The 144,179-nt window shown below is 40.9% G+C and overlaps 1 protein-coding gene across 12 annotated transcripts; it reads right to left on the reverse strand.

The window, feature by feature from the left end:
* Window positions 1-22,323: 22,323 nt before the first annotated feature.
* HINT3 (histidine triad nucleotide-binding 3) lies at window positions 22,324-116,894 on the reverse strand. 12 transcript variants are annotated; one of them, XM_087687834.1, is made up of 9 exons: window positions 116,647-116,890; window positions 115,192-116,559; window positions 101,822-101,877; window positions 65,287-65,344; window positions 65,114-65,180; window positions 64,927-64,982; window positions 64,602-64,655; window positions 24,171-24,271; window positions 22,327-22,610 (listed from the first exon to the last, which is right to left on the reverse strand). In XM_087687834.1, exons 2-8 carry the CDS (start codon window positions 116,392-116,394, stop codon window positions 24,182-24,184), a joined length of 1,584 nt encoding a protein of 527 aa, XP_087543960.1. In that variant the 5' UTR covers window positions 116,395-116,559; window positions 116,647-116,890; the 3' UTR covers window positions 22,327-22,610; window positions 24,171-24,181. The 12 variants fall into 12 exon arrangements, 5 of the variants coding, with proteins under 5 accessions (XP_087543962.1, XP_087543960.1, XP_087543961.1 ...); XR_015692369.1 differs by lacking the exon at window positions 22,327-22,610 and adding an exon at window positions 31,611-31,802 and having other exon boundaries at window positions 23,384-24,271; window positions 64,602-64,717; window positions 116,647-116,892; XR_015692368.1 differs by lacking the exon at window positions 22,327-22,610 and adding an exon at window positions 31,611-31,802 and having other exon boundaries at window positions 23,388-24,271; window positions 116,647-116,891.
* Window positions 116,895-144,179: the final 27,285 nt, after the last annotated feature.

The following is a 144,179-nucleotide window of genomic DNA, read 5'->3' on the forward strand; positions in this document are numbered from 1 at the left end:
AGGAAAGGAAATATTTTATAATTTTTCCATGAAAGTGACTATCTCTATTTCATTTTGCTAATGATAAATAGATCCATATGAATTTTATAATAATCTATAGAAAATAATGTAGATAATATCATGAAATTATCAATGCATTAAATCAACAAAAAATTGTATAAGAAAATATATACTAGATGTGCATAAATTAGATACGTGGAAATATAATTCAATGTCTGAAAGATGAAAAAAATTTACACATGATTTTTGCATTACATGGAATAAAAGTTTCAAAAAAACAATCAGTATTGCAGTTAGGACATAGCTAAAAGAAAATTAATCTTTCTAGATAACATTGAAAGTTCGGCAAATGGTCAAACATCGTTGATTAAACCATAAAATATGAGTAGAATAAGATAAAAAGTATTTTCTTACTGAAAATACATGTAATGTTAATATTAATGATTATGTTAGAAAGAGCATAAATATCATGAGTTGATGCATGGGATCTCAAAAAAGAGTTGCAAATAGGAAGCGAAACCCTAAGAATAAGGTGGGACCTTAAAAGAGAAACCCTAGATTTGGGTGGGGCTGCTTCCTACTACGCTAAAAACACTTGCTGCTATTTCTTTTTTATTTGTGCATGCATTGATGATTACACAAGAAAGATTGATTGTGCTTGCAATAGTTAGATCTAATTGTTAATATATAATTAGGATAATAATAGGAAATATCGTGATATGCTTCCCACACGCCTAGACGCGAAACCCTGCTCCAACAGGGATTGTTTTGTATCACCGCGAGGAGCTTTGAACCGATCCCGATAGCGAGAGGTCGCTCGGTGAGGAATCCGTAAAGACATGATGAGACGGAAGTGCTAGGGAGGCTCTGGTCGTAAGCCTCTTGATTGCTTATAGGAACTGCCTAACATAATCCTGGAGTCCCCAGTGTACTAGTGAAGGGATGGAAATCTCGGAGGGTTTCTTTTCTTCTGTGCAGACAGAAGGGATTTTTCGATGAATGGAGGTTTATCTTCTGCATAGGCAGAAGGAGAAAATCATTGTAAATAACTTTGTGAAATAGTAAATAAATATGTTTTGCCAAAAGATTATTTTCTCTATCTTTGTGTTGTGCTGTAAAATTACACGAAGGAACTTACGACGTGTTAATTAATGAAGATGCTTTTATATGCCATAACTTAATGTGATAGATAATTAGAAAACTAAAAAAAAACCATTTGTGGAAAGTAGGTGGATGAGATCCCTAATGGATCCCTCCTACGAATGGGGGGTCCTACTAAGCTGGGAGCTCCTATCAAGAGATTAAATGAAACGTTAATTAGGAAAAGTTAGGCAAATACAAGTGTTGACTTACCTAGGGTCAGGTCTTAAAACCATGACAAGAAATTATCTTAGAGGAAAGGTGCAACGGTTGTGCCAGAACTCCATTTAGGGTTCCCTAAATCCTAACCAGTTTACTAGAAAAAAGCATTGCACTTCATGAACCAAAGGTAACTACGATCGCTCCAGTCAGAAAAGAAGCCCTTATGGACACCTCTGATGGAGCTAGTTGATGTATTGAGACCTCAGTTGTCAAATAAGAACCTTGAGCTTGCAAGTTGATCCTTGTGGGGATGGCCAGTACCTTCTGTTACGAGTTGGACTCTGGGAAACCTAGACGATAGACCACGTGCATTCTCATGAGTGCCAAGCGAAGCCATCTAAGATAGTTCCCCGATGAACCACTATGACATGCTACCAGGGAATTGTTAGGCAGGCATGTAACAAACCCATCCTTTGGATCATAGAAGTGCTCCTAACTCAATTGCATCAAATAAGATAGAAGCATTTTGAGCCATGACATCTATGGATAATCTTGGCTCTAACCCATAGATGTAATTGTGCAATTTTGCATCATCACTAATGCTCTTCACATACATGGTCAAGTTCATAAACCGATTCGTGTACTTCCATACAGTAAGATTGCATTGGTCAAGAGTGTACTATCATCGTGCCAACTGCTCTTTTTCCATAGGGGGGTACAAATACTTGAACAATGTGCATCTTAAAGTCTTCTCGATCAATAAACTAATGATTCTCTCAATGAATATAGTGCCACCATGTGTGGGTAAACCCTTCCAAGTGGAGAGATGCAAATATAATTTTTTGATCATTCGGAGTAGATATAAAAATATGACTCCAATTTGGAAGTCCATTCTTCCAAGTTTGATGGGGATGGGGACTATCGATTGTACTTACTGAGAAGGATCTTGTCACGTGAGGTCATTAGGGCCTTGCTACCCATGAAAACGGTGTTGTCCATACGTACCATGATGTCTATACATACGATGTTGACCATACATACCATGTTGTGTATTTATTCTATGTTGCCCATTATAACCATGTTGTCCACTATTGCCATGCTAGCCATTAATACTATGATGTGGGTGGGGGAGCTTCTACCAATGGTGAACGGGGTCTCATTGGAGGGTTAGCTACATGGATAATGGGGGAGCTCAAGAGAGGCTTATCATTAACATGAGAGGGATCACCAATCTCATAAAAGGAAGGGGGAATACCCATGGCTCCAAGAATGCCCTGTGGACCATGTAGCAGCTCTAGTGGTGGAGGCCATCAAGACTTGTGCTTTGACTCATCTAACTTTTCTTGTGTCGAAGTGATAGCTAACTGGGTTACAAGAGTGGTGATTTGGTCCAAGATTTACTGGATCCGAGAATCCTAGAGGGCTATTTTCTTATTGCCAAATCGATTGCAAACAACATCTAGTAGTGGTTGGAAACCATGGCATTATGTCTCTCCAAAGCTCATGCCAACATAGAGTGTAATTGAGCATGTTGTAGGGGGTCCATATTGGGACCTTCCTGTTGCATATCACCTTGATAATATTTTCTTGAGCTAGGTTCATTATTCATTGAGGACTTGGAGTCCCTAATCTCCCTTTAGACCTGCTCATGGGCCTTGCTTTTTCCTTTTTGTCCTGCCATTTAAGTGCAGTCCTCCACAGGACCCACTATTAATAAAAGAGGCATAACTTCTAGTATGAAACTCCAATCAAGGAGATTTTTTATTCAAAACTAAGGGAATGAAGCCTTCCTCAATATGAGCTATCAATATTTATAACAAAAAATTATCAGAGAATTCTGCAATTGGATTTTTATGCTTGTATTGGAGTGGTTTGCACCCTATCCACAATGGCATTAGTGCACAAAAAGAGCCATATCTTTTAGAACATAGCTCTAATTGGGGAGATTTTTTATTCAAATTGAAGGTAACAAGGCTTATTTAAGATGAGCTATAAGGTTAACTCCAAAATGTAATAAAAAATTTACTACATTAAACTCTCTAGGATTGTTCCTTAGTGCCTGTGACTAAAACACTATCTATTCCGATTCCCACATGCATTGTATGAGTGGCTCATGGGCTGAGGAGCCTGGGCATCATCTTAAGAAACATCCTAAACATGATACCAAGTACATTGACATATCCATTTTCTCTGCCATCACTTCATAACTAGCCCTTAGTACAATACATCTTACATTGATTGCATACATGTCAAGTGCCATACATGGGTGCCTTGATCACTAAAATGTGTCCAATTAGGGGATATCTCATCAAGATTGGGGTGACCATGGTATACCTACACCTACATGCAAGTATCAAGCATTAGATCACTGGGAGGTAGGCAAAGTTCCCTTGGGTCGGGTTGTGCACCCCTCAAGGTCCCGTGATAAGGGAGGGTCACCTCTCTTTTGGCTTACCACCTCGCCTAGCATCTACCTTTTTTGTCAGCTAGAGTATACATGGCAGACCTTTTTAATTAAACAACAAGCATGAGATGCATTGAAAAATAAGCATTGGGAATTTTCATGAGATGCAAGGATTAAATAAGAGCTTGGATGGGGCTTACCTTGGTAATCTAGTGACTCACAGCTGCCATTTACCCTTTTACAATGGCTTATTATCCACTTGGGATTAATTCAAGACACACATAATTAGATAAGTGTTAGTGTCAGCAAGAGCCAATGAGGAAGAGTTAACATAATGCATTGGATAGCAAATGGGAGCAAGTAAGTTAGTGATTTCATGTGGGTCTCATGCATACAATGAAGGACTTGACTAAGAGACAATGTGCATCCTTAATATCTCCAACAAAGGGATTAAGCTCAACAAGTGGATTAGAATGAGAGATTAAGATTGAATTGACATGCATGTTCAATGTTTAAAATAGATGGATGAAGCATGACCCCATAATGATGCCAAGTTCTCCATTAAGTCAGCTCAAGTGAGTAGAGCACTCTAATGGATGAAATCTTTAAGGATTTGATGCTTCCTCTAATGGTGGGGGGTCTCATGCTTGTTGTAGACCTTGTTCTTCAATAATTGAAAGCTTCAAATGGAGCTTTCATGGCTGCCCATAAGAAATATGTACATGCTAAGCTCCATGCCTTCAATCCACACAAATGGAGTCAAGAATGGTTGAAGGAGCTCCTAAGGGTTGAGATTTAAGAGGTGGGGAAGCTTGAGCTGAGCTTTAATGGGATGAGAAAGCTCTAGATGAAGAATCCATATTGCCCCAGATTCCCAACAACAACTATCAATCTTCCAAGGTTTGCTTCAAGGGGAAGAAGTATCAACAAGGGAAAGGAAAGTGTTGAATGAGTGCCCCACCAAAGTTGGGCTAGAGCTTGAATGGGCCATAGGAAGGTTGTTGATGGGGCTAGAGGAGCAAGAGCAATCAATGCAAAATGCACCACAATTTGTGGGGGATGTCCCCTACAGGTCACACACGGCAACAACCAGCCAACGCATAACTCAATCTTCAACTGAGGGTACAAGGGATCAAGTTTTGGTGCTAGTTGATGTCTTGGAGAAGGTTGGAGTAAGATCTTGGGGCTTCTTGGGGATGGCAGCCATAGTAGCTTGCAAGAGAAGAGAGAGAGGGGGCTAAAGAAAAAAATAACTAGGAGATTTGCCATCCTCTAACTCTTGAGCCTCCAACTTTTTTATTGTTTGTTGGGATCCCTAAAAGTTGCATGAAAAGTAGTGACGACATGCTAAGTTAACCATTTTACTTCCAGATATGTCGAAAGCTCCAACCATAGCTCTTGTTTGCTCTAAGAAAAGTTGTAACTAACTCTAGCCCCTACCTGTTGTACCTATACATGTGACTTGAGTAACTAGGGTTTCAAATTTGAAAAGGGAACTAGATAGAGAAAGAGGAAAGAAGAAAAGGACCGAAGCCTAATGCTCTGATACCACTTGTAATGAATGAAGCTAAGAGGAGAGAGGAGAATGAGCAAATTAGAGAGAAAGAGAGAAAGAAGGAGAAGAAGAAAGACTAAAAGGGGAGAGAGAAAGACATGAAAAAGGGGAGGAAGAAAGCCATGGAAGCTTGAAATGAAGGTGAAGAGTCAGTTCTTGATTATCTCTAGATACCCTAAACTGTGTCTCTTACATGTTATATACCCTAGTCAGTGTGATTGGGTGTCTAAACCCTAGTTCCTATGTATCCCACTCATTACAATTAAGAGGAGAGAGGAGAAAAAGTTGTAGAGAAAATGAGAGAAAAAGAGAAGGTTTAAGAGGGTGATCATTGATGAGAGGCTACCACACCCCCAAAATAGTCTAATTGTGTGTGTGTGTGTGTGTGTGTGTGTGTGTGTGTGTGTGTGTGTGTGTGTGTGTGTGTGTGTGTGTGTGTGTGTGTGTGTGTGTGTGTGTGTGTGTGTGTGTGTGTGTGTGTGTGTAATACACACACATTTATATGTGTACATGTGTCTCTACATGTATGCATGAATGAGACACATACATATTATTTTTTCTTTTTTCCCTCCACTTATTTTTTCTATGATGTGCATATGTGTAAGCATATGTTGTGTACACATGTTTCTCATACTTGTGCATGTTATATATGCATGTATGTATATATGTATGCAACACATATATATAGTTATGTATGGATGTATGCATTTGTATATGTGTGTGCATGTATATTTATAAGTGTGTGCTCCATAAATGTGTATCGATTCTCTCTCTTCATTTTTCTCTCTCATGTATGTATATATGCACACACTATGTGTATATACTTGCACATATGTGTGTATGTGTGCATATATTGCTCATGTGCTTTTATATTCTATGTCCATTTGTTTGTGATTTTAGGGTATGTATAAATTTCCTTATTATACTCAATCATTAAAAGTATTATCTCATCCCATATATTCAATTAACAAAGAAATTCAACTCTATTTTTATAGTGTGTTTGCATTTGTGGACTTTTTTAGAGTATGTACACATGGGATGCACATGTTCAACCTTTAAAATATCATATTATTTCATATGTCTAGTTTAAAAGAGAATTCTCTCTCTCTCTCTCTCTCTCTCTCTCTCTCTCTCTCTCTCTCTCTCTCTCTCTCTCTCTCTCTCTCTCTCTCTCTCTCTCTCATCTCTCTCTCTCTCTCTCTCTCTCTCTCTCTCTCTCTCTCTCTCTCTCTCTCTCTCTCTCTCTCTCTCTCTCTCTCTCTCTCTCTCTCGTGATTCTCTATCCAGGGGGAGAGAGAGAGAAACAAGCAGACAGAGACGAGAGAGAGGGTCCCATATAGAGAGAGAGAGAGAGTGTGTGTGTGTGTGTGTGTGTGTGTGTCACATAAAAATTTTCAAAGACAACTTTCCCCTTTTCATGATCATATCCTATGTCTAATTAAAAATCAGAAAGAGAGAGAGTGTGTGTGTATACATGTGTCAATTCGAGAGAGAGATGGTAGAAAATAAATATGATGCCTACTCACCCTTCAAGAAAAATGCCTCTTTATTTCTTAAATACCAAACTTCTTCCCCTTACACCACATAGGCTTAGTAGCTACTCAGCCTTCAAGAAAAAGGCCTCTTTATTTCTTACGTACCAAACTTCTTCCCCTTACACCACATAAGCTTAGTAGCCTTTTGGTTGGTTCGAAATCCCCAAGACAAAGCTCTAAATAATATATAGAATAGATCATCGTATTTTTTGAATAGATATTCATATGGTATTAGAGGATTTGTAAAACTAAATTTGAAGTCTATATCATTGATTACAGTTTTTGGTACTCCATATAATCTGAATATTTTCTTAATGGATATTCGTATGATATTGCATGATTTTAGGTAGACTTGATTAGAATCAAGTGAGAAAATTTTATCAATCTATAAAATATCCCACTTTCTTTGCAAAATGTCTAAAGGTTGACGCTCTCCAAGCATTTTGATTCTTTCTTCCTTGACTCTTTGACATGTTACGCATCAAATTACATACCAATGGTAGCTCTTACAAATAGCATTGAAAGTGTTTGCATATCTAGAATGTCTAGCCATTGGGCTATCATGCGCCTCCTATAAGACATTGGCATTAACATCTTAACTCCTTGAAATACAAAATCAATTTCGATAATAAAGGCATCCATTGCTCATATTATAGTCCCTTATATTGGTTTTTTCCTTGTATGTGCCACCTTGGACGACCTTCTTCATGAGTATGTTGAATGCAAAGATCACAGGAGTGAAGCTGTAGATGCGAGAGAGAGAGAGAGAGAGAGAGAGAGAGAGAGAGAGAGCGAGATATATATATATATATATATATATATATATATATATATATATATATATATATATATATATATATATATATATATATATATATATATAAAATTATAATGACACAGTAGTTTTGTGGTACTCAAGAGTACCTTGGAAAGAAAGACATTTAGTTCAAAAAGCATACTCTGAAAGAAAGAGACCCAAGATAAATGCAACGTGGGCAAGAATAAATCAATCCAAAATATACGAAACGTGTGTGAGAATAAATCGACCCAACATAGATGAGAAAAATAAACAACAATCAAAACGTTATCACTTTACTTTTTGGCCAATAATAGATGATGATCTGGCTAATTTTGGCAAAAACTCAAGAGTGAATAATCATGATGAAACTTGTGTTGTAGAAGTCTACACAAAAAGCTATTGTCCTGTTTTAAGTCCAGTTTACTTGAATTGATATAACTTTTGACATAAAGTTTTCAAATAGGTATATAAGTCATGTACAAGCCTAGCCCTTAGGGTGGGCATAGGCACTGCATTGGGCACTGCCCTTTATCCCAACAACCTCCCCCCTAAAGGTAAAGGCAATGTGCCCAAAGGTAGAGAAAAAGAATCCACTAAGTCTAAGTATGTACAAAGCTGAAAGAGACTATAGCTATCCAATACCCATCATCTGCCTGCAATGGGAAAACAACTTTGCTAGGAGACCCTTCGTGAGAAGGTCTGTAGGGCTATCATTAATGTGTGCCTTGACTAGCCCAATGCTCTTGTTATCAAGTACCTCCCTAATGAAATGATACTTTACTTGTATGTGTTTTTTCTTTGCATGAAAGATAAGATTCCGTGCTAACATGATGGCACTCTAACTATCACATTGGAGAACAGGAACCTCAGTGATACCAAGTTCAACAACCAAACGTGACAACCACAAGGCCTCTTTGCATGCCTCAATGGAAGCCACATACTCTACCTTGATAGTAGACAACGTGACACACTTCTGTAGCCTAGATATCCAAGAAACAAATCCTCATGTAAAGGTAAACATATACCCTAAAGTGGACTTCCTGTAGTCCGCATGTCCAGCACAGTCTGTATCTGTAAAGCCAATGACAAATGCCTTCTGCTTTTACCAAAGAAGATGCACAAATCCCTTTTGCCCTTGAGGTATCTCATAATACCTTTCATTGCTTCCCAATTCTTCTTCAAGGTTTGCCATGTACCTGCTAACCACTTGCACTACAAAGGCAATGTCAGAAGGTGTAGCAACCATGGCATATATCAGACTACCAATAGCTTAAGCATACCGAATCTTGGCCATTTCAGCCTTCTCATCATCAAATGTAGAGTTGTCCTCTGTACTGAGTTTCACATATGGAGGCAATGGAACTCCAATCAAAGGAGTGAAGCTGTAGATGCAGGTGAGAGAGAGAGACAATGACACAATAGCCTAGCCCTTAGGGTGGGCATGGGCATTGCCCTTTATCCCAATAGAGTAGTTTGTACTCTTTACTACACGAAATAACGTAGTATACAAGTTCTGAGATAGGATTGCATGGATACAATTCTCAACATTTACACTTTGATAATGTTTTTTAGGAATGTTTTTTACTTCACCATCCATAACAGCATTATCCTTTACAAGTCTATTTTTTATTTCAAAATTAGACCATTGTAGTATCTCAATCCTTTTTTTTTGTCTCATCTTCAAAGCTACCTAAGTAAAGATCCACTTAAGGTATTTATGATTCATCACTAGAGTAACTTCCTTCCTAATGGCTAATGTCGCTATAACTTCAAGACATGAATTAGTAAATTAGTTCTAGGCCATGTGTAATATAGTCAGATTCATACAGTTTTGTCTTCCATGAAGTTTAAGCCACATGTCATCTTTATTGTACCAAGTATCCTTAGTGGTGCAAAGACAATCAAGGGCTTCTTTTTAGAATTGAGGCTTCCATATGATGTCAATTTTGAAAGTGATATCCCTCATTTTGATGATGCCAATTAGCTCGTGTTTGAATTATTGTCAATTTTGAAAAGTGGCAGTCGAATTTGAAATATATGATTGTTGACACTACTCAACTTCAAGTGCCATCAAATTTGAAATCCATGATGCCTGATGCGCTTTATGCCTCTCTCTCTCCCCCCTACCATTACTTTGTCTACAAAGACACAAACCTTGAGCATTAGTCTTTCAAGTTTAAGTTTATCTTGGCAAAAACTATAAAATTCATTCTTCTTCATGGATTTGAAGGATAGGAACAAGTATTGTCCCTTCACAACTTCCTTGATTTTCTCCCACCTTTTTGCATTAGTGGGTCTAATATCTCAATACTATTGCTTTTACTATACCTTGGTCTCATTGGTAAGATGAAGGCATGAAGTCATATATTGATTTGCAATAGTGATCTCCAAAACCTTGAAACCATCATCCATGGCTTCAATCTAGGGATTTGTTCATATTCAACCTTGGATTATTCTCCATTAAACTGTGGTGATAGGATCTACTTTAGGACAAACTCTCTTGAAGCTCTTTTTTGTAAGTATTATCCATCCTCAAGACTTTACAATTTTGATTAACACATAAGTCAATACCTTAGATACTTGAGCACTTAGAAAATTTAGCCTTCCTCTCTTGCTTACTTGTAATGATGTGAAATTAGTAAGATTTTGTTATATTGCAAATGGAATTTATTCGAATATAATAGAATTCTAATCAGGATATAATGGCATTGATACAAATGTAGAAGGTTTTTCCATTATTTCTAGGGCTCTATAGATCAGTGAGCTAAAGAAGGGTATCCTATAAAGGTATATCCATTTTGTTTATGTCCTCCATATCATTGGTTCTTTTCCCATTGTGAAAAGGATTGTGAAAAGGAAAGAATGAGACTAGCTTCAATTCTTCTATTCACTAGATTCTCCTAAGAACCATCTTGAGAAATCCAATATGGCTAGGATTGATCGCATAGAATTTATAAGAGATTCTTCATGGCATTCCTCAAGACCATTTGATTGGATTTAGGTATAGTATGAGTCCGAAATATTGTCAAGTCCATTCATCACACTCTCCCAATATTCTAAATCTAAGGACCAACAAAGCACTTTGGAAATTTGATATATTAGCCTAAATCTAAGGACCAACAAAGCAATTTGGAAATTTGATATATAAGCCTATAAGATCATGTGGATCCACATGAAAGAGACAATGTAAAGATATCTTTATCAATAAAAAATTAGCATAATAGCTCAACATTAGAAGACTTGGAGGACTAACCTTACTCCAAGAATCATTAATGGTTTATAAGATTGGGATACTTATATATTTGATAGCTCTAGATTTAGTTCTTCCTATAATTGAAATTCTATCAAGAGAAATGACGGTGGTATACTAATCATGAATCCATGTATATCTCCTTACATATTTCTCATTCACATATTTTATCTTGTCCTTTCATTATATTTATATATTTATAAAGTATAATTAGCTTAAGTCATAAATTGAGCTATTTTAATGTTTTAGGGTGGGTTTTCATGTCCTTCAAAAGGCTCACATCCAAGTAGAAATAAGGATAAACTCTTCCCCAAGTGAAGATTAACTATACTTCTTAGACTAAAAAGGGTCCAAATGCATATTTCTATAAACTAGCTATAATATTCTCTCAAAATTCTAGCACGTGATTGATAAGCCATCGTCTATATGAATTTGAAATTCAATCGCATACAAGAAACTTCATCACTTTTCAAAATAACTTAGTTGCTTATTATAGTGATTACCAATTACCCATATTCCATAGGTTATGAGAGTATTAACATTCACTTCATTAATGAAGTAGTGAGTAATAAAACTATTACCTTCAAGAGTTGATTTACAAGCCACTCAAGATATCATCTCATAAACCTTTCCATATATAGCTTTTCAAGATCCATGTCCTCATAAATTGTCTCATAAGTTGGTGGTGTCTAAAAGCCTAGGAGAATAATGTTTGGTAGTTGCCCAATTGCACATTCTAAGTGATGCCACTGAAATCCCATGGAATAGATGGGCTTAGTCAATTAGATAGCTTTGGGACCACCTAGCAAGAAAAGTGCTTGGCTTGATTCATGAGGATCAGCATGGGGTTTCTAGTGACTCAACTAAAGTCGCCCAATAGCATCAGTTTAATAAGGCCACTTGTGTGATCAATCAAAATCTGAAGTAGACAAGTGGCATAGTCTCACACCAATCCCCTAAAATAGTGTTTTGTCCGGATCTAGAACTTGGACCATCTTAAAATAAAGTAATTACTTTAATTGAAAACCTAACCATTTTGAGAAGCCACCCAACTCTAATCTTGTCCACCCATCTGTAAGACATTCCTATCGAGGAAAACCATCTATCCACTTTCCACATGCACATCCAAAGGTATTATTTCATTATCTAATTACATACCATAGTTAAGAAATATATTCAAAATAAACTTCCTTAATAAATGTATTAAGCAAAAATTTCATCATGTAATTTAATGCATTGATGCAAAGACAGTTGAATACAATCCTTTCAAAATATTAATAGAAAATGCATATTATTTTCCTAGCCACCATCGGTCCAAACCATAACCATATACATATCCACCCTACATTAGGCATCCATCATTTATCTCCTAACTAATACCAAAATCTTTTAGACCTCTTCCAAATTAGCATGATACTAATCCTATCCTAGACAACATGATAGTCTCCCTAGATCTTGCTAGTTATCACAACTCTCAAGAAATCCAATGGTGCTAGCAAAGAGGCCTCTCCTTTATAGGGCTAGTCCTAGCACACTAAGATGGAAAATACTTTTATAAGAAAATGTAGGCTATGCTTGGGGGTAGCTATCACTGCTTAACAAGCAATCTTAGTCAACCAGTAACACTTTAAAATAATCTTTCCTTTTTTAAAATTTAATTGCTTGCAAACCATGTTTTCCTTACCATTTATATGATTAATTCATTTGATTAATCATTCTATATACTCTTTATACAAAGCCATAGTTCCTTTTATTTCCGCTTGATACTATGCTATTGCATGTCTATGTATCTACCAAACTCAATTTCAAACATCTAGGACCCTTCAAGAAATCAATTATTTCTAGTTACTATTGTTGTAAAAAACAAGGAATCCCATTATCTACAATTCTATTAAATATGTCCAGTTGAAGTTTTTATTCTATTACGCGTATTAGTGTTCTTTCTAAGATTTTGTGTGTTGCTTGAACTATGTCTCCTTTACCATGATAAGATTCTAAGTGTTTCAATCTTGCAATTTTTAAGCCTTTGAGAATACATATTCAATTCATAGCTACAAAGTGATTTAACTAAGATTTATTCAAATTTAACTAGAGAATCTTCCATTAAGATTGCTGATATCGGTGAGGATAGACTAATTTCCTATGCATAATTGATTTGAATAGACTTAAATCTAATTGACATATGAAAATGTATACTTCTTGCTAGCATTTATTTACCACATTGTTTTAAATATTATTCTACGCAAGCATCTAGTAAACTACAAATATAAATAATAGTGGATCCTAGCTTGTTGTGGCTATGGTTTGTCTAATCATATCCATATTAGGCTCAACTATAGTTGCATGCCACTCTAGGGTCATGATGAATGAAATCTCTTTGTAATCATGCCATCATGCATCAATTAGTCATCATAATTAATTTAATAGCTCTATATATGGTAATTGATAACTCCACAAATTTAAGCATGTGCCAAAGTGAATTTTGGGATTATGGCACTCAAAAACCTCACCAATTTATGTTACTCACCTCTAAAACAAGTTGAAAACATAGCAATTATTTTAAACATAATATGCAGGGGTAGACTTGTAGTGATAAAAAATAGAGGAACTATTTTTGGGATGATTATGGGTGTTTTTGTCGACTAAAATGGACTATTTTATGTATTGTAAATATTATCCTTTTTTAGTTTTTACTACCTCAGATTAGCCTCTATCCCTCCAAATTCTCTCTTTTGGACTATGGACTACTATAGACTTGCTTTACAACTGTGAAAGAGAATAGCACTGGCAAAGGAGAAATAAAAAGTAGGCTAATTCCAATGAATCCATACTCTTGTAGCAACATGGTAGTTTCTGTTCTCTTTCTACTTTGAGCTTTTTTAATCGGCATTTTATCATATGTGTTCCCTATATGTTGTACTTATTTACTTATATTTTCTACATATTTCAACTTATTTATTTTTTGTATAAATAAGATTTAGCATGTCCCCTCTCCTATTCTGAGGTTCAATACTAGTGGGCTACTCTCTCATAAATGCTATATTTTGTCTAGGTAGGTTGGTTTATGAGTATTTGACAATTAGCAATGTGGGTATTATGAATTCTCAAGTCAAAAGACTAAGATAAATGATTGAAATGAGATTGTATAGATAGTATAATAAATTCATGTGAATATATGTAAATATTTAAATTAATTATACTTTATTTTTTCAATCGATGAATATGGTACTAACCTAACCAAATGTATAGGGAGAGTCTGTTATGTATGTTTGAGTGAAAATATCCCCTCAATAAAACTTGAACCATATTGGATCATTTTTTTTAAATTAAGAATTTAGAATAAACTTTATAAAGAAAACAAGTACAATTGTTTTAACTGAATCATAAAAATCAACATAAAATCTAAGTCAAATTCAAAAAGATACTAGAGATGACTAGAAAAGCAAGTCAAGAAAGTAGAATGGGTTGTGTATTAGACCCTTGAATTTTCGCACACATACACACACACGCACACCCCCTCTTAAGCTACCTATCTATTTACACTCACACATTACATGGATATCTATTTCTAATTCTGTCTTTTTCACTAGTTTTCTACACACACACACGTGTGTGTGTGTGTGTGTGTGTTGGAAAGAGGGGAAGGGAAAGGAGGGAATGTGCATGTGAAAAGGCAAGCCAAGAAAATAGTGTGGGTTGTATATTAGACCCTTGAATTTTCACTCACACACACCTCTTAAGCTACCTATCTATTTACACTCACACATTAGATGGATATCTATTTCTAATTTTGTCTTTTTCACTAGTTTTCTACACACACACACACACACACTCTCTCTCTCTCTCTCTCTCTCTCTCTCTCTCTCTCTCTCTCTCTCTCTCTCTCTCTCTCTCTCTCTCTCTCTCTCTCTCTCTCTCTCTCTCTCTCTCTCTCTCTCTCCCCTTTTTGGTTCTCTTTATCTCTTTCGCTTTCATTATCTATACTAATTTCACTCATCCTCACATGTTAAATTTATATTGAGTTAGATATGCCCTATCAAATGGACCTGGGACTTTGAGAACACAAAGTCCTCAGCTTTGACATTAGGGGTTGGCCAGGTAAATTCAATATTAGCCTTATATCCATCCTAATCCCCCCCCCCCCCCCCCGAAACACACACACACACACACACACACACACACACACACAAGCGGACACTCATATAGACACACACTCATTGATTCTTCTTTTTGGACTTCTCATGCCACTTGTTGGCAAGCCTTAGCAACACATGCTTATTGGGTGCATATAATGAGTCCCTTGCATGCCACTTGTGGGCAAAGTCTTCGATCAAATATTTTTCACATTGTAAATACATGAAAGATGTCAAAACATGAACCCCCACATTTAGATACATTGGAGGAGATTGGCATAGTTTTCAACAAGAATAATTGCCATGATGACATTGTTTTCATTTGATTAAAGCATAATAATTTCCTTCATTCTCACCTTGGATTTCCCACACTGGATTTGTCACATTTGTTCCAAACAAAAGATGGGGGTAGCTAACCCTTAAAATTTTCCCTCTCTTATTTCTCACGTATGGATCCAATGTAAGTTGTTTTCCCTCTATTTTGCACAATATGACACATGTATCTATAGTTACTAGTCAAAAACAATGTGTGTGATCTCATTTGGTGCATGCAATGTTCTGTCTATGTTTGAGTGCTTAAGGCAGTTAGTTTTCAGTTGGCTACAAGGATATCTATGATTTATTGCAAATCATTCTTTTTGACTAATTATGTATTGATTTTGTGACTTATAGTGAAAGTTATTATGGTTAATGAAGCAAGGTAGGATGTGTACTTTGATCACACATGAAAGTGTTCCATAGTATCTTCCTACACAATCAATCTAATTTTGCTTTACTATACCTACTATCTAAGCAATTCAATAATAGATCTAAGATTGACTTGCCATAAACTATATCCATGGTCATAGCTATAACTTATATTTAGGCGATGACTCACATGTATTTCACATAGGCATAAATCATTAATGATAATATTAATAAGGATTGTAGGTGGATTGAATGCCATTCTTATAATAAGCCATCTTATCTATTCTTTCAATGTGCACCACCTAAGCATATATATGATCTATTATACCTTCAAAGTCAGATAGGTGCTATGTTTTGCTTCATGTTATGTAAAAACCCATCTATGCACAAAAGGCCGTAATAGTGTATAGGGGCTAGTAGTGTAGTGCCCCCTGTAAGGTCACATCAATACCCTTAGAAAGGTTTCCCTTTTCTGTATGTTTCTTGGTTAACCATTGGAGGAAAAGTAGAAAAATGAAGATGATTGGTGGATAGGGTCTATGTTTTCTATTTACTTTTGAGTCCCTAAGTGCAACTCAAATGTTTTGAAAGGGGAACCCTCCGATTTCTTCCACCATTTCTCATAGGAAAATATTTTTTGGCTCAGACATATTGTGCAATGGTTTTCTATGCCAAAAATTGAAGCACCTTCTTGTGATGAAGATTATCAAAGAGGTCACATTTTCATAACACTCTTCTAGCTCCTTTGCCCTATGTGCATCCTTGAATAGATGCATTTTGTATTTCCATGATTATCAATATTATGCGCAATGTATTCATGAGTTATTATCAATTAATAAACATCCAAAGAGTGAAAAATAGGTTTTCTTTTTCATTGGCTTCATTTATCAATTTGGAACAAAATTAAATCAACATTATCAACTGATGCTACATGATCAAATGACATATATGTTGTTAAGCACACCATCATTGAGCTGGATAGACTTATTGTTCCTTTATTTTGTTGATATATACACATGCGAAATGGATTTATTTATTCTTTCTCATTATGCTTTTGTACTAGCTAGACTTTATCATAGGTAGATCTTCTTCCTAGATAATTGGTTTCAAATGGATAATTTATGGGACTATATTAATTCCATGTTAGCTTTTCCTCCTCAAATGGTTTTTAGGGGCTTAGGAGAACTATGCAAGGAAATCCTAATCCTAGTCTCTATTGTATCTAAGTATTCTCTAACATAGCTATTTTAAGCCTTCTATAATTTTCATGATTGGATTTAAAGTTAGTCAAGAAGGCATCGAGCATAATTCATGATCTTGGGGTTTAACTTTTTAAGAGAGATCAAATTTGGATATGAATTTTTTGGATGACATATTGGAACAATTAATTTGAAAGGTTGTTATGATAGGAATAACAATAGGGTTCTAGTGTCAACTATTGCAATAGACATTAACGTGGATGGTTCTAACCATGTGTTTTTGTGTGGGTGTAGGTAGCAGTTGGACCCTTCACATATTGAGGCTTGGAAAGACTATCATGTAGGGACACATGGTTTTATTTTTATAAGTTAAAATTTTATGGCTCAAATTATGTATTCATCTCATGGGAATTTGGTACTTATTTTATATGGTTACTTGTATCTATTCTATGAAAATTTTAGTCTTTTTCTAACATCCATGTTTAGCCTAATGTAGTTTTTCTCTAATTAACTATACATTAATTTGATGTAAATTTAATTTTTTAAAATTTTTTATGTGAACTCTACAATAATGCATATTCCCTCCTTTCCCTTCCCCTCTTTCCCACACACACACTATGTGTGTGTGTGTGTGTGTGTGTGTGTGTGTGTGTGTGTGTGTGTGTGTGTGTGTGTGTGTGTGTGTGTGTGTGTGTGTGTGTGACATTACCCCCTCAAAAGTTGAAATATGTAGGATTATTTAAAAATTGATAAATTATTTTAAATACAAATGACTAGTTCCAAGAAACATATTAAGTACCATTTAAAATTGTACAATGATTTTTCCTTTGAAAATATAAAAATTATATAATTAAACTAAATTTTGTATATGCAACAAGATACAATATATGGGGGGGGGGGGGGGGGGGGGGGGGGGAGGGAAGTTGATTTCATTGAAAGTTATCCATATGGGTAGTCTTTCTAGGCCTAAGTGAAGGTCTAGTTGTTACATACTATAAAAGCATATGATTAGCACTATCCATGCTAATATGTATTATAGATATTGTCACACAACCCTATTGTTCTCCCAATTGCACCCATAAAGATGCTAAAAGATATAACCCAATGATAAATATATACTCAAATATATCATCATGAACAAAAAGAACTAGGATAGATTGGATTAACAATGTCATGCCATGGGTCAACAAAAACAAAAAATAGAGACAAATTCCTCACTTCATATAATGGGTTAGGAATTTTCAAATCCATGGTGTTTGTAGGCAAGACTTTAGACTAATACTTAGAACTTTATGAAAAATTGTTTTTAGGACTTTAAAACTATTCATTAACCCTTTAAAACAATTATGGCATCAATGTGTCATCATGAAATTAAAAGGCAAAAGTTCTACTATCTAAATAATCTAATAACCTTATTGAGGTTACTAAGACATCTCCAAGTAAACTACTAAGCATGTTTATTGCCACTTTCAAGGAAAGTCAAAGTATTAAAGATACATAAGGACATGCTATTCAATGCAATAATTTTAACCTTCTAGATCAACTAAAAGACGAAGATACTTTGATTAATCAAGAGTTAATGACTAGATTATCTAGGAGAACCCAAGGTAACTTGAGGAGAGGACTTCTTATTTCAAGTGCATATGAAACATCCTAGAAAATAAAAAATAAAAATACTAATTATTATGGCAATAAACACCATATTAGAGTTATCACAAACCAAAGAGAAAATGCATGTTACAATGATCATGTAAGTATGAACTCCTCAACCAATGAAATTAATGGCCCATTTCAAAAGCAACAGTTTTGATGTTCAAAAACTATATGAAATCCATGTCTTGTAACTAAAATACTTTTGAGAAATCCATTGGTATTTCTAAACACATTAAAGGCTTCTAACCAGCATCGTCTAATTCCAACCCATATGAATACACTAAAATGTCATTTTTTATCAATGCTACTCCAACCATGTAAGAGCTATAGAAGTGTTTGCTAACTTATGACAATAAATTGCTACGGACTTTAATTTTAGATAGGTGATTGAGAAGGAAAAGATGCAACACATCAACTCATATTGATAGATAAAGATCTCAATTAGTATGCATAAGCTTGCCCCATATCAACAGTTGTATTCCTCTCACCCTAATTGAACTTATTTGCAAGTGGTTGTAATTTTGTGACTCTCAAAGCATGCAAATTATTGTCAAAAAGTTGCAAGCAACCCCGCATCCAAGGTTAAAATAGGGCCTTTAATTAAGACCAGCAACACAACACCAATTAAGGTCTTAGATAGTGTTAGGTAGAGAACTAAGAATAGATACATGGAAGTAAGAAATGAGAAAAGTAAAATGCGCATACAACACTATCTTTTAGGAGGTAGGAGGTGCATACAATATATTTATAATAAGAATTAGAATTAAAGGTTGTGCAATGCACACTAATGGTCAAGAACCAGGTTTAGAATCTATTTCTTTCGAGAAGGGAGTGTGCATGTCACACGTGTGTGTGTGTGTGTGTGTGTGTGTGTGTGTGTGTGTGTGTGTGTGTGTGTGTGTGTGTGTGTGTGTGTGTGTGTGTGTGTGTGTGTGTGTGTGTGTGTGTGTGTGTGTGTGTGTGTGTGTGTGTGTGTGTGTGTGTGTGTGTGTGTGTGTGTGTGTGTGTGTGTGTGTGTGTGTGTGTGTGTGTGTGTGTGTTAATGTCATTAGTTGATTCTCAATATACAAAGGTTCGGTGCATGTCACAAAAGGTTGTATATGTGTGATACATTATCTAGTTCTCAGTTTTTGGCAAAGGTAGTGTCATTGCTTGCCAAGGAATGTGAATCATAAAAAGTTTTATATGTTAGATATGTGTGTGTGTGTGTGTGTGTGTGTGTGTGTGTGTGTGTGTGTGTGTGTGTGTGTGTGTTAATGCCATTAGCTAATTCTCAATATACAAAGGTTCGGTGCATGTCACAAAAGGTTGTATGTGTGTGATACATTATCTAGTTCTCAGTTTTTGGCAAAGGTAGTGTCATTGCTTGCCAAGGAATGTGAATCATAAAAAGTTTTATATGTTTGATGTGTGTGTGTGTGTGTGTGTGTGTGTGTGTGTGTGTGTGTGTGTGTGTGTGTGTGTGTGTGTGTGTGTGTGTGTGTGTGTGCATCAATGTGCGCACACATGCGCGTGTGTGTGCACATGTGCATGCGGCATCGCAAAATACCTCCAATGAGTTTTCCAATTCGCTCTACCAAAGTCATGGTTACACTTCAATATAGCATTCAAAAAAAGAATATAGACAATCTTTTCATGCAACCTAATAGACTTAATGATGTGGTGCTTATGCACAATCAAAGCATGCACATCAATAATCTACCACTAACATCGCCCGAATTACCTTGACAGCACAACATCCATTATCAAGCCTTGAAGCAACCATTAAGATTTGAAAAGACTATGCTCAACACAACATCCATTATCAAGCCTTGAAGTAGCCATTAAGATTTAAAAATACTATGTCCAAAAGCAAGCTTCTAAATAAGTATGAAGACTATTAGAGTCACATTTTCCGTAAGTGATGAGATATGTGTGTCCAATCAACAATGGAAGAACTCTATAACCGCTATAGTCAAGAGAATTTAAGTAAGCATATCCAACTGGTCATTCCTAGTACTGCATTGAGTGAATGCTTATAGCTAATGACAATGGATTTGTATGACCTTGCACTTATTGGTTAGTCAAAAGCTAAGATTTAACCATGATTAGATTTGGTTGTGTGTTCATCGCTAATCTAAGCAAAAGATTCTGCAATTGAACATTGAATTCGTAGTGGCCACTCATAATCACGATATGGGTTGATCATTGGAGGACCATAAAAAAATTTATACATTATTGGTACCACTCATAATTATGTCTACATGCATGTTGTTGAGAGTACACTTGTGTACACAAGGATTGCCATGGTGCAATGTTATCTTCCAATGCTCATCAAAGCCAATTGTCTCAGGCACTTGTTTCTTATTGTTATAATGTGGATCACTATCCAACTATAAGAGCTTGATAATATTTGTCGTGCCATGTGGATTATTGATGCCCTGCCTACAAAGACCTCTCTCTCTCTCTCTCTCTCTCTCTCTCTCTCTCTCTCTCTCTCTCTCTCTCTCTCTCTCTCTCTCTGTGTTTTTTACGCACACAAGTCCACTATTGCAAACTCTTTAAATAAAAGTAGTGTGCTCACCCAAGCAAAGCAACCACTTTCAAAGGTAATGGATTCAACAAAAGCGGGTGTGAGTTGACCAAGAGTGTAGTCACCACCGCTACAACCATAAAATAGCTTCATCAGGCATAATCTAAGTAGATCATGACATCAACAAGCAAGGATAATGAGGACCTGCTAGAAGTTGGAACACCAGTGTCTAGACTACATGAGGCCTAGGCTTCCCAAGGTGAGGACTTCAATGTTGTGCAAGCATGAGATCTTAATAGAAAATGTGATTGCAAAAGACTCGATGTTACTTTAACCAAATACTTTTTGAAAATGAGGGGCCCTAGGTAGTAAGGTTTGAGTCTAAGTTAATACATAAGGTTGATAGTCAAGCTATGAGGCTAGGTAAGTAAAGGTTAAGATCTTAGGCTACGTAAGTGTTGGCCCTAGTCCTCCAAAGGTGAAAGTCTATGTTAAGATATTAGGCTCCATGAGTGTAGACCCCAATCATCCAAAGATGAGAGTCTTAAGTATCCAAACCTTCCCTCAAGGTGGTGTTATCTAGAGACACTACCTTGAGGGTGAGATAATGCCTTCTTTCAATGAAAGTATCCAAAACTCTCCATCCATAAGTGCTACCTCATGGACCTAGGGGTTTAAAAGGTATTACTCCTAAAAATAAAGAGAGATTGTTTTGCATCCATAATAGATGAATGAATTCATGTAATTATCCATAATTAATTTACTAAATACTTAATTACTAATCATTAGCTAATTACTAGCTAGAGTACTTTAGTTAAATAAGAGTTTAGTTTAATTAGTATAGACACTTATTAGATAGTTATTGAATATGATAAGTTAATACCATACAACAAAACTATAGGTAATTAGAGTTAAGAGGTTAACATAACAATACCATTTCGCCAAATTGTTTAGTTAATCCTATCTAATTGAGTTGATAGATTAACATAATAACAATAATATGCATCATTTATGCAAAACTTAGCTAGGTAATAATAGTCCTATAAGTTTAGATCATTGTGCAATACTTAAGCATAATTAGTACTTAATATTCACTTAGTTAGTCATTAGTTTAGTTTAGTTAGCAACAATTGTGAATATCAATCTGACAATTTGTTTCATTGTTATGATTGCAAACTTGACTATATTAAAGGCAAAAGTACATTTGGAAATTGCGATAACTGCTAAGGTTGGCACTATTTTTCAAAATGTAGTTTTTTAAAGCTAAAACTTCTTTCCCATATTCATCAAGCCAATGAAGTGAAGAAAAATACAAATCCTTCTTGAATGCAAATGAGGGAATGGGATCTTTCCCCGTAATTGTTAAACAATGAAGAGACTCATGCTAGCTCTTCAACATACTACTTTGATAGCATCTTCTTATGCATTTATTTGTTGCTGCTACTTTTTTACAATATTACAAGTGTGCAACATAGTAAATTGTCAAACCTACTATATTTTATACTTTAGTGAAGTAGCTTGTTTGGATTTATATAATTTAAATGTTTCGTAAGGTACTCTTCTTTGGAAGAACACTTCAAGCTGCACAACACATTGCCGATTAAATATAATTGCCTCCAAAACCCTGAGTGCTCTTCATCTAATCAACAATTTGAAAATCACCTATTTAAAATCTAATAAAAATATATTTGACCATATACCCAAAAACATGTTAAAAGGTAAAGTATTTTGTTCACATGAAAATATTTTGATGCAAAAAATACATTTGATCATAACCAATATACTACCAAATGTCAATCTTGCTCAATCGCCTAGTAAAATGCAAGTGATGAATTGTTTGTCGCACAACTAGCTCCTTCATGTTACTCTTCGAATCTACCAAACTTGACAAGAGAGTAACCCAACCCTACATGGTATGCAATGGATTCATCCCAAACCATTTTTATTCTCTTTTTTCTTTTACTTTTCAAATTGACACACTCTTTCTCTCACTCATCTTGCATATGGGCCACCTATGGAGCATTGTTCCAATTGAATGTACCACATATGGCTCTCTCTCAACTTTGACTTTTTTAATAGATTCATCTCTAAAAAAATCAATGTATCCCAAACCTTCTCTTATTCTCTTTTCTTCTTTACTTTTTTTTAATTGTATAATAGATTCCTCTCTCTCTCTCTCTCTCTCTCTCTCTCTCATATTTTGCATACAATCAAAGCACCTCAAACATTTGATTATTACATCTTTCTCCTTGTTTATCTCTAAATTATGATGAGTTTTTGAGTTCATATGTATTAAATTGGAGCAATCTATACACACTATCTACGCTTACAAGCATTAATTAAGTGCTAGTATGCAAAACTTGAGTGATCCAAAGTACAAGTTGACTATATGTGGGTGTTTCAAATCATTATGAGGTAGTTCAATTGGTGTAAATATGGCCATTGCTCTTTAAAGCACTAAGTAATGAATCAAAAAGTTACTCGCATGAGTTTTGTGGGGTTAAAAAGCAAATGTGTCCACCATTGTATTACAAGAGCCCTAATGACCCATGCTTACATGAAGTTTAAGCTGTAGTATACAACTTCTAGGAAAGGTATTTGGTAGGTGGAGGGTTGGTGGGGGTTCCAAGCATCCTACTAATACATGCTTGTGCGAGTCCTAGGGCCAGGAGCCTAGTATAGTTTTTAAATATTTAAAAATGTCATATACCTCACTTGAATAAAAAGATCCAATAGGGTTACCATTAAATGTCAATCTATTGGCCCCTTTACTCTTAAAAACTTTCCCGCTAAGACTTTCAAACGAGACATGAAAGTCTATTCGGAGACATCTAATAAACAGGACTTGAAAACCATACAGCATTCTCCCATGGACCCTGATACATACATACATACATACATATATATATATATATATATATATTGGTGGGATTCCGTTCCCAATTATATCTGAAATCTCACACACCCGGTTTCACCTCAAATTTTTAATAACGTGAATTAAAAATCGACACATCAGAAAACCACTGCCAAAATAGATCAGTCGAAACAACTGAGGACAGTAGTGTTCAGATACAACAAACATGGCTTGTTATTAGCATGAAATCTCTCAAGAGCCAGACGACACACCATGTTTATGAATACCTTTTGTACAGTCAAATGTGCTTGCTTGCTAATTTGTGGCGAATCTGTTGGACAAGTACAGATGTTTCAGGGCCCATAGGTAGCTGCCTTCTGCTGCCGTCCTGCCCAGAAGAGCATGTGAAACTCAACAAACGAGAAAGTATAAAGATAACAGAACCACCACCACCACAACCAAGATAAACCAGATACACAGATGTTCTTCTCCTTATGAAACAGGAGATTGCACGACAAATATTCAGAACCAGAGTGACAGGCCAACCACCTAACGACTTCACACCGTAGGGCAAGCCTATAACCCACAAATGGCATTACCTTCAAACATGACAAGGGATGCGGTTTCTGCAAGGTAAACCTCAACCCGGCCAACCATTTATGATTACAAGAAAATCAATACCAACATTCTTGCCTTAACACAAAGCGGACTTGAAATACTCGATTGCTGCAGCACAATAGGTTTGTCGATACATCCAATCTTTGGAAACATGTAACTATAATCTTCAGTACTTGCAATACAACAACAGCACATGGGCTAGCAGTAATAGTCACAATTGAGACGCCATGCTTCCAAGCACATTTTTAAGAGCCTTTTTTGTAGGATTTGGAAATTTGAGTCAATGGTACTATAATTATTATATGTGGGCAACAATTAGGGAGCAAGCATTTTAGCATATTCATTATACTTACATCAGGGTCCACCATGAAGTGAAATATGTGTATAGGTGAACACAAATTAAGTCAGAGGGGTGAACATTATGCTGCTGAAAACTACTTACAAGCATTTTGCTACATTCATGAGTGCCTTATGGAATACCAGATTTAAAGAATTTGTACAGATGTAACAAAGACACTAGTCAAGTGGAACAGATTTTGGAATCAAGAAACAGACTTTCAAAAACAATTGTAGGTTATCTATGTGCAAACATTTGTATGACAGGTGACAAGGTGCATTGCATGCATAGGTTGTGGGCCTGTCAATGCATACAAACTCTATACAAGTGGCAGTGAGGATAATATTGACGGGTGTTAGGAATCCGGTTGTCTTTTCGGCTCTCAACAACTGAGCATGCGGCAGAGAGGGGTTGAGCATAACTAACCTTGTGTTTCAATAATCGAGAGGAGGTATGGATTGGGGGATGTTATAACCTAAGATGATAGGTATATTCTTGTTTCCCTATACACACAGGAGATGGGTCTCTACAACCATGCCACAACATGATATTGTTGTTAAGGTGAAAACTTTTAAAACTTTACGTGATAAGATGTTTGTGATTTCCAAACAAAATGCACCACACTCACTAGTTGGCACCTACCAGCTGCCAGCAAGAGTCAAAACATTCATCACCTCCATACTCAAGATCTTTCTGTGAACCCATGCATTGTCTCTAGACTCTCAACATGGCTGGCTGCAATGACCAACTGATTGGATGCAATTCGCAAGAGAATGGCAGAAATGAGCATGTTTCCCAAGCTGTGAAACTTTAGCATAAAACATATTGGAGACTATGTACAAGTTTGGTCGCCTAAAAATAGGCACTAATAGAGAACAGGCCACCCTAGATCTGAGAGAAAAGATTGATGACCTGCTAGAGGACTAGAAACTTGGTCTGACCTAAATGATGTCACATGGCACACGTGCCCATGATATGGGGCTGGAAACTGATGTACAACACCTGCTCTCAGTAACATATCGGGAAGGAAGCACCTAAATCAGCTGAGGGGCTATAAACAAACATATGTAGAAGGAAATAAGGGGCATACATGGTCCCCCTTTCACCAAAGAACAGCACAATCATAGAGGTCTGGATAGAAAAGATCTCCAAGGCTGCTGATGCGCAATGCCTTCGAAAACATCCGCTACATTTGAAAGGTTGCGCAAGAGTGGAAGCACAAGCGAAAGTGAGAGAGAAGCAAGAGCTATGGAGTTCAAGTAAGAGAGAGCAAGATGATGTGTGGGAACTCAACAATCACAATGTGTGACATACCTTCCCTTATTCTATTGTCATTGAAAGAATAAAGAATAAAGTGAAATTGACGAGCAGTCACCACATGTAGTGTGATGTGTGGGAAGTGAGTACAAGTAAAGCTAGGCAGCTAGGCACAAGCGGCCTTTGACCCCCAACAACATTATCACAAGTCAAAATAATGTTCCCCCTACTTGGTCTCAAATAAAATCAGGTTCTTAGTAAAAGCAATGGCACCCTATCTGTAGAATATGGAAGTAGCTTGACCCTAGAAGTTCCTTGACTCCTAAAGAAGTTGGTGAAGGTAGTACAACTCTAGGATAGCATAATTAAAGGCCTAGTAATCCACCTCCACTTGCAGTGATAGGCTCCCTCAGATTCAGATTGGGCCAACAAACAAGTCTAAAGGTGAGTGCAAAGCAATTATGAGGCATTTTTTTAAGTATCTACATGAATCTAAGGATGGGACAAGACACACTGATTAGCTCAACAAGAAAGGAATGAGTAAGTTTTCTGCCCTAGGGAAATTTCTGGGCCTTAGCTGCTGTAGGTTTCTAGTTTCTTGTGCTAGGGTTTTCCTATCAATTAGCTAAGGTTTACCTAGTACTGCAACAACTATAAGCAACTTTGAATTTTCAGTGTAGACACATAATAGTTTGACTCAAAGCTTTAAGGCCTGATATTTTGGGTTAAGAAATAGGTGTAGCTGACCTCGCCTTGATAGTATGAAGGTGCAATTGGCCAGCATTCAAGGTCACATGGTCATCCAAGACAATGGAAAGCGAGAGTTTGTATCAAGGTGTCATCAGGGCAGCCTGAATTGAACACATTGGCATGGATGGTAAACTTACAACGTGTTGGTCTTGATAAAGAGGACTAGAGTCCATGTGAACTAAGGCTAAAACCCTCCGGAACTATAAAGCATATGAAAGGGGGCTTGGGCTTTTTATATAAGCCTTAAAAATTGGTTTATAAAGCTAAAAGCTTAAAAATATAAAAACCGAAGCTTTTTAAGCTTTTCGTTTTTTACTTTTTTGAGGTTGCAAAATCAAGACAAAGCCCTAAATGGCTCAATGAACACAAAGCACATGTTTTTTGAAGCCACAATGGGCCATAGTGATGAAAAGCGAAGCCATAGTTACCTCCTAAAGAGAAGTGCGCATCATCTTCAAAGGCTATTTTCAGGCCACGAGGCTTTTTTGGGAGACTTCAATGCCTTCTATCATGCTATGAGCTGCCCATAAGAAGGTAATATGTTGTGATTGTTGGGAGGTTTGGATTGCCCATACGAAGGTTGTCGGGTGGTGGTTGTGTTTGTACTAGTGTGCATGTTGACATGGAAAGAATGATATGGTGAGTGGTTGGGTGCCAAAGCACTGAAGATGCTGAGAGCGACTGGACGCCAACTTGGACATGGACGTAGAAGACTAAGACCTCATGGAGAAGCAAAAGGTGAAGACCCATTAAAGCGACAAAGCTGACAAAGGACAAAAGGTAGTGGCTGCTAGCTGTACTCAGAACGACTGGATGCGACATATAGTAGTAAAAGACTTGCTGAGTTAAATTATCATTAGCCTTAATTAAAGTCCCCAAAACTCAAGTTAAATAATGAATTTTAACCATTTCTTTTAAAAAGACGCGGTTCAAGAGAGTTTCAATTTCCCACATGTAAACCCTGATTTGGAAGGCCCCAAACCTTCTATAAATGGACAACCTACCCTCCCACTCAGTCCAATCTCGTTTTTGCACGTTTTATGTGCTAAACCTTCACTGCCCACACCCCATTCTTCATGGAGGACATCTCAACCAAAGCTGCTCCACGCTCTCTACACATATCTCGCACCTAATTCAAGCCTTCCCTTCGTAGTCTTCAGCTCCTACTGCTGCTGCTAGCTATCACCCACACCCAGGAGGCTGCATTTATAGTCTTGCAGCATGTTTTAGGTTGCATTTGCTGCATCTTCACCATGCGGCCCCACACACAAGCTGCATTTTGACCCTGGAGGCTATGTTTAATCTTCACAACTGTTGCCATAATCATTTTTCTATGTTTTGACCTTCCTCGTGTCATACTGCTTGTCACCTTTATCCTAAAAGCTGCATTAACAATTTCTCTCTCTCCTCTAGCTATCTGGCGTAGATCCGGCATCCAGGTTGCTAGGTTTGCTGTTGCCAAAAAATCTTCGAAGGCTGCCTTGCTCCGTTTCGAGATGCATTAGAGTACAACATATTCTCAAACTCATTATCTCTACCTCAAGCCTTACAACACAAGAGTTCAAGGATCAGTATTCATTCACTGTATAATGTGTTTGTTGTATGAGCATTGTATTATTCAGATTCATTCATTCTAAATTATTCTCTATGTTCATTGTCTCTAAGTTAGCCCAACTCTATTTGTGTTCTATTATCAGTTTGTGCTTTATTGTACAATTGTGTTTATGTCTTTGTATTAAGGTATTTCTTTATATAGTATCAAAGCTAGGTACTCTTGGAAGAATCCTAGGCTTTTGATCTAAAAGCTCTCCACAAAAGTAGAAACAATAGGAGAGCAAGTTGACTTTGAACACTATATCACCGCTTCATTATTCCGAGCCAAATCCATCGAGAAACGAGCAAGAGTAGGTCTCATAGCTTGCTCCGCAAGGTTCTGACATGGCCAAAGAGACATTGAACTACCATGGAGTCCAAAGACCCTAAGAGATATCACGAGCTAAGTATGGCCTCATTCTTATGTATTGAGCTCAACAACAACTTGAGTAAATTTCAGTTTTCCCCTTTAGACTTGGTGTACCGGTCTAATGATTTTGAACAAAGAAGGAAAGCTCCACAAGGGATTCTTATGTATTGAGCTCAACAGCAACTTAAAAGCTGAACAACTTCTTGAAGGTAAATTTCAGTTTTTCCCTTTATACTTGATGCACCGCTCTAATGATTTTGAACGAAGGAGGAAAGCTCCACAAGGGACTGGCCATCCTATCGTGCAAACGGGCATCGAGTACAAACAATTCATCTCTCTACCTCTCTCATCTACATCCATACCATTCACTTCTCTACCTCTTTCATCTATGGCATTCACATCTCTACCCTACTTACTCCCATGCCAAGTACACAATTTCATACTTCTCAATCTTTTGATTTCACTTCCTCTTTTCTGCAAGATTTTGGTGATTCTCATGAAAAAGGAACCATGCAATCCAGGTACTAGTTTCTTAGTCTTGAAGAAGACATAGTTTTGTTTTTGAACTCTAAGAAAGGAGAAGAGTACAAAAGGTTAATTAGCCCACCTGTAAGTTTTCTCCCTTCTTTTCCTTCAAATTCTTCATCCCAAGGTCATTTGAAGTAGGCAAATCATCTCTTTCTTCATTTCGATTCAACACATTTATTCGACACAGGGAACCTAAAACATTTCCCTATGACTCCCATCTCGAACATTTTCATCTCCCAAGCCCTGTAGCTGAGATAGTCTGCATTGGAAACAACTCTTAGATCAAGATTTAAGCTCACGATCACATCGGGTTTGCCACTAACCAAGGCCTGGATCTTGCTACACCTGATAATATATACTATGTCTCTCAGCTATGTTGATTGCTAGGAGAGCTCATGATGAGTTGGATACTTTGAAGAATTAGCTTAAGAAGAACTTTGAGATAAAGGACATGAGGCAAGCCTCACATATTCTTGGTAAAATCATCACGCGCGATGGCTCTAAGGGGCTCCTTTACTTGTCATAGCAAAAGTACTTACAAATAATGCTTAAGCGATTCCATATACAAAACGTTAAGCCTATTGGCTATGCTTTACCTTCCCACGTGAACATCAATCAAGTTTGAATTAATTCTTAATCATATCTTAACTAGATTAAAAGAGGAAAAAATAACCATCTTATTGATTGCTCATTTTCTCTAATTTTAAGGCCAAATTAACATTAATTAATTGTGATAACTTTCTCTTTTCTCACTCTTCCTTTTATTTTCATATTTAATAATCTCACTCCCAAATATTTCGGCTAAGATATTGATAATCACACCACATTTCCTTGTTATGATCCCTAGACGCCGATTAATAAGTCTTAATTACATTTTGTTTTTGCACTAAAAATTTTCTAATTCTTTCACTTTTCTAGATTCTCTCTAGGTTCTACATATTCTTTTATTATTTTATTTACTGATTCACTTACTTCTTGCTCGCGTCTCAACATTCTTCTACTCTATGTTTGTCCATGCCATTGGAAAAAGCTTGAGACATCATTTCCATTGGCATTGTTAATAGTTTAAAAAGTCTTACTATAACCAATCTTCCTTCTCGAATAGGGTGGTAAATAACCTGATTAAGCACTATTTACAGCAATTAACAAATTCACAAAACTGAAAAGTACACTTTACCATACAATCTTGGACATTGGACACCCTATTGGCCTCAAAACTGGTACCCCTTTCGGTATTTATTTAACTTAATTAAAAAAGAAGTTGATGTACAATGAGATTCTCCCAATCCCTTTCGGTATTCCAACTTCCCCTGCTATTCAAAATGACCAACAAGTATTTTATCTGATTTTGATTCCAGCAATCAATTGGCCTTCACCCGCTTTGCTGGAGATGGAAAATGCCCCAAATTCAATTATTTGCTGGTCCCTCCACTTGAATAGGTTAAAAACAGCTTCAACCTATTGAAAGTCTTGGAACTTCCAATTTTTGGCATGCTTCTCGAGGCTGCTGCTACACCCTATTTTTTGTTGGCAGATTAGGGTTTATGGCAGAGAAATTTAAAATTTCTCAACCTCTAGTATTTTTAATGCTGCAATCTTTGGAGCAAGGCTATAGAAAGGCTAGAAGATGAGAGAAAATGCCAAGGAGAGAGAAAATTCAGACTTTCTTCTTGCGAAGAACTAAAGAAAATCTCTCATTTACTGCTGTTGCCCTATCTCAACAGCTTGTAGACGCAAAGAATTGAAGAAAATGAGTCATTTACTACTATTGCTTTGTCTCAACAGCCTGTAGATGTTGTCGTCTGCTGTTGATTGATCTTCAACTATACCTAACTACCTCAGAAGGTCCTCCAATGGCTGCAAATCAGACCAGTAACATATCCTCACTCTCTCTTGTAGGCTGAATACACTAAAAATACCTCTCTCCAACCTCTAAAGACGTTTTTCGATCTTGCATGGGCATTTTCGACAAGTGGCAGCCTTCCCGAATGGTTTTTTCAACATTATCCATAATTAAATATTAAAAATTAATCTAATAATTATTTCAGTGCCCTGAAAAATAATCAGATTGGCCGATAATTAAATTGGCTAGGCAACTTTCATTCCCGAGTCTCTCTACGCTATCTTTGACCATCACATCAATGTTAAATACTATTAAACGTCACTTCTTTAATGTCACCAACTGACACTTATGGCCAAATGAATGACCTAGACCAACAACTCGCACCATATGCAACCAAGTACATGTGCGGCAAAACTTATAGAAACTTTTACCTTTGACATCTCGTGATTTTCTCGGGTCCGAAGATCGTAAATTTACTCTAACCCCACTTGCACCTCACATGTGCAACATTTACTTAACCATGCGATTAAAATTAATCCACATGTTAAGTGAGGTTTCAAAAATACATGTTCTCATGATGAGAGTCATCCCCTTAAAAATCCTTGCAATCGTCCACGATTGAACTGTCAAATGCATCAAAAGAAAAATAGTGAATTGGAATTTCCACAAGGCATCATAGTTAACACAATATTGTACACTGTTGCTCAGCCATTCCATATGCCAATTACCAACCAATTATAATATACTATAAGACTCGCAAAGAATCTTATAAAAAAACATTGTCAGATTATCATGTGACATGTCTATTTCTCATGAGCTCAAGTCATCTAGCAAAACCAAACCATAGCATAGCATAAACCATGGCCAAAACATCAATGGCATCATAACATATGCTATTGTCCATGGAACTAGATGTAAACCATTGAAAACTAAGCATAATCTGATCATAAATTGATCATGTACTAATCTAAAAACTAATCACAAACTGCTGCAAATGTGACTCCAAACTGATCACAAGCTCATTCCAAAAACTAACCAGCAATCAATGCAAAACTGATGCAAAACTAATCCAAAAAGTGACCATAAATAGTTCTCAAGCTAATCAAAAACTAAGCTGAAACTTATCAGAATTTGTCTTAAAATTGAGGCAAAATTCATGTCAAATTGATTATAAGTTGATGCAAAAGTATAGTTCCAGTGCCTAGATGAAACTCACTCATCTGCATACACCTCATAGTGACTAGTACACTAAGTAGTGACCTCATGGCAAACATGCTGTCAGTGCAATACCTTGGATACATGCTGAATACATCCAAGATTCACTACATACAAGAGCTGTCTATAACTGGAGGAGTAAAAGCATGAAAAATCATGCTTCCATCAAAATATCCTGGCTGCCCCATCATAGCATATATGCCAGACTGTCCAAAATCCATTGGATTGGCACTTGCATGATGGCCTTGCATTTGCATTCCTTGCCCTGTAGGTACTAACTGTTTTATTTTATTAGCGTCTTTGGGAGCTAATAAATGAAGAGTTTGGTATTATTTTCAGTGCATCTTGTTGTCCTGAAGACGTAGAAGACGTCTTCTTCTTGCCTTTGCTATCCTTCTTTGGAGCATTCAAAAATCAGATAAATTGAGGATCCTTTTGTAAAGAAATACTTTGACACAGAAATACAAATAACAATCGTACGACAAAGCACAGAGTAATAAAAGAACTCAGTTAGGGTTAGGGTAACTCATAGACAATGAACACAGAAAATAACTCAAGTGATATAACTGTTGAATATACAATGCGCATGCAGCAAACACACTATGTAGTGAATGAATATTAAACCTCGAATTTCACACAGAAATACAAATAACAATCGAACGACAAAGCACAGAGTGATAGAAGAACTCAGTTAGGGTTAGGATAACTCGAAGACAATGAACACAGAAAATAACTAAAGTAATATAACAGTTCAATATACAATACTCATGCAGCAAACACACTATGTAGTGAATGAATACTAAACCTCAAACTCATGTATCTCAAGGATCAAGGTAGGGGTAATGAGTTGGAGAGTGTGTCGTACTCTAAACGGATCCCTGATCGCAGCAAGGCAACCTCCGAATATCGAACACCAACAAACGCAACAGTGAAAAATTGAACCTGATGCAGACGACAATAAGCAGAGAGAAAGACTAAAAACACAAGCAGGACAACCTACAAGAGACAACAAGCTGTCAAACACAGACTAGACAGCCTTGCGACAGCCTGCAGAAGCTGGGCAACACCTGGAGGAGAGAGAAAACTACCAAACAAAGGCTGCAAATGATGTGGCAGGCAGTACGGTAGTAGGTCTGTGCAGGATTAGCAGTCGCCTAGCTAGGATCAGCTCCAAACTGCGAGAAGAGGGCTGGAAATCAGATACCAACTAATTTAGACAGCAATGTACAACTTCGGCTGAGATGTACTCCACAAACGGATTGTGGGCAAGCAATAAGCTGAAACACTAGAAATCTATAAAAACGAGATTATTTGAATGGAGGGCAGTATACGTATTTATAGAAGTTTGGGCCTTCCAAGTGGATTTGTGCTTATGAGACACAGAAACTCTCTAGGATTGTGTTTCTTTTAAATAAACAAGGTTTCTTCATTAATTAAGCAAGTTTTAGGGCTGTTTAAGTAAAGTTAATGAATTTTTAGCTCAACAACCCCTCTCAGACCCAACAACGGTACCACGAGAAAGATCTTTTATCCCAAGGCGTCCCACCCTAAAGCAACCAAAGCATTGGATAAAGGGTGCACGTCGCTTGCCCAATGGCCTACTAAGACTACAAAGACAATGGTTATCTTACCAAGGGAGCCCAAGTAATCACCCCAAAGAGGACAGGGCATCAAATAAAGGGTGCACGTCAGTTACCTAGTGGCCTACCAAGCCCTACAAAGACGAGGAATCAGCTATGGAACTTTTTTTTTAATCTCATAGGTTTAGCATTAAGTATGGAGTTCAAATCTATTTCCGTCCTATTGAGTATCCGTGCTCCAAACAGGAGAGTAATAAAGGATAGTCAGACCCAAGACCTTCACAAAGTAAGCATACTATCCCTACCATTACTAGGTGTCGGTAAAGAAGGAAAATGGTTGTGGGTATAGTAAATATGTGAAGCAAGCAAGACAAGCAAAGCAAGCAAGCAAGCTAAGAAAAAACTGTCTTGGAGATTGCCATGGATAATGCCACGAATATGGCGAATCCAAAGTTGACCAATCCAAAAGACCGAAAAGAGATAAATGCGCACAAATGCATGTTTACATAAACAAAATGTCAATGCATGGAATAATGCAAAGGGTAATGCAAGATGTTATGCCCACGCAAGATACAATGCAACAGTGCCACTTGGACAATGCCCTTGCAAGGAATTGTTCACTTGCCGAAGTGTCCTTTTACAATCATGTCATCCTGACAATGCAGATAAAGTTACAAGTGTCCATAATACAATACAGAAGAATAAATAAATGAATGTCTAAAAAGTTGTAAGCAACATCACTGTCACTGGCAAGAGTAAAAGCCGCCCCCTCTCAAACTGGAAGGGAAAGCAACAGGGAAGCACCCTCTCCTCGTCAAGCTGAAGAAGTAGAGGAGGGCGTACCCAAACCAATCTTGGGTAACATGTACTGAAGAACCTGCTGGTTGACCGCTTTGATCAAAATATTTACAAAATTGTCAGATGTAGATACAAACTCTAGGCGGATAGTGCCTAGCTCAACCTGCTCTCTGAAAAAATGAAAGTGAACTCCCACATGCCGCGTCCATGGTGTAATGATCAGATTGCCAACAACAGCAATGGCACTCTGGTTGTCGTAGTAGACAATGGTGGGAGAGTCGCATGAAAAATGAAGTGCCGCCAATAAACTGCTCAGGTAGATGGCCTTGATGGTACCATTGAAGAGAGCCCAGTACTCAATTTCGGCTATGGAAACCACCACCGTCTTCTACTTATGGCTTGACCAAGAAATAGGAGCCGTACCCAAGATAGAGAGAGAGCCGCCATGGGAATGTTGGGTGTCCGGATCTCCTATCCAATTTGAATTAGTGTACCCCTACAAACATAAACAGAACTATATATCATACTATAAGAATAAGTACACCGTAAATAATGCAACACAAGAAGTCATGCAATCCAATGTGATATCCTAGGTGCTGTCAAATACTAACTAAGTATGCTAACTGAGTAAGCTAAATATGGCCTAGTATGAATTAACTAAAGAAGTTTTTCTACAACAAAGTGATAGGTATATGCGTTGAAGAGCTGTCCTAGGGTATCCTTCGATAAGTGGACAATAGAATCAAGAGGCGTGTGTATAAAGGCACGACACCCGAAGACTCTAAAGTGGGAAATGACAGGCCAAGAGCCAAAAAATGCCTCATAGAGGTCTTCTGAAAAAGAGCCGTAGTCGGGTACCGGTTGAGAATGTACATCAAAGTGTTAACAGCCTCAATCCAAAGGCGCTCATGAAGCTCTAGTACGAACAGCATAGAGCGTGTCATTTCCATGATTGTCCGGTTCCTACGCTCTAAAACTCCATTCTAAGAGGGGAAGTTAGTAGAGGTGAGCTGGTGTGAGATGCCATGCTTTAGTAGAAACTCGGAAAACTCGTGGAAGATAAACTCACCACCGCTATCACTCCTCATGCAACCAACACGACCTCCAATTTGGTTATGAACCAGTAGCACCCAAGCAGAAAAATATGTAAAAGCATCCGACTTATACTTAAGAAAGTACACCCACATTTTTCTAGAATGATCATCCACTATCAAAAAGAAATACATCGTGCCATTCAAGGCGGCAGTGGATGTCGGCCCACAAAGATCAACATGAATTAATCTAAGAGGCTCCTCACGACAATGTGTGAACTGATGAGGGAATGGGATACAATGCTGCTTTCCGAGCTGATAAGCTTTACAGACATTGCAAGCTAGCTTTAGGCGAGGAAGGCCCTCAACCAACTAACGGCGAGATAACTCATAAAGGGAGTCATAATCAATATACCCTAAGCGAAAGTGCCAAAGACGCTCATTGTTCGTAGGCTCCCAAGATGTGGCTAATGCCTGGATGCTATGGAACATGGAGCCCTAAGCTATCAGCTCGGTCAAAAAGTGAGTCATGTGGTAAAGGCAATTAGATAGTGCCTCACCGCGAGCAATAACTAAACCAGTCTGAAAGTCAAGGATCTCAACTATGGTCGCAGTAAAGAAAACTGCTTGTCCCTGTTGAGAAACCCTTCACTCGCAGTTTGCATTTTTGCGTTTCTGCGTTTTGCGTTTAGGGTTTGCAGCCCCAAAAAGGAGCGCCACCCTAGACTAATTGTGTCTATTTATAGGCCACTCTCTCATTCATTCCTCATGGCTGATTCAATCAACCCATCACCTCTTCTCTCCGGCCTCTCCACTACTCTTATACCCCTTCAAGAGAACATTGCAATTCGTGATTCGTGACTGTCTTCATCATTTTCATGTGCTACTGTACCCTTGTTCCCTTGTATCACATTCACTTCACAATTCAAAACTTCATCATTCCATTCATCAAAGTTTCTTCTCTCTTCTCCATGTTTGCCAAGTTCACTCCGTGTTCCTCCCCACAAACCCTATTGTCTAGCTGATGCGTCATCTTTTGACAGCCCCAACCGGCAAAGGTGCTGAATAGAAAACAAGTTCACCCCAAGCTAGAAGACATGGTATACACTGTCTAGCGAAGCTAGATCCAAACCTTTGTCAGTAGCAAAACTGACGCTACCTTGAGCCTAAATCTTGACCAATAAGTTATTTCCTATGTGGACCCGCCTGGCTACAAGGGCTCATGTACGGAAAATGTTCTCTATAGAATCATATGATGTGTAGCTCCACTAACCACAATCCAAACAGGAGCTCAAGTGCTCGGCTGTGACGAGTGGGCCTCTACGGCAATAACCTTGTCAAGAGGTAACTCACACGTGGATGAGACTCGTATCTATTGTCTCTATGAAGACGATGTGGGCCTCTGCAAACCAGTGAGACAAGTCTTCTGGAGAACGTTGTCGACATAGATAGCTGAGGGGTGAAAGTATGAGTCTAACCTTTAAACTGCCCCTTGCAATCACCCTGCCTCCCCAACTGCGGGTTGCCCGATTGAAAGATAGTGGTCTAAGATTTAGATTTGGATTCTGTGCCACTCATCGTCAAAATGACGAGTCTTTTGACAATGTTGACAATACCTATTCTTTTTAGGTACATTCTACCACCCTTGTTTGAGTTGTGACTGGGAGTTTTCTTATGATTCCCTAGATTGATTTTATTTTTTATTTTAAGTGGAGGTTTGATTTTGTTTGCCCTTCCCTTATTGCATCCTTCTGAGAATGAGTAACAAGAGCCCTCTCTAAAGAAATATTCATATGAAATTGATCGAACAACAGTGCGTAATGCAACAGTTGACACTCAAATTCATAGAAAGTAGGCATGGTAGGCTTTGAAACTATACCTTTCACAAAATTGAAGTATTTCCTGGGGAGTTTGTTCAAAAACAATGTGACTTAATCGTCAGAGCAAGAGATGAAAATGGAAATAGCCAAGATGCAAGAGATGCTAAGACGACCAACGCATCCACACGTCCAATGCGTGTACTGTGGTGGCGGAAACCACTTGCCAGCCGAGTGTCAAGACCCCAGGTAATAACCTAGTGCTAATTGCGGTAGGTTTGGTCACGACGTTGCGCATTGTAGATTGCCTAGAAGACTTCCGTACTCACAACCATACGGTCAACCTTACCTAGTGAATAGACCGCAACAATTCTTCAGAAGAGAAGCTCCATTGGCCCTTCCTATCTAAAATGATGTTAAGCCGACTGTTCCTAGAATGGACATAAATTCTACTGGAACACCTAGACCGTCTAGTCTCTATGTGACCCATCCACCAAGTGACGCTCCAATCCACTACGTGAAAGAGCCAAATGAGGAAGAGACTTACGTATACCCTTATATCTCGCACGACGATGAGGGCAACGCAATCCTTATGGACTATCGACTAGTACTGGTAATGGCGTTAGGTAGGGAACGAGGTAGAGGCCTAGGAGGGCACACCCAAGAACGAATCATATGTTAGACTTGCGGTCACCTAGGACACGTCTCATCACACTATCCTGAAAGGAAGCAACAAAATAGAGACAAGGTTGACCTAAGGTGCCCTAAGTGCGGAATCACTCATCTCTTCGTTGATTGTCCAAAGCAAAAACCATCCTCAAGTTCGACTACCGTGCCATCCATCCCATTGGGGTTGTTCGGTGTCGAGAATCTCAATAGGAAGGCTACACCTATTCCATTGCATGTCATGACCCGTGCATAAACAAAACAGGCCGGCATATCACTACCAGGTCCTAGCAATCTTAACGCAGCCTCGATAGGAAAGAAGAGCCCTAGGCGAAGGAAGACAAAACCTGAAGCTAAAGTCACACTCAAAACTAATAAGAGTGCCAAAACGCTACTTGCTGGAAAGAAAGTCACTGATACTGAGGCAGAGACATCAGCCCCAAAGACGGCTGAAAAGAAAAATGCTAAGGTCGCGGAGTACCCCAACCCGAAGCACCAACTAGAGGCCATCGAGAAGGTGAAGGAGTGGGTAAAGGAGGCCCAAGAACACTTGAAACATGCTAAGCCCATCTTAGAGGACGAGATCGAGGATCTCTCCAGCATAAGCGCGCCAATCTCACCCCCTTGACTAAAATCGAGAGATGCGACTGCGCCACAAGTAGACCGCTTAGGCAAAGCCTTAACACTACGAGCCAACAAATCAGTCATGGCCATTGGCCAGGACAATCCGGAATAGAAGAAAGACAAGCAGCCAACGACCTTCTCACCACTCTAGTAACCACCCCTGTGACGCTAAGCCTTGGAGATCTACTTAGATAACATCCAACCCTATGGCAAGACTTGAAGCAATGGATTGAAGAATCACGAGAGCAAGCAGCTGCAGACCTACAAGAACATGATACAGAGACGCAAATACCAAGTTTGACGTTACACTCCATGCCTAAGTCCTTGCACGTTAATGCTTTTTGGAAAGACACCAAGATGCATGCGGTCTTAGCTCTAGGCGACACAACAAGGAAAGGGATTGTAGACACACGGGTAGGAGTTAGTGTACTGAGCCATGCACTGCTCCAGGCTTGGGGCAACCCACCTATCAAGACTGCTAGATTCAATGTTACATTAGCTAAGGGAATAAAAGTGAAGCCATTCAAGGTGCGAAGAAACTGGCCAGTGAAAATCAGAGGAGTCCTTAATTTAATAGTCATGAAGAAAGTGGACTACGATATCCTATTGGGCCGATCCTGGATGTACAATGCCAGAGTGATCGAAGATTGGGGGAATGGTCTTATCTTCCTTGGCAATAGAACAGAAGCGATAAGGGAGAAATGGACTCCTCAAAGACTACACCAGTCGACCTCGACGCCATTTCCGCGATGCTTATGGGTGATGCTCATATCAAGAAATCCTACGGGCCCCTGACTAAGTATATCCCATGTCCTGAAGACGAGCGAGATTGGATGCATGTCCTTGCTACCATCGACCTGCCGTTCTCGGACAATGAGGAGTACGAACAGGCCATTAAAATGATCGGCAAGCCCAAGGATACACCCTCGATACCGGTCTGCATGATGGCAGGAAATCTTCGCAAAAGACCCAACCCTGTCACTTTCCAAGTGCCAAACAACAAGAGGGAACTCCAGGAGATTTTAAGAGTATTTGATCGGCAAGCTAGCTCGCAATCTAGCAACAAATTTCAAGCCACTCCAAGATCTCTTAGATGAACCAAGACCAGGGTGCATGACCTAAACCTCATGTACAATTGGACCCTAGTCCCCGATCAAAGACACGAGACATACCAAGACCTAGGAGACGACGAGCAGTCAGACGAAGATACTTCCAATAACGAATACGAAGACTGCCACTCCTTCAGTAACAAGAGTGAGGGTGAGATAGATACCATAGAATACGACACTGAATAACAAGAGATAAAACAAATACGAGCAGACTCCAAGCCACAGAGAAATAACCTTTTAAGATAGAGCGAAGGGTCATGCGCATGGATTGTGACCGTGCTTGGTTGGAACATATAGGAGCCGTAGACTTCGAACAAGCAACCCTAACCCAACCAAGTACCACGCCGATGCTTGGAACAGAGTCACCCTCTGAGCTGCGACCACCGGGATAGACTACCGCTTCTAGCGAAGACACAGAGTTCGATTCTAAGTCGGAAGCAAGTTCAGAGAGCAATCCAGAAATGCCTAGGCCTTCCAAGACTAGACATAGCAAAGGGGACCTACCCATCCACCTGAGGCGCAGACGATTAAAGGAAAAAAGGGCAAAAACAACCTAAGGACCCACGAGCAGACGAACAACGAAAACCATAGGACCTCCCTAAGAGATTTACGAAGTTCAAGAAAAGTGATGTGTAAAGAAAAATACCCTAACACAGAAAGATAAACAAAAACCGTACCACAAAGCACAGACTGATAAAAAGAACACAGTTAGAGTTAGGCCTAGAGTAACTCAGAGACAATGAACACAGTGAATAAATGAAATGATATAACTACTAATAATACAATGCTCATACAGCAAACACACTATGCAGTGAATGAATACTAAACCTCTTACTCCTGTATCTCTAGGATCAGGGCAGGGATAATGAGCTGGAGAGAGTGTCATACTCTGAACGGATCCCAAATTACAGCAAGGCAACCTCCAGATGTCGAACACCATCAAACGCAGCAGTGAGAAGCTGGATCTGATGCAGACAGTAGTGAGGAGAGAGAAATACTAAAAACGGAGCCTACGAGAGAGAAATACTAAAAACGCAGGCAAGAGAGCCTGCAGGAGAGAGAAATACTAATAACGGAGCCTGCAAGAGAGAGAAAGACTGAAAATGCATGCAGGATAGCCTGCAGGAGAGAGAAAGACTGCAGCGACTGCAGACAGAAGAGAGAAAACTATCAGGGCGACAACTAGAGCCTACAAACGCAGCAGTTTGCTGGCATGGTAGACTGTACGACAGTAGTGCAGATGATTAGCAGTCAATCGCCAGGCAAAAACAGCAGCAATCAGCGTGTGGAGGGCTAGAAACAAGCGTCGGACTGTAGGGAATAGTGATGGACATCAAGGGCTGAGATGTCTTCCGTAACCGGGATGTGTGCAGCAAGCTAGTAACACCTGAAACCTGCAAAAACGAGATTTTAAAAGAGTGGAGGGCTGGCTGCCAATTTATAAAAAATTAGAGTTCTAGATCTTCTCCCACTTAACTTTCTCGATCCACTTCTCGTTTTAGGGTTTTGGCTAAAATAAGCCTAAGTAGGAATGTTTTGGGGCTGTTTAAGTGGCTAAGTGCATTTCTTAGCACAATACCCCCTCTCAAACCCAAAATAGGGCGAGAAAAGTAGACCAGCCTAAATTTTGATTTACCCCAAGGCGTCCCACCCCAAAGCAACCAGGGCATCGGACAAAAGGTGCACGTCGGCTGCCTAGTGGCCTACCAAGACTACAGAGGCGATGGATATCTTACCAAGGGAGCCCAAGTTATCACCCCAGAGAGGTCAAGGCATCGAACCAAGGGTGCTCGTCGGCTGCCCAAGGGCCTACCAAGGTCTACAAAGGCGGATGAAATCAACAATGGACTTTTTTTTTTTTAAGTGTTTTAAAAATACATAAGTAATATAGTGATACCGACCGATTAAGTGACAGATAAGAAAAGATAAAGAGAGTTTTAAACCCAAGTTATTCACAAAACTAGCAAGCCAATCCCTCACACTGACCAAGATAAGTGTCCAAGGATGATAAAAGTGAGCGTATGTGTCAATCATGTGTTGAATATGTGAGAGGCAAAAAAAACGATGAGCTTAGCAAGACAAGCAAGCAAGCAAGGGTAGGGAAACTGTCTTTAGGAGAACTGCCATGTGTTATGCTACGAATATGGTGGATCCTAGAGTCGACCACTCCAAAAGACCGAAAAGAGATAAATGCGCACAAATGCATGTTGGCATAAACAGAATGCCAATGCATAGGGTAATGCAAAGGGAGATGCAAGATGTCATGCTCATGCAATATGCTATGCAACGGTCCCACTGGGACAGTGCCCTCGCCCTTTTACAATCAAGTCATCCTGATAGTGCGGATGAAATTACAAATACACATAATATAATACAAAAGAATAAGTGAATGTAAGGTCTAAAAAAACTGTAAGCATCATCACTGTTACGATCAAGAGTAGGCGCCGCCCTCTCTCAAACTGGAAGGGAAAGAAACCAGCCAGTTGACCTCTTTGGTAAAGATATCTGCAAAATTATCTGATGAAGGCACAAACTCTAGACGAATAGTGCCTAGCTCAACCTGCTCTCTGGAAGTGATGATCGGATTGCCCGCAAGGGCAATGGCACTCTGGTTGTCGCAGTAGACAACTGTGGGAGAGTCACATGGAAAATGAGGCGCCGCCAGTAAACTCCTCAGATAGATGGCCTCGATGGTGCCATCAAAGAGAGCCCGGTACTCAGCCTCGGCCGTGGAAGCCGCCACCGTCTCTTGCTTACGGCTGGACCAAGAAATGAGAGCCGTGCCCAAGGTAAAGAGGTAGCCACCATGGGAACGTCGGGTGTCAAGATCTCTTGCACAATCAGAATCAATGTACCCTTGCAAACATAAACCAGAACCATAGATCAAGCCATAAGAAAAAGTACACCGCAAATAACGCAACACACGAAGACATGCAATCCAATGTGACATCCTAGGTGCTCTGAAATACTGATTGAGTATGCTAACTGAGTAAGCAAAATCTGGCCTAGTGTGAATTAACCAAAGAAGCTTTCCTACAGCAGAACGATAGATGTGTGCATCGAAGCATTGTCTTAGGGTATCCTTCGACAAGTGGACAGTAGGATCAAGAGGCGTGGCCACTGACCGTGTCTAATCCGAAGTGGTAAGCTTACCTATCTTGTCATCAGGCATGTGTGTGTACGCACGACACCCGAAGACTCTGAACTGGGAAATAACATGCCGAGAACCAAAAAATGCCTCATGCAGGGTCTTCTGAGAAAGAGCCGCAGTCGAACACTGGTTGAGGATATACACCGAAGTGGTAACAGCCTCGACCCAAAGGCGCTCAGGACGCTCTACTGCGAACAGCATAGAGCGTCCCATTTCCATGGCTGTGCGGTTCCTACGCTCTACGACTCCATTCTAAGAGGGGGAGTTGGTAGAGGTGAGTTGGCGAGAAATGCCATGCTTCTGTAGAAACTCGGAAAACTCGTGGGAGATAAACTTACCACCGCTGTCACTCCTCATGCACCCAACACAACGACCAGTCTGGTTATAAACCAATAGTACCCAAGCAGAAAAATATCTGAAAGCATCTGACTTATGCTTGAGGAAGTACACCCATATACATCGAGAATGATCATCCACTATCAAAAAGAAGTATAGTGCACCGTTCAAAGGAACAGTGGATATCAGCTCACAAATATCAACATGAATCAATCGAAGAGGCTCCTCAGCTCTATGTGTAGACTGCTGAGGAAATGGAATACGATGCTACTTCTCGAGCTGACAGGCTTTACAGACATCTCAAGCTAGCTTCAGGGGTGGAAGGCCCTCAACCACCTGACAGCGTGACAACTCATAAAGTGAGTCATAACCAAGATGCCCTAAGCGAAAATGCCAAAGACGCTCATTCTACGTAGGCTCCCGAGATGTGGCTAAGGCCTGGAAGCTATGGAACACAAAGCCTTCGGCAGTCAGCTCGGTCAGAAAGTGTGTCATGTGGTATAGGCCATTAGGCTGTGCCTCACCGCAAGCAATCACTAAACTAGTCAGAGAGTCAAGGACCTCGACTGTGGTCGTTGTAAAGAAAATTGCTCGCCACAACTGGCAAAGCTGCTGAGCAGATAACAAGTTCACCCCAAGTTGAGGGACATAATATACATTGTCTAGCGAAGCCAGATCCGGACCCTTGTCAGTGGCAAAACTGAAGCTGAAGTGCTTGGCTGTGACGAGTGGACCTTTGCAGTAACCTCGTCAGGAGGCAACTCACAATGTGGACGATACTTGCATCTGATGTCTCTATGGAGACGATATAGGCCTCTGCAGTCCAGACAGACAAGCCCTTTGGAGTTGAGAACGTTGTCAACTGAGATGACTGTGCGGTGGCAGTGTGAGTCCGACCTTTAAACTGCCCCTTGCCAGGACCCTACCTCCCCTATTGGGGGTTGCCCGACTGAGGGGCGGGGGTTTGAGACTTAGCTTTTGGTGTTGTGCCTCGTACCTTTGATTGATACTCGTCGTCAAAATGGCCAGGCTTTTGACAATGTTGACAATACCTATTCTTTTTAGGTACATTCTGCCACCCAAGTTTGAGTTGTGACTCGGAGTTTCCTTGAAAATCCCCAGATTGATTTAGCTTTTGAGTTTGATTTTGATTTTCAGTGGAGGTTTGGTTTGGTTTGCCCTTCCCTTGTTACCCTTTCTAAGAATGAGCAAGAAGAGTTCCCTCTAAAGAGGAATTCATATGAAACTGATCAAACAACCGTGCGTAACGCAACGGCTAACACTCAAATTCATAGAATGTAGGCATGGTAGACTTTAAAACTATTCCTTCCACAAAATTGAAGTATTTCTTGAGTAGTTTATTTAGAAACAATGTGACCTGATCGTCAGAGAACTTGTGAGGTCTCGTAGTGGAGAATTCAGCGAGGAGACGCCGATACTCAACCAACTTGACTTTCAAGTCATACCGGTCAATGATTTTGAAAAGCTGAAGCTCGTGATCAAGATTAATACGACGGGTCCTATCTCGAGTCACACAGCAGTCAGTCAAGTGTGCCCATCGCTCTGACGCTAAGTCAAAATGCTGAAGCTGAGAATAAAACTCTGGCAATAAGCCCTGCATCAGCTCGACAATAGCGGAGGCATTCCTAGCCTTCCATGAGCGGACGACCTCGTATGGAACAAATGCGGGATCGGGTTGGGGTTCCAACCCCTGCACTAGATCTCATAGGTTTTGTGAATCAAGGACATGTCTCATTAAATTCGACCAAGTAGAAAAGTTTAACCCGTTAAAACAAGTCTTGTCATTAAATGCATTCTTGACAGAAGATGAGCTAGAACCATGAGGTGTCCGGTAGGTGGAGTAAGATGATGGTGGGAAAGATAGTGGAGGCAAGAGTGTCAGATAAAAGTAAGAAGAGGGGGAAAGAGGTGAGTAGGCAGAAGTAGGCTATGAGTGTCCAATGAGTGCCAATTGATGCGGGGGCACTGGAACATGAATGTTTCCATAAGGTGCCGGTGTAGATGAAGGCACTCGGACACAGTAGCCTTGTTCAAAGTAAGGTTGAGACACAATATTATGACCAAAAGATCCACTAGGCAATGCCATGGAGGCAAACTGTGGAGACAACTGATCCACACTCCGGAGAGACTGAGTGGGATACCCAAGCTACAATGATTCCAAAAGTGTGTATGAGGTAGGCGGAACACCACCCGGCTAAGGAAAGGATGAGGTCCTATAGGATGTGTCTATGTTTCCATAACCCCCCAGAGTGATGTGCGGTGCGACATGAGGTGTCTGAAATGCAAATGTAAATTGTGTAAATGGAAGTGGTGAAGCAGCGGAAGAATGTGGTGGGATGGGTGGATTTTGAAAGTGAGGTGTATGAGATACAGATTCTTTTTATTCATTTTCATCATTTAAAGACTGAAAATGAAACTGTAAAGATGATGATAAACCATGTAATGAAGTGAAAGGAACACCAACTTCATTCTGATTATGTGAAGTAGACAGAAAAGAAGGAAGGACAGAAGAAGAGTTACCTTGCTTTTTTTATAATCCCCACGACGTGTGTTAACATACAAGAATTGGTCATCTAGAGGACCTTTTCCGTAGTCAACAGACTGGACTCTTTCTTCCACATGATCTCTACCAGTATATTGCAAAACAGAAGAGATATAAGAGCAAGGCACAAAAGACGAATCAAAAGTACCTTGCACCGGAGAGAACGGAAGAGTCTGAAAAAATGAAACATACTCCGCTTGCTCTCCAAGAGGGAAGCCCATCCCTGATAGAGGTCTCGACGGCCCTAGAACATCATCAGACTTACGCGCAACATTTGAAGAGTGAAATCTATGCATACCTTCATTTAGAAGCTTTTCTTGAAGGGCAATCCTTTGGTCGAGCTCCTCAATCTTCTTTTGTCAATAGGCTATGATCAGTTTATATTCCTCAAAGGTCAACTTGCCTATCTTTTCTTCCATGTACTCAAATGTTTCTCCCACCATGTCGGAACTTTATGGAGCAAGTTGATCGGCCCACTCTCACTCGGTTCTCGGCATAGGCTGATCTGGAGACTGAATCGATGTTGATGTGTTCGAAGTCATTTTACTGTTGTTCTTGCTTCTTGCGAAGAGCTTTCAGATCAAAGGCCTAGGTTTCTCAAAGAGTACCAAGCTCTGATACCATGTAAAGAAAAATACTCTAACACATACATAAACAGAAACCGTACAATAAAACACACACTGATAAAAAGAACACAATTAGGGTTAGGGTAAGAGTAACTCAGAGACAATGAATACAGTGAATAAATGAAATGATATGACTACTAATAATACGATGCTCATGCAGCAAACAAACTATACAGTGAATGAATACTGAACCTCGAACTCTTGTATCTCTAGGATCAGGACAGGGGTAATGAGCTGGAGGGTGTGTCGTACTCCGAACGGATCCCAAATCGTAGCAAGGAAACCTCCGGATGTCGAACACCAGCAAACGCAGCAATGAGCTAGATCTGATGCAGACAACAGTGAAGAGAGAGAAATACTGAAAACAAAGCCTCTAGGAGAGAGAAAGACTAAAAACGCAAGTAGAATAGCCTATACGAGAGTGAAAGACTAAAAACAGAGCCTGTAGAAGAGAGAAAGACTGAAAACACAGGCAGGACAGCTTGCACGCGAGATAGACTAAAAACGGAGCCTGCAGGAGACAGAAAGAGAAAGACTGAAAATGCTGGTAGGACAGTCTGCAGGAGAGAGAAATACTGTAGCGATTGCAGACAGGAGAGAGAAAACTGTCAGGGCGGCAACAAGAGCCTACAAACGCAACAGTTTGCTAGCGTGACAGGCTGTACGACAGCAGTGCAAATGAACAGCAGTCAGTTGCTAGGCAGAAACAGCAGCAACCAGCGTGTGGAGGGCTGAAAACAGGGCTAGACTGTAGGGAACAGTGATGAACAGCAAGGGCTGAGATGTCCTCCATGACCGGGGTGTGGCAGCAAGCTGGTAACACCTGAAACTTGCAAAAACGAGATTTTAAAAGAGTGGAGGGCAAGCTGCCAATTTATAGAAAATTAGGGTCTAGATCCTCTCCCACTTAACTTTCTCAATCCACTCCCCGTTTTAGGGTTTTCACTAAAATAAGCCTAAAATAAGCATGTTTTTGGGCTGTTTAAGTGGCTAAGTGCATTTCTTAGCACGACATGATGGGATAGTGATCGTGCTCGGTGCCAAACATAAAGAGCAAGCAAGTGAACCCATCAAGGAACTTACCAAAGTCAAGGAGGTGAACCTAGCCTAGGAAGGGGAGATGCCCCGACTTGTCTTTATTGGCGATGACTTGATGGAGGAAGAGGAGATAAGTCTCGTTGCTCTCTTGCAAGAGTATATAGATGTATTTGCTTGGTCCTTAGAAGAGCTTAAGGGGGTAGATCCGAGTGTAGTGACTCATAACATATCCATGATACCAGACGCAACGCCAATCAAGCAGCGACCGTACCCTATGAATCCAAAACACGCTCATGCGGTCAAGGAAGAGATTGACAAGCTGATAAGAGCGGGATTCATCTACGAAATTGAGCACACAGACTGGGTATCACCCATAGTCATTGTAATAAAGAAAAACGGAAAGATTAGAGTGTGCGTCAATTACAAGAAGATAAACACTACTGCCACTAAGAGGGACAACTATCCATTGCCGTACACCGAACACATGCTCGAGAGAGTGGCGGGTAAAGAGGCCTACAATTTTCTAGACGGCTTCTCTAGATACAATCAAGTGCAGGTGCATCTTGACGATAGGCATAAGACTGCATTTGCCATTGAGTGGACTGTCTTTGCCTACATAGTCATGCCCTTCAAGTTGACTAATGCTCCAACTACCTTTCAACGCCTTATGTGCACTATATTTAAAGACATGCTCAGGAAAGAGTTAGAAGTCTTCGTAGACGACTTGTATGTTCACTCAACCTAGAGAGAACACTTAGACAAACTCCAAGCAGTCTTTAAACGGTGTTGCCTATATCGTCTCTCTCTGAATCCCTTAAAGTGCCAGTTCTGGATAAAGCACAGATGCATCCTAGAGCGTGTGGTGTCGGAGAACGACATTGCCATAGACTTTTCGAAAGTCATGGTCATTGTTGATCTTCCACCCCCAACCAACTATAAGGGAGTTTAATGCTTCTTAGGACATACGAGGTATTATCGGCAGTTTGTACTGAATTATGCATTGATTGCTAGACCTCTCTACAAACTGTTGATTATATTCAAATGGACTGAAGAATGCCAACGCATATATGAGGAATTCAAAAAGGCTCTGACCAAAGCGCCGATTCTACAAGCCCTAAATTGGACCATTACCTTCCACGTGCATATTGATACTTCGAAATTCGCTATGGGAGCAGTGTTGTGCCAACCTGGCGAACACAATCTCGACTATCCAGTGAGCTTTGCTAGCAAACAACTCACTGAGACCAAGATGAACTACTCCACAATAGAAAAAGGTCTAGCCATGGTATTTGCCATAAAAAAATTTCGGCATTATTTATTTGCCACGTCTTTCACTTTCTTTGTGGACCATCAAGCCTTGCTATATTTAGTAAACAAACCTTGTACTACAGGACGCATAGCTCAATGGCTCCTTTCGCTTTTAAAATTCGTCGTCTCCGTGGTGGTACAAAAAGGAAAGCAGCACTACATGGCCGACAACATGTCACGCATTTCCACGGGAGAGGCCGCTGGACAAGACATCGCCGATGAGTTGCTAGACACGCACTTGTTTAGCATATCCAACGAGAGAGATTTGTTTTGAGCTGACTTGACGCCATATTAGAAAAACAACATAGTCCAAGTGCTTGAGCATGGACTACTTGAACAACCAATAGAGAAAGCCCGGCTTAGGCGACTTATCCTCAAGATCCAACCTTATCAGTTGATAGCAAGCCAGTTATATAGACTAGAGCAAGACAGATTGTTGCTAGATGCGTATGCGAGCATGAGATGCACGATACGCTCTCAAAGGCGCACAGCGGAATTGCTGGAGGACACTTTAGCGGAGATACGACAACCCGCAAGGTGCTACAGTCTCAACTGTGGTTGCCTACGCTTTTTCGTGATGCGGCACGATTTGTTAAGCACTGTGACAAGTATCAACGGACAAAGGTCCCGATTCGCAAGGATCAGATGGAGCTAACCCCAATAATTGCACGATAACCCTTCGAAAAATTGAGAATTGACTTCATAGAATCCATTAGTACTACGGCACAATACTCGCAAAGCCAAGTACATCATTGTAGCCACTGACTATCTAATGAAATGGACGGAAGCAAGAGCCACGAGAAAGAATGACGCTAGAACGACTACCAAGTTCCTATGGGAGCAGGTAATCTCACGATTCGGATGCCCCATCGAACTGGTTAGCAACTAGGATGCACACTTCATTAATGAAGTGATTGCGCATCTTCTATTCACCTTTCTAATTATCCATCGGAAATCCTCACCAAACTACCCTCAAGCAAACGGCCAGACAGAATCCACAAATAAAATTCTAGTAAACGTCCTGACCAAGGTAGTCTCTGCTTCACGCGGTGACCAGGATAACAAGTTGAGGCAGCCTTGTGGACTTCCCGCACAGCCCATAAAACGGCTGTAGACCAGACGCCTTTTAGGTTAACCTATGGAACTAAAGCAATTCTACCTGTACAGTTCTTCGTTCCTAGCCTGAGGATCGCACTTCACGAGCGATGGGAAGGGAAGGAGGCATGGACAAAGGTCTAGTTGAACTCGAACACCTCTCCGAAACTTGACTTCTAGCTGCCCATGCGCTCATATGCGAAAAAGCACGACGCAAAAGCTAGTTTGATAAGTATGTCAAGCAGCGCAACTTTGAACAGGGAGACTTAGTGCTCTTGTACTCTGTTAAGGGGCATAAACAAAAAATGAAGTTTAAAGGTCTAGGGCCTTTCAGAGTTCCTACCATTAGCCGAACTAGTAATGTTGGACTCGAGACTTTGGAAGGCGAGGACATAGGCTTCTTCAATGGCACTCGCATCAAGAAATACTACCCTCCCACGTATCCTCTGCATGAACCACCAACGTTAGAACTCCCTATCAAGGTACGAGTAACCACAATCACGGAGATTGACGATGTAAATGAGGAAGCCGCAAAACCTACTTACCTCTGCATCATGGTCACTGCCAAGCAAACATGCACTTTCAACGCATTGATCGATGAGGCAGTAGACTTCAATGTCTTAACCCATGATCATTGGACTTGTTAAGAAGAGTGTTAGGGTTTGTACTGAGGACACACAGAGTGTACAACCACGACAGAAACACAAAGACACAGACACAAACACAGAGATAAAATTCAAACCCTAAATGCAAAACTCAAAACTCAAACCCTAAACGCAAAACTCAAAACTCAAACACAAAAACACAAACACAAACAGAAGAAGGGAGAGAGAGAACACAACTCTGAAGTGAATGAATGCTGTAAATGAATGTAAGAGTGTACAGTGTGCTCAAGGGCAGAGCAATGTCGGAGTGTAACGCCCACCAAAGATAGATCCCAAGTCTGTGACCACCAGTCGGAGTGTAGGAGTGCTGAATAGTGAATGGCAACAGGCTGGTCACCAAAACGTAGCAGTCTAGAGGCTGGAAACTGGTAAATCCAGCAGTGTACCACCGATCAAGGGCTGGAAACTGTGCACAGTCTGCTGTGAACAGCAGGCTGAAACAATGTCTGAAAGTGTCAGGGCCTGCAATGCTGAAAACGCAGGCTGGCTTACCCTGGAGATGATGGACAGCAGGCTGAACAGCAGTCTGGGACAGTTTGGAGTAGTCGCTAGTAGTTGAGAGCTGTCGCCTACACCAATGGATAGGCTGAAGATGATGTGGCTGCAATCAATAATGGTTGGACAACAGATGGAGGCGGGCTGCACACTGGAAACTGGGCGCCAACAGCAGCAGAGGGTGTGTGGGCTAGTGTAACCTGCAAACAAGGATGATGGCTGAATAGGGGCAGCCTGTCTATTTATAGATGTGGAAGGACGCCCCAAAAATTAGGGTTTCCACTAAACTCTCTCAAACCGCTCCCCGTTTTAGGGTTTCCACTGAACTCTCTCAAACCACTCTCCGTTTTAGGATTTTACTCTAAAAGAGTATTTTTAGTGTGTTTTGGAGCTATTTAAGAGGCTAATCAACAAATAATGTATATTCTAGCTCAACACCCCCTCTCAGGCCAAAAACTGAGCTGAAAGGTTAGGCCAGCCATTGTGATGTTTATGTACCCCAAGGCGTCCCACCCCAAAGCAGCTAAGGCATCGGACAAAGGGTGCACGTCGGATGCCCAATGGCCTACCAAGACGACAGAGGCGATGGTTATCTTACGAAGGGAATCCAAGTAGTCACCCTAGAGAGGACAGGGCATCGGACAAAGGGTGCACGTCGGCTGCCCAATGGCCTACCAAGCCCTACAAAGACGGATGAAAATACACGGAACTTTTTTTTTTTAATAAGTGTGGTAAATTTTATGGAATGCGGCCGATTGAGGAATAGTGACCCAGAAGACGGGAGTAGGGAGGGTACACCCAACACATCACAAAACAGTACAAGCTAGCCCATCCACTCAAGGTGTCGATGACGAGGAAAAGTAGGTGATGAGGTATCCATGTGATGAAGAAGGATGGTGGTGTAGTAACAACAGCCGCCGGTGGAAACAACTTAGGATCCGCTCAAGTGGTGCTCTGCACAATGAGATGCAAAGTATGCTACATGCTGAAGAATGCTCATGCAGCAGGTGCCACTTGGACAGTGTCTCTCATGGGGAAATTGTTTACTTGCCCAAGCGCCCTAGTACAAAGATGATGAAATCATGCAATGCAAAGGGTAAGGTACAACAGGGGGGAGAAGCCAATGTCGAAGACAAAGTGCTCAAGTCTGTAAAATACCAAGAAGGGTAGGAACCCCCTCTCAACCGGGATATAGATGCCGAAGAAGGAAGAGGAGCCTGATGACGATCTTCCTGTGGTGCCGAGAACCATAAGGAATGAAGAGAAGGAGAAAGCATCCCAGCTGGAAGAGCTAGGTAGAAGTCACCGCCATGATAGCATCAAGAGAGATGCTGCACGATCCACCTCGGGAGGGAAAGCCTCCATGCTGGTAGAAAAGCGAAACTCCAAGGATGATAAAACCATGAAGGAATGGCGTACATCCCAAGTCTCCAGCCCAAGTAGGACTGGGCAAATGTGCATGTTAGCCCTACACTGAAAACAAAACTTGCAAAAGAGATCAAAGTCTGCAATCACAGAGGTTAGTAGTGAGATGCTCCAAAAACAAAACTAAACTAAAATGAAAAGCTAACTAAAGGAACAAGTGCAAAGATGCAAATGTGTATGTGTGTATGAGTAAATGCAGCGGAAGACTTAAAATGTAGAGACAAAAATCCTATGGGTCCGACTCTAAGAGTGCGAAAAATGAATGCTAGACTGACCTAGGGTATCCAAAAGGACCTAGAGACACGCTAGTCTAAGAAGGTGGCCACCATCGCGTACGTCTAGTAGCAAGGCTCTGCCAAGGGAATGCCTAACGAGGTGGGGAGGAAGGTGAGATAGATACATAAAGTGCAACGGGATTGGAACCTGTAGACCAATCAACCAATCCTTTAGGAGTAGAGAAGGATGGCCGCTGAGGCTGTCCAGGAGCCACCTGTCCAGCAGTCGTTGTGGGGGCTGGAGGAGCAAATGGGGCAGTAGCGGAAGGCGTAGCCCCACTGGACTGTGAAGTCGCAACGGTCTGCTGAGGCTTTTTAGGTGGAAGACCTTGGGCCTTGGAGTGACACTCCTCGTCCACATGGTCTGCTCTCTGATAGTGTGTGCAAAACCGATAGGTCTTGATTCTTTGGTTCCATCGAGGAAGAGGAGTCACCCTTTGATTGGCTTGCCTTCGCATCTAGTGAGTTCTTGCCACAGGTGGTTTTTCCTCCCGAAGAAGAGGCAATCAACCCCCTCTGCTATGAATAAGGCTGTGATGAGGATTTCTTGTGGACTTGATCATGCAGCCTAGCGTAACGCAAGTACTAGCACTCAAACTCGTAGAAGGTTGGCAATCGAGGTTGGGAGATGATGTGTTGAATGAAATCGAAGTATTTTGTGGGCAACTTATTCAAGAAGAATGTAACGTGATCATCATCTGACTTTGGAGAGCCAATAGTGGCGAACTTGGCAAGTAACTGCCTATAGTCAGTCAACTTGACTTTCAGATCATCCCCTTCCTTAAGAGAGAACTCTTGAAGCTCAAAGTCGAGATTGATGCGCCGAGTACGATCACGAGCCGCATACGGTCGAGAAGGTGACTCCAACGCTCTGATGCGAGCGGGAAGTGCTGCAATTGAGAGTGAAACTCAGGAAGCAATCCCTACATTAGCTCAACATTGACTGTAGCATTACGAACTCTCCCTTGACGGATGTAGTCAAGGTGAGCTATAGTCGAGGGTCCGGCATAGACTCTAGACCAATGACGAGGTCCTAAAGACCCTGAGACTCAAGCACTTGTTGCATGAAATTCGACCAAGTAATGAAATTCGACCCGTTCAAACGTGTCTTATCCCTAAAGGCATTCTTTGCCATTGCAACAAGAGTGGTAGTGCTCGGAGATGGATAATGTGAAAAAGTGTAGTGGGGGTAGGATGGGGGAGTGGAGTACACTTGGGAATGGACCCCAGGGTGCCCACCAGACATGCGGGTAGTATGCAAGGTGGATCCATAGGTAGGGATAGCCTGACTCGGCATAGGCATGGTAGCCACATGAGAAACCCAAGGAGGTGGGATGGAAACACAGGGAGCAGAAGATGGGAATCCCTGCATAGGTGTAACCCAAGGAGAGTGTGAAGATGCACGATTAGCTGAGGATGAAAACCCCTGCGTATGAGTGGTCATGGGAGATGTGAAGCTAGGGATAGTGAGGGGGATTCCCATCATAGTCGACCCAGGAGTGATGGGTGTACTCATTTGCTGAAAGGTAAGAGGCATCGTATTAAAGGGTGGCATTCCCCCTAATGAAGTACCATGGTGCAAAAGGTAGAGAATGGGGTGGAGAAGGAAAAGGTGCTAGGAGCGGAGATGGTAGATCCAACCCCTAGGGTGTGTAATGCAGATGTGGAGTATAATCCAAGATTTTGGAAAAATGATGAGAGATGATCAAGGTGTGATATAGAGGGTGGGATGGAAGGGAGGTGAGAAGTGTGTGTAATATGCTCAAATGAAACAGAAGCTGTAGATGTACCTGAATTTCGTCTGCTTCGTGAGCCCCCTCTATTGAAGTTCACATACACAAAGCTATCCGGATCCTGTACCTCAAAAGAAGAAACAAGGGAGGGTTTTGATTCACGCAACACAAAAGAATTGTACAAACCTAACATTGGACCTGGCGGAGATGATGAAGATGGATCGCCAGACATTCCGAATGCCGTATGTCCTCCATGATCGGAGAGGTGGCCCGGAGAGATGGCCAGCCTCACCAACCGATCCGAATGTGGTAGCAAAAATGGTAGGAGGGGTGTAAACATCACCGTACTTTGTTGCGATAGTACTCCTCAAAGTCCTCCTTTGTCATGTTAGTGAAATCTGGTGAAGGTGGAGTGTCGTTCTCCTCACCGAGTCAATAATGCCGTCTCAGGGCCTCCAATGATGGAGAAGCCTGATAAAACAGGCTGCAAACTGGGCCCCAATAGCAGCAAAGGGTGTGTGGGCTGGTGTAACCTGCAAACAAGGATGATGGCTGAATGGGGGCAGCCTGTCTATTTATAGAAGTGGAAGGGCGCCCCAAAAATTAGGGTTTCCTCTAAACTCTCTCGAACCGCTCCCCGTTTTAGGATTTCCACTGAATTCTCTCGAACCGCTCCCCGTTTTAGGGTTTTACTCTAAAAGAGCATTTTTAGTGTGTTTTGGGGCTATTTAAGAGGCTAATCAGCAAGTAATGCATATTTTAGCTCAACAGGACCCACATTGGCAAACCACAATTACAGCCCACTACCGCCAAACTAAGCCCATATGGCGGTCAATCATACGTACTCCTAGGGAAGTGCGAGGCCGCAATTTCTATCGAGTCTGAGAGCATACCAATGATCTTTTGTGTGTTGCCAAACACTAAAGATGCAAGCACAAAGTCGCTGCTAGGTCGAACCTTTAAAAAGGAAGCTCACTACAATGTCGATTATGAGTCGTAGCGTATCCACCTAGCCATTGGCAATGTCCGAATTGTAACAGCCTTTAGCAAGGGTTACGCGACTCCTACGAGAGCAGCAAAGCCACCGATAGAAACACCTGTAGCCAATTCTAAGGAGGGGGGTTGTGACTTGTTACAACCCGCTAAGCCTCTATGCCAACAACCCGCTAAGGCCAAAGCCAATGCCCATGAACCCCAGTTCAAATGGGTACCTAAACATCAGAGCGTGCCACGGAGGAGCAATTGGCCACGCCTTCACAAGGCTAAGAACACAACCTCAAAACCTAGGAGGCCAAGACAAAGCTACAGATAGCGACGTACGGTCAAGCCACGATGGGTTCCTAAGACCCTATTGCAAGCGCAAGGCTATTATGAGGGTAATGCCTAGATATGGATCCCTAAGGCTAAAACAGCCAAAGGCACTGATCAAACGTCGCCCTCACAACCATACAACATGTCAAGGCCTAAAGCCGCATAAGCCTCGAGACACCAAGCCCATAGACTCACAACTGATTATGCCCATGAAGACTGACCAAGTCTATCGGCCCAAATCTCAGCCTGCTACTCCCAAACCAGTACCATGTAACTCTACTAAGACTCAGGAAGCCACATCCGTAAGTAGCAGTGCCCCATTAGCAGTCCAATCCCAGCCCCCGCCGTTGTGCAAGGGACCCAACCACAATCTCAAGAACAACAGAAACCGCAACCATCTATTGCCAAACTCTCTAGTTCTGTCAAATCCCAACCACCCACAGGCCTTAGATCCTCCTATGAGCGGAAATCATTCTTGACACTGACCGCAGATCTAGCCGAGGACACAAGGGATGACATGATTGCTTGCCTTAGACGCTTAGATCCTACATTCATGTCACTGGCTCTGAGCTATGACTGCTTGGACTTGGACCTGTTGAAAGATCCCTTAGCAACCAAAGTTCCTACGATGCCTTGTTCATGGGACACATTTGAATTTGCATTCATCAAAGCACCCCACTCAGCTACAGGGTTGCTCAGCACTGAGATACCTAGAGAGAAAGCCATCAAACAGCATCTCATTATGTCATACGATAAGCGAGCTACTTTTACTATCACTAGCCAAGAAATTGAGGAGTTGAAACAGCTTGCTGAAACCGAAATCCCCGTTCTTACGAAACTGGTACGCTCTTCGATTGCAATGGAAACTCGAAGGATGCCAAATAATGACCAACGCTGAGCAACAACGCGCAATCAAGACATCGGAGTATGACCTAACTTATGTCGCTCCAACCTCGTATAGGGTGTTAATAACTATTTGTGGCCGACCCATGGAAGAGCACATCAAAAGACACCCTTACCTTAATCGCCTCCTGACCGAGAAAGAGTTACATATTGCTAGACATGTCGATTCCAGCAACTTCCTAATGGATATCCTTACTTACATCACACACATAATCAGCCGACCTTCGATCTGGACCGCGAAGCTCAGTTGGAGTACAATCCAAACTTCTATGCTTGGCTCATGCAAAGGTGAACTCTCGACCCGTACGTTGAATGCCCTTGGCCCGTTAACCTTCAATCCTAGGAAGGATTCTTCTCAAATCCGGAAGGGAAGGGGATAAGGTGAGTCAAATCAAAACCAATCAAAATCAAGAAAATGTATAAACACATAAGAAAAAACACACCGCCATGAAAACCTCACTCTACACTTAAACCCAGAAAGGAAAGAAACATGTTAACTTGTGATTAAGGAAAAATGTCACAAAATTTTTAAAATAAAGGGTGAAAAGTCTAAAAGGAAAGTTTATTTTGGAGCTTAAATATTTTCATTCAACCAACATAAAGTCTTTCTTTTCAGCAAATAATTGTTTTGAAAGCACTAATGGAAATCATGGTTCATGACAGGAACGAAAAATGTCACAGCAAGATCATGCTCACCGACTCCCTTTCACGGAGGAGAAGAGGACGCAGTAGGACATCAGCTTAGGAAACCGTGCTTATAATCAGCTGAAATTCCACAGTATCCACAATCTGGAGGAGGCGGTAGACAAGGAGGCTGCAAGGAGAGTAGTGGAATAGTGTAATCTCTCAAAGTACCTAGAGAAGTTTGCACAGGAGCCTAACAACACAAAGTGTGTGGAATTTCCGAGAATGTACAACCCCAATCAAGAATGCGGAACGGTGACTGTGGAAAGAGGGAGAATGCTAAACAGGTGCAAGTGCCATTGAATCAAGCCTTGGTAGAGAAGGCACTGGGTTGGAACCTCGGGTGGAGAAGAAACATAAGAGAGATGTGTATGCTATGCTAAAGATGAAGATGGAGGATGTTTTGACAAACGACGGCATCAGCATACAAGATATCCCCGATGCTGAGGCCCGCATGCAGGCAAAATTGGTGCACTCACTCTTCTCTAGCCAGCGCTATAACTCCCTCATGCACCGAATCAATGTGCCTCTGCTAGAGAATGTGGCAGCCCACACCTTGGATGAGGTAGACTACAATAGCTACGTGCGCAAGACTATAGACCAAGCAGCCAAGGCACTAGCCCTGGGTAGAAGACCCGACAGACGGAGAGTCCCCAATCTCTAAAAGTACCGAGAGAAAGAAACCTTTCTCGAAATCCTCTCTCATCGGATATGGAAGTGTACTAACAGCCATCATCCAGGAGGCTGTAAAAGAAGCTCATCAAGGAGAAGAAAAAGAGGATGAGACTCCAAATAGGTCGCCAATCCACCAAGAGAAAGAGCCATCGAGCGACAGAACAGAAACTGAGACAGAGAATAAGGATCAAGAGGCTCAATCCAAAAGAAAAAAAGCAAAGAAGCTCACTAAAAAGACAGCTCAAAAAAAGAAACAGGATAAGGACAGGAAGAAGGAAAAAGAAAATCTAGAGAGAGCCAAAAGAAAATCCCTAAGAAGAGAGAGAGAAGAAGAAAAAACAAGAGGCAGAGGAGTTGAAAGAGAAAGCCAAAAAAGCCAAGTAGGAGTCGGAAAAAGAGGCTGAAGAGAGGAAGAAGAAAGACAAGGAAGAAGCTGAAAAGCTAGCAAAAGAATCAAGGAAAACAAAGGAAGAGAGAGAGAGAAGAGCTGCGGAAAAGGAGGCGGAGTTGAGGAGAAAGGAGGAGGAAGACATGGCCGAAGCAACTCACCGGTCCATAGAACAGCCAAGCCGACTCAATGACCTAGGGACTTTAAGTCCACCCAGGGGTAAGGGACCGCTCAAGCACTCATGTACCCGAAGTTATACCGCCTATGGTCATCGAAGGCAAGGGCAAGGCTCCCATCCCACCCCTCTTGGTGCCCACCAGCAAAGCAACCACTCTCACTCCAAGCATCCCGGCCAACGCCGATGTAAACAATTTTATGGCCTAGATGCAATACTTCATTAATAAGGAACTGGCCGAAGAAAAGAGTGTGGAGACTACGGCCACTGGGCAGAAAAGACTGGCCACAGATGCGAAGTCCAGGCAAGATCCGAAACACCAAAAGGTGGAAGCTTCAACCACTCCAATCCCTACTACTATGATGCCACCAGCAAACGATGATGAATATGTTGCTGAACTACTCTCTCAGCTAGAAAAGGCAAAGGAGGAAAGAAAGACAGTCGTGGCCGAGTTGGAAGCGGAAAAGGAGTCGAGGGCAACCTTCCAACTTGAAAAGATGAGACAAATAGCTATGCAGCAAAAGATCTTTGATCTAAAACAAGAACTAAAGGCCAAAGATGACAAGGAGGAAAGCTGGCGGCAACGGCTCGAAGATGAAAATCAAAAGCTAGTGAAAATGCAAAGAAAATATAAACTTTTAATCATGTAACATGAGGATTTGGCAGCAAAAACAGATCGGATGAAACAAAGCATGGAAGAGTTTGCTGCAAGGGAAGAAGAAAGGAAGCAAGAAGAGGAGCAACACCACACAGAGATGGAAACCATGACCGAAAAGTTGAGCCTTGAAAGAAAAGAGTAGGAGAGAATGAGCAGGGAATTGGAAGACTAGGAGCAGAGACTCATGGCCCTTGTACAAAGACAAGGAGAAAGTATGGAGGAGATGAAAACGAGAGCCGAAGAGTGGGCAAGCCAAAATGAACGAAGAGTGAAGACCTTGGCGTGTTGCCTGACTCTCATGGAAAAAAAGAAAGTCCTAGCAGAAAGCACAGCAGAGGTAACCCAAGTGGGCTTCAATACTCAACAACGAGCTTTCTTGAATACTCTGATGGATGCCACTCACACGGAGGAAGGGGAGTCCCTTAAGGTAGTAAAGAAAAAGCTAAGCATAGCACGTAGAGCTCTACAAGCAGGGCTACACATGCCACCACAACCCATTGCAATTGGGTTGAGCCTTCATGAACAACGCAAGTACCTGTTATAGCCTGGCCTAACCCCCTAGGAGATTGATGCATTGGGGTTTGTAGAGGAGGTACAACAAGAAGATCGCTAAAGGGATGAAGTTGAACTGCAATTTGACATGGGCAGATTCGAAGAAGAAGTGATCCCACAACCCCCTTCACCCCATTCTGAAGAACAACAGCAGTCAACAAACACATCTACGGAAAGAAAAACCGCCCTGAGGAAAAAGAAAAAGAAAAAGAAAATGGTGAAAGAAGCCAGGTAGAGATTAAGGGCCAAACCTATGGCACAGCCATCCGCACCTCTTCCACCATGCGGAGGTGACCTGCCGGCTAGCTTCCATGCAAAACTCGTAGTCTAGAAGAGACAAGAAAAAGAGAAATAAATTTTTAACTTCAGCTTCCTTCTTCCCAACCGCCTGCGTAAAGTCCTTCCCCTTAAAATAGTGAAAGAGGTGATCGGCATTGGAAACCGGCTAGGCTAACAATGGCTGGAAGAAAGAGAGAAGAATCCCACCCTCTGGGGCACCGAGGATACGGAGTATTGGCAAAATAAGGTTTTTAAAGTGCCTCGGTCTGTACCCGGATACAAGTGCCAGCCACTGTGGCGGAGACGCATTTGCCACAACAGTGTATTCTCCTGGATCGCTTTTTGTAATACCCTTCCCTCTGAGAGAAACAACCCCACCTTCATGGCACCTCCTCGTAGGATAGGAGTAGATTTTGATACAAACATCCATGGTCGCTACGACTTCCCCATCGTATATAACCCCGGTACTACTACCTTAGCCCAAGCCCTCACTTTCACCTCGGACAACCTAGATGCTACCATGACCCACTTCATTGCTGACTTCTCCTCCTTTCCCGATCCCGCCTTCATTAACACATGCAACTACCTTAGCCTATTAAAAGTCTTACTTAAGCAGGATCCCACCCCAACAGAACATGGTCTCCCCCCACTCTTTTTTTATCCTAGCGCCATACATAGCTGCGCAATGACCCGCCTAATGACGTGAGCCACCCTTCTACCTTCCTTCTGCCTAGCTATTCTCAAGGATATGAGTAACATGCCAATTTACCCACTGTAACCACCCATTTTTCTCCACCACCTCTCTCCATGTCTGCTTAAACCTTAAGGGTTACATGCAAAGCTGAAAATTTTTTAGTCACTCCAGTAAGTCCCCTTTCCCACCACATTCTGATGATGATAACTAGCAATTAGCTACTGCCTGAATCATGTAACTCAGCAAGCAAAAAAAAAATACAATAAAAGAAAAGAAACGCAAAGAAAAGAAAAGAGAATGCCAAACACAAAGACAGCAAATAAATAACAATGAAAGGAGCACACGACACGTGCAAACACAAGTCGCGGCACATAGCTCACACTCACTGTACCTAGGGGTCCTCAAGTTAGGCACGTCCGATGGCCTCAATCGGCCGGCTCCATTCTGAACCCCCTATCCCTTTTCAACTCCCCACTTCACGCTTAGGACACCTCAAGAGCAGGACATACCTAGGGAGGTAACACTCGCCTATGGTTAAACCTGTCACCATAAGCTACACACACCGCACCTCCCTTCGCACGAACGGGGTCCTCAAGTATGGGACATCACCCAGACTTGCTTGTGGTTAGACCCAGCTCCCCGTTCCACCAGCATGAGCCCAGAGCACTGCACGGTGAGGTAGACACTCCCCTTAGGTAGAGTACTTTCTCATTTCACGTACAACAAGATGCTGCAAACCACCAACTTTGGAGGTCCCTATCATCCACTCAACATACCTTGGGTTCTCCATCTAAATCATTACCAAAGCTTCCCAATCAACGGAGTCCACATGTGGCCCTATCATCACCCTACCAGCCACTTGCCCAAAGCCCACCCTTCCATAACAAAGAGCTCGAAGTGCCATGGGACTGGCACCTGTCTCGAAGGGGGGTAATGTTAACCTCAATTCGAGATGGCAGAAATATGAAGCAAAGAGCGAAAAAAAGACAGAAAATGAGTAAAGACGCAGAGGCGGCCCCTAAAGCTAAGTTGAGGCAAAAAACGCAATTCTAAATGGAAAACACCTCAAAAAACTCTAAAAACTCTTGTAAAAGAGCATTAGGCTCCCTCTTGTGCCATTTGTAAAAGAATAGACGGGAGAAGGCTTAAGACATGAGGTAAAAAGAGAGAAATAGGAAAAAGAACCTTGCTACAACCGCCGGTCATGTAAAAAGGAATGGGTGTCCATGGGATTTTAGGGCTTGTATATAAAATTCAAAAAGTGAATGGAAGCTCATTCTTTGGTGTGTGACTGACAAGAGTCCTCTCTTCTTCTCTTCACCTTACTTGTGTGTGTACTCTCGAGAGAGTGAGTGTGAGAGTGTGAGGAAGTGAGTGTATGGAAGTGAGGGATCGAGAAGGTGAAGCTCTTCGCAATCTCCTCTTCTCTTCTTCTCTTCTCTTCTCTTCTCTTTTCTCGCGCGCGCGCGGCTATGGTGGATGGAGCTCGATGGAGGAGGCTTGAGCTAGCATCTAGAATCGTGGAGCTACCGGTTTGTGTGAGAAAGGAGGCAACTCATTTCCGCATCAAGGTAAGCTCATTACACTCGTAGATTCGAAGGCGCGTCAGCTAGGTGAGAGATAGCCATTAGAGCTCGCTTGAAATGCTTGAAACAATAAGCGGTCCACGGGTCTTGGCGGTTGAGCGTGAGCTCCCTCCACAGTATGTCTAATAGGAAGAATGAGGAGGGAAAAGTGGGTAGGCAAAAACAGGCTGGGAGTGTCCAATGAGTGCCGATTGATACAAAGGCACGGGAACATGAATGTTTCCATAAGGTGCCAATGGAGGTGAAGGCACTAGGACACGAACGCCTTGTCCAAAGCTCGACTAGGGTCAAGGAGATCAAAGAGTATCAAGACTCACATAGGCACACCCACCATGTATTGGTCCAACCTAGCCACGCCATGGAAGAAGGTAAAATCCCTCCCAAACATAAAGTCACCATTCAAGTAAGTAGCTGAACAAAATTGACCAAGCCACAAAGAACATAGTAATCCTCTCTACATCCATCACCACTATCGATTGGATAGCAAGCTCACCATGGAAGAAGCATGAGTCATGAGACCATCTCATATGGATGGCATAGAGAAAGGGCAAAGCCACCGGAAGCCCATTCCAAGCTTGACAATGTACAATCTGTTGGGTAGGGAGCTTGATTATCCACGAGAGGTGATCAGCTACCTTGGTTTGGAGTCAACACTTAGGGCCTAATTCCAAGACCTCAACTTCCCAAGACATGTTCTATCTTGAGAACTGACAAGGATTTGTTTTGCAAGCAGCTTCAGCTCCATCAATGCCCCACCTAGGATTTAAAGGGGTGTTAGATGTACATGAGTATGTCATCTCTTAATTGTTAGCTCTATGGAGCTCTGACACTTTTAGGTCGTCTATGGTTGATTTGGCCATTTCAGTCTGTTGTGGCCAAATGTGTTCAGGCCGCCGGACACTTTTAAAACCACCTAGCCATTATGTCTACACTTAGGTTTTTCTATATATGGCCCTAGTGCTTTCTTCTTTCTTGCCTTTTGTCCCAAACATCACATGGTAGGTCTCCCCCCTATGCAAGGGATTTTGTGATCAACCTTGCTCATCATCATTCTAAGTTCTTCATCACCTTCATTTTTGCTATTGAGCATTGTTGTCTTTTATTCACATGTTCTTTCTTTTGTTGCTAATTTGATGAATGTGTACTATCACAATGTTCTAGCCCAACCGTGGGCCCATCAGAATCATAGGAAATTAGCACTGGCTGATCCTCTTGCACCAAATCTATCCATGGGATATCGATTCCATCATGTGAAATCAATCTCTCCTCATAGTGATATTTCTACAACTTTTAAAAGGATACGAGTTTAAATTCTCCAAATATTGTTACATTCTCTTCTTGCAGTGGTAAAAGGTTGTCTCCACAAATTAGGTGGATTAGATGCACATCAACATATTGTGAGTTCATTCTAGGTGGGCACTTATAAGGGGCGTCGATTGGCCACTGAGAAATATATAGAGACTCAAATACTCCCTCAAATAGGGGAAACCAAACAAAGTTTGAAATTATTATCACTCTGCAATTTAATAAAAATCCTTAAAAATCTGTGTAGTCGGGGGGAGTGTATAAGGGACCACCTCTTGCTTCCTTACCAAACGGTGTTGAGTCGAGATAGGTAGCGTGTTGATAGCACCATCTTTGAGTTTGCCCGTTTGTAAAAAGCATTCTAACAACCTTCTAATACATCTTCTCTCTTTCATTCTCAAAACTCTCTTCACTCTCTTTCCTTGAACCATGTCATGTCGTGTCGTGTTGTGACGTGCCGTGCCGTGCCGTGTCGTGTTGTGCTGTGACGTGTCATGTCGTGTTGTGCCAAAAGGAAGCTTGGGGATATTACTCTACACACTCTTGTGTGTTACACAAGGTGTAATGTTTAAAGTAGCATGTTTGGTTAAGTTGATTGTAACTTTTTAGTTAATTCCAAAACAGCTTAGAGATAATAATAAAGTGTTAGGATGGATATATACCTCAGATCTCCATAGGTTATCTCCTAGCTTCCTTGGTATGATATGAAAATGAGTCTGAAACACCCAGTGACTAGTGGTAAACATGCAGCAGTACAAAACCCTAGACACTGAAATTGCTGAATGGAACACAGAATGTCAGATACTGTGAAAGCAATGATTCCAGATACATTATGAGAAGGAAAATTAGAAAGTGATTACAAAACCCTAGACACTGAAATTGCTGAATGGCACACAGAATGTCAGATAATGTGAAAGCAAGGATTCCAGATACATTATGAGAAGGAAAATTAGAAAGTGATTATGAGCTGAAAATATAACAACTTACATGAAGTACCACCTGACCTGCTGCTTTGCCACTATTCACAAGTAGATTGAAAGAATCTGCATAAAAAGCATTCTCTTCAGCCAACTATAACCAACCATTTAAGCTGGCTTTTGCATTAAGAATACATCATATCTTATACCAAAAAATGACTTTTGTCATTAATTTCACATCAGAGGTAGAGGTAAACCACAATTAGTAGCTTCCATGATAGCCATGCTTATGTGAGGTACTATGGCACACATTGCTGCAGCAACCTGCACGAGAGGCCAAAAAGTATTGGAAGGCAGTAAAACCAGTATTAAGCTGTTAAAGAAATGTATTGTCTGAGACAAGTTTAACTTAGTAAAATTATTTGCAAACCTCGGGAGGAGTAAGCTCCAATGAAGGAAAGTGTGCCTTGGGGATTATCAGTGAATGCCTGCAAGTCGAAGAAATCTCTGTTGTGAAGATTACAAAGAGTATACAGTACAACTACAGCATTAAACAGAACTTGTAAGGAACTAATAGCCACAAATTCAATATCTTTTCATTCATCAATCATCAGGATTACAAAAATATATATATCTGCAATATGATTTTCCATTCTGTTCATCAAATGATAGGTTGGTCATTTTACAAAGCTTTCTTTACATTCCCGTAACGGTGGTGATCCACAACCACAATGCCTAAAATAATGCACCGTGAACTTCTTGAAAAGACATCATTTGACAGAAGACATTTGACAATGCACTGTTTTTGCAATATAAAGCAATGGTGGATATACACTATAAAAAGATGGTGACAGCACTATCTTGCCCTATAAAGCAATGGGGTGCACATGGTTGCTGAGTTAAATAATCACATACAAATTTGTCTAGATCATACTGCAGGGAACATTTTAACCTCAAAATGGCCTGGAGGGTGAGGAGTGAGTGGACATATCAAAACATGGTAAGCAGCTATCAAAAACTGGCAATATACATCACACTGGTAGAGTGTCAAGCACATTGTGACGTCCAGCTATTTGCTGATAAAGATTATGACTTGGTTGCAAAATGTGACACAAACCACCTGTAGTAATTGAAACATTATTGCAACAGCAAGATGATGAATGGAGAAAGTATCATAGCAATTGATACCTACGAGGCAAGGTATGCAATTGAAAGGTCATCATGGAAGTGTCAATCCAATGGAATTTGGACAACCAAGCATGGATGCAATCATGGGGCAGCCAAGATACTTTGGTGGTAGCACTATTTTTCATGCAATGGTTGGTCAAGGACCACATATAGGAATGTATGGCACAACTCCCTATGATATGCAACAATATATGCATGGAATGCAAGGCCCAATATACTCGAGTATAGTTGGCAATATGCATAACCCTACGTATGGCAACATTGGTTTGATGCCTAGGGCACAAAGTGATATGTTTGGTAATACATTTGCACCCCCAACTGCTTATGGGCTCAAGGAATGAGTGCTAATCATGCAAATGCTTCTTTAGATGTTGTTTATGATGTAAATACAAAAAATGCAACCTTCTTGCAATAGCCAGTGTATGACAACTACACTCCCATAGGAGCAGCAAAAGAGTATGATGAGAGAAAAAGGGGTGATGTTTGAGTCCTTCAATGGTGCACAAGATAGGCTGAAAGCTTTGGCTTTTATTCAATTGTTTAACACACCTATTTAGGGGGAAACTTTACCGAATCCTCTAAGATTCAAAAGGCAACCGCTCTCTTGAAGGGGAATGCATTGCAATGGTGGTCCATGCTCTTAATGCAAGGTAGAACACCCTCAACATGGGTACAACTCAAGCAAATGATTTCGTCAAATTGGTTGACTAGTACCTTTGAGATGGACAACATGACAACTTGGAATAAGCTAGATGCAAAAGAATGCGAGAACTTGGAGTAATACAATAAGAAGTTTTGGGATGCTTTGCTGCCAGTAACTTCTTACCATTCAATTCTTCTGCATGAGCAAGTGGAAAAGTATGTATGTGGGCAGTTTGAAGGAATTAGGCATTTTTGCATTAAATCAACCATGTCTAGCATGTCTCAGATCATATAGATTATTGCTATAGCTGATGCATTGCCACATGGGAAAGTTTCGAGCTTCCAAGAAAGTGGGGAGAAGCTGAATAAAAAATTGTCAGAGGTTGAGAAAAGGGGCAGATCTGAAAATCAACTTGAAAAGAGATCAAAACAACAAAGAAAGGGCTGGAAATCCCTTGCACAATGTCAGGAATTAATGGCTGCAAATAAATGCTTCGTTTGTGAATAGAAGGGCCACATTGCTAAGGACTGTCCCAATAGGCAGCAAGTTGGAAATATTAAAAAATCAGGGAGATCCCAAGGATAAGAAGCCCAAAACATCTATTGCATTGGTACCAGATAGTATTAATGGTCAGCCCAATGATGATGCTAGGTAAATTCTGTTTACATGAAATCTTATTTTTCGAGCACCTTGTATTGGTTGATGATATTTGTAAGGACCCTGCAAAGGTCGCGAGACAATCTGTTCATAGCCACCTTTCAAGAATGTACATGAGATCTACAGCTTCTTGAGTCTATGTTCCTATTATAAGAAGTATGTACGCAGTTTAGCTAAAATTGTATCTCCAATGCATGCTTTGCAAAAAAAAGAATGTAACACTTGGATGGATAGCAATGGAAATTTCAACACTTCACAAGTTAAAAGAAAAGATGACCTCAAATCATGTGCTTGTGTTTCCCAATCTAAAAAAGTCATTTGTGGTTCGCTATTATACATGTGGAAACAACATTGGGACTATTGTAATGTAGGATGGCCGAGTTGTGGCTTACGAGCGCTATCTTCTCCAGGGTGTAGAGAGGAATTTGCAAGTCTATGAGAAAGAGCTCTTGGTTGTAATCCATACACTATCTACATGGAAACACTACTTGTTAGGGGCTAATTTCATGGTGCAAACAAATCATCAAACATTGAGGTACTTTCTGATACAAACAAAATTGTCAAAGAAGCATATGAGATGGGCAAACTTCCTTTCTATATTTTATTTTCAAATTGTGCGCGTTGATGGTAAAAACACAGTTGTAAACGATACACTATCACATAAGCCTCACATTCAACTATCAGTATGGTTTATCACACTGAGTTGGATGCCATGAAGAATAAGTATGTTGTTGATTCGGACTTTGCCAATGTATGTGTTAACTTTGCAATTGCCAGAGGCATGAGCACTTTGTGATTAGAGATGGGTTTGTAATGATGCATGGAAGACTATGTATCACAAAGCACTCAAGACCTAGAGTGATCATTGAGAGTCATGCTTCTCCTTATGTAGGGCATAGAGGGATTGATGTTGGACTCAAAGCACTGGAGCATTTCTTTTATTGGCTAGTTTTGAGGGCATAGAGGGATTGATACTGGAGTCAAAGCAGTGGAGCATTTCTTTTATTGGCTAGTTTTGAGGCATGATATAGAGGAGTTTGTTAGGACATGTATTGTATGTCAAACAGTGAAGCATGATAGGCAAAAAATGCCGGGCAAAATGCCATCAAGGGACAATTGCGGGAATCATAAGGCAAAGGTTTGTTATGAGGACGTGAATTTTTAGATACTTTGCTTTTGCTAGAGACATTTGATTAATTTAATAATCAAATGTGCAATGTTGTGACGCATATGTGATATGCAAGCAAATATTTCATGGTAACAAGCCAAGGAAGCCAAGGAAGCAACGGGTGTCAAAAGCAAAAGTTGTAACAAGTTATGTGAGCTTGGTTATGGGTGACAATTCGTATCAATTTGGCACTATGACAATTAATTGGCTAATAAGTGTTAGTAGTGACACTAGGGACTAGGCATTAATAATTTTTTAATGCGTGTCCAAGGGTAAATTAAGCCTGGGGACTACTTGGGGTTGCAAATGCTTTAGCCAATTAAATTGTGAATGGGCACATCTCATTTTGAGCAAGGTCAGAAGGGCTGAAATTTATTTTGAAATTTAATCAATTCTGAAAATTAATTGAATGTCTAGAAATTGCTAGAAAATGGGAGTAGAAGGCTGTATGGAAATTCAGGATTTTCTCTCTCCTTAGTATAGTCTCACCTTCTCCAACCCATTCTCTGACAATCTCAGCTAATCTCAGCCATTTGAAGGAGTTCTCAGCCAGATTTGGTGGGCAGCAACAAAATTTCTACTAGAAACCCTAGTTTATAGCAGAAATTAGGGGTTATCAAGCACATTGGCACCCGTGCCAGTAATTAGGGGCATCAAAGATAGATCAGCAAACTAGAATTCAAGCAATTGCCAAATATTTCAGATGCTAGCCCATCCAATTTGATTTGGGGCAGCATTTGGCCAGCCAAGGGTCTGATTTGTACAAGTCCTGGGTGAAGATCAAGGGGCGAATCGCCCGAAAGTCTTGCTGATCATTTATGACAGCAAACGGCTTCTAGATCAGCAGAGAAGCTTAAGAAGTCTCACTTGTAATCCATCCAATTGCAATACAAGTTAACGAAATACCAAAAGAGCCACCAATTTTGGGGCCAATAGGGTGTCCAATGTCCAAAATTGTAGGGTGAAGTGTGCATTTCAATTTTGTGGATTTGTTAATTGCTGTAATTAAGTGCTTTATCAGGTTTTCACTACCCTCTCCAAGAAGGAAAGGTGGTTTCAGCCCACATGAACACAAGCCCCACATGGAATCATCTGCCCTTGTGGGCCCATAGTTACACGAAACGCCGTTTCTGGCGTTTTACAAACGCTACAACGTTTCTAGAAACGGAAACACCCAAGAAACGGCGTTTCTACAGACTCCGATTCGGGGCAAAACTTTGGCCCGAACATGAGCGCCCCCAGACTCCCACATTCCACTTGACTTTTCACTTGCCTACGTTTCTTCTCTCCACTCTGTCGGGCCTACTCCTTTGTCGATTGAGGACTCCAGAGCCACACACACACACAACACACACACACACATACTCTCTCTCTCCCTCTTTTTTTTTCGTAAAACACACACTCTCTCTCTCTTTTTTTTTTTTCGTAAAAGGTTCACTCTCTCTCTCTCTCTCTCTCTCTCTCTCTCTCTCTCTCTCTCTCTCTCTCTCTCTCAAATTTCTATGGTTGTAGGTTGTAGCCTGTGAATCGTGATTCTAATTTGTGAAGCTGTGACCATCTCACGCTGCAGCCTAATGCTCTCTTGGGTGATTGTGTCTTATCATTTATGTTTATGGTCATTGACTGAGGACTCAGTGGACCGTCACCCGTGGTGTTTTATGGATCATTAGTTATCAACTTATCTTTTATACTCTTGTATCTTTTTTTCACGATTCATAAATATGAGCCAGCCTCCAAGTGTTTTTGTGATTCATGTATATCTATTATCATGTTACATGTAAATTGTAATGATCTAATCTTTAAAGTGTGATCTATGAATATCTTTAGAGTGTGCTTGGCACTTACCAATTCAAAGTTTAAGTATATTATATGAATCCTGATGTATCTTTCGATTTTGAAAATTGGTGCAGGCTATAGGTAACAGGTTATAGAAGTTAGGATTTAGGACCTCCGACCTAGTATGATAGTGTCAAATTTCAATGTCAATAATCAACTGTATGTTAATCATGTATGTCAAGTATTTCTCGATCAAGTAACAAGTGTGCCTTATTGTCATCTATTATCTATATTATATATTAAATCGGGGTTACATATTTCCTTGTATCCTCGTTTCCAAGTTTCTTCCTCGAGACGAAACTCCATTTCCCCACTATTTCTGTTTCGTTGTTTTCGAAACTCCAAGTAACTATGTGTGGGCCACAAACTTGCTGCCACTTGCTTGTAGACGGCCTACACAGGTTCTCAGCTACTTCCAATGGCCTCCTGAACACTTGAGGGCTGCTCTTTGACAACCTCTAATGGCTAGGCTGATCACCAATGGTGGGAAAATTGCAGCAATAGCTCTCTCTTTTCTTCTCCTTTGGGATCATGTATTAAGAGAGACCCACTCTTGTTGGATAGAGAGACTCACATTGGGCAGGTAATGTGAAGTCCAAACACTTTACTGCAGGTTTTGCTTTCTCCCTTGGATCGAGCACTATCTCATGGAGCAATAGGAAGCATCCCAATGTGGCATTACCTTCTACAGAGGTAAAATACTGAGCACTCTATTCTACCACTCATGCGGCAATTTGTCTTTGCCAATTGTTGGTAGAGATTGGCCTTCCACAAATAGAACCCACTCAACTATGCATGGATAACCAAAGTCTCTTAGCTTTGGTGAAGAACCCTCTATTTCATACTTGCAAGAAGCACATAAGGTTCAATACCATTTTGTACAAGAGTAGATCATAGATTCTAAGTTAAATGGTGACCTATTGCTCCTCAAAGAAAATGCAATGAACCTCTTTGGGGCTAGCCAAGCTCTTTCAACATCCAATGAAAATACACAATCTCACAAGTCGTAGAAGATGCCACTCAATGCTCAACCTCTGTAGATGATAGGACAACCATCGACTGCACCTTGCCACTCCATGAAACAGCAACTGCACCAATTAGAAAGCAGAAGCCTATAGTCAATCGTAGAAGACCACATCACCACCCAATCTAAATCTATCCATCCTTGCAACACCAAACTAGTGTCTCCTGTACCTATGGAATAGATCATGCCAAGGTCAAAAGTTCCATAAGAAAGCATAGAACCCGCAAGGTAGCTTGCCAATGAACCTTCTTGGGCACATTCATGAACCCTGCAAGCAAATCAATTGGAAAGCAAAGATCAATCCAAATATTGAGGAGACAAATCAAAGAATCAATCAATTGTCGTCAATAGCAACAAGCCTAGTGGCCGGAAATTTTGCAAAGACTAAATCCTTCCAATTTGGATCCATAGAAGTGGAGATATGTTGTTATGCTGACATCGAAAATGCAGTCAAAAGATCCTACACATACCAATGTTGGTAGAGAAAGACCCCCCTCTCACTCTGCCATATCCAATGACCCAACAAGAAATGCAAAAGGCCGATGTCTATCATCTCAAACTTCTTATGAAGGGTATCCTTGGTCTATTGGACCATTCGCGCATGGTCACCTATCATATGAGGTCATCCTCATATAGCACGAACACCACGCACCCTCTTTCTAGTAAAGAGTGGACATATAGATTTCAATCGTTAGTCCTCCAATACCCCAACTTCTCCCACATGAAAGTGTCAATCTTTCAATTCCACACAAGAAGCTTGTTTAAGGCCATAGAGAGCCTTCTTCAACTTGCACACCTTACCATATGAAGATGAGAGCCTAGGAGGATGCTTAACATAGATCTTCTTCTTTAAATCTCCATTCAAAAATGTTGATTTTACATCCAGCTTGTGGACCACCCACCAAAAATGGCCGGCTAGAGCAAGAACGGTGCAAATGATGACTACCCATGTGATAGGAGTAAAAGTGACATCAAAGTCTACACTTGGCTTTTAAGCAAAATCTTTGGCCACCAAGCAAGCCTTATGTTTGTCCACCATACCATCGCTGAGATAATTCATTTAAACTCTTAAAGACACACTTCACTCCAATCACTAATCCAACCTAAGCAAAAGATCTTGAGCGTCGCTTCGCTCTATAGTCTCTAATTCCTATTCCATGGCCTCCCATCAATGATCATACTTCAAAGCCCCTCCAACCGATGTAGGTTCCAATCCTACCAAGGTGGTTTCATACGTTTAGTACAATACGTTCAATACGTGCAAATGTACAATATGGAATATACACAAAAAATTCAAGAATAAAATACGTTATTTTGTACATTCATTAAAAAAATACATGTAATTAGGGTTTAGCAGCAACATTCGGAAGCGTGCCAAAAATTGGAAGCTCCAAGACTTGGATTCAACAAGGCTGATGGTGAATTTCAGCTGAATTCAGATGGAGGACTAGCCAGCCATTGAATTTGGGGCATTTCCATCGTCTATGAAGTGGATGAAGGCCAATTGAGTGCCTGAATCAAGGGGCAAAATAGATTGAAGACTTGCTGGTCACTTTGGACAGCAAGGGGAGTTGAAATACCGAAAGGGATTGGGAGAACCCCATTGTAAATCAACTTTTTCTTCAATAAAGCTAAAGAAATACTAAAAGGGGCGCCAATTTTGGGGCCAATCGGATGTGCATTGTCCAAGATCAGTAGGTAAATTTGTATTTTCAGATTTGCATTTATTGTTTGCTGTTGTAAGTAAGTTGTAATCAGGGATTTACCACCCTGTCCGAGGAGGAAGGCTGGTTTTAGGACCATTCAAGACAAAATCCATACAATGCTCTCACATGCTAGATTACCTCATGGATTTTGAGCAAAGGCTATTATGACAATCATACACTTGATTAATCAATCATCAGATAGGTCTTTGGAGAGATAAGTCCCTCATGAAGCGTGGTCAAGCAAGCCACCTTCATATGCTCACTTGAGAGTGTTTGGTTACAAGGCATTTGTGCACATTCGCAAGGAAGAATGCAGCGAACTCGAGCCAAATTCCTGTAAATGTATTTCCTTACGATATGGTGAGGGTGAAATGGGATATAAGTTATGGGATCCCAAAAAAAAAAAAAACTGTCGTAGCAATGATGTTATCTTCCAAGAAGATCGCATACACAAACAACATGAAAAGACTAAGTCAGAGGGGTTGTATTCCGAGAGGATGTACCAATAGGACAGCAAATAATGCCCACTAGATAGCAACAAATACCTGCTATAAATGGCCCTAAAAATGCAGAGATTGATGCTGAAAATGATTAACAATATATTTCCTATGATGTACCACAATTTAAGCAAGAACAGATGCCTTTGGAATAACCAAAACCAGCTGTACAGCACGCTATACCTCTGTTAATGCAGATTTGTAGGCCAAACAGCCCACAAATCGTGATCATTGGGTCCGTAGGTCGATCAGAATGCAAAGACAACCAGATAGGTTTGTTCCCGATGTCAATTATGTGGCTGATTATGTCATGTGGACTGATTGTGGTGAGCCGTCATGCTTCCAAGAAGCAATGGATAGAAAAGACAGCAAGAAATGGCACATAGTACCCCGAAACAGCATTTCGGGGCTCCCGAAACGGACCGGCCATTTCAGACCGAAACGGAAATGGCAGACCGGCGTTTCAGCATCCTGCGGTCCGCTTCGAGCACTCTAGCTCCCGCCGCCGTGGCCGTCTCCTCCTCCTCCTCTTCTTCTTCGTCTTCTTCGTTCTCTTCCTCTTCCTCTTTCTCTTCTTCCTCTTCCTCCTCCTCTTTCTCTTCTTCGTCGTCCTCTTTTTCTTCTTCTTCTTCTTCATTCTCTTCCTCTTCCTCTTCCTCTTTCTCTTCCTCTTCTTCCTCTTCTTTTTCTTGTTCTTCCTCTTCTTCTTATTCTCTTTCTTCTTCTTCTTCTCCCCATTACCTAAAGGCTAATCATGGTGCCGGATCCATATTGGAGACACTCACTCCAATCAAGGGATATGAGGGCTCCGATGGATCAAAGAAGTGGTTGTGCAACTATTCTGGATTGGAGAAATCGGGGTGTGTAACACGCATAAAAGACCACTTGGAAGTTGGCATGCGTTCCCAACAAAGACATCAGGCCTTGTTGTCCAGACTATAGTTGCCAGTTGTTAATTGATGTTAATACTTATTACTCAGTAGTTACTAGAGTCTAGAGACTAGTACACAGTGATCAGTGCTCACTGGACTTTGGAGTTTTAAATGATTATTCACATGACGTAGTTACATGTATCATTGTATCTTGATTTCACTTATTATGCATCTTGATTATTGTTTCATTGTTCTTGATGTCAGTCTCCACTGTTCTTGATGTCAGTCTTCACTGCTCTTTAGATCATAGATGATTCATGAGTCATAAATTATAATTCATTTGTTGCCTTAAGTTTTGAAAATTGAGTCTTAATGGTGTTAAGCTATCTTAAGTTTCAACCATTGAGTCTTGACTCTTCAATCTTTACTCGTGAGTCGTGACATGTGTAATGAATCATGATTTCAATCATATGATATAGACTGAAAAGTTTTGTATGAAATTTGGGTACATGTTATTGTAGACATTGATATATTTACATACCCAAATAATACTGTATTTATTTTAGTGTACAATCCGAAACGCCGTATTCCCGTTTGCAAAATTTGGTCGAAACTCCAAAACTCCGGTTTTTCCCATTTTCGTTTCCCCTGTTTCTGAAACTCCCCCGTACTATGAAATGGCATAAGGCTATACTGTCACAGATGAAATCTCTCATGAAAAATGGCACTTAAGATTTGGTGCATTTGCCTAAAGGACAGAAAGTGCTACCATGCAAATGGGTTTACAAAATGAAAGTCACTTCTAGTTCTTTGCCAAAGTACAAGGCACAACTGGTTGCTAAAGAATACAAGCAAGAACGTGGAATTGATTTTGATTAAATCTTTTCTCCTGTAGTCAAAATGACTACTTTGCGAAGCATTTTGGGCTTGGTTGCATCTGAAGATACGAAACTCATATAGATGGATGTAAAACAGCTTTTTTACATGGTAATCTACATGAGGAGATCTTGTGCATTTGCTTTGGAAAGAAAAAGTCATTTGTAATTGGCTTCGCGGATACAGACTATACTAGTCATCCTGACTGTAGGAAGTTTAGTTTAGGATATATGCTCGCGTTCATAAGGGGAGCGATCTCTTGGATATCCACACTGTAGAAGTGTGTTGCATTATCTACTACAAAGACAAAGTATATGGCTGCCACTGAGACATGCAAGGAGGCTTTATGGCTTTCACATGTGGTGAGAAAACTTAACATTGCCACCAGATGATGGGGATTGGATACATAGTATGCGGGAGTTTCGAAAACGGGGGAAACATAAATGGAAAAAACTGGAGTTTTAGAGTTTCAGAGTTTTGGCTAATTTTTGGAAACGGAAAAACGGTGTTTCAGAATATACACTAAAATAATTACAGTATTATATGAGTATATAAATATATCAATGCCTACAACAACATGTATCCAAATTTCATACAAAACTTTGAGTCTTCATGTCATATGATTGAAATCATGATTCATTACACATGTCACAACTCATAAGTGAAGATTGAGGAGTCAAGACTCAATGGTTGAAACTTAAGATAGCTGAGCACAACAAAATGACTCAATTTTCAAAATTTAAGGCAACGAAATAAATTATAATTTATGACTTATGAATCATCTATGATCTAAAGAGCAATAAAAACTGACATCAAGAACAATGGAGACTGACATGAACAACAATGGAACAAGAATCAAGGTGCATAATAAGTGAAATCAAGATATAGTAATATATGTAACTATATCATGTGAATAATCTGTCAAAACTCCAAAGTCCAGTGATGAGCACTAAGCACTGATAGTATGTACTAGTCTCTAGACTCTGGTAACTACTAACTAATAAGTATCAACATTAATGAACAACTGCCAACTGTAGTTTGGACTCTACAATGGTAAACTAATTTCTATATATCACGGGCATGACTCATCCGGACTCTCAAAATCTATGCACCGTCTCCTTGTCCGACTCCGAGAACCCTGATCGAGAAGTTGATGAAGCAACCTCAGCCTTAAACTCTGGCTCTGACTCTATCTGTGATACACGACCACGTGTGGCCCTCACTATAACCCTCCTCTGTGCAGCACGAGTCTCATGCACCGGTACCAATAGCTCCTCATAGAGCATTGAGTAGATATTTTGCTCCTCCTATGTTATTAACGGGATGTTACGCACCTTCTCTATATCATTCTTGTCAACATTCACCTACAAAAATCGACGAGATAAAAATATATCATATGAGAGGAGATTCAACATGTTCAATATTTATACATTACACAATTTGCAATCCAACTTCCAAGCAATATTAAGTGTCAAGGTTAAAAAGTTAATTATAGATAATACTAATCATTACCAATTTATCTATGAAGGCTCAATGAACAAAGCGGTCCTCTCAAGAAACTAGAGATTGCAATGGCAAAACACTAGATACTCCAACTAGGTAATTGTGAGCTTATTTCTCTTTTTGGTGTGAAAGAAAGCCCACGTACTCCAGATTCTTCTCAGCATGTCATAAACTACAATCTTGCAAGAGGACCCAAATGACAATGTGTTTCTATTCAGATTTAAAAGATTGAGGTTCAGTAATTAGCAATTACTAATATGCAAGCCGTAAAATCAACATTTGAGTGGACAATAGATTATAGAACATGTTATCTAGGTTGCATAATGTATTAGATAATCAAGATTCAAAATATAAAAGTCACCAGTCACATACCAAAGTAGAAGCACAATTGTCATATTTCTCCCACCAAGAGATAGGCTAAAGTTGTGTCTCTCAAAGCCTAGCTCCGCATCAGCCAAAATGAAAAGAATGATTGCGGAATGCTAGCAAATCATCCTCTACTCTCCTCATCGTATGTATATCATCCCTTGTGAGACGTTTTATGTACTCCATGAAGCCTTTCTCTAACTCCTCGCTAGTGTATTGCTCCTTGCTACGCTAAAAGGGATGCAAGACATGTGCAACAGTATGGATTGGTTTATGGAACCAATCCCATCGTGCATTTCACACTGAACGAATCTCATCAATCCTTCAAAGCAAAGGATAATGGATCATAGATAAAATAAGTTAAAAACTTAGAAGTTAGAATAATGATCAATCATCAAGGAGTCATTAATACTAAATAATTACATGTATAAAAATTAAACAAAAACTTACTTGTCTTGGAGCAAAAAGTTGTTGCGAAGCAAGGCCTTGCTAATTTTATCCATATACTCATATAGAAGGCCCAAGGTACTCCCTCCATATTAGTGATGCACAATACATTGTAAATAGAAATGAGACTTTTCACCAATGCCTCTACCTCAACCCACCAACTCTCATTTAAAATATTGCGCCTAAATGCAAGAGCCTTTGGAGACTCTCTCTCACTCCATATGAGTCATTCCTAGCATACAATGATCAGTATCAAATTTAAACGGACCTATATCAACCTCTCTAATACAATAAACCATAGTTACCTGAAACGGGGAACGAGAACGAGAACAAGACCCCCTAGAATGGGGGGAACGTCCAAGGTGAGGGAACGGGAACAGGGGGAAACAGCACATGTCTTAAGTGCCCCAAATATGCCCTGCATGACCAAGTTGCCCCAAAGAATGTCCCTCTAATTGCCCCAATATCCCTCAATGCTCCAAATTGACCCGAATGTCTCAAAATTGACTCCATTACTCCCACAGCTCCAAATTGCTCTAAATTGCCTCAATTATTCTCGTTTTCCTTAAAATTAGACAATATAAATGTATGATTACCTTGGAATTGAGAATAGACTGAAATTTGATTGTGATTTGTAAAAGTTTATAATGCATCAAATTTGAGCTTTGCATGGACTCTTAATTGACTTATGGGTCATCTTGACACTTTGAATATTCAATGAGAGAGAGAGAGAGAGAGAGAGAGATTAGTGTATGCACATTAAGCAATGGAGATAGGTGAATATATGGTAAAAGGAATGTGATACAAGCAAAAAGAAAAAATGTGAAAAAATGTAAATTTTTTGTCAACAAGCTTGGAACGGCCGTTCCAAACAGGGAATGGCAGGGAACGGCCCAGGAAATGGCACGGAACGTTTCTTGGCCGTTTCACCTCCTCAAGGATCTGGAACGCATTAATCCATTCCTACAGGTCAGAACAGATATTCCCTGTTTCTAAGCAATAAACATATAAGCAAATCTAGTGGTAGAGGACTTCAATAGCTCAAGTGTGCTATTGAAGTGTGCAAATCTAGTGGTAGAGGGCTTCAATAGCTCAAGTGTGCTATTGGCTCAAGACATGCTTATGATGAATTGCCTCTTCTTTACAAATCTTACCATGCTTGTTGCCGTATTAAAAATGTCATCCATCCAAGATATTTGCCTAACATCTTCAATAAGCAAGTTAAGGCAATGGAATGTACATGGAGTTCATACTATGCTAGGAAACTCCTCCTCAAACATACGTTCCATAGACACACAATTGCTTCCATTATCTATCACCACCTGCACCACATTTTGGACTCCTACGTCCATGATGACTTGTCACATGTACTCCTAAATGAAAGCTCCTACAATGGTAAGACCTTGAGCAAAGGCATCGATGGCCTTAATGAACATGGTGCCTTTACATGAAGACACTCAAAACATTGAAAACATTCCTTTGGCGCATATCTGACAATCCATCACATAATATTGTGCATCCATATTTCGGCCATGTCTCCTTCAAGGGCTCTAATTGAGCCTCTATGGATACTTTCTCCTTTCGCAGCTCCCATATGCATAATGCATCCGCGGATGGGCCTTTCCACTCATACTCTATACGGCTCATTGCCTTGATTCTCTTCTTCCATTGATATGTAGGGGCCACATTGAAAGGGATAGCGCATTGAATAAATAAACGATGGAAGGAGCCCTTTTGCCCACCAAGATGGCAACAGGGTCTTTTTTGCACTTAGACCCAATACGAATATGGATGCACTTTTTTTTTTGGGCCACTGGCGCCTCCAATTTGGCTAGCACTACTAGGCCCACTAGCCTCTCCTTGCCCCACTTGTGCTTCATTAGCCCGATATAGTGTTGAATGAGAGGATTCATCCTCTTCTAGCTCAATATCCATACGCTTTTCGCATCGAAGATGCAAACTTACCGTTGCTTCTGTCGGCATATTTGCGCAAGGCCCAATGTCTTTGTTCGGAACGGATGGCAAGTGGTATTTCATGCACGTTACACTCTCCGATTTCTCCAATCCACAATAGTTGCACAGTCACTTTTTTGATTCACTGAAGCCCTCGTGTACCTTGATTGGAGTGACATGCCTTGAATATGGATCTGACACCATGATTTGATGATTAGCCTTTACATAATGGATTATGGTAAGTGGAGGAGGAAGAGAAGGAGGAGGAAGAGGAGGAGGAGGAGGAGGAGGAGGAGGAGGAGGCGGCGGTGGCGGCTGCGGGCCGCAGGAGCTAGAGTGTGCCGCCTAAGCTGGAGACTAGAATGTGGGCACTACGGACAAGAATCGCGAATTGAACACGATCAGCCCTTGCATAACCCAGCCCAAAACAGACCACAGGATGCCGAGACGGTAGTCTACCATTTCCATTCTAGTTCAAAACGGCATGTCTGTTTTGGCAACCCCGAAACATCATTTCGAGGTACTATGGTTGGATATTATATGTGTATTTCAGCTTTGTACAGACATAGACTTAGCTTATCTTTCCTCTACCTTCAAACACATTGCCTTTAGGTGGAAGGTTGTTGGGAATAAAGGGTCACCGTTGTCGGAGGGGTTTATGTCAAAAGGTCGAATCCACCAGGGATCAAAGATAGAAGATGGAAGAGAAGAAAAAGAATAGATAAGACCTCGATTCTCGCGTACTTGACAACACTTCCACATCCCACCATCTATCTACCCTCCATTCTCTACATCTCCTAGTATATTGTTAGGAAAACTGCTACCCTTTAACATTGTACCTTACACATACCCCTGCTTTACCACCCGACCCTCCCACATGGCCTTTCAAATGCAAGGATATCCATCCTCTACTTATGGACTATTGTCACACATACCTTGGATCACTCCTATGCAGTGATTTCCATCCTCTACTCCCTGTGTCCCTATCCCTCCACCATCATCTCCTCATGTGGTTACCATACCCATACACCATATGCCCATTCCCAAATTTAAATCCATTGTGCATACTTCTTACATGCATAGTGGGCACTCTGGGATTACTTCCCAAGTGTACTCCACTCCCCCACTCTATCCCCCCTATCCACCCTACCCCCATTATACACCTTATCCATCTCCTACCACTATCACTCCTATTGCAACAGCCAAGAATGTCTTCATGAATAAGACTTGTTTTAATTGACCGAATTTCACCACTTGGCCAAACTTTATGCAACAAGTCCTTGAATCTCAAGGACTTTGGGACCTTGTCATCGGTCTATAGCCTATGCCGGACCCTTGATTAGCTCACCCTGATCTCATTCATCAATGGGGAGCCCACAATGCCATAACCAATGTTGAGTTGATACAAGGGTTGCTTCTTGAGTTCCACTCTAAATTATAGCATTTTCCCTCACATCTAAGCATTGGGTTTAGTCAAATTGGTGATGGCAAATATACAAGGATCGAGATAAGAGTGCAGATTAGGTTTAGTGCAACATTCAGCGTAGAGAGAGTGCGCAAAAAGAGTGAGAGCACGACACTCAAAGTTTTTTGGTACAATGACAAGATGTGTCACATTAGGTTTTGATAATATATATAAAGTACAAGTGTAAGGATACGTGCACACCCGAACACCATGAAAGGCACGGTGAGTCTTTATTCCCAACAACCTCCCACCTAAAGGCAACGTGCCTGAAGGTAGAGAAAAGAATCAGCTAAGTCTATGTATATACAAAGCTGAAATACACATATACTATCCAACCCCCATCATCTAGTGGCAATGAGCAAACCGCTCTGCTGGAAGACCCTTCGTAAAAAGATCTGCAAGGTTATCATTTGTATGTACCTTGACAAGCTCAATGCTCTTACTATTAAGTATATCCCTGATAAAATGATATTGCACCTATATATGCTTTGTCTTTGCATAAAAGACAGAATTCTATGCTAGCATGATAGCACTCTGATTCTCATAATGGAGGATAGGAATCTCTGTAGTACTAAGCTCTCTCACCAAACATGAAAGCCATAGAGCCCATTTGCATGTCTCAGTGATGGCAGCCACATACTCTGCCTCTGTACTAAACAATGCAACACACTTTTGCAGCCTAGATATCCAAGAGACTCCTTCCCCTGTGAACATGAGAACATATCCTAAAGTTGACTTCCTACAATCGGAATGACCAGCATAGCCTGCATCCATGAAGCCAACAACATATGACTTTTGCTTACCAAAGCAGATACACAAATCATTCGTGCCCTTAAGGTATCTCATGATACCCTTCACTGCTTCCCAATGCTTTTGCCAAGATATGCCATGTACCTACTAACTACTCCCATCACAAATGCAATGTCAGGACGTGTAGCAACCATAGCGTACATCAAGCTACCAACAGCTGAAGCATAAGGAATCCTGGCCATCTCAACATTTCCATCATCAAATGTAGGGTTGTCATCTACACTAAGTTTCACATATGGAGACAATGGTACACCAATGGCTTTCCCCCCCTCCATATTGAAAAGTTGCAAAACCTTGGTAACATACTCCTGCTGTGACAAATAGAGAAGACCCTTCGATCTCTCCCTGAGTATACGCATGCCAAGAATGTGATTGGCCTCACCAAGATCCTTTATATCAAAGCTATTGTGTAAGCTTTGCTTCAAGGAGTCCAAGGCATGAACATCCTTGCCTACAATCAACATGTCATTCACATACAAAACCAAGAGAGTAAGGCTTACCATCTACTGCCTTCTTGGTGTATAAGTAGTGGTCAACTTAAGAGCGATGGAATTCCTAAGATAGCATAAATGTATCAAATGTATAACACCATTATTGTGGTGCTTGTTTCAGCCCATACAAACTCTTGTTGAGTTTGCATACCATGTGTGTGTTCTTTCCCCCTTTGTAACAAAACCCTTAGGCTGCTACGTATAGATCTCCTCATGCAGATCACCATGTAAGAAAGTTGTTTTTAAATCCATCTATATGAGTTACATATCTTCAGATGCAACCAAGCCCAAAATGGTTCACAAAGTAGTCATTTTGACTACAGGAGAAAATATTTCATCAAAATTAATTCCATGTTCTTACTTGTATTCTTTAGCAACCAGTCATGCCATGTACTTTGGCAAAGAACCACAAGTGACTTTCATTTTGTAAACCCATTTGCATGGTAGCATTTTTTGCCCTTTCGGCAAATGCACCAAATCCTAAGTGCCAATTTTCATGAGAGATTCCATCTCTGACAACATAGCCTTATACCATTTCTTGCTATCTTTTCTATCCATTGCTTCCTGGAAGCATGACGGCTCACCACAATCAGTGAACATGATCCAATGATCAAGATTTGCTAGCTATTCACCTTGCAAATCTCCATTAACAGCTTGCTATTCTAAAGGTTCAGCATGTTGTATAGCTAGTTCTAGTCATTCCTCCAAAGCCATCAGTTCTTACTGAATTAGTAGTACATCATGGGCAATATCTTGCTAATTATTTTTGGCAATTTTCCTTGCATTTTCAAGGACATTTACAGCAAGTATTTGCTGTTGTCTAGTAGGCATCCTTTGATGTCCTATCCGTACATCCTTCCAGGATACAACCCTTCTAACCTCCTTTGTCTTTTCAAGCCATTTGTGCATGCGATCTTTAAGTCCTAAAAGGCTTTGGACACATTTTCCCCACCATTGTCAGAGCAAAGACACTTTAATGTCTTGCTAGTCTGATTTTCAGCAAGTGCCATGAATTTTTTAAATTTATCCAAGGCATCATCTTTACGACGGATTGGATAAACCCATACTTTGTGTGGCATCATCAAAAAAAGTAATGAAATACTTATTTTCCCCTAGAGATAACCCTAGTATCTGACATACATCTGAATGTACCAACAAGGGTAAAGACTTTAGAAAAAGAGATTTCTTATGTGACGTTTGAGTATGCTTACCATAAATACAATGATCACACTTTTCAAAATCAATGTACCTCAAAGATGGCAAATAACCCAAGCGAGCAAACACTTCCATTCCAGTTTGACTCGTGTCCCAACCGGCTATGCCACAAAGAAACACTTGGCTACTAGGTTATGGTGGCTACATGGTCACGCATGCTAGATACATGCAAAGGATACAAAGTATCACTTTTGGAGCCCTCGGCAACAATGTGAGAGCCCTTACAAATTTTTCATTTGCTTTCTCCAAAGGTGGTTTGATAGCTTTCATCATCTAGCTGCCCTATGCTTATCAAGCTCTTCTTGAGCTGAGGTACATGCCTCACATTATGCAAAACAAACACGGAGCCACGCTAAAATTCCAATTTCACACTGCCAATGCCTGCAATTTTACATACATAGGCACTCCACGACTGATTACAGTTGTTCCAAGGACAAATACATCACATTACATGAGAAGTCCCAAATTTTAGTTGCAATTTCTACTGTAAATGCACCCACGGGCACAAAATTTGACACGTACGGTCAAAAGCCCCAAAATTTTTGTGCTCAAAGCATCAACCATACATCTGCATTGTCTCTGACATGAATAGAATAGGCCAATTTTGCCAAAATAGAGCAATTTCAGTAAAACCCCCAAATTTTTTCAAGTGCTAGATGTCCAAATTGCATGGAATTAAACCCGCATGTGCATAAAATGACCAAATGGTGCACAAATTTCGCCCAAACAGCAAAAGCCCCAAATTGCACAGGGTCCAATGGGTCTAATGTGCATCAATGTCGAGAAATTGAGTGAATTTCAGCCCAACACTTGCATGTACATGAAAAGCCTCAAATGTCAGAGGCAAAATGTTACCAATTCCTGCAATTTCTGAGACAAATATCACTGTTGTGTCTTGCTTACATTAAATCTTGACAAATCCCCAAATTTTTGGCACAAATCTGCCCAAAATTCTGAACTATGCTTACACGTGCGAACGCCCGTCGGTGAACAAAGGGCTTGCTTCCAGGGAACCTTTGAAAAAATTAAAATTTTGCAAAAGAAAAGTGATGAATCTGCCCCGTTTACAGCCGCCAGCCCGGTCGCCTGCTCGCGTGACGTGCTCGTGACCTAAAAAGCAACGTTTTGACCTGCGCCTAAAGTGCGTACCTGCGCGTGACTGCATTTGACCAGGAAATGACGATTTTGACATGCATGCAACCTGGAACTATCGCCTGTCTATCCAATGAAAGTACAATGACGAGCTGACCTGAGCGGACTCCGAGAAGCACGAACACCTTAGCCGCAGCTCTGATACCAGTTTTTGAAGTGAGCAATGTGCAGTGGCAATGCAATGTTCTGCGATGAAAATGTCAAGTAGAAAGCAAAACATGAGCAACAGTAGAGAGTGAGAGTTAGAGAGAGAGATGCACGATGTTCTTGGGTACAATTTTTTGTTGTGTGAAACTCTTTAGGTTTTAGATAGATATATATGAAAGTACAAATGTGCTAAGGGTGTGTTCACACCCGTGCACATATAAAAGGCACGCCCTTTATTCCCAACAGAGTACGAGCATATCCTTATGGTTCTCAGCACCACACAAAGTCCGACATTCCTCCTATGCATTGCATGTTTACATTATCTTTGTACTAGGGTGCTTAGGCAAGTGAACCATTTTCCCACGAGGGACATTGTCTAAGTGGCACCTGCTGCATGAGCATTCTTCAGCATGTAGCATTGCATCTCCACCTCACTCTTCTCTTGTTCCCCTTTTTGGGCCTGAGAGGGGGTGTTGAGAAACCCTTCACCTGTAGTTTGCATTTTTTGTGTTTCTGCGTTTTGCGTTTAGGGTTTGCATTGAGGGTTTGCAACCCCAAAAAGAGGAGCCATTCTAGACTGATTGTGCCTATTCATAGACCACTCTCTCATTCATTCTTTACGGCTGATTCATTCAGTCCGTCACCTCTTCTCTCCAACCTTTCCACTACCCTCACACCCCTTCAGGAGGACATTGCGGTTCGTGGTTCATGGCTATCTTCATCATCTTCCTTGTGCTACCACACCCTTGCTCCCTTTTATCACATTCACTCCATGATTCAGAACTTCATCATTCCATTCATCAGAGTTTCTTCTCTCTTCTCTTCTCTTCTCCATGTTTGCCGAGTTCACTCCGTGTTCCTCCCTACAAACCCTAATGTCTCGCTGATACGTCAGCTTTTGACATCTCCAACAAAAACAAAGAAATACGACTTCTTTGGGGCAAATTCCTAAGAAAAATAGATTTTGCACACACTACCAAAGATCGCCCATGTGGACGAGGAGTATCATACTAAGGCCCACAATCTTTCTCCTAGAAAACCACAACAGACTACTACAACTGCCTCCACTCTGGCTGGCCAGTCCAGTGGGACTATGCCTCCCGCTACTACACCATCTACTCTATCTACCCCAATAGCTACTAGATATGTAGCATGTGGACAACCTTAACAACCTATCTCCTTTACTATTCGTGAAGGATTGGCTAATTGGTCTGCTAGTGACTAACCTAATGCACTTTACGCATCCATTCCTAGGGCATCCACTGCACCTTCTAGGACCACTTCTCCACCTCGCCGTGTGCGATAGTGGCCACACACTGAACCATTTCCTTTTTAGACTCCCACTAGATATTTACATACTCATTGCATTGCACTTAGCTTTCTTTTTCTTTATTTTTGGTTTTATTTTTTGTAGCATCTCACCTCTATGCTTGGAGATTTTCATCTCTTTTGCAAGGTTTTGCATTTCAGTGTAGCACTAACATGCAAGTTTGCACCAATCCTTCTTGAGCTAGAGACAGGAGCTGCACACCATTCCTTTTATTGATACTATCATAGCAGACTTCTATACTTACTCTTCTAGTAGGGATGCTTCATCATCTTCATCCACATGGTTCTTGAAACCACACAAAGCCCAACATCATAAGGCTCCTCTCCCCTTCTTCAACATTGACATCCTCTTTGGTGATCAACGTTTGATGTTTTGCTCACCTTCCATCACTCTAACTAGTGGTCATTGACTTGGGATCCATCTCTAGTGGACACTCTCCAACACTCCATTGCTATGCCCTTGGGCATTCTGTATATTCTTACATTTAGTTACAGCATTTATTCACTTCAAAGTCTTCTCTCTACATTTGTCTTTGTGTTTGAGTTTGTTGGGGGTAAAGGTGCCTATACTTGGCCGCCCGTGTATTAATTACACTGACAGTACCCACACACATGTATACTACAAGTGGTAGGCACCCATCACTCTCACTTCATTCTTTATTCTTTCAGTGACATTTGAATAAGGGAAGGCCAGTCACACATTGTGACTGTTGCAGTTCCGACATCTCTTCTCTCTCTCTCTCTCTCTCTCTCTCTCTCTCTCTCTCTCTCTCTCTCTCTCTCTCTCTCTCTCTCCACCATAGCTCTTGCTTCCACTCCAAACTCACTCCCTTCAACTAGTATCAGAGCTATCTTCCCCGAGAGCTCAAGCTCAACCTGGCATTGTCTCAACTTCCATTCGAATATCTACAACAGGGTTTCCCTATTGCCAACCATGGCTTCACCTTCAATGGTATGTACTTGATCTTCACCTTCTTTCAGCTTGTGCAAGCTTCTTCCAGGCCCCAAGTAGGCTTGCTTGAGCACTCCAAAGTGCTTCCCGAAACCCATTGACATCAGCAAACACACCAGTAGGAGGAGTAGCAAGAGCGTGAAATGCGCCTGCTGTTGCTGCCCACTTCCTGCCCCATTTGGCATCTCCTCCAGCTCTCATATGGTCATTAGCACTTGGGCAATCATCTCCCGCACCATTGGCACTAATATTTGACATTGAGCATTGGTTCTAATTCATCAAACTTCAGCTATTGACTGTGCAATACGGGTATCCTGCTGTAATACAGTTCAGGACAGCACTTACCTCATTGTCTAGAGATCACTTATGCTTTCTAGGATGTCTATTTGATGCCAAATCACTTGGGGATACTATGTCAATGTCATGAGATGATATTGGGCTGATTTGAGCACACTTTTGGCTCAGTTTTCTCAAAATTTTCCTCGCTGTAATAACAGGGCTGAATGTCATTTATTTCAGCAAAGCTTGATGCTACCGGGGTTATCTACTGGATGTACCAATATCTATGATGGATGCTACATGCTTGGTAGTACTCATAATATGTTGATGAGCTGATTTTGAAGCTGGAAAGCATTGACATTGGCTGTCATTTACTATTATGGATGCTACTTGGATGCTACAATAAGAACCTTACCAATTCCTTGGGTTCGATGCTTCCGAATGTCTGTCACTTGGATCCCAAATGTATGGATGCCATTCACATGATGTTTTGAGCTTTATTCGCTCGTCTAGCATTTGACTTCATGTATTGAGAACTATTTGGCTTCATGTATTGAGCCGCTTACTTGACATTGGATGTTCTATTGCACATTGGATTGTTGCAGTTGAGTTTAAGCTCCTTATAGTGAGATAGTGGGATCTTCCCTTCATGTCTACGCTCTCTTCATGCTATATGTATGCAGTGGATGCCTAGCGGGCTGATCTGACTTTTGTCTTTAGGCTAGCACCTACCTCTATCAAATCCTTGTCAATGATGCATACACCTAACATGGCTATGTATTGAGCTTCTATTACTATTGCTCAATCAATTGTGCCTTCGGCAAGTCTCTTCTATTACCCATGAGACCTACTACATGCATGATTGTTATGCCATTGGATGTAATCCACTCTGACACCCTAAGGTTGACAGCTTTGGGTATTGGTCACATGTTTACTAGCTGCTAGTTGTTCATACACACCCCACATTGTGCAGGATATCCCTGGTAGTTACAGTTTGCAGTTTATTAGTGATAGCTCATACTTGGCTTTGATTTCTTACTGCTGTACTCTTTTTAACATACTGTAATTGTAGTTCTCTGCACTGTTTGTGAAAGCAATTACCTTGTCTTGACAATTTCCTCACTATAGTTTGTGGACAGTTCATTATTTTGTTAGTACCTCTTGTTTCCGGCTTGATTTAGCAACGGTTTTGGGGCTAATTTGCATGATATTACAACAACCTGTTTTGCCCTTTGATGCACTTGCTTGGTCTCCTTATAGCTAGTGGTTCTCATGAGAATATTAAGAAACTGGAAAGGACCAACTATAGCTATTGGAAGACCCAGATATGATAGGTTTTAGTGCAAAAAGTTAGACCGCTTAAAAATGGGGGTGTCAAACCCAAAAACATTGCGGCCGAGGATTGGGATGAGCTAGATGAGACTTCTATATCTACACATTTGAATGAGTTTCACTCCATCATCAGCCATTTACCTTCGCAAGATATTGAGTTCAAGGATACTTTGCATCCTCTATTTATGCTTAGTATTCTACCTAAGTCGTGGGACACTTTCTGTATGGCTCTATGTGCTAAGGATGGGTTGAAATTGAAAGATATTGAGAGTGCCCTCTTGACAAAAGAGGTGAACAGAAAGAATGTAGATGCTTCCCATTCGTCAAATGCATTGAATGTGAGAGAGCGGCAAGATAGAAATGGCCGTGGTAGAGACTCTCAAAGGTCTTAGTCTAGGACATGTGAACAATCTTGCAATAAGTCCCATGGCCGTAAGTCTGGTCTTACTCGTCATTATTGTAGGAAAGCACACCATATTCGGCCATAGTGCCATAAAATGTGCGAAGAAAAGTGCAAGCAAAAGAAAAAGGATAAAGTGCAAGAAAAGAATGATGATCACAGCCTTCTGCCTAGCAAGTCTAGCATCAAAATTGAGGAGATTAATGTGGTGCAGCATGATGTATCTAATGATCTTATCTTGGCAACTGCTTCCTTTGATGCTTTACAGCTGACTGATACTTTATCAGGATATACTCAGTGTTGGTTGATTCAGGGGCTTCCTTTCATGTGACCCCTCATAGAGAGTGGTTTCACTTCTATCGTAGTATAATTGGATCTATCCGTTTGGGTAATGACCTTGCATTGGAGATAGTTGGTATTAGTGATATCCAGCTATGTTTTGGTTCAGGGAGCATGTTCACTCTTCATGATGTACGTCATGTAACAACTCTCACAAAGAGCCTTATCTCTACTGACACCTTGGATAATGTAGGTTATGTTGTCTCTTTTGGTGATTCCTCATGGAAGATTACCCGTGGGAATCTTGTTATTGCACGTGGTGCTAAGTCTAGTACCCTCTATCCCTTGCTTGTATCTAGGTCAGTTGACCATGTTCTCACTCTGGCTATAGTTTCACATGTATCACTTTGGCATCATTGCCTTGGACACATATCTTTGAAAGGAATGAAAATGCTTATCAATTTGCACTATCTTCTGCCCCTAGACTATAAGTGTTTTCAGTCTTGTCATTGTTTATATGGTAGGTAGACCCATAGTACGCATAAGAAGTTTGGCATGAAGCACATGGATAAACCTTTGGCTCTTGTTCATTCGATGTATATTGTCCCATGCCCTATCAGTCACTAGGTAGTGCAAAGTACTTTGTCACCTTCATCGATGATTACTCACATGAGATCTAAGCTTATTCTATTAAGTAGAAATCGGATGTCTTGTTTTTCATTCAGTGTTGGCTTACTCTTGTTGAGAACCAGTATGGGTATAGGCTGAAATTGTCTCCGTAGGTAGTACGAACTAATCCATACGGTACAATCTGTATGGTATGGTATGGTAGTATCCGTACGATTTAGTACAAAATATAAACACTCTTTGGCCACTCTCCTTCAAGCCTACAACTTTCTTTTTTTCTTTCTCCTTTTTTCTCCTTTCTTTCTTATTTCTTCTTTTTTTTCATGAAGATAATTGAATTAAGTAGTAAATATTTACATCAGACCATCAAGTCAGCAATCTCTCTGTATCTCTTACTTTCTGTTACATCAGACCATCAGGTCATCCGAGAAACTCTCTCTCTCTCTCTCTCTTTTTTCGTAAAAGGTAATTGTATTAATTATGAAAAAATTACAAGTTTACTTGATTACAAGATACATGATGACACTAAGCCATCATGTGAAAAGGTTCCAGTACTAAGAGTTACAAAGTCATGGCAAAGACGCAAAGGAAATTGCCATATGCCAGGGACGTAAGTCCTCCCGAGAGAGTATGTCAGAATGCTGAAGAAGATCTATCTACCAATACAAGAGACCCTTAAGCCTAGCAATATGCCCCTGAACATTACAGGCGGAATCAAAAAGAAAAGCATTCTGAATGGCCCAGTTATGCCAACAGCCCCAATATCGAAGAAAGTGAAACACGAGCTTCATATGTGGCTATGCTGGTGTTGGGTATTTGGGCTGCACAAAGACCCAATCAAAGGGCCTTAGCGAGAAACCAACCATTGCTCGCCAAACAGCTGACAAGAACGACCAAATTTTCTTAGCGATGGGGCAAGAAATAAATCGGTGACGGGCGGATTCCACACTGGTGGTGCAAAAGAAACAGTTGCCGTTGGAGATTCGTCGCTTGGAAAGAGCTGAAGCAAGCGGAAGATCCCCAATCATCACCCTCCAAAGAAAGACCTTATATTTGAAGGGTGTCTTGTTCAACCACCCCTCCATCACAGTTGCCCTCCACCATGACCGGGATTTACACAATCCCCATAAAGCATTAGCTTTAGTAACCAGCCATTGATGATCTTTGATGAGAATATGATAGACCTGGTTAGCAGAAGCTTTGCCTAAACTCAACCGGCCTTCAAAGTCCCAATCCTACCAGGGACGATCCGAAGCAAGGGCAGGAAAGGGTTGTCTGCTCTGGAGCACCATCAAAAGTTGTTCCCATAAATGCCTGGATCCACGAGGAATCCTGAAAATCCTCCTGTCTGTACGAAACGATATTAATACATTGCAACTGGCAAGGGTGGCATCCGCAACTAAGTTAAGCCCAAACATGCCATACGGTTGAATTGTGGTCGAAGCTCTTGTTTACCTTCCCATGAAAGTAACCGCGAGACTGCCAACAATTCCAATTGAAAAGAATTAGCAGCTAAGCGATCCTCCACCGGATGCCACTGAGCCTTCCAGAGGACCAATTTCCAGGAACATACCAAATGGGCAAGCAGCGATGAAGAAGAACTGCAGAACCGAGAATCGGCATTAAGAACATGCCACCAAGAACTCCGGATTTGGGTATTACCATGCCGAAGCCCATGCTCCTCAACGAAATAACGGGCTATAACAACCCACGGATGATGATCCGAGCACATGGCGCAGAAAAGAGACCAACGGAGTGCCAGCATATGTGAGTTTGGGCATCCAAAACAACTCCTCCACCCATGGGTTTGGGGGTGCACGCATGCGACCAAGAAATCCAGGAAATGCCTGCATGCAAGGAATCCTTCTTCCATAGCATGAAACGAATAGACTGAGTCAAAGCATTCAGAGTAGTAGTAGTCCAGGGCAGCAAGGGCAAGAAATATGTGAGCATTGGCAACATAATTGTCTGGGCTACTTTGAGGCGGACATGGAAGGGCCAGGCCTGAGACTTCCAATACAGAAACTTAGCCGCCAGTTTCTGAGAAATCCACTGTAGAAGCTGCTTTGGGGGAACATCAACACCCAAGGGGTACCCAAGATGCCTGACAATGGAGCCACGAGGCACAACCATACCCTGCCAGTTCAATGACTGCAAATCCGACTCCGTGCAGCTGAGAATGGCTAATTTCAACGCATTGATGCGAAGACCGGAAGCCTGACCAAAGAGAGCCCAAACATCCAATGCTTTGCGAAGGTTATCCTTGTCCGCACGCAGAATCATAAAGCTGTCATCAGCCAAGGATTGACTAATGAAGTGCTGTCCAGAAGGAAGCGACAATCCAGCCAACTGAGTAGAAGCTGCCACATGAGATAACATCGAAAGAACTGGATGAGTCGCAAGGGCAAAGAAGAGAGGGCTCAAAGGGCACCCCTGTCTGACAGAGCGGGCAAGGACAAATGGCTCGGTAACGCCTCCATTCAGCATGACTCGCGAAGACACCGCTGCACTGATGATGTAGATCAGACGAGACATCCGAGCACCAAAGCCCATAGCAGACATAAGCTCTGCAACAAAAGACCAGTCCAGATAGTCGAAAGCCTTTTCCAGGTCCAATTGAATCAGTATGACCTCCTGATTAGAATACCTTGCATAATCAATCGCCAGTTGCGCATTTAATACATTGTGCAGAATGTTTCGGCCCTTAATGAAACCATATTGAAGAGGATGCTCAATGGCAGGGAGATGCTTGTGGAGCCGATTCGCCATTACTTTGGAAAAGATTTTATACATAGAACCCATCAAAGAAATTGGGCGCCAATGTTTCAACATAGACGGCGAAGGAACCTTTGGAAGCAATTTAATAAGTCCTTCTTTCCACGAGGAAGGCATGATCCCCGTTTCCCACCCCTGCTGAAACAAAGCCATCAATGGTTTCGCCAGTTGGGTAGCAAAAACCTCAAAAAACTCATTGGTGAGACCATCCTAGCTAGGACTTTTATCCTTGGGCAAGTGTAACAAAACATCCATAACCTCCGCCTCACAAATATCTGACTCCATAGTAGCTTGCATGTCCTGCGGAACCTGATTGCGGACCCGGTCATAAAAAACTGAACGGGCCTGAGTAGTTTGGGCTGAAGGTGGAGAAGTGGAACCAAGAAGGTCGAGGAAATAATTCCTACACATATGCACAATAGTCTGCGGATCAAGGACCAAGTGGCTTCTGCATCCAGGAGTCTAGTCATATTCTCTCGAGCAGAAGAGGCATGGAGAGCTTGAAAGAACTTATGAGTCTGACACGCATTATCTTGCAAAGTCTCCGTCAGATGCTGCAATTTGACCTGCTGATACGATTTCAACTGAAACTCTTTAATAAGATCAGCCACACACATTGCCAGTGCTAGTAAAAATGCATCATCTGGAGTGTCCACAAACAGAGAACGGACCAAAGCCAGCAGGTCCTCCGTTGCTTGCCAACGCTGCCGACAAAGAGAGGCATGATGGATCCCATACTACCAAGCAACCCTCTGCACATTAGAGAGCAATCGTTCAAACGAAGCAGTGCCCTGAGAGGAGAAGTCCAATAAGTATCTATCAATCAATTGCTGCATATAGCCCTAAAAGATTGCATGCTTCAAATAAGATGAGTTAAAACGCAAAGGGAGTCTCTCCAGAAATTGCTTAAAAGGTGCAATGGGTTGTGCGAGCAACTCAAGCTGTGGAGGGAAATGGTCCCGACAAGGCATATTGCTGCAACACTTTCATTTCGAGCATCTCAGGAAGAAAATCATCATTCTGCATGATGTATATGCGGTCCAACCGCGACCATGTTGTTGAATACTGAGCGGAATGGAAAGTAAACCCTGTAGAAGACGGGTGCAGCTAGGACCAGAGATCTTGCTTAAGAACAGCAAGAGCCAACTCATGCCACATACGATTTTCCGGCGCGTCCATTACCGAATGCTCCGATGTGGACTGCGAAGAATCAACACACATATTGAAATCCCCCATCAAGAAGCCCCGTCTACCAAGTGACAAGGAAGTCTGCAAAGTATGCCAAAGCTCCCGGCGAGATAAAGGATCATTCAGAGCATAGAGGCCAAGTAACCATAAGATCTCTCCTTCGAATAAAATTTCAATCACCACAAAGCGGCCATGTACATCAGTTTCAATAAGAAGAGGCTGATATTTTTCATGTACAATCATGAGCACACCATAATAATGCATGGCCTGTGTCCCTGCATAGAACAAACAAAAGCCATGGCAATCCACAACTTTTCCGGCTTCACCGTGACTCTTGTGTTCAACAGCACACAAGACATCCCACTGATTCTCATGCAATACAGTCCACATGGCATGTTGCTTGTGGCGAGAACAAATTCCTCGCACATTCCACATGGCTATTTTCATGTGTATTCAAAAGAAAATCAAATATGAGGCACAGCTTGCCTCGATTTGACCTTTTCCGCGAGAATGTCCAGGACTCCCTCATCCAAGAAATCAGCCAACACGGCAAAAGAGTTCTGAGGACCAGATTTGGAGGTAGACGGCATATCTGCTGGCTTGGGGATGGAACGGGGATAACGACGATCCCACGGGGTAATGACGTTGCCTCTGGTATCAAAAGCCAGCTTAGCAGGTGGACCCTTTGGACGATCCGAATACACTCTCCTAGTGGGCTGAGGACGCGGGGCTGAGGAAACCATAGCAGGAGCAGAGTGCTCTGAAGGCAACATTTCTTTCCTGCGCATATAAGTACGCATGGAATCTTGTGATGCAGAAGGCACAAAATTCTCCATGCCAACAACCACCCTGGTGCCTTTTTTTGCGCGTACTTCAACCCAGTCTGTGCCACGGAAATCCAAACCCGAAACCTGTTGTTTACCTTTATCCAAAACTTTAGGTGGGTGAATAGCATCCTGCGACGGAGCATCACACGCCATATCTTCCATGGGCAGCACAACATGCCCAGCATCTGAAGTGTGTTGCTGCTCTGGGCATTCAGCCATGAAATGCCCCAATTTTCCACAGGAAAAGCAATGTCCTGCAAAATGGCCCCATTTCAAACGAAAGTGTAAAGGATGCATGCCAGAGCAATTGAGACGTAACCACGCAGGCCTTTTCCTAGTAGTGTCCCATAACATACACAACCAGTTACAGTTCACGGCCCTTAGACTTGGAGGGACCAGAACAGTGCCCACAGCGGCCATGGCGTCCTTCAACAGTGGCCAATAGACAGCCAGACAATTTTCCACTTCAACCCACACAGGGCATTCATGTTGCAGCAGGCACTGAAAATCTGCCATTGGGCGCCATGGTACAACATGGACCAAACGGCGAACAAAAAACAAAGACAGTTTAGACAGGAGAGCAACACGGTGCATCTCAGATTTCAACAGCATCTCAAAAAAACCTCGAGGCCCAACAAAAATCTCTTCAACACATTCCCCTTGTAGCAGACGGTGCAACCACTGGCGAATACGGGAAAGCTGGGGGATTCTACCAATGAAGAAGAGTATCACAGCTCGATCATAAAATACTAAAAAGGAGTGCAAGACAGATTTCGGGTCCACAGTGACTTCCAGAACATCTTCCGGTGCAGAGTCAGAAAAGACTTCCTGATTATGTTGAACATAATCGCCAAGCAGAGTGTTGGCAAACTCCAGCAAATGCTCCCAGTCAACATCCTGAGGGTCCGCAGAATTCGAAGCAACCTGAGCATAGAAACGATCCTGATGATCCATTGTCTCTTCTGAAGTATGCTTGGTACGTTTGCCTGCAGGCTGAAAGTCAAGACCAGGGGGCATCTCTTCAGTGCACGGCACCATATCCTCGGGTTCCTCGGTATCAAAGTCCGGACCAAGCGCTGCCACCGTTTGGTCTATAAAATCCAGATCCAGACCAGCCATATTGTATCACTGCGTATGCCGGTCAAAGGCCGAGTGGAGATCTCACGAGAGGCAGGAATGCGCATGCCGCTCTCCCTCTTTCTCAGGCAAAACGGACCCGACACTGGATTGACGAAAGGGCCTGGGAAGCGCGCGCGCAAAAATAGACGGCCACTGTGCAAAGAAGGCACGTCCACAGGCATAGAAGGGCTCGTTCCCTTTGCTGGCTCACGCAGTCGCTCGCTCTATGTGGCAACCTAGGTGTGACGGGCTGCTTCCCCTTGGTGGCAAAACGGGCAAATCAGGGCGGGCAGCTGTGCAGGACCGAAGGTGCACCAGACGAGGATGATCAATAGGGCGACAGGCCAGCACGATGGTCCCCAGGTGCAGGAAGGACCAGGGCGACAGAACATATGCACGCACCAGACAGAGGGCAACGAAACGTCCAGGCAAAGGAAGCGCTCTCTCTCTTTCTCTCTCTCTCTCTCACGCGGGCGGGTCTAAGTGCGAGCTGGTCCGACGGCAGTGTCTGATAATGGGCAGGCCTGATGACGACTGACGACGGCCGACGACGGGCGCAGGTCTGACGAGGGGCGCAGGGCTGACGACGACGGACGACTGTCGCAGGTCTGATGAAGACGGGCACAGGTCTGTTACGAGGGGCGCAGGGCTGACGAGGACGGGCAACGGGCGACGGGCACAGGTCTGGTGGCGACGGGCGCAAATCTGACAACAGGCGAAGACGAGCAAGCGTGACGGCGGACAGGTCAAGCATGACGGCCAAAGACGGGCAGACGTAACGGCGGGCACAGGTTAGACGACCAACGGCCGAACGGCACGCGCAGGCGGCGACATCGCCATCACCTCTCTCCCCACCTTCTCTCTCCGTTAATCTCTCTCTCTCTCTCTCTCTCTCTCTCTCTCTCTCTCTCTCTCTCTCTCTCTCTCTCTCTCTCTCTCTCTCTCTCTCTCTCTCTCTCTCTCTCTCTCTCTCTCTCTCTCTCTCATCCAATAATAGAAGTGAGTATGTCTCGAAAGCTTTTGAGCAGTTTTGAGATGAGTGGGATATTAAGCATTAGTTTACCACCCCTTGTACCCCTCCCTAACATGGTATTGCAGAACACACAAACAAAACAATTAGGGAGAGAGTCCGCAGTATACTTAGCCAAGCCGGCTTACCACAGCACTTTTGGGCTGAGGCAATTAGTACTGACATACACTTGATTAATAGGTCCCTTTACATTTTCTTTGTGTGGTACAAAGATTAAAGAACCATAATGAATCTTGGCTGAATCCGTGTCTACCAGTGGCATTGCGGGTTTGGTGGGAGTCGTGCAGCCCTTGCTGAAAGCTGCCACTAGTTGTGGTTTGCCAATATGGGTCCAATGATCGTGGGTTAAGACATTCCAAAAGCAGGAGCCATCGAGCTATGCGGCCTGTAGCACAAGGCTTGTTTACTAAATATAGCAAGGCTTGACAAAGGAGAATCGGCCATGTGGATACGTGGAGCATGCCTACACTCGATCTCGAGAGAGGGCTCCAATGTTGATCAAGTGACATAGGTAAGCCCGAATCTCAACCTCGGGAGACGGCTCCATGCTAGTCAAAAAAACACTAGGATAGCAATCTATCATGCAAATAGATCAAATGGGATGAAGAAGGAAGACTTGATCCTCCCCAACTAGAAGAGTCGAAAAAAGTCACCCACCAAGGCAATCAAGATGGACCCGTACTTGATCTCAGGAGAGGGCTTCAATGCTAACCAAGTGTTGTAGGCATCCTAAAACTCAACCTCAGGAGATGGCTCCAATGCTAGCCAAGAGTATGAAGACACAACCACCAACATAGCAATCCATTTGTCATGAAAAGTAAACTAGAAGTGTAGATACTGATGGTTAAATGATAAAAACATCTCAACTGAAAGGAAAGAAAAATGGATGCCAAGATAAGAGAAAAGGATGCACAATATTGAGAGAAGATACTATCTTGGTCTCCATACTAATGGAGATAATATTCGAACCAAAAAACAAACCGTCAACCCAAGTAGGTCCTACAATGTTAAGTCCTAATAACTAAAATACAAAACCCAGAGTGAAATGATCAAGGAAGAAAAGAAACCTACATACCAAATGTTTCATATTGAGATGCTTTGAAAATTGTGAGAGTAAGATACAATGGAAGGAAATGAAAAACGGAAGTGCCCAATGGAAGACTTAAAAAAGTATGGCTAAGCCTACAGGAAGCCTAAGGTTCCTAAGGATGTAACCAAGGACTCCTAAGAGACTAGCCTAGGAAAATGTAATAACCAAACCAATCAAAGATGCTACAAGGCACTGACTGAGAGGGAGATCCAAGATCCATCACATCAATGGCCAGCCACTAATGAACACAGATATCAAGGGCTAGACTAATTGCGCTACCTCCTTGGGGAAGACCTCCTCTAAACCTCCTTGGAGTGGCACTACCGTTGCCAAAAGGGGCTAAGGTTGGTTTAGAAATGGAAATTAAACTCAACTTTGGTGTGGGTAGAAAACCCTTAGATGGGAATGAGGTGATTTTGGGTGTGGTTCTAAGACCCTTACCTTTGAGCAGCAATTGGCACCTACAAGGCCATGTTTCTGGCGAATTGTGCAAAACCTATTCTTTTTAGGCAAGAAGTTCCAAGAGGATCTTTGTAAGGTATAAATATACCGCTCCGTTTTTCGTTTAAAGGAGATTGACCATCAGCATCAGGATGTGGTCTGTGTCTAGGGTCAATCAAGCAAGGCAGAATTGGGTCTAGACGTGGAGATGATTTCTTTCCATTCCTTGTTTCCTTCAAAGGAAGAGGCGACTCATCAGCACAAAATGGGGATTCATGCGTTTGAGCAACCAAGGAGCGTGATACAATGTGCAAGAGGGGAATTCCCTACACATGGAACTAGAGACAGAGGGTAACACACTTGTGGGTGTGTTTCCAGCACAATGTTAAAGGGTAGCATTCCCGCTAATGATGTATCAAGATGCAGAGTGGTATGCTTCTGAGTATCTAGTGATGGCCTAAAACCTTGATATACATCAAAGACAATGTCTGCTAAGACTAGATAACCTATTGTAGGCCCAAAATAACGATTTGAATTGAAAGGAGAGAAATCTAAATGTGAAGTAAATGTGGGAGGAAAGGATGGAAAATGTGAGGTAAATAGGAAGCACCAAACTCATACTCAAATGAAACAAAGAATGAATGATTATCTTGTGGAACATCTCTAAACATTGAATTTTCTTCAAAACCATACCAATATCAATCCACGTCTCCATGGTGACTTACAATTGGTTCCTAGATAACAAAAACTACACTATAGACAAAATCAAACACACACGAAAATGTGTATGAACTTGCTACTAGTCTTGATTGTAAAGAGTTTGAAGTTTCAATTGTGTCCCGAGTAGATAGTCTTTCTTCAACTGAGAGGTGATTATCTCATCAATAGAGTGCTCCAACTGAGATACACTTTGTAAAGGAGTATGGGACAAAGTAGAGTCAGGGGCCTTGGTGAGTGATCCCTACAAGCAAGGTTAGTAGTAGGAGTATTGTCCTCCAGATCAATATTATAATGCCTCCTCAAGATCAATATTATAATCCCTACAAACACAGCTGCAAAACAATAACTAAGACAATAACATAATAAACATAAACATAAACTCAAAACACAAAATGCAAAAATGCAAACACAAACAAAGAAAAAACAAAACTCTAAAGAGAATGAATCGATATTGTAAATGAATGAGAGAATGAACAGAATGCTCAAGGGCAAAGTTGTCTAATAGCCAATGGCTCTCGTGGGACAAACTAAGGGACGTGTCAATTTGTGTTGTCCACCAAAGACTGATGCCAAGTGCAGTAACCAACAGTCGGAGAAAAGGTTGATAAAGAAAAGTACTAAAAACACAAAAACGACCTGTTGTAGATGCAAACACAAATCAAGCCAATGTTGAAAATGGAAGGGCAGCAGGCTGGAAACCAAAACGTGGCAGTCCTTGGGACTGGAACTAGTAAACACAACAATGTAATGCCTGAAGATGATGGCAGCTAATCACTAGTAGCAATGGAAGATAGGGCAACAATTGTAGACCACGTAGCAGTAGTCATTGGGGGCTAGACAGCTAGAGGAAGAGGGTTGATGGCCGGAACCTGCAACACAAACACAGGCTGCATGGTGGGCAGCCTATCTATTTACAGACACAAATGGATCCTCCCAAATTAGGGTTTTTCTTATGGGACACAGGAACTCTCTAGGACCACACACCATTTAATGAAACTTTTGGTAATTTACATGTTTTGGGGCTGTTTTAAATAGCCAGTCAGTTTGTAATGCATTTTTAGCTGAGCACCCAACTCTTGCATCATCTACAGCATCATCCCAATGCTTGCAAAACATGGACATATGTTCTATCCAATTAATTACCTCTTGTAGAAGTATAACTTTCTTCACATGTCATGTTTTGAACTAGGTACTGCTCAAGTTTCATTCACTTAGGAAGTAAAATCCACTCTCTATGTTCCTTTCCAGCTTTTCCACTATCTATGAAAAGAAAAAGAAAAAGCACATGAGAAGGTGGATCATATCAGAAAATAGATGTGGTTGCTGCCCTAGCTTCTATGCAAGTTTGCACAACCATGTTCTACCAAGTGCATGTGTCATCTGCCATGTGTGACCTGCACAATATTACATGTTGTTGCACAGATAAATTTTGATTAATGTTGATTTCCTACGCCAAACCACTGCCAGAGTATCCACTTTATTGGAATCCTTACCAGTGTCATACTTCTTGCAACAACATTGCCAACACTAGGTTTGGTCTTTCTTATTACCATGAACCACCAGATTCCACAAAGGTGCGAATTGGATGAGGCGCATGTCATGTACAAGCTGTACCTGGTATTTGCAATGATATGCATACTAGTGGTATGTTGCTATAGCACAAAACTATAAGAGCCCATAAATGGGATGCTCACTATGCACAACCATGAAACAACTCGATCAAGTGCATAAGAATCTCTATCATAGTCTGTCACTCTGATCTATGTATTAAATCCATCAAATTATTTAAACTATGTCAAGAGTTGCAAAACTCAAAGTGTGCAACCTAAGATTCCATCCATGAACTAGGCCTAAGATTCCATCCATGAACTAGGCCTAAATATTAATGCCAAGAACCTTCCATGATCCACATAACTTAACACTAGCTTGAGTATGCTTGCAAGCAACAAACCTAGGACTCACCTAAAAAAACGTCCTTGTGTGCAGTCTATTCCTTATCTACCTTCATCCAACGGTCAGTCTTCATGCAGCAAGCCCTCACAGATGCACTATATATGTGAATAAATTGTGTTTCAATAAGCATGTACGTATGTGTGCATGTTCGCACGTGCGTGTGAAGCGTGCATTTATGTGCATGTCAATTATGTAGGTTGTATCACTTCATTAGAAGCCTCACTTCGCACCATTATAGGCTCAAAGCTTCAAAATGGCATCATATTGTACTGCCAAGTTTACATCTTCTCGAAATCAAATCCATAACAACATTTTAGCTTTGTTAATAACATCATGCAGTAAAAGGGCTGCATTTGAAGGTTTGAAATTTTTAAGCTCAGCCTGAAAACCACTCACCCATTTTTTTTAATGTTAACAGTTCACTAAGAAAGCTTACAAACCAGAAGGAGTCATATGAAGTTTGCAACAATGAAGTGACCTACAAAGAATTCTTGCCTATTGAAGTACTTGCACCATTGCTATTGAGATCAGAAATTGTCATCTTATTTCAGACTTGTGCAGTTCCAGTAAAGTTCAAAGGAGCACCCCTTCTATAAATTTGTCCTTACCCATGACTTAAAGGATGCACATCCAGTATGCAAATGCACATTTCATCTTCATAAATCTGCAAAAGAAACAAATGAAGCTGCAATAACAATTTTACCAGCAAAAAGTAAAAGTTGGCAAATGGAAACTAAAGCAACACAAAATAGGATGGCACAAAATAGGGTGCTCTTGTCATTTCACAAGCACAAATGCTGCATACTAGTTCATATGTATTAAGCAACTTCAAAACACCAAGAGCATTAATATCACACAGCATTTATTTCAGCACACACTTTTGTGTGCTTGTCAATAGAAATAAAGGCATTCAGCCACTGGCTATTCTTCAAATCAATACAGGAGTTGTCAGCAAGCTGAAATTTGGAATATATAGCCCAAGAGAAGACCAAGTGAAAAAGGGTAAACATTAACAAAATCTGGCTGACACCTACCAAAAACTGGAAGGGAGTACTAGAAAAATTGATGACCTTTATGAGCAACAACCACCTCCTAAGCCCTTATACTAAGCCCTTTTACCAACATATCCATAGCTCCCTGATGCTAGCCAGATGTACTTGATATCAGCCATGTGCTGTGCATGCAACTTGACTACCGCACTAGTCATGAGACAATTTGAGGTTGAAGTTGCTGATTAACATCGTTGGGTTGTAAAGTCCCTTCGTCTCCATGTAAATAGCCTTACGAGTGTGAACACACCCTTATTGTACCTTGTACCCTAACATATAAATACATTCTTTTATTCTTTGTGTACCATCACGAACTGGTACACCTATCTCTGTGTTCACTCCCTCTAACTCTCAGCTCTATTAGTTCATAGGACTGACAGCAGTCTACAAACATCACTCGACACGTGAGGCAGACTAGGACAGAGTGCAGCAGATTGAGTTGAGAAGCAAGGTGACTAGGCACAAGTCGCGTGCATTTGACCAGCACAGGACACATGCATCAGTTGCACCAACGGGCGACCAGAAGGAGTTGAGGAGTAAAAGCGACCAGGTCGACTAGAAGACCAATGGGCGCCAACGAGCGTACGACAAGACTAGAAGACCAGCGGGTGCCAACAAGCGTGCAACCAGACCAACGGGCTGACAAATGGGCACAATCTACGTGACTGATGGGCCGAAGGATAGGCGTGAGTCAGGACGTGACTGGCAGGTCAACGGACCTCATCACGTCATTTTTCTTTAAGGTCACAAATTTTTTTTTTCAAAATTCTCTTTGAATTTCCCGTTGGCCTGATGAGGGTTCACGCGCATAAGCACAAAGTTCAGATTTGTGCATATTTATGTCCAAAAATTTGGGGTCTTTCAGATTGAGTGCTGCTCATGCAAAATTGAGGCATCTGCGTCAGAAATTGCAAACATTGTTCACGTTTGAATTGGGGATTTCACCAAATTTGCTGAAATTTTGCTCATTTGAGTGAAATTTCTCAACAATGGACCCATAAAATTTGGGGCTTTTGCTGTATTGGTGAAATTTTGTTCAGCTAGTCAGATTGGCTGACATTGGTGCACAATTGGACCCAAGAAATTTAAGGCTTTTGCAAAATTTTGTGAAATTTTACTAATTTTGCCCATTTTATGCTTTCGGGAACATGTATTAATGTAATCGGGGCAGATCAGTTAGTGAAATTTTGGGGATTTTGCTTAAATCTGTGGATTTTGGCAAAGTCAATGCTTGAAATGCACTTTGGGAATATTGCTGAAGCAAACTTGTGGTTATATGCAGAGTGATTTGAGCATTTTTATCTCTCGCTTGTGTGATTTTGGAGAAATTGCAGAGATTTCTTGGTGTTTTGGGTATCAGAAGATGATACGAGCACATACGTATGCAGTACACATGTTGGACAACTCCCATTGAGTTGATGTATTGCTGATTATTCATGTTGCAGCAGTCTTAGTGATCATTTGCAAATCTGGGATTGGTGTAGATGTATTTTTGGTGATATTGCTTTAGTGGAAGTTACCTACCAGTGACGTATGCATTTAATGTATGCTGAAATTGCAGTCATACTACTGAAAGTCATTCGTTCTACTGCTGTACATGTACTTGGACTGAATCTTGCTATTATTTGCTGAAAAATTGGGCCGAAATCAGCTGAATATTCAGCTCATTTTTTGTTGTCATAAATTGCAGCATTGAATTTCTGGTTTATTGCTGAAAAATGGATGCAAATGCTTCTAGCAGCAGTGACACAAAATCCCTCTTTGAAATCAAGAGGTAAGGACTGTGAAGATGGCTCTCTTGGAGACTAAGCCTGCAACTATGATAGATGTGGATAGGGCTAGACTTAATTGCATACATTAAGATGGTAGTGTCTGATGATGTACTTACAGACATCAAGTGTCTTGATACAGATTATGCTATATGGAAAAAGCTTAAGGACACTTATGAAAATACAACTCTTGTGAATCAAGTGCATCTTATCCATAAACTTGTGAACATGGAGTTGGATGAGTCTAAGCCAGCATTTGAGCATTTGGGTGCTTTCACAGGGGTTTTGAGTCAATTGCAGGACTCTAGTTTGTTGGCGGCTTTCGATGATAAATTGAAAGCTATTTTCTTATTTATGACTTTGCCTAACAGCTAGGAATCCTTGGTTGTGTCACTTAGTAACAACCCCGCTTTGACTTTTGATGGTGTTAGAGGTTCAATCCTTAATAAAGAAATCAAAAGAAAGTCTAGTGGTGAAAGCAGTGGCTCAGCTTACCTTGTAAGAGGCAAGTTTGAAAAGAGAGGTAATGCAGCCAGTAAAGGGAAAAGCAAAAGCAAAAGCAAGGGCAAATAGCAGGATGTCGCATGCTATTAGTGTGGGTATAAAGGGCATAAAAAGCCCGATTGCCAATACTTCAAGAAAGAGCAAGAAAGAAAGAAACAGTAGGGTAAGAAAAAGAAGGATAATAAGAAAGATGATGATAGCTCTTCCTCAAAAGAAGTTGCAAAGGCAAATGTTACATCTAGTGTGGTCATTGAAGAGCTTCCTAACACTAAAGAGGTACTTGTTGTAGCCTCATGTAATGATGCAGATATTATAGCAGCAACAGGTGATATGCACATCACCAAAAAGGAGGTAATTGATGCCTTACTTTCAGCTCATGATGGGTTGTCACAATCATGGACAGTGGACAGCAGTGCCTCTTTTTATGTTACCCCCTCTTTGGAGTCATTTTCCGAATACACTGTAGGTTGCCTAGACAAGGTTTACTTGGGTAATGACTATACATGTGAGATAGAGGGTGTTGGCACCATTCACTTGGCTCTTGAAAATGGCCAAGAGCTGATTTTGTAGGATGTCAGATTTGTACCTAGCATAAAGAAAAGTCTACTATCAGTTAGGCTTGATGCTAAAGGGTATTTTACTACCTTTGGTAGTGGATCTTGGAAGGTCCATAAGGGCTCTATGCTGATTGTTAAAGGCAACAAAAGGGGGACTTTATATTACTTGCATTGTAAAGCATTACCTAGCAAGCTCTTGGTTGTGGCTGAAGTCCATTCACAAATAGAGCTTTGGCACAAAAGACTTGGTCATATGAGCCAAAAAGGCCTTCAAGTTCTTTAGGGAGATTTGATGTAAAAGGCTTTGGTCTCGAATTTTGTAATGATTGCTTATATGGAAAACATGTGAAGTCTCCTTATTACTCTAGTGTCATTAAGAAGTCTAATGCTCTTGACTTAGTACACTCTAATGTGTGCACTATGCCTATTAATTCATATGGGAGTGCACACTACTTTGTTACTTTCATTGATGATTTCAGTAGAAAGTCATGAGTATATGTACTTAAGAGCAAAAAGGAAGTATTGGATGTTTTTAAAAAGTTTCACACTTTTGTTACCACATAGAAAGGGCTTAAGTTGAAAGCCCTAAGAACAGATACTGAGGGTGAGTATGTCTCAAATGAATTTAACAAGTTTTGTGAGATGCATGTCATTAAGAGGCAGTTGACAGCCCCTTATAATCCTGCATCAAATGGCGTGGTTGAAAGATTTAATCGCGCACTTTGTGAGAGAGTCAGATGCAAGCTGTCCACAGCTAATCTCCCGCAGCAGTTTTGGGGAGAGGCTCTTAAAACTGCACTTCACGTATGCAATCGCTCTTCCAACCATACATTGGAAAATGGCATCCCCGAAGAGGTTTGGTCAGGCAAACCTGCTTCATATGACCATTTGCGTGTCTTTGGTTGTGATGCCTTTGTGCATGTACCTGTAGAACAGAGTACCAAACTAGACATGAAATCCATCAAGGGCATCTTCATGGGATATGGAGATGAGGGAGAGATGAGTTATAGAGTTTGGCTTCCTCCGAGCAGGAAGATAGTACGCAACTGAGACGTAGTATTTAATGAGGCAAAGTTGCTTAAAAATGCTACACATGGTGATCTTGACAAAAAGAAGGTCAAATTTCAGCATGAACAACCAACCATTCAGCAGCCATTAGCTAAAAGTACTGTCCCTTTTGAGGCTGAAAATGAGTAGCAGCCTATTGTGCTACAGCCAGAAGATCATGGACAGCAAATAGATGCACAAGATGAAGTAGGACAGCAAGAAGAACATACTGAAAACAGATTACAGCAACAAGAAAATACTGAAAATCAGCCACCTGGTGATGGTGTGCACATTCCTCAAGATGTAGGCCCGCTGCCTAATAATACAAATCATTGGGTAAGAAGGTCTGCACGTGTCAAAAGGAAGCCACAAAGGTTTCAGCCTTCTTTGAATTGCATTTTGTTGACTGATGAGGGTGAGTCTCAGACATTTAAAGAGGCACAGTCATGTGAAGACAAGAGAAAGTGGGAGCTTGCTATGTAAGAAGAGATGAAGTCTCTATATGCAAATAACACATGGGAGCTTGTACCTTTGCCCAAGGATAGGAAAGCTATTCCTAATAAATGGGTTTACAAAGTGAAATGTATTGATGGGAAGCCCAAGTACAAGGCATGGCTGGTTGCTAAGGGCTATACACAGAAGGCATAGACTTCCAAGAGGTCTTTTCACCAATGGTGAAGATGACTATGCTCCACGTTTTGTTTGCTCTCACTGCATCCTTGGATTTAGAGTTGGATCAGATGGATGTAAAGACTACTTTTCTTCATGGTGACTTGGATGAAGAGTTGTACATGAAGCAGCCTAAAGGATTTATTATTCCAAGAAAAGAGCATTTGGTTTGTAAGCTGAAACGCAGCTTATATGGGCTGAAACAAGCCCCTAGACAATGGTACAAAAAATTTGATACCTTTATGCTCAGCCATGGATTTAAACGCAGTCATGCAAATCACTACTTATACACTAAAAAGGCTAATGATGGAAGCCTTATTGTGCCGGTTTTATATGTGGATGGCATGCTAATTGCAGAACAACATAAGAGTACTTTGAATGCTCTTAGAAGGCAGCTAAGTGCAGCCTTCTCCATGAAAGAATTGGGGGCAACTAAACACATTTTGGTCATGCGCATTAAAAGAGACAGAGGGCAGCATTTGTTGTTTCTCTCACAGGACAAGTACATCAGCAAAGTACTTGACAAGTTTAATATGGCTAATGCTAAGCCTCTTGGTGTGCCTTTACCACCACATACAAAGCTTAGCAAAGCTGATTGCCCTAAGGATGATGCAGCCGCTAATGCCATGAAGGGTATACCTTATGCATCACCTTGTGGATCTTTGATGTATGCCATGGTTGCAACTCGCCCTGACATTGCTCATGCAGTGAGAGTTGTTAGTAGATTCATGTCTAACCTTGGCAAGCCACATTGGGAAGCAGTGAAATCTATCCTCATATATTTGAAAGGTACACAAGAAAAATGTATATGCTATGGAAAGGGTACACTAGAGTTACAGGGATTTTGTGATTCAGACACGTTAGGAGATCTTGATACTAGGAAATCTACCAATGGGTATGTTTTTACTTTGGCTAGTGGGGCTATCTCTTGGTGTTCAAGATTGCAAAAAATTGTGGCACTAAGTACTATAGAGGCTGAATATATTTCAGCCATCGAAGCTTCTAAGGAAGCTATTTGGCTTGGCCGTCTGGTCGAGGATTTTGGTCTTTCTTCACGTACTCCAATGCTAGGTTGTAATAGCCAGAGTGCAATATGTCTAGCTAAGAATGCAATGTTCCATGCAAGTACCAAACACGCATTACTTGCTGATTAGCCTCTTAAACAGCCCCAAAACACACTAAAAATGCTCTTTTAGAGTAAAACCCTAAAACGGGGAGCGGTTCGAGAGAGTTCAATGGAAACCCTAAAATAGGGAACGGTTCGAGAAAGTTTAGTGGAAACCCTAATTTTTGGGGCGCCCTTCCACATCTATAAATAGACAGGCTGCCCCCATTCAGCCATCATCCTTGTTTGCAAGTTACACCAACCCACACACCCTCTGCTGCTGTTGGCACCCAGTTTCCAGCCTGCAACCCGCCTCCATCTGCTGTCCAGCCATCATCGACTGCAGCCACATCATCTTCAGCCTGTCCATTGCTGTAGGCAACAACTCTCAACTGCTAGCGACTGCTCCAAACTGTCCCAGACTATTGTTCAGTCTACTGTCCATCATCTCCAAGGTCAACCAGCCTGCGTTTTCAGCATTGCAGACCCTGACACTCTCAGACGCTGTTTCAGCCTGCTGTTTACAACAGACTGTGCATAGTTTCCAGCCCCCGATCAATGGTACACTACTGCGTTTACCAGTTTCCAGCCTCCAGACTGCTGCATTTTGGTGACCAGCTTGCTGCCATTCACTATTCAGCACTCCTACACTCCGACTGGTGGTCACAGACTTGGGATCCATCTTCGGTGGACGTCACACTCCAACATTGCTCTACCCTTGAGCACACTGTACACTCTTACATTCATTTACAGCATTCATTCACTTTAGAGTTGTGTTCTCTCTCTCCCTTCTTCTGTTTGTGTTTGAGTTTTTGTGTTTGAGTTTTGAGTTTTGCGTTTAGGGCTTGAGTTTTGAGTTTTGCATTTAGGGTTTGAGTTTTGCCCTCTGTGTCTGTGTCTGTGTCTGTGTCTTTGTGTTTCTGTCGTGGTCGTACACTCTGTGTGTCCTCGGTGCAAACCCTAGCACTTTTCTTAACACCCATCCCAAACCCTTTGATCCATGATGTTCATCTTTGGTAGGAGTCCACTTCGGCACCTTCCATAGCACCTCACTATCATCATCTGGTTAATTCATGACTTGCCTCGTCCAGTCTTGACTAGATACATTTGTGAGACCCTTTCTAGGCCTCTTGGCTCCCATTGGCATGTCCATGCCACACATCTCATGTTCTCATCCAGAGAGAGGCATGATATTTGGCTGGTTTTCTTCATTGACAAATTACATCCACATTGTCACATACTAATCTTCCGTAGGATACTTTGCTTCTTTGGCCTTCAAACACACAAACGATCTAGGAGGGGGTGCTAGCACGCATGTTTCCGTGTGTCTTTATCCATGTTCATCTCCTCCTCGTGATTCTCAATGTCAGTCAAGCAAGGACTTTGGAGCACTTGACATTATCTTTATCTATCAGCCTTTTCCTATTGACAGTAGCCTTCATCACATGAGCATCAAGTCAAGATTAGGGTTTCTCTGTCCTGTCCATCGCTTTTTTATTCAGTCCCAGCCTCTCCTAACCAGCCAATATGGCACATCTGCAATTGCTCCTCTGAAGCAAGCGATAGCTCTATTGCAGTTCATGCATGTTGCGAGGCCACTCTCACTGCTAGACAGACATTTCAGTTTGCTATCATGGCCAGGCACCACCACTTTAGTGGGAAATATGGCACACTCGCATCATTTGTATCAGTAGACAGCTTTTCTTGCCACTTAGTCGACCAAATTCCTCCTTGTCCCCAATCTATGGGGCAATCATCACCTGCACTCTTCATTGCGTTCAGCTAATTCTCCTTTTCCACATGCCATTGCAATCATCATTACCAGCCATCAACATCTTCCTCTATCTGATTTCTTCTCCTGCCTTTCATCCCAACACCCTCACTAATATGCCTTGGCACTCATGCAAGTTTGCTTGTAGTCAGCCAATTATTGTTCAGTTCGGTCTTGATTAACATTAGTGTCTATCTAAGGCGCCTTGGTGGTGGGTTGCACACCCACTGCCTTGGTAACTATAGTTCTATCTGATTGTCATTGTTGTATGTATTATGATGAGTCATTATCATTGTATATTTTATTGTATTGATCACCCCTAATCTAAGAAAATGCAAGCAAAGTACATCTCATGGGTGTACAAGTCTGTCCAATCACATTCTTGATTTGATGCCAACGTATTTTGAAGAGCCACCCCATATTTAGGAGCCAGTTTTGCTTGCTAATTGGTCATCATATCTGGCATTATTTTAGCCTATTTATAGAATGTCCCGCTCCCACTCTCAGTAAGTCAATAGAGACACATCCTTTAGCATGACTACTTCCGAACAGAGAGAGGGAGATTGTGCACACTACCAGTGACTTAGTGCCCAAACCATTGTATTGTTCTTGAGCCTTGGCATTGTTGGGGTTAAAGGAGCCTATGCCTAGCTACCCACATTTTAGTCACTTTGCATTGTACCCGTACACCTGTACATTGCAAGCGGTGAGCACCCATCGTTGTCACTTCATTCTTTATTCTTTCAATGACTATTGAATAAGGAAAGGCCAATCACACATTGTGACTATTGGAGTTCTCACAAACAATGTCTCTCTCTTACTCTCTTGCTCCATTTGCCATAGCTCTTATTTTGCTCTTGCTTCCACTTATGTGCTTCTACTCAAACTCTACCTTTCAACTAGTATCAGAGCTTGGACTCAAAGAGCTTCACCAATCATTTCCTTCAGCCCGTAAAGAAGCTTCAGCTTAAGATTTTCATGGCAGCCATATTTCTTCCTCTTAAGGTATACATTGAGTCTTCCATTCTCACAATTTATTTCAACTTGCTCCCAGCTTATCAAGGAGCTTCCCTAGGCTTGGTAAGCCTTATTGAGTGCTTATTGAGCTGAGAAGCAGCCATTCTATTTATTTTGAGTGGATACGAAGCATGTGGCAGAAGTTGTGGACAGCTATGGCAATTTGATAACACTTTCATATTTTGGCTATAACTTTTGCATATAATGTCAGATTCAAGAGTTCTATAGCTAGAAATAAAAAGCGCGACAACAAATATAAATCTAAGCACTCATAGAGTTGATTCTATGCAGTTTTCAGTTCTCTATTTTACACAAAATAGAACAATTCTTATTTAGATAGCAAGTATTTGATTGGTTTATGCTCTATTAATGCTTATGGGGAATGTTTACAATGCCCGAATAATACATCGGTGCTCCAGAAAAACTTTTGGGTTGATTAGAGCTTGATTAGCTCAGTCATTGAAGTGTTTATTGTTGTAGTAACAGTTAGGGCAGCAAGCATACAATAGTGAGCTTCATGCTTTGAATGCCTATTGCATCTACATGGTTGTTCAGGTATGCTACATGTCGATGCTAATGTCTAGCATTGATGTATGAGACCGAATATGATTATGGCATACTTTGGTACTTGGATTTAAGCTACATTTGATGTACTTGGACTTTGGTCAACTGCTTTGAGCTTGTCTGCTTACTCACTTACAGGTATTGAAGCTTCACTGGACAATTATACTCCCAAATGTATTTGTAATGCGCTTGGGCTTCCCGAATGCTTTGATGTACACGTCTTGAGCTTTGTTTACTCCCTTTGCATTCCAGATTCACTTCCAGTGGGAGACACTTGTACTTACTTGGCAGAGCTTGGTTCTTTGAGGCAGTGCAACTCTTCATTCATGTATAAGCTCTCTTATATGCTATTTGATGCAATTATCTCCACTTGTAGGTTGATTTGATTTGATATACTTTGAACACTGACACTTGCCTCTGTTATTAGCAGTTTGTCAATGATGTATACATGCATATTGGTTATGTACTAAGCCCCATTGCTTTTGCTTAGCAAGTTGTGTATTTGACCGATCTCTGCACTTGCTCTTGAGATCTTCCATATGCATGATGTATATGCTTATGGGATGTATGGTTTACTAACACTTTAAGTTTGTGACAATCTTTGGTACCAGTGGTCTATGCTCACTCATTGCTAGTTGCATTTTTTGTATCTCACATTGCTATTTAGATATCCCTGGTAGTGGGAGCTTGCTTTCTTAGCTATTCATCCATAGTTGGATTGACATATACTATTTTTTTTATTTCAACATTGCTATAATTAAAATTTCAACATTCTTTTGAAGAGTAGACTGTTTGTTTTGGCACTCTATTGCAATTTGTAGATAGCTATATCCTCATTTGTTCCCACTCTTTTGCCTGCCTTTTTGGATCAATTTTGGGGCTGTTTTGCTGCATTTTAAATGTAATGATGTAAAGAGTGCTCTATTGACAAAAGAGATAAATAGGAAGAATATTGATGCAGCCTGACTTTTCTCATGCATTGACTATTAGAGGCAGAAATTGTGATAATAACCGTGGTAAAGACTCACAACCCAACAAGGGCAAGTCTTAGTCTTGTGGACAATCTCACGGTAAGTTTTGCAAATGTAAGTCCTCTTTGATATGTCATTATTGTGAGTAACAAGGTCATATTAGGCCGTAGTGCCATAAAATGCACAACGATAGGTGCAATGAGAAAGGCAAGGGAAAAACACAAGATAATACAAAGCCTGATGATCATAGCATCATCCCTTGTAAGTCTAGCATGAAGATTAAAGAGATAAATATAGTGCAACCTAAGTCTAATGATGACTATATCTTAGCTGCTTTGTCTCTTGATACTACTAAGTTGACCGATGCTTCATCTACTTACTCTCAATGTTAGTTGCTTAATTCGAGGGCTTTTTTCAATATTACCTCGGATCAGGATTGGTTTCATACATATCATAGCATTACAAGTTCTATGAGACTCCAAAATGACACTGCATTGGATGTCATTGGTATTGGGGATGTTAAATTGTAGTTTACTTCAAGCAGCTCTTTTGTTTTGCATAATATATATCATATACCAGCTTTGACCAAAAGCCTACTCTCTACTAGAGAGTTGGATGATGCAATATATCATGTCTCTTTTGGTGAATATACATAAAAGATTGCATGTGGTCACCTTGTCTTTGCTCAAGGTGCCAAGGCTAGCAATCTCTAACCATGTATTGGCTGAGATTGATTTACCACATGTATCTTTACAGTATCGTAACCTTGGGCACATGTATTTGAAATAAATTAAAGTACTCACTTATTTGTAGTACCTTCCGCCTCTTGATTACTGGCATTTTGATTCATGTGATCATTGTTTTTATGACAAGCAAATATGTAACACTTATAAAAAGTTTGGCTTTGCACGCATGGGTAAGCCTTTGGCTCTTATCCATTTTGATGAATGTGATTCCATGCCTTATCAATTATTGGGTGGCGCAAAATACTTTGTGACATTCATTGATAATTATTCACATAAGATCTGAGCTTATCCTACTAAGCAAAAATCAAATGTTTTAGCTATATTTAAGTGCTTTGTTGCTCATGTTAAAAATTAATCTGGGTATTGGCCAAAATACCTAAGGTTTGACAATGGGAGGTGAACATGCATCTAAAGCCTTTGAGTAGATTTGCGATAAACGAGGTATTAAGCGTCAATTGACCGCCCCATGTACCCCATCCCAGAATGGTATTTCAAAGTGCATGAACAAGACTATTCAAGAAAGAGCATGTAATATGCTTAGTTAGATAGGCTTACCGTAGTACTTTTGGGCTGAGGCAATTACTACTACTGTGTATCTCATTAATAGATCCCCATGTATTACTCCTGGTTAACTTGCAAAGCAGGTATAGTCTAGAAAACCTCTATTATATGCTCATTTGCATATGTGTGGATGTAAGGCTTTCTACCATGTTCCCAAGAACAAGCACAAGAAGCTAGATCCAAAGTTTGTTAAATACATCTTTCTTAGTTGTGTTTCATGAAGAGGGGATGCATAAGCAACTTAAGCAGGTAGTTGAGGTACACAAGGTAATCTTTCAAGAGGAGCCTCATATTACCAAACAACCAACCCAAGTGAAACAGCCTACTGCAATTGTTGATGATATCCTCCAAGGTAAAGAAATCCATAGCCTTGTTTGCTACCAAGGCAAAGTACATTACAACCACTGAGGCTTGCAAGGAGACCCTATGATTAGGTCATCTGCTTGCAAATCTTTGTATGACAATGACTCCTACACACATTCAAATTCAATGAGTGCCATTCAATTGGTTTATAATCCGATCTTCCATGTGGAGATAAAGCACATTGAAATACGCTATCACTTCATCAGAGAGATGATAGAAGACGAGTCCATTGCACTTGTCAAAATTCCTACAATATGAACCATGCAGATCTGCTCACTAAAAGACTCCTAGTGAAATGATATACCTTTCTTAGGAGGTTGATGGATGTAGAATGAGACAATGTCTTTTATGATTTATCATCTTATTATATCTATGTACATGTTGTACTTTTTCTTTTATACTCCTCACTAAGACGCATTCCCCTTTAAGTAAGAGCTTGTCGAGAATAAAGGAGCATGTGCCTAGCCACTCACATTTTACTCACTATACATTGTACTCACACACCTGTACACTATAGGTGGCGGGCGCCTTCGCTGTCACTTCATTCTTTATTCTTTTAATGACTATTGAATGAGGGAAGGCTAGTCAAACATTGTGAAAAGAGTTTCCACATACGATGTCTCTCTCTCTTGCTCTCTTGCTCTCTTGCTTATCGGCCATACCTCTTGCTTTACTCTTGCTTCTGCTTGTGTGTTTCCGCTCGAGCTCTGCCTTATAGGTATATGGATTCCATTTTCTAAGCATATTCTCTTAGAGTTCTCATGTTCTTGTAGTGTTCTTTTCTGTTCATTGTGTTCTTGCAATCTATTATGGCCATTTATCTTTGCTTCCATTGTTGCACACTTTTCTAGAACAAACTTCACATCAGCTCAAATGTGTTCCTTCGAGAAAAGCAAAAGGGCCATGAAGAAGCTGTTTCCAGCCTTTTGCATCTGTGAATTCAGCCAAAAGACACACTCATATTGCTGAGTAACAAAGTCAATAACTCCTTGAAGATTCACAATATCAGGCACGCGTCCCAAAAATGTAAGCTTCAAGAAGCAACTAAACCATAATATCACTTTCACCTCCTCACTGAGGAACTATTTTAAGGGATGACTCCTGGTTGACATAGCAATGTATGCCATTTGTGACTTAAGTCTAACAAACAGCCTTATTGAATGAACTAAAAAACAGCTTTCTTGAACTAAGCAACAGCTTCAACTGAAAAAAACATGAAATCAACAAACAACTGAGACAGAACATCCTATGTAAAACCTGCATCTGAAAGCACAGAGGATGGTACCTTGAATGCGGGTGCATGACTCTGAATGATGAGGCAGAATATACAGTCCTCTGCCGAAAACCTTCTCTGTCCAGTCATTGCAATATTTCTATTTACAGACATAGTTCCAGAAGCTTCGCTATCAATTGCTAAAGCCTGAAAGGTTGATAACCTTTCTCTGCCAACTGCATGAAAATCTTGCTGGACCAAACTCTCACAAAAACCATAATCCAAACTGTGTTGATTAAAAGTCATTGCTGCTGCAGTTTGGCTGACATTACCTTCAGCTGGCAAGCACGAACTCAACGGTCTTGTTCTGCCACTGGCTTTAACATCCTGTTCAGTCTGACCTTTAACATCCTGCTCAGTCTGACCATAATCCAAAGTGTGTTGATTGAAAATCACTGCTGCTGCAGTTTGATTGACATTACCTTCAGCTGGCAAGCACGAATTCAACTGTCTTATTCTGCCACTGGCGTTAACATCCTGCTCAGTCTGATCCTTTGCACAATGTTCTCGTGCATCTGCTCCTCGCTCATTGCTCCCTCCAACTCTCCTCATGGTACTCCCTGCATCACAATATGCACTTCCTTCGACTGATGTGCTATAAGTAACAGATTGAGCATCTATTGTCTCCCCTTCTCTTTCCAAATAAACTTTGTTCTCCTTAATGATACATGCACCACATGAGCTTGACTGTCTGCTTTCAACATCATCAGTTCTTGATCTCGATTCCCCTGCACATCTCACAAAAGAGAGCTCAGTTGAAGCCAAGTCACCATTACAACATGCATGCATTTGAGGTCGTGCAATCCCCCTCCTCAGTTTCCCTGGAGCTGAAGCATCACTTCCTACTATTGTTTGCTTAACAGAGATATCTTCATTGCTTGATGATTTCACTGACTCTTCCTTTGAGCTCGAGCTGCATGAATTCTTGTGCAAGAAATTTAAACATCTGATTGGTTCTTCCTCAAGACTCAAGCTGCAAGGACTCTTCTGCATATTGGAGATTAGCTGGGAATTGGATTCGTTCCTTTCATTCCTGTACTCCGCCATTCCTGTAGGAACTGCAGGTGGCTTAGGGACATTGAAGTGTGAATTCCAAATGTCTGCTCGGGGTGCGGCACTTCTTCTCCCTTTCATAATGACATCAGACCTTCCTGCTATGGACGGAGACTGAGGAGAAAGATGCGAAAGGATCCTCTTCAATCTACGCTCCTCCATCTTCTAAAACCCGAATGGAAAGCCAAAATCCGGTCACGACCTTACCATAGGCGCAGCATTACAAGCGTAGCATTACAAGGCGCAGCTCCATTGTGCTTTTGGAAGCCTCTTTCGCGAATAGTACGAAACGCCTGAGGCTAGCAGCTATCTGGCATGCTGGAACGCCTGTGGGAGCAAGAATGGAGGTGCTGATCGAACTCGGGACTTCAGGAGTCTCGTGTTGAAAGCATTCGACAAATGGACAAGACGAACCTGGCAAGCTGCCAATCCGACGAGAAGATCCTCCTCTCAACAGAAGAAACTTGGCGAGCTATGGCGGGGGTCGGGCGACCAAGTCAAGCTGCGCTCTTGCTGACAGGATGTGAAACTTGCGCGCGTCCGAGTCTTCATATGGATGGCCGATAAGGAAGAAGATTGCCAGCCAAACGATCCTGACTCGAAATCATCACCTGGAATAGATAAGAATAAAGTAGCTTAACAGTCAGAGAGAGTATTTAAAATATGGCTTAGCGAAGAGCGTAAATCAATCCGTGAACAGATGAGGTTCAAGAACATAAGGATAATGACACCTTCGACATGTACATATTTTGCTAGAAAATGTTTTGTAAAGCTGATTTTTTGCTAGTAAATGCTTTGTAAACCTCATCTATATCTATATCTATACTATTAGTTAAGGAGAGGTGGGGGGCGGGTGCCACATGGCAACCCCCCACCTCCCCCACAAAAAAGAAAGAGAATACGGGGGCGGGTGCCACGCGTCGAGCACCCGCCCCCCTGCAAAATCTATACTATTAGTTAAGGAGAGGTGGGGGGCGGGTGCCACATGGCAACCCCCCACCTCCCCCACAAAAAAGAAAGAGAATACGGGGGCGGGTGCCACGCGTCGAGCACCCGCCCCCCTGCAAAAATCGCGCCCGCCCCGAGTCTAGGCCCCGAACGCCTAGTTGCCTTTCTATTGAGATGTTGTAAAATAGAGCGCATATGATGTCTCTTAGCAACCAATGTTTTTCCCTTAAAATGCAGCATGGAACCTCATTGCCTTTCTATAAAGATGTTGTAAAATAGAGCGCATTTGTTCATATGATGTCTCTTAGCAACCAATGTTTTTCCTTTAAAATGCAGCATGGATTTTACAGTACATCCGCCCAACAAAGTTGGTTGTCTTTCATCAAGCTATGGAACTTAATTAGAACTGCAACTGAGGGAGCCATTTGGTCCTTGTGAAACTTCACGAGAGCATTGTTTTCTTCCATGCTATGAGAAATGCAAGGCCATCCTTAACAAGGGCTAAGGATCGGCTATGGTCCTACCACAAAAGAATAGACTATCATGTGAAAAAGCATTATGACTTTTCAAAAAACAAGAAGTGTTACATAAAAAGTGGATACATAAAAATGAGAAAATTAGTAAAAGCATTGATTGAAAAAGGACAACAACATGTGGATACATAAAAATGAGAAATTTAGTAAAAGCATTGATTGGAAAGGACAATAATAAAGTAAATTGTCATCTCAACATGTAAGAGCATTCAATGGTAAGCCATACTTTTAGGAGTAATTATTACCATTCTACTATGTATCTAACAAACAAACAAGAAAATACAAGTAAATGCCAAGATGCAAATTGAGAAAATTGGTTTTCAACATATTAAATGAAAATGAGGTGAATAAGAAGACAAATTAACTACTCTGCTTGTAAGACTATTTAACGATAAAGCCTTACATATATGAGTAATCGTTACCATTCTAATTTATATTCGATGAAATAACCGCAAAACTCAAATAGAAACTCACAATAAGAGGATCCAAAATGTTCAAAAAAATGTTAATATCTACATCATAAACAACCAAATATTATCACATAAGTTTTTAAAGACTAATCTGTAATAGTGTCAATGACTTTGACTTATTTATGCCCATGTTGTGCCTATATCTTCCGTGTTTGGAGAAACCAACAAGAAGATAAAGCATACAATATTACACCTTATGATGTTTGCAAGGTCGTCATTAGATAAAGTGCATATTATTGTGCCTTATGAGGCACAAAATGAAAGAAAGCATATTGCCTCTCACGTGGAGATTATGAAGATCACAAACAATATATTCCCATAACCACTACTTTTGTAAACATGGACCCATATTAAATTATTGCTGAAAAGTAAAATAAAAAACTTGTAATAGAAATGGAATGCAAAGGCATATGTGTACTTAGTCAATATCATTAGTGTGTGACAGTAAAAAGATTACTTGAGAAAAAAGATGGGTGGAATGATTGTAATAACATTCGCACTTTTTCTTGGTCTCCAAACAAGAAATGCCATAGAGTGACTATTAACACACATTAATACAAAATGTATATACTTAAAGAAACAAGCACATGACTTGACATTTGTCAAAAACTGCGTATATTCCATTGCAACATGATGTAAATGGAAAAACTGCTCATACTTGCCCTACCTTATCAAGGTGAGACCAATTAACCATGTGATGAGAATTGAATGGTGGTGAGAGACAAATGCATTGAGTGCACCATTTTTATCTAATCTCAATAAATAATAGACAAAGTTTAGACAAGTCATGTTTGTATTATCATCACGTGGTTAGTGTTTTCAATCTTTGTAAAGTTTTTTTGAATGACATCATGTTTAGTTCAGCATGCAAAATGCTTTGCAGAATCTTCTTATATTCAAAAGTGCAATACTATTCTAAAACAACAAATTGATCAAATTTGAATAAATGTTTCACACCAAGAAAGAAATATATCATTAAGTCATTTTACTAAGTATATGATATAAGTATAAATCATGAGCTTACAATTTATGTGTCTTGTTGGAGTAGTAAAAAGGGTATACCTTCTTATTAGAGCTCCATAATTGAAAACTTGTGAGTTAAAGTACAACACAACCAAATTGCATGTCATGTTCATTTCCAAAGCGCTTCCTTTATGCAATATTAATGATGACATTAGAAGCATTTCATTTTCATTAGGCAAGACTTTCACATTACACAAGGTTTACCTCTTGAAAAGGAAGTCTCATTGTTACAATACTTTATTTATTTTATTGTTATGAAAAGAATATGTTATTTATTCATTTATTTTGTGGATCTTCATTTATCTACTCATTAGATAAGAGTGGCTTGTAATGTGTGGCATGTAACAATATAATGCCTACTATATAGATGGTAGGGAATTATTGTGTTTTGTGTTTTTGTCGAGCATATTATTAGATGGAGTTATACATATGCAATTATTTTTATATGTATCAATGAAGTGTATTTTGATGTGCAAGCTTATTATTATTTTGTGTGCAACTATTGCACATGGGAAAATTTTACTTATTATTGTTGTTATCTTCATATTATGGCCTAAGGGCAAGATAATATTTTACCAAGTTTAGATTTAGTACATGGGTTTTAGAAAAACTATTAGGCAAAAGCATATTGTTCATGTAAGGAAAGCAAAAGGCCCAAAAGGATGTTTTTTATAAATTTTTACCACAAAAGCTAAGAAGTACCAATCCATAAAGCTAGGCATGAGGGAGGTTTCCACTCGTGCATGGAGGGAAATTGTGCCCATTTTCTTAATCATACACTCTTGTCTCAATCTCTCTCTTATCTAGTTGTGTTGATGCAAATTTTGGTTAATTGCTTCCCGTTTTCACTTAGAAGGAACTTCAACATTGATAACTCCTTGATAGCTAAAGAGGTAGGCCAATTATCATGGTGGCATTGCCTTACATTCTCAAGCCACAACTTCCCCCTATTTGTCAACAATCTAAGCCATCCTACCATCAATGACAATAGGAGCATCAAATGGGTCATGTGGGTAGTCCACCTAATGAATAGTGTGTTTGTCTTAGAATTGCTAAGGTTGCATCTAAGATGCTATAATCTTTTGCTCTTTTTTATCAATATAAGATCCATATTTGCACATTATCATCCTCAATATCCATCCTTACAAGGTATCATCCTGAATATTGACAACATTGCTCTATTGTCTAGTGGGTTTTAGAATAATTTGCCAATTCACGGCCCCAAAATTTTCTTATTTCCAACACTTGCTTCTAGGGAGTGCATCCACATAGAAACCTCAATTTCTCTTAGCTAGTAGTAAAAACTTATGAATCAACATAAAAATATAAAGACCTTCAATCGGCATCAATCTAGAATCTCCACTTCTTGAGATCTTGCTTCAACAATAGATTGATATTCTTCAACACAACTTGGCAGAAGCTACATGAGTGCTTCAAGAGTGGGAATATCAAAATCAAGCCTCATTATCCAAGGCAACCACATCACTCACATCCTCCAAAGTGTCTTTGATCCTTAGTAATCCGAGAATGATCAAAAAATTTACTTATAAGTATTTTCTATTTTCTAAATTTGATACAAAAAAGGAATGAAAACTTGTTTTGTCTTAGTTGACTACTTTGACAAAGAATCCTTCCCTAGAAAAGACAAAATCAATTGTGCCACCAATTATTTAATAGAGAAAGCTCCACTTTGGTAGAACATTCTTCATTATAGCTCCAACAGTCCTACCACTTGAAATAGATTTCAAGAAAAAGTCAAAGAATTATCCCTTCCTCCTTAGTTTCACCTTCATGCTAGACATAATTGAGCAAATATTTCCTGGCAAGAAGGTTATACCATGGTGGCTATCTATATCAAAAGACATGGGCAAATACTTTTTTCTATTGTAGATGTTCAAGGAAATTCCTAAGAATACACTTTAACAAAAGTATGAAGATGGTCTTTGGTCTTTAGTCAAGCATCCAAGAAAAGCTCAACAACACTCTTCAACCCTCTTCTCTTTAGGATGTTATGTTTTACAAACATGATGCAAAAAAGGAGTTTCAAACCATTGAGCAGCTCATCTAAAGTCGTTGACCAAATAATCAATCTTGACAATACCTTAATGTAAGTAACACTTGCAAATTGAAAATACACTTCAATTCCTTCCACCCTAATCCTCTTCCAATATCACACCCATTCAATTTCTAGCCTAAACTTGGGGCAACCAAAGAAAAATCACAAGCCACCAATCTCAATGCCCAAAGCCAATTGGCTATTGATGTGGTAAACCTACACATCTCTAAACTAACCACCATGTAAAGTTACCATCCAACAATAACCATAGCTATACAACATTGAGGAGCTACTAGATGATATACTCAATTGGACCACCAACTCCCTACAACAAGAGGTATCCAACAAAGGCAAGTCAAGTACACCTATTTTTGCACATGCTTTATTATGTGTGAAAAGCTTTTTACAATATTTGGAAGTTACTCTATCACATGATGATGGTAGTTCACATGACTTTATCTTGGAAAAGTTTATTAAGAGGTTGCAACTAAATACTTCATGTTCACTTTAAAATGTTAAATCTACATTCCAAGGTATTAGATAAATGACATAAGTAAAATCAAGGGTTTAGAAATTCCCATTGATACATAGAAAGAAAAACAAGAAGTCTTAGTTGCACCTCTATAATCATCAGCCATTATCTTGGATATGCCTTTTAGACACCAATACAATATGGACATTGGTTATCACACACACATTATTACTTTTGATTTTCAAGGTCAACATATCTCTTTAACTAGTGCTCCATAAATTGAGTCATTTCCTCTAATTAGTTACACTCAAGCTAAAAGAGCACTTAGGAAGCAACAAAAGGCATGCACGATCTATGTCTTAAAGTTAGAGTCTTCTTTCCTCTAATTAGTTACACTCAAGCTAAATGAGCACTTAGGAAGCAACAAAAGGCATGCATGATCTACTTTTGATTTTCAAGGTCAACATATCTCTTTAACTAGTGCTCCATAAATTGAGTCATTTCCTCTAATTAGTTACACTCAAGCTAAAAGAGAACTTAGGAAGCAACAAAAGGCATGCACGATCTACCTCTTAAAGGTAGAGTCTTCTTAATCATTTGCCCTAATCCATGCCTAGAAAAATTTCCTAGATTCATAGAAACACTATTTTCCTAAAGATTAGCCATCAATGTTACCATCATCTTGAGGGGATTTTGATGATAAGGTTAAAAACTTCCCTAGTGTGGCTTCCTCCTGTAAAGCTCCTTATAGACACAACCCATTGCATAAAAAATAAGGCAAGTCACTAAACTACACAAAAAATTTGATCTAACCTAGATCATCACCCTTTGATGCACATGTGCTATTAGTAGAGAAGAATAACAAAATCTATCGCATGTGCATTGACTATTGGACATCAAATAAGGTCATTATTTAGAATAGGTATCCTATACCTCACGTAGATGACCTACTAAATAGACTCAATGAAGCTAAAATCTCTAGCAAAATAGATCTCAAGTTTAGGGCACAATCTGGCCACTATGAAATTGTTGTTATGCATTTCAATCTCATGAATGCACTAACTATATTTGCATGTTTCCTTTTGTGATTATTAGTGCTATGTTGTTATGTTCTTTTATGATATCTTAGACTTTAGTAAGTTAGAGAAAAAGCACAAAAGTGCATCTACATTATGGTTGATTGATTGCATAAAAACCATTTTGTATGCTAACCCTAACAAAAGTTTTTTCCTTAAACATCAAATAGAATACTTAGGACACATAATGACAGCTAAAGGAATAAGTATAGCCCAAAGAAAATTCTAACCATAAAAGACTACCGACTTATTCCCAGGGATGTCCACGAGATTTGATCATTTGTTGGTCTACTTGACTTCTAGAAAAAGTTTTTGAGAAAATTTTCACTCATAGCTCTTCCATTGACCATATTATTCCACAAGAAACACCATATTCAAATGGAGACCAAGCCAATAGAAATTCTTTGATATCCTAAAATACCTCTTAACTCATGCACCGATTCTCCAACTTCCCAACTTTTTCCAACATTTATTTTTAATAGTCATTGATATTAATGGGTTTGTTATAGGTGTTCTTTGAATGCAAAATGTTCATCTTGTAGCTTATGAGAGGAAAAAATTAGAACAGTCTATGTAGAACTACAGCACCTATGATAAAGAAATTGTGGTCATAGTTTATGCATCAAACATTTAAAAACATTATCTTCTAGGGTTTGACATCTTAATCAAGAGTATTTATTAATCTAGTCATATATTTTTTATCATCACATCAAATAATCATCTATTGCACTCATAAGCCCAATGTTGGGACCATGGACATTCCCTTATTATTTCAAGGATTTTGATGCATGAAGTGCACGGCTTCCTCTCACACGCACACACAAATGTAGTGAATAGACTTACCAATACCTACCATATCATCATGTCTCGCTTGGCAAGTTGTGCTCCATGATCCATGCATATGCTCTCTCATCTCCTTGCTCTTGTTGTTATCGCACTTGAATGAACCACTAAGGATAGCTCAAGGAGATGATGAGAGATAGAGAAAACTTCACTTGTCATGGCCCTTGCCCCCTCACTCTCCCTTCTTTGCACACTCTCACTATCACTTGTGATGTGCCAAGAGAATTGAGTGAGAAGAAAAGAAGGATACAATAGCTTCTCTTAGGATGTTTATTGGCCTCACACTCACTCTCTCCCTCACCTTTACTCTCTCACTTGCATGGAAAGATAAGCACGAGCATAAGGACCATAAATTTACATACACATGAATAGCCTTTTCTATTATGTTTGATCCTTTTTATACAATAGTTCTAAGGTTTTCTATCATTTTTAGGCACTCAACCCACACTTGTGTCCTCTTGGGCCACCCACACATTGCATGCATTGTGAGCCTCACTCAACTTGTAAATATAATAATAGTTACAACTTATAGGGGAGTGATCCTAGCCCTCAATTTAATATTGACAACATACTTGAAAAGATAAATACTACATATCGCACGATCGAAAAATTTAATGCACATTATATGATAATGTTTCTAGTCCTTTATATGCTTACTCCATTGCAAGACGAGGGTTAACAATATTGTCCTCTTAGACATGTGCAAGTCCCATGGCATGTAGTAGTGTAGAGCTTAGTGCTACGGATGGTCATGCTGATATGCTCCTTCAAGTGGAGTGGTAATCTATGAGAGTGTGGTAAAGGTATCATTGTAGTTTTGTTGATGGTATTCAAGGAGGTAGAAAAAGGCTTATGGATGTAATGTTATCATGCAGGATAATTGGCTATCAATGTCATTGGATCTTCATGAAGATCTTTAGCAACCATGGATCTTCAACAACCTGCAATCAATGTGCTCTCCCTGAAGGTGTGTCTACCTGTGCAGTGCTTGTGCTCATGCATGTGAAACTAGGAGATGGGTCAAGCTCTAAGAAGGCTTAGTGTGTTGTCCCACACTTAAGGACCCAATTAGTGTATGGTTTTATTGCACGGTGTAGCCTCAAGGTGACACGTCATTCAAGCAAGCCTAAGGTGTCCTACCCTTGTCGTGCCCCAAGTTTGTGTTGTGGGGGGAAGGGCCAAGGGTTAAAAGTGGAGCCAGTTGATTGAGGCTATCAGGTGTGCTTGACTTGAGGACCCCTAGGTGCAATGTTTGTGCTGTACACTTGTCTAAATTGGAGTTGCCTTTTCTTTTCTCTTCTTCTTCTTCTTATTCTTTATTTTCTTTTTAAAAAGTAAATATAAGCTTCATTCCTCCTGAAGTGGTTCCAAGGTACGGTGAGACATCCCTTTTGCTAATCATGTAATATTTTACTGCATCTTGTAGCTTGATGGAGGATTCTAGGGTAGAAGGTGTGGGTACAAAAAGCAAATCGACTGTCCACAGTGACTTCCAATAGTGCTATATAGTACGATGGAAAGAGTTTGGCATGCAAGTGTCGTGAATCATGGCCACTCTTCATATGCAAGTATTGATGTTTAAGAATAGTGGGGGCTATCCATCTTCATAAGGGTTTGGGGTTTGTTCCAACAGCTTGACCAAGAGGCAAAGGTAATTACAAGTGATGATAAAGATAGGCTCAATGCAATTATTGAAGTGATTAAGGAACCTATAGAATGAAATTCGAATGTCTTTGGGTTGAAACAAGGACAACTTTTCATGCTCAATGGTATTAACATTGGGGATCTTTAGGAAGTTATACTGGCTCAGATTATAATCACATTGTGTATGCTACCTAGGGTAAGAGAAATCAAGTTCATCTAGTCTTTCATTGCTTCAGCATAGCATGACCTTTTGATGTCATCACTTTCTAGGACAACATACCATCATTCTAACTGAAGCTTTCAGATTTCTTATAAAGCTGAAATCCTAAATGCTCACCTTGGCTTTTGCCTTCTTGAAGCTGATAAGCTTCCCAAAGGGCATTTTCCTCCTATTGCTCCTTTCATTTCTTGGCAATACTCTTACCTGCTTAAATCAATGTTTGTATAGTTCTTTGGGGTAGAACTTTTCAAAGCTTTCTTTCCTCAGAAATCTTGAAGTCAAATACTATGGTTGTGGTTCTCGGTACTTCTTTGCTGGTTTATCTAGATCTTCTCATTTTTCTTCATATTCTCTATAGTCAAGTGGATGGTCCTGTACTCCTTCATATTGGCTCCTATCATCTTTGCCTCCTTCTTACTCTTTCTTTTTGGAGCACGGGATGTTGTTTGTTCCTTTAGGGGGTCTCCTTTATCAAAGTTCAAGGTAGATGAACTTTTTGCACTCTCCTTGACTTATCTTCTTTCCCTTTGGCTACTTTATTCCCTATTGGATGTTTGACTTCTTATTTCTCTTCCTCTTACTCTCTTTGTCTTTTCCTAGCTCATTCTCTTTGTTCTTTTTCTTTCTCTCTATCTTGTTCCCTAGATCCTCCTGTTTGTGATTTCCCTTGTGTTAGGCCTCTTAAAGTAGCAATTTTTCCTAGTAGTGTGACAATCCCTAGGGTAGGTGGTGTATTGATGGAGTCATAATCCTATGTTAATTACCCTAGTTAAGTGCACTTGCAAAGCTAGCATAAGGAGCTAGCATAAGGAGCTTGAGTGAGTACTTTCTTTTCCTCAATAATGGTTTTGTGAGATCGTTTAGGTCTTGGTTAAGATCTCTTCAATAAGTATGTCTTCAGTGAGATGTTTGATGGAAGAGTGAGCTTTGTTGTAGGTGAACATGTGGTGGAAGATTTGAGTTGTTGCATGCAACTCCTCCTCTATGATAGCGCTAAGAAAGAGACCATGTTACATGAGGTCATGTGATTTTTTCCATCTTTGTAAGATATAGGAGTTCTCATTAATCCCTTGCACTTCCCTTCTTTGTTTTATATTTCTAAGATGAGTTCCATGAATTGTAGTGCGAAATTAACTATTTGCTCTCCCCTTGCCTAATAGGCTAATTGACTTACTTTAGAACTAGGCTCATAGTTGTGGATGAAGCTTGTGCATGTAATTGAGTGAGCTCATTTGCTGCACGCTTTAGCATAAAGTTGTAGCTACTAATGCCACAAAGAAAAGGCAATGTATCCCTAGAAAACATAAAAGCAACATTATGAATAGAAGGCAATTTCTTGAGAGAAATTATGTATGTCAGGTATGAGAGGAAGAGAGGAGGCAAAAAGATAGTCAAATCCTCTCACCCTTTATAGACTACACAAGACAAATAGATGCTAGTAGAGTTTGTCAATAATCAAGAAGGTTGATAAAAGCATGTTAATTCAATAAAAGAAAGGAAAAAGAAAAAGACATTAAACCGCATTCATCCTATGATCAATAACCTACTTGACTCCTCAAAGTTTCAGATAAGTTGTAATTCAAGATCTCCTAGGCTCCATGTGGTAGGTTGTAAGGTGTACTTGTTACATTGATCTATGACGAAAACAAATTTTTATTTGTTTTGGGGCCCATTGAGTAGTATGGGAAATTCAAGGTCAATCATTCCAATGGATGGAGTTGCCATCTATGCAAATTTCAACAATGAAGAGAGTTATTAGAAAAAAAGTAATGCTTTTGGATTAAGAAATTACTGAATACAAACTCAACATACAATTCTAAATGCTTTTGCATACAAGTCAGAATACAATTCAATGGTTCCCTCCCTCCTTCTAAGTGATGATAGACAACTTCCTAGCTGGAACTTGATCGGTTTGTTTTGTGTGTTTGTTTCTTTTGTTTTATTTCTTTATTTTTTGTTGAATAAATTGACATTTTTTGTTTGCAAAAGGATTGAGTTTATTAAGAAGTGGTTGTTGATGTTTTTGTTTGCAGTAGTCCACCACTTGAGGATTAAACTAGAGCCATCAAGCATGTCCAAGTCAAATGGTTGATGTGGAAGTTTGTAAACATAGGTCACTATGTTTGTTAACAAGTTTGGGGCTTCAAGGGCTCACCACATGAAGTTCCTCTTCAAGAAGGGCTTTAACAAATAAGAGTGTTGCTCTAGTTTAGAGTTGTAAGGTAGATTGCAAATGATAAGAATTGAGTAAAGTGAAATTCCATTTTAGGTGCATCATTGTTCCATGTTAGTCATTAGTTCACTACTATTACAACCAATGGCAAGGTTATGATTGTATGAACTTGTGAGGAAGGGATATTTCACTTCACACTTTTGTTGATCTCGGCCACTTCAACAATGTTCTTTGCTTTCATGATCGGTGTCCAATTTGGAACGAGATGCATATCTTTAATGCTTTTCTTAGCAAGTGTCATAAGGATATTCTTTTGAATTGCTTCGCTTTTGCAAAAAACATGTTCACTATTCTCTTGTGTAGTTTTCTAACAAGAGACAAGATCTATAATTTGTTATTTGGAAATTCCTAGATTGACCATTTCATACACTCGAGCAAGTGTTTTAAACATATTATCAAGTTGGGTGAAATAGTCTGCAAGATTGAAATTTCCATCTTACTAGTCAATTCTATGGCCATTTGATAGATTGACCAGTGGGTTGAAGAGGGATCTGATCCATAGGGTAGTTGTGGTTTTGTGACACTTAATAGGGAAACTACCATAATGATTATAGGTTTGCTTTTGGCCATAGTTTTGTTATTTTAAAACTGTGTGCATTTCATGGTCACATTCTTTGCTTCATTTTGTGTAGGGCTTATAGATAATTGTTCCTTGAGTGTTTGTGCTTATGGGGCATGAGAAGAATATTCATAGCTACACCTTGGGTATTCTTGGGCTTGTATACCTAGATAGTTTGTAGAGGCATAGTTTTGGTAGCATGTGTCTTAGATTGGTGGCTTGAATACATTTGTTTAGTCTACATTTTATGGGGTTTTTTCAATTAGCTTTGGTGAGTGTGAGGGGCCCATTTCAAAATCCATATGTAGCAATTACCCTCATAGTAGCCTTGTGCAGTCAATAGATCCTTAGGTACCCATGCGAGACTAATGTGAGATTCGAGTTTAATTTGTTAGGGATTCATCCATTACTTAGGATAAGTTTCTACAATCATTTTTTGGGGGTTGTAATGTTGTGCTCCATGAGCTCAACAATGGGACATTGGATACCCCCTTATTTGTTCAAGAGGCTTGATCCATGAAGTACAAAGGCTCTCTCACCTAGCCTCTTGCACGATCCATGAACACAACGATTCTCTTGTGGTGAGCTCTCTAGGAATTCCATGGAGCATGATGGTAGCTCATGGAAAATTGCACGATCCAAGTGAGTGCCCTTTGGTTTGCAACCCTCTACTTTTTCCACATGCGTGAGAGGAGTATGGATATGGTAACAGAGAGAGTGTGGAGAGAAGATGAAGAGCTTCACTCACTTGGTCCCCCACTCTTCCTCTGTGTGTGTGTGTGTCACACACACACACACACACACACACACACACACACACACACACACACACACACACACACACTGGAAGTAAGAAAGCGAGTACACTAAGTTAGCACACACATGAATAGCCTCTTCTATTCTTTTTCATCCTTTAAATGCAAAAAAAATTAGGGTTAGGGTTTGCCTTTCTCCCTTGGGCATCTTGATCCTTTTGTGGCCTTTTCTAGTTGATCATGGCCTTGTTTACATGTAAATAAGCTTTAATCCTACTAGAACAACAATTAGACATAGAATGGTAGCTTTCAAGTATAATTTGCATAGGAGGAGCTTGGATCTCATAAAATAACAACATTGAGTCTTATTAAAAATAGCTCATACCTTCCAAAATTTGCATCAAAATTTATACACCCTAATTTCCTTTATCTTGCCAAATCTTCCTATCTCTCTTCTTGTTGTCCTCCTAGTAAAATTTATTCCCCCCTCTTAGATAAGTGCTAGTCCCATGGAAATTTTGCTAATTGGATGGTGTTGCTATTAGTGAGAGGCTTTGGGACATCTAATGAGAGAAATGGTAGGGGCGAATGGAGTGATGTGGCAAAAAAAACATAGGTGGCATGGTAAAAGGAATTGAGAACATTGGAGTTAGCTTGAAGAGGAAGAAGAGATGATCACTGATGATGAAGGATTTGTGATGGGTGTGGGCCACAAGTATTTGTGATTTGTGAGGAGCTCCATGATATCTATTTGTGACTTGCCCTTCCTAAGGGGTGTGCCTATCTATCTTGTAGTGATTATATACTCATACATGTGCAATTGGAAGGTGGGTCGAATTCTAGGTGAACTTGGAATGTTCCACACTTGAGAATCCAGTTGGTGAAAAACTATGGTGCAGTTCTATCCTCAGGGTAACAAGTTGTCCATGCAAGCTTGGAATGTCCCACCCTTGATATGCCCTGAGGTGTTTTAAAATAAATAAATGTGCAACAAATGACTAGATATAAGAGAATAATAGATTACTCAGGTAGTAGCCTAAGTATGCATTAGAGACAGCCCTTGTTGAGAAAGTATTTCTTGACATACTCCCATAGCAGCAACGATATCTCTAGGTAAAATGGGTGCATACATATGGCAAGTTTACTATCCACCATGTTCTCCAATAAAACTAGATATTATAGATTGGTAATAATAGGGTGTAGGGGGAAGTTGAATCATTACCACTCGATCAACACCACTGATGTCAAAAAAGAGTGGGGGTAGCTTGTCTTCATAAGAGCTTATTGGTTGTTAGAGGAGCTTGATGGGGATGCACTAGTAGTTGTAGGAGATAATGAGGGAGGGTCTAGGCAACGAGCAAACTCTCTTACAAAATGTGTAAAGGAGGGTATTAGGCCAATAGGTTGGGATAGATAAGTTTTGTCAACATTGGTTGCTCTAATATTGGGGATACTTGGGAAATTGTACCTACCATGCTTCTTTTCCCACTAATCTTGGCTGTGCCTTCTTGGGTAGGGACAAAAAAGTGGATCTACCCACTCCTTTTTTCAAAAATAGATGAAGGCCTCCCATCCATCTTATTGCCTTCCACAAGGGGTTATTCCATTTTGGTAGTTCTAGCCATGCTTCCTTGGGCTTTATTTTTGGGTATGTCCTCTTGCTTCCCATGAATCCTATATGAATTTTGATAAGCTTCCACAGCTAGCGGGTCAAGCCACTTTGCAATAATATTTTTAATTGTTCACATGTGTAATGGAAGTGGCTTCTTGAATTTTCTCTCTCCATAAATCTTGAAGTCAAACTTCACAACATGTACCTTTCCTAGTATTTTTGCATTGTCTCCCTAGGGTTTTCTTCCCCTTCTTGTGAGATAGGAGCTTAGGGGGAATGGGATGCTCCTCCATTATCCTTTGTGCATGAGGTTGTAGGGTCTAGTTCATGGCCTTGTAGGCTTTCTTCATCTTTGGGTCTTCCTCTTCAACTATTGTTTGGTCCTTTGACTCCCCTTTGTCAAAATCTGGTAAGTTTGGTAGGTCCATGGAGCCTGTCATGATTGTGGGTGAGTCTAGGATAGTGGGAGAGATTGGTTGGGGCTGTGTAGGTCGTATCAATCCTACTACCTTGAGTTTGTGCTCTTCATAACCCTTTTGCCTTAGTCGTCTCATGGTTTTCTTCCTCTTCTTGTGGTGGGAGTTGGGGGGGAATGGGGTATTCCTTGGTTATCCTTTGTGGATGAGCTCATAGGGTCTGGATCATGGCCATGTAGGCCTCCTTCCTTGGGTCTTCCTCTTCTATTGTTCGGCTCTTTGATTCTCCCATGTCAAAATTTGGTATGTTTGGTAGGTCCATGGGGGGTGTCAAGATTGTGGCTGGGTTTAGGGCAATGGGGAAATCGGTTGGGGCTACTTAGATTGTATCAATCTTGCTTCCTTGAGTTTGTGCTCTTCATAAACCTTTTGCCTCAATTATTGGATTAGCTCCTTTTGGTTTGGCCCTTCTATCATCAAATTGATTCCTTGAGTTCTCTCCATGTTTTTCAAAGTGTTGAGAGAAATCAGAGTTAGGCTTTAAGTTCTTCCAACTTTTTAGATAGAGGCATACGGGTCATCATCAAAACTTCCCTAAATAGATCTTATTGCTTTACCATGATGAGATGTAGGACTCTAGTTGGACTTTGTGTTGGATTTCAATATATAGGGCTACTCTTAGGTCATTGGAAATGTTCATCAAGGTGGTCTCATAGAGCCTTTGCATGTCATGTTCTACCATGCCATGGCCCTTGACAAGTTGGTGGAGATGGTCCCCTACAAGCATGCATATGAGGCACTCCATAGACCCTATATTTGCTTATGCTCTAGATGCCTTCTCTCATTTGGATCTACCTTTACTTTCTCTTCGACCACTTCAATCTTTGCATTAATGAATTGGTGGCTAATAATCATTATTTGTGTGCTTAAGGTTAGTTGTTTTGATTTTCTAGTTGTGGCGAGTGACTCATCCTGCTCATTGAGTCTATCTTGAAAGCTCACTCATGGTGGTCTCCTACTCTTTAAGCTAGACTTGGATCTTTTTAAGCACTGCATAACACTCCTTTAGCTTATTTTGAAGCTCTTGTTCTTGTTTCTCCTGGAGGTCTTTCACTGTAGTGTCACACTCTTTTACTTTGTTTTGGAAATCCAGGAGTGCTAGGTCGTGCTCCTTCAGCTTATGTTGGGACTCTTGCTCTTTTAGTTTGTTTTGGAAATCCATGAGTGTTAGGTCAGGCTCCTTCAACTTGTGTTGGAACTCTTGCTCTTGCTTTTCTTGAATCTCATTCAATGCCTTATTACATTTTTGCAATTGAGCGAAGAGCTACTCAACCTCCTTTTTTGTCTATCAAGAAGCTTTTGTATTCTTCTTGTGTCCTCTCCAATCTAATGGCCAAGAAGATGGGAAAACGTAAACTATAAAAAGTGTATAAAAAGTATAAGCATAAAAAGACTAAGCTATTCATATATATGCAAATTTTGTGCACTTGCCTTCTTTCTTTCATTGTGAGACAGAGAGTGAGGGTGAGAGTGAGAGATTAAAAGCAAGAGAGTGAGAAATTAGGGTGAGGGACCGAGAGAGTGAAGCTCTTCTATTCTTCTCTCCAAGCATACTCTCTCATCATATCCATGCTTTTTCTTTTGCATGCAAAGGTCATAGAGGGTTGAGGGATGAAGGAGTACTCACTTGGGTCATGGAGTGTACAAAGTGCATCCTTCATGGGATCGAAGGAAGGCCATGACACTCACTACAAATGAATGGTTGCATGCATGTGCGAGAGACTATGTGAGAGATAGTCATGGATAATGTGGTCGAAGCTCCTAAAATAATAGGAGTGTATATCCCAAATACATTAAGCACATGTAGCCCAATTTTGATTCTATTTTCAGGACCAAGGATGCAGTAATTGGGAAGTCACTTTCTCTACCTCTATACACTATTTTTAGGGGGAGGGAGGGTCTTAACAACAAGGAAACATGATGCTTATGCAATGGAGATTGATATATATACAATCATCACTACAAGTTGTCATTCAAACATAAGATTTAGTGACGGCAAACCCCGTTAGCTATGCCATGCCTCAATGTCACTTAAGTGATGCATAAATAAACATTTTGTAGGTGTCACTTATGTCGTGACATGATATCACATAAATAATACATAATCATTTTATTTTAATTAGAATTGGGGGGTTGATCTCCACCCTTCTCTTGATTTGTAGCACTTTTTCCCTCCCTACCCTTTGTCTCTCTCCCTCCCATAAACCGAAGTTGTAGTAGATTGTGATTGATGGTTGTTTGAGTACATGTGGTATAGTGGAAATTAGTTCATATACACACAGCTTGAGGTCCTTACTACAAGAGGATACATGTTGATACTTACAAGATGGTCAATAAGTTTGTTTAATTAGATGAAAAATGACCTCACCAAATATAAAAGTAAAAATCAGAATGAAATTCTATGTGTCAAAAACTAAAAGTGCATAATTATGAAGCTAAGGGAGTTGCACACATACAATATATGAGATAAATGACAAAAAGTAGCTTTGTACTTTGATATAGGTAGACCACAAAACCATAGGACTCTACCTAGCCAAATGTACATGCACTATGTATTATTGTGGTCCTCATGATGCCATCCATCTCCTCATGAATGTTATCATTGTTATTGTCATTGCTATTGCTACGAAGAGACCAATTGCCCCTCCAAAATCAACAAATCACCTCCTCCATGTCTCTCTCACCATGAAGTCTGTGGGAGCTCTCCCTCAACCGCCAAGACCCATGGACTGCTTATTGTTTCAAGCGTTCCAAGCCTAGCACTAGTGGCTATCTCTCACATAGCCAATGCGCTATCTATCCATGAGTGTAGTGAGCTTACCTCCATGCCGATTGAGTTATCTTCTCTCTCGCGCACTTCGGTAGCTCCACGATCCAAGTGCAAGCTTCAAGCAAGCTCCATCCTCAAGCTCCACACTCCAAGCTCCATTGCCATGAGCAAGAGAAGAGAAGAGAAGAGAAGAGAAGAGAAGAAAAGAAGAGAGGAGAAGTTGGAGAGCTTCTCCTCCCCGGTCCCTCACCCTCACATACTCACTCCCTCACACTCTCACACTCCCTCTCTTAAGCACAAGCTCGAGCAAGTAAGAATAAGAAGGAGAAGAAAAAGAGGAGAGCCACTTTTGGCCACACACAAGAATGAGCTTCTCATTCACTTTTCAACTTTATATACAAAACCCTAAATCCCTTTTGGGCAGTCATCCCCTTATCCCCTTTTTTACATGGCCGGTCGTGGCCTAGGCTATTTTTCCCATTGTCCTCCTATCTTCCTAGTTTCCTTCCTACCGCTCATCAACCTTTACAATTTGCATGGGTGAGAGCTTGGTGCTCTTTAAAATAAATCCTGGTGCGCCTTGCGCTCTTTTACATGAGTATTGACTTGTGCTTCTCTTGTATGCCTTTCTCTTTGATTTAGGACTTTTCTATACTTCTTGTGTTTCCAGATTCTTCTTGGCGTGCCTTCACCTTCCGTTTCGCTTTTGCCTTGGCCTTGTCTTCTGCTTCAGATTTTTTGAATTTTCCACCTTTGTTCGTTTGAGAGTTAACATTACCCCCCTCCTAGACGAGTGCCAGTCCCATGGCACTCAGCTTCATAGGTAGCAGGCTTTGGCATGCATCGAAGACGTGGGTGGAAGGGACAACTGTGGTTTGCCGTGGAGGAGTTTTGGTGGTGGTGCGGATGAAGGTCGTTGGGGGCATGTGGTTGGTGGTAGGGTTGGCACAGGTCTTGATGTTCTGGGGATTTTGCGGCTGATGATTCTTGGTAGGCTTGCATGATGATAAATGATAAGAATTCAGAGTTGAGTGTTGATGAAGGGCAAACGAAACTTTCATTGGAGTCTTCAATACGTGCAATTGAAAACCTCTCATATGTGATCTCTCCCTCGGGGTAGTGCTAGTCTTTTTATCATGCACCAGATATAGTTCGATTAGTTTGGGAGACAGGTCAACAACTCTAAGCAAGTACAACCATTGCAATACTTTGAGGCTACCAGCCTTTCAATTGCATTGGGAAATGTCGAGATTCAAAGGCTGTGAAACTGGATATTATAGCGATGATTGTGTCCTAGCCTCGTTGTTAGAGGAACAGTTGTTGAGATGGAGAGATACATTGGAGATTCTGCAAAACCTCTTTGAAATGTGCAATATTGGTACAATTGAGGTAACAACTGCCGTGAGTGCCAGGTATAGAGTTTGACCCAGAAAGAGAGAGTGGCCAACTGATCATGCTTTGGGCCACGCAATGTGGGCGATCGGCAAGAGTGATTTTCGCTTTTGGCGGTGTGGCTTAGTCATGGCTCTTTGTGAGGTTGGTGGTTTTGCGATGACTTGGGCATTGAACACTTTCGTACAAAGACATGTGTCGTCCCGCATCCACTTGACATTTTGTGAGACTATATGCATGCCACATGCATCAATTATAATGAACAGATGCCACACAAAAGATATTACTTTATCAAAATCCTATGGTGCGGACTGCGATGCATATCATCGGTTCTTGTTAAAGACGTGACATGTATTAGTAGTAGGTAAGGGAGGTTTGTATAGTTGGAGAGCTTGCCCCTTTAACCACTTAAGGACAAAAAGTTATGGCAAGATGGCCTTTGTTAAGCAGCTTATACAACATAGGGGCTATTGTATTTGTATGAGGTGGGCTGAGTTCGGGTGGTCGGGCGGCTGGGGCTATGCTAGTGAGGGGCTCCCATTAGGCTGGGCAGGGAAGATATTGGGCGGGACCTGAATGGTGTAGTCCCTAGCTGCAGCTATTTCAAGAATGCTTTTAAATAATTCATCAAATTCCCTATTGTTTCTAGTTGCCTTATCCTCTTTCGAGCACCTGGTGCCCGAGAGTTTGGTGGGGGTCTGCATGGCCGAGCTTGCCACCCCTCGGGCATTCCCTTGAGCCTTTATTTTCCTGGCCTGGGAAGCTTTTGGCCTGCGTCTGGGGCGGTGTCGCTTAGGGCCTCTTTTCGGTGCGTACCTCTTAAGGGTAGGCACATAGCGCTCTGGCGGAGGAGATTGTACCATATACTCCCTTCGACGGCAGATAGCTTCCTTGCAAGCCAGCTGTACTGGGTGCTCCATGACGACTACTGTGGGGAAGCCTGCAAAATGTGAACCAAGGGTTAGGCCCTGAGGTAGGATAGAATTATTTGCATGAAAGGGATTAAATAATGGATCATCAAGCACATATGACGAGGGGTGCGATGAGGTGAGGCATGCAGTGTTTGTTGTAGAGGGACGGCCCCTGTGATGATATTTGTTCAGCTTTGACTACGGGGTGTATTCCAGCCATTAGCAGATCTTGGCTTATGCTAAGTTGCGCGGACTGGTTGTGATGGAGTGGAGTAGGGTTCGTCCCCAGAAGGATAGACCTAAAAGGGAAAAGGCATATAGAAGGGGACGACACCCTGTCTACACCTTCAGAGGTGTTGGTCAGGGCTTCCTATGGTGGTAATGAGGGTTGCATGCCCTCCACCTAGAGGCAGGAATGGTCACACGACTTCTGGATGTGTGGTGAGAGGAGGACCTAAGGAGCTCAGCCTGTCAAACCCAAACTCTTCTCCATGCACCTGACTATCATTGCTTGTGTTGTGTGTTGGCATTATCTATACACGGTCACAAAACTCATTGTTTAATTATGTACATATTCACGAATCCATGTCACTTTGTGAGGATAAAAACCAATTATAGAACTTAGGATTGTATTGGAGTGTGGCACACGCATCCAGTACTACTCGTGGCAGCTTACTCAATAAAAATAGATATTTTGAAACATCGAGTAGCATGGTACCTTATCCGAGTCTATTGGCAACATATAGCTCCTCCTTAGTGAGAACTTTATCAACCAGAGAGTTCTCTTCACTAGTTCTGGCTAAGTCCATACTCTGAATGGCAGTCAGTACTCAAAAGGAAGTCGACACCACATAGGTTGGGTCTCTTTGAGACCGCCATTTGGCCAATCACTCCTCTGAGATTATCATAATCTGGGCTCCCAGTTCGGCCATTGTAACACGGTTTTCAAACCAACGTTTTTTAAATTGACTTCAACCCTCTGATTGTTACTTTAGTTGCTCTATCTCTAAGGGATTTGGTTGGCAGAGCACATCATTAAATGTCACAATTAAGCGTAGTTCATCAGCTTCCTCGTTAGAGATGAGTCGCATGTGTTCATGCAGGAGCTTGTCATAGTGCTCATCAAGATGTTCTTGTTCTTTCCAGGATAGGGGAAATGGCAAGTATTCTTCAAGCTGCTCCCTAGGAAATGCGCCCATGTCTGCAAGGATGTAGACACATGTGAACACTTTGAGCTTAGCATCCAACTTAGTTAAGCATTCTGCGACACTTCTATGTTTGATGATGGCTTGCTCAATTGCTATCTTATACAAGGTTCTAGAAGTTTCCCTAGGCTTTAGCATAGCTAGGGGCTTAGGCCTAAATGAGCAAGATTGGTCAATGTTAGAATTGCTTATGCTCTCGGGGTTTCCATGTCTCTCATGAGGCCTTGCTACTATTGTGTCATGGTTCTCCTTGGATGTGACCCATAGAGTCTTGTCACCCTTTTGTGACAGTGTTGTATCCACTCTTGATTGGTCAATGCGAGTTCTGTTGTTCGGTGGATTGAGTGTTGCAAGCAACAGTTGATGGTAATGGTTGCTTTGATTTTTCAGAGCACACGGATGTGTCTGAGGTTTCACCATTGTTAGGAGAGATAGCTTCGGGCTCATTGGTAGATGGACTCGATGCTTTATTCCTCAGCTCATCAGCGCTCTTGGTCTCAATCTTCTTGGTGCTACAGCCACTAGCAACTGTTGTTGTTTTCTCCTCTTTTTCTTGGGCAATTGCGGTGCATCCTTTAAGGACTTAGGACCCTGAACCAGGTCAATTGTTGATGTGTTTGGTTGGGCCTCAACATTATCTTTCTCTAGTGTGTCCTTATGGGGCATGGCTGTGGCCTGTTGAATAGCCTTGCTAGGTTGATTGGTCAAATGTGCCCTCTCCTTGGCCACCTCTTCGAGAGATCTCTCCTCAAGCCTAGGCTTTAGGTGCTTTGGCAGTGCCAAGGGTGTCAAAGATGTTGGTTGTGACACCTCTTTCATAGGTGAATGGCCAAGGACGCCTTCCACCAGAGGTGTCATCAGCCCGAGGCTAGGACTGCTGTCGTGATTTCTTATTGGAAGTAGTAGTGGCTCATTCAGTGGCCATGCTACTATTAGTCGACTGCGATGTCGAGTCCTTACGCGGATTGGAAATGGTTGTGTCTTTTGTTGACCTTTGTGCATACACTTGTGTGGATCGAGCATCAGTTGAGCTAGTCACGATGGATTGCATAAGTATATCCTTAGGCCGAGAGCTATGGGTGGTGTCATGTCCCACCTCTTGGACATTAGGAAGCTTAGATGGAGATAGAGATTGGGATTGAGCAACTGCACTTGACGACTACTGTTGTGCTTCTTGTGCCCATTTAGGGAAAGAGGGTGCATGAGATCTTGGACTCTTAGGTAGACTTGTGCCATTTGCTTTGTTGAGCAACCAGCCTTCTTATGAGCAACGTTGTGCCTGTGGTGCTCATTATCCTCTTGGGAAGTCAAAAGCTCCTTGAGCACTAATGGTCTTTGTGCACGCTCAATGATTACATCTGATATCTGCTTATTAAGCATGCTAGGCTGAGGCTCTTCCCTTCAAATACTCATGTTTGGTTTCTTGCCCCAAGACCTGGAGTTTCTCTTAGATTTCCTCCTGTGCTTCCTTGCTTTTGATGCAATCTGGGCTTTAGCTGATAGAAGTGGTTTAGCAGGGAGTTTTGATACCCAAATCCATTGATTACCTGCATAATACCCTTGAGCACATAGCAATGCTTTGGATATCCATCGCGGTGTTGTGCTGGCTCTTTATTGATACCTTCGTCTATAAGGCTTGGGCTTCTTTTGTGGTCTTCTACGATATTTATAAGTCCAAAGCCTGCCCTTGGCATTGTCTCCTGACCTTCTTGTTTTAAGCATGGCCTCGCTCACTAGTTCTCTCTATTCAACATGTGCTTGTATCAACTCTTTCAACAAGTCCTTGCTCTTGTTAGTAGGCTTGCCTATTATGTTAGCACCTTCCTTGCCTTTCCCTTGAGGTTCAATGAGGTCACCCTTGCTAAAGGTTGTGACTATCCTCATACCCGATAGTGTCAAGTGTATCATCTATGCTACATAATTAGCCTCACACTTTGTCGCCCTTTTGAAGGGTCTTCTTAGGAGGGTTTCTTTCCCACAATTAGCACTACTTGGAGGAACATGGAAGAGGGTAGGCAAGCTTTTCATTTCAATAGTTACAAGGATTTTGCACTTTCCAATAAGTGCTTGTGAGTGTCTCCCATAAGGACTAAGAGTTGCATTAGTTGGTGTGAGCTCTGGTTGGCCTAGTAGGGTCCATGCATCATAAGCCAAGATATTAAAATTACTTTCTTCATCAATGAGAGCATCGACAATGTGCTCTCTCTTCACGGTGAGTTTGACCCTAAGATAAGCAAGCGGTACTATGTCTTCATCTTCCGGGTCTTGACTTATAATTTTAAGCCTTCTGAAAAATGCCCTTGAGTCCCTAGCTGCACAACCAGATGTGGATTCTCCATTGATGTCTTGGTTTGTCTGTGCAATGCTGTTCAAGGAGCATCTATCATCAGGACTGTCATGTCTAGTCATCCTTGCAGTTGTAGCTTGATGTTGTTGCCTTCCACTTTGACTAGATGCAGTCCGAATGCATCCGATACATGTTTTTGTGGTGTGGCATTTTTTTCCTTGTTGGCCAGATTGGCCCATTGAGGTTCTAGGGTCTCTGTTTGTCTTTGTTCGAGCATGGGCTTTTGGTTGCTCTTTTACAAGTGAGAATCCATGCATGTGTAGAGCCATAACTACACTAGGATCTAACTTGGAGGACTTGTCATGACGCATGTTTTTCTCTCCAAGCTACTTAGGGGAGGTGCGAAGGGGATAGAGCCCCCTCTGCGGGGGTCTCGAGGGGGGGGGGGCAGTCCCCCTTGGCCCGCAGGGCCGTTATGGTAAACCCCATGTGCGATTTGAAGGACCGTTTATAGCCAAGTTTTGAACTACTTACTCTAGATTTCAGTCTAGTGATAGATCTATGATGTGCTTTTGGCTCTATGGGGTCTCTGGTCGGCTTTAGAATCTACAAGTTAGAATTTTGAAAGAATCCAAATTCGGCCTAGCAGGTTTGAATTACAGGGGCCGAATGCTTGATTCGGCCCATTCGAGGGTCGGGGGCCGAGTTAGATGGGCCGAATGCAAGCGGTCCGAAGGGTGAATTCAGTTGCAGTTCGAGGGCCGAGCGGGCCTATTGGCTGAGGGTCAAATTTTTCACGTGTCCGAGTAAGATGGGCCGGATGGTTGATTCGGCCCTGGGCCAAGGGCCGAATACAGGATGGGGCCGAGTGCCGATTTCGGGACTCAGCCCATAATTGATGTCACTCGGATAGGCCGAGCGCGATGCATTTTTCACTGTACTTCAAGGAATTCGTCACGTCGAGCGATCAAGGCCTTCCTACTAGTTGAGCAGCTCCACATCGAAGCTACTCATGTAGGGGAAGGTGTGGAATTACCTATGGTGGGCAAAGAACTCCTTGATGGCAAGATCGAAGCAGGTCCACACAATGAAGCTCTCTCTCCCTCTCTCCCTCTCTCCAGCTCTCCTGAAACCTTGCAATGCAAAATGTGGTCTTCCTTGCCACTCCTGGCCCCTTATCATCCTGCCCATGCTTGTACTCACCTTAGTCTTGCTCCCCTCACCAATATTTAACCCAAAATTTCTTTTTTTGCCCTTCTTTTCCTTGTTTCAACCTGTTATACAGCAATAGAAAACCCTACTACGTGCTCCATGTTTTACTCCTATACTTCCTAAATGCAAGAAAAAATCATAAGGGAAATACCTACACTACTCCAACATGCTTTTTCAAGTCCAAAAACCAAAAACCTACTTGCTAAGGAGATCGAATACCTCTTCAAACTCCCTCGCTTCCTACCTATCTACTACAAGTACCGGTTTGGGAAAAACCCTACTTCAATGCTCGATTCGAAGCACGCAAGTGCTCAAGGCTTGAATCCGTTGGTCCCGGCAACGTAATCAAAATGTGGAGCTCTTGCTCAATTGCCAAGATCCACGGACCGCTTATTGCTTCAAGCGTTCCAAGCTGAGCACTAGTGGCTATCTCTTACATAGCTGACACGCTATCTATCCATGAGTGTAGTGAGCTTACCTCCATGCCAATCGAGTTACCTCCTCTCCTGCGCACTCCAATAGCTCCATGATCCAATTGTAGGCTTCAAGCAAGCTTCATCCTCAAGCTCCATGCTCCAAGCTCCATTGCCGCGAGCAAGAGAAGAGAAGAGAAGAGAAGAGAAGAGAAGAGAAGAGAGGAGAAGATGGAGAGCTTCTCCTCCCCGGTTCCTCACCGTCACACACTCACTCCCTCACACTCTCACACTCCCTCTCTCAAGCACAAGCTCAAGCAAGCAGGAACAAGAAGGAGAAGAAAAAGAGGAGAGCCACTTTTGGCTACACACAAGAATGAGCTTCTCATTCACTTTTCAACTTTATATACAAAACCCTAAATTCCTTTTAGGCGGTCATCCCCTTATCTCCTTTTTTACATGGCTGGCCATGGCCTACTAGGCCCTTTTTCACCTTCCGTTTCGCTTTTGCCTTGGCCTTGTCTTCTGCTTCAGATTTTCTGGATTTTCCACCTTTGTTCGTTTGAGAGTTAATAAAGTCTTTTAATCGTAAGGGAATGTATGTAAAGTTAGGCTCTATATATCTAAATTTATTGCTTGGTCACATGGTAAAATAAATTGATGAATGTACTTGAACCTAGAAATGTGTCAATAGGAGGAAGTAAGGCCTTTAGGACATGATAGACCTAGTTTGTGGTCATCTCAACTCATGAGAGGTTTATGGGTAGCCATAGTCCTTAGTTTATTAATAAAAGAAATCAAAACTAAAATATTTATGAAGTTGGTAGTTTAGGATATTAATACACATGCGTATTTGATTACAAAGAAGCAACAAATTCCTTCATGCTCATGCACCCTAACCTTGATGCATGTTCAATCTGCAACATGGCTTGAGCTACTCTTTGTAGATAACAATCAAGTCAAGTGCTAATCTATAATGATTTTGTCGTTGACAAGTTATATTGTAAACATCTATGTTACAACTTTAAAGCCTACTTTTCACTACAAAACTAGACATATAGCCTCATCTCTCAACAAAAGAAAGATCATAACTCCTTGCTAAACCCAAGAAGACTCTAATTTTGTAGGAAGGGTGCATTCTTTCTTACTCATTTGAAAAAGAAAAATCTTAGTAAATACACACAAGTGTAGATCATTATAAAATATCTCTAAGTTCACCTCTTAAATCATAAATTCATATTTGACATTGACATTAAATGTATCCTAGTCTAGCTCTAAAGATCAAAATTGCTACCTTTAACAACAAGGTACCTTTTAAATAGGCTCTTGCATGGAACCAATTTGGCTCACATGGCTCTCAAAATGGATTCCATAAATCATCTCCACCTTTCTTAAGAATAGGGATGCACCTTTATATTCTCCCCACCTCCACCTTTCTTAAGAATAGGGATACACCCTCTATTCTCCCCATCCCACCATATATCTCATTACTAAGTTTCAAATATGCATCTTGAAGTACTAAGTTTTTAATGAAGCCTAGAGAAACCTAATCAATCTATGATCCCTAGGCTATCCTTGCTTCTCAACACCAATAGAATTGAAGGTAAACTAGTATTTTCAATTCTTTCCAACATCCTTTCAACCATTGGAAGTGAAGGTATGTTTTCTTATTTTTTTAAATATACTTTAAGCTTGAAAATTTCCCTTAGTAACTCTTGCCTTGAGGAGACATTTTCGACATTATCTATGAGTCCCACTAGCAATTTAGGATGTGAACCAACCCCAATTAAGCTAATGGTGGAAGGTTTGAAGGACCTCATGGTGTCAACTTATGAAAAGTACTGAGTTCCTCTAAAGACATGATCTTACGTTGTCCAACCTAGAACTAAGATTTAATAATGGGGCTTGAGGATTGGGAGTTTGACTATCTATGAGTCAAAATAATTAGAACTTGAAAATTTTGTTATGCTTGCAAGATTCATGTTACCTCCGTAAAACTTTATGCTTTCACGAAGAAAGTAATATTTTACATATACTTTTGTAACAAGGTGACATTTATCACATGAAACAAATACTTTGCATTAGTAAAGTTGGAAGATTTTGCAATCATAAGTGATTGATTCCCCTCTTTTATTAAATAAAGTAAGCTTGTAAAGAGCATTTCTCTCTTTCTTATCTTGATTTTCGACTTACCTCAATGCATGTGATCTCTTATATAGGCATACAATAATAGATGCTATGGAGATAGTGAGGAGCATCACTTTTGAAGAATGGATGTGTTTATGTTTTCATGTGCTCAATATGTGATCACCCTATTAACCATTCGAGATGGAGGTGAGGCCTCTATTGCACAAGATTACATATTCCATATAAGTCAAAGGTACCTTTGTTAGTTTTTGTGGGTCAATTTATTGTTGGGGTCAATGGCACTAGCTATAACATTACATTAAGACAATGACCATGTATGCATAGGCTATATCCAGTAATCATAGCTCCTTTGTAATAGATACATTAACCATAATTAGGGAAAATAATTATATATTTAATGATAATATAGTGAGATTAATTTATGGAAGTGGAGAAAGTGATGCAATAACTAATTTTACATGTATAGAGTGTGAGAATGGTCATGAGTCAAAGTATATGAGTAGAAATGTGCCTCAATACATTCACTCGCTTGAGGCATTCTATATCTAGTGGATGACATTCCTCGATGTGCTTTGTCTTTCCATTATTTGTACTTATTGCTACTCTCTCCCATGTGTAGTCTCTCCTCAAACTCCCATTGCATGGAGGACTTTTCTTATCTAATTTTTTCTTCAAAGTATAGTGTGACT

Source organism: Lygodium microphyllum, chromosome 11 (assembly GCF_053477565.2).
Source record: "Lygodium microphyllum isolate KBCC chromosome 11, Lygodium_microphyllum_v1.1.10, whole genome shotgun sequence".
NCBI lineage: Eukaryota > Viridiplantae > Streptophyta > Polypodiopsida > Schizaeales > Lygodiaceae > Lygodium > Lygodium microphyllum.

Coding starts and splice junctions, on each gene's coding strand:
- HINT3 (XM_087687834.1), bottom strand. CDS start 116,394: ATGGAGGAGCGTAGATTGAAGAGGATCCTTTCGCATCTTTCTCCTCAG. Junction 65,345..101,821: donor GTGCATCCTTTAAGTCATGG/GTAAGGACAAAT, acceptor TTCGACTTGCAG/GCATTCACTGATAATCCCCA. Junction 24,272..64,601: donor ATAACCTATGGAGATCTGAG/GTATATATCCAT, acceptor TCTTCTGGGCAG/GACGGCAGCAGAAGGCAGCT.